At 50.9% G+C, this 123,229-nt stretch overlaps 39 protein-coding genes across 39 annotated transcripts; 17 read left to right on the top strand and 22 right to left on the bottom strand.

Moving 5' to 3' along the window:
• Positions 1-1,634: 1,634 nt before the first annotated feature.
• VTN00DRAFT_5135 (uncharacterized protein) lies at positions 1,635-5,300 on the bottom strand (the record flags this gene model as incomplete). The annotated part of the gene is made up of 3 exons (XM_069431635.1): positions 1,635-1,794; positions 1,846-1,916; positions 2,025-5,300. 3 exons carry the CDS (start codon positions 5,298-5,300, stop codon positions 1,635-1,637), a joined length of 3,507 nt encoding a protein of 1,168 aa, XP_069290650.1.
• A 177-nt stretch (positions 5,301-5,477) lies between these two features.
• VTN00DRAFT_5134 (uncharacterized protein) lies at positions 5,478-6,137 on the bottom strand (the record flags this gene model as incomplete). Its single annotated transcript, XM_069431634.1, has 1 exon — positions 5,478-6,137. The coding sequence occupies one exon, from the start codon at positions 6,135-6,137 to the stop codon at positions 5,478-5,480; it is 660 nt and encodes a 219-aa protein (XP_069290649.1).
• A 522-nt stretch (positions 6,138-6,659) lies between these two features.
• VTN00DRAFT_5133 (uncharacterized protein) lies at positions 6,660-8,846 on the bottom strand (the record flags this gene model as incomplete). The annotated part of the gene is made up of 2 exons (XM_069431633.1): positions 6,660-6,838; positions 6,905-8,846. The coding sequence occupies 2 exons, from the start codon at positions 8,844-8,846 to the stop codon at positions 6,660-6,662; spliced, it is 2,121 nt and encodes a 706-aa protein (XP_069290648.1).
• Positions 8,847-9,158: 312 nt separating this feature from the next.
• VTN00DRAFT_5132 (uncharacterized protein) lies at positions 9,159-10,729 on the top strand (the record flags this gene model as incomplete). The annotated part of the gene is made up of 3 exons (XM_069431632.1): positions 9,159-9,793; positions 9,857-10,208; positions 10,271-10,729. 3 exons carry the CDS (start codon positions 9,159-9,161, stop codon positions 10,727-10,729), a joined length of 1,446 nt encoding a protein of 481 aa, XP_069290647.1.
• A 418-nt stretch (positions 10,730-11,147) lies between these two features.
• On the bottom strand, positions 11,148-12,331 carry VTN00DRAFT_5131 (uncharacterized protein; the record flags this gene model as incomplete). The annotated part of the gene is made up of 2 exons (XM_069431631.1): positions 11,148-12,238; positions 12,319-12,331. The coding sequence occupies 2 exons, from the start codon at positions 12,329-12,331 to the stop codon at positions 11,148-11,150; spliced, it is 1,104 nt and encodes a 367-aa protein (XP_069290646.1).
• A 2,938-nt stretch (positions 12,332-15,269) lies between these two features.
• Positions 15,270-15,791, bottom strand: VTN00DRAFT_5130 (uncharacterized protein; the record flags this gene model as incomplete). Its single annotated transcript, XM_069431630.1, has 2 exons — positions 15,270-15,422; positions 15,474-15,791. The coding sequence occupies 2 exons, from the start codon at positions 15,789-15,791 to the stop codon at positions 15,270-15,272; spliced, it is 471 nt and encodes a 156-aa protein (XP_069290645.1).
• Positions 15,792-15,970: 179 nt separating this feature from the next.
• Positions 15,971-18,135, top strand: VTN00DRAFT_5129 (uncharacterized protein; the record flags this gene model as incomplete). Its single annotated transcript, XM_069431628.1, has 6 exons — positions 15,971-16,586; positions 16,643-16,745; positions 16,800-16,954; positions 17,009-17,147; positions 17,195-17,451; positions 17,504-18,135. 6 exons carry the CDS (start codon positions 15,971-15,973, stop codon positions 18,133-18,135), a joined length of 1,902 nt encoding a protein of 633 aa, XP_069290644.1.
• A 184-nt stretch (positions 18,136-18,319) lies between these two features.
• VTN00DRAFT_5128 (uncharacterized protein) lies at positions 18,320-19,219 on the bottom strand (the record flags this gene model as incomplete). Its single annotated transcript, XM_069431627.1, has 1 exon — positions 18,320-19,219. One exon carries the CDS (start codon positions 19,217-19,219, stop codon positions 18,320-18,322), a length of 900 nt encoding a protein of 299 aa, XP_069290643.1.
• Positions 19,220-21,758: 2,539 nt separating this feature from the next.
• Positions 21,759-23,824, bottom strand: VTN00DRAFT_5127 (uncharacterized protein; the record flags this gene model as incomplete). The annotated part of the gene is made up of 5 exons (XM_069431626.1): positions 21,759-21,871; positions 22,134-22,369; positions 22,424-22,746; positions 22,798-23,492; positions 23,545-23,824. 5 exons carry the CDS (start codon positions 23,822-23,824, stop codon positions 21,759-21,761), a joined length of 1,647 nt encoding a protein of 548 aa, XP_069290642.1.
• Positions 23,825-26,479: 2,655 nt separating this feature from the next.
• On the bottom strand, positions 26,480-28,255 carry VTN00DRAFT_5126 (uncharacterized protein; the record flags this gene model as incomplete). The annotated part of the gene is made up of 4 exons (XM_069431625.1): positions 26,480-27,009; positions 27,056-27,486; positions 27,544-27,590; positions 27,653-28,255. 4 exons carry the CDS (start codon positions 28,253-28,255, stop codon positions 26,480-26,482), a joined length of 1,611 nt encoding a protein of 536 aa, XP_069290641.1.
• Positions 28,256-29,676: 1,421 nt separating this feature from the next.
• On the bottom strand, positions 29,677-32,452 carry VTN00DRAFT_5125 (uncharacterized protein; the record flags this gene model as incomplete). The annotated part of the gene is made up of 3 exons (XM_069431624.1): positions 29,677-31,254; positions 31,370-31,621; positions 31,670-32,452. 3 exons carry the CDS (start codon positions 32,450-32,452, stop codon positions 29,677-29,679), a joined length of 2,613 nt encoding a protein of 870 aa, XP_069290640.1.
• Positions 32,453-34,579: 2,127 nt separating this feature from the next.
• VTN00DRAFT_5124 (uncharacterized protein) lies at positions 34,580-35,687 on the bottom strand (the record flags this gene model as incomplete). Its single annotated transcript, XM_069431623.1, has 3 exons — positions 34,580-34,977; positions 35,052-35,561; positions 35,660-35,687. 3 exons carry the CDS (start codon positions 35,685-35,687, stop codon positions 34,580-34,582), a joined length of 936 nt encoding a protein of 311 aa, XP_069290639.1.
• A 576-nt stretch (positions 35,688-36,263) lies between these two features.
• Positions 36,264-37,811, bottom strand: VTN00DRAFT_5123 (uncharacterized protein; the record flags this gene model as incomplete). Its single annotated transcript, XM_069431622.1, has 1 exon — positions 36,264-37,811. The coding sequence occupies one exon, from the start codon at positions 37,809-37,811 to the stop codon at positions 36,264-36,266; it is 1,548 nt and encodes a 515-aa protein (XP_069290638.1).
• Positions 37,812-38,559: 748 nt separating this feature from the next.
• Positions 38,560-39,726, top strand: VTN00DRAFT_5122 (uncharacterized protein; the record flags this gene model as incomplete). The annotated part of the gene is made up of 2 exons (XM_069431621.1): positions 38,560-38,967; positions 39,070-39,726. The coding sequence occupies 2 exons, from the start codon at positions 38,560-38,562 to the stop codon at positions 39,724-39,726; spliced, it is 1,065 nt and encodes a 354-aa protein (XP_069290637.1).
• Positions 39,727-39,914: 188 nt separating this feature from the next.
• Positions 39,915-40,994, bottom strand: VTN00DRAFT_5121 (uncharacterized protein; the record flags this gene model as incomplete). The annotated part of the gene is made up of 1 exon (XM_069431620.1): positions 39,915-40,994. The coding sequence occupies one exon, from the start codon at positions 40,992-40,994 to the stop codon at positions 39,915-39,917; it is 1,080 nt and encodes a 359-aa protein (XP_069290636.1).
• Positions 40,995-42,139: 1,145 nt separating this feature from the next.
• VTN00DRAFT_5120 (uncharacterized protein) lies at positions 42,140-43,009 on the top strand (the record flags this gene model as incomplete). Its single annotated transcript, XM_069431619.1, has 1 exon — positions 42,140-43,009. One exon carries the CDS (start codon positions 42,140-42,142, stop codon positions 43,007-43,009), a length of 870 nt encoding a protein of 289 aa, XP_069290635.1.
• A 186-nt stretch (positions 43,010-43,195) lies between these two features.
• On the bottom strand, positions 43,196-44,701 carry VTN00DRAFT_5119 (uncharacterized protein; the record flags this gene model as incomplete). The annotated part of the gene is made up of 2 exons (XM_069431617.1): positions 43,196-44,051; positions 44,118-44,701. The coding sequence occupies 2 exons, from the start codon at positions 44,699-44,701 to the stop codon at positions 43,196-43,198; spliced, it is 1,440 nt and encodes a 479-aa protein (XP_069290634.1).
• Positions 44,702-45,672: 971 nt separating this feature from the next.
• On the top strand, positions 45,673-47,603 carry VTN00DRAFT_5118 (uncharacterized protein; the record flags this gene model as incomplete). Its single annotated transcript, XM_069431616.1, has 6 exons — positions 45,673-45,895; positions 45,946-46,098; positions 46,154-46,166; positions 46,227-46,336; positions 46,386-47,182; positions 47,241-47,603. The coding sequence occupies 6 exons, from the start codon at positions 45,673-45,675 to the stop codon at positions 47,601-47,603; spliced, it is 1,659 nt and encodes a 552-aa protein (XP_069290633.1).
• Positions 47,604-48,292: 689 nt separating this feature from the next.
• On the top strand, positions 48,293-50,280 carry VTN00DRAFT_5117 (uncharacterized protein; the record flags this gene model as incomplete). Its single annotated transcript, XM_069431615.1, has 5 exons — positions 48,293-48,433; positions 48,500-48,607; positions 48,670-48,962; positions 49,030-49,098; positions 49,146-50,280. 5 exons carry the CDS (start codon positions 48,293-48,295, stop codon positions 50,278-50,280), a joined length of 1,746 nt encoding a protein of 581 aa, XP_069290632.1.
• Positions 50,281-50,311: 31 nt separating this feature from the next.
• Positions 50,312-50,566, top strand: VTN00DRAFT_5116 (uncharacterized protein; the record flags this gene model as incomplete). The annotated part of the gene is made up of 1 exon (XM_069431614.1): positions 50,312-50,566. The coding sequence occupies one exon, from the start codon at positions 50,312-50,314 to the stop codon at positions 50,564-50,566; it is 255 nt and encodes an 84-aa protein (XP_069290631.1).
• Positions 50,567-50,904: 338 nt separating this feature from the next.
• Positions 50,905-52,110, bottom strand: VTN00DRAFT_5115 (uncharacterized protein; the record flags this gene model as incomplete). Its single annotated transcript, XM_069431613.1, has 1 exon — positions 50,905-52,110. The coding sequence occupies one exon, from the start codon at positions 52,108-52,110 to the stop codon at positions 50,905-50,907; it is 1,206 nt and encodes a 401-aa protein (XP_069290630.1).
• A 1,796-nt stretch (positions 52,111-53,906) lies between these two features.
• VTN00DRAFT_5114 (uncharacterized protein) lies at positions 53,907-56,602 on the top strand (the record flags this gene model as incomplete). The annotated part of the gene is made up of 7 exons (XM_069431612.1): positions 53,907-53,986; positions 54,068-54,205; positions 54,266-54,531; positions 54,608-54,693; positions 54,741-55,360; positions 55,411-55,581; positions 55,654-56,602. The coding sequence occupies 7 exons, from the start codon at positions 53,907-53,909 to the stop codon at positions 56,600-56,602; spliced, it is 2,310 nt and encodes a 769-aa protein (XP_069290629.1).
• Positions 56,603-57,468: 866 nt separating this feature from the next.
• Positions 57,469-58,326, bottom strand: VTN00DRAFT_5113 (uncharacterized protein; the record flags this gene model as incomplete). The annotated part of the gene is made up of 2 exons (XM_069431611.1): positions 57,469-57,495; positions 57,559-58,326. The coding sequence occupies 2 exons, from the start codon at positions 58,324-58,326 to the stop codon at positions 57,469-57,471; spliced, it is 795 nt and encodes a 264-aa protein (XP_069290628.1).
• Positions 58,327-60,855: 2,529 nt separating this feature from the next.
• VTN00DRAFT_5112 (uncharacterized protein) lies at positions 60,856-67,137 on the bottom strand (the record flags this gene model as incomplete). The annotated part of the gene is made up of 8 exons (XM_069431610.1): positions 60,856-61,052; positions 61,120-61,269; positions 61,325-63,817; positions 63,901-65,560; positions 65,625-66,256; positions 66,317-66,417; positions 66,480-66,752; positions 67,007-67,137. The coding sequence occupies 8 exons, from the start codon at positions 67,135-67,137 to the stop codon at positions 60,856-60,858; spliced, it is 5,637 nt and encodes a 1,878-aa protein (XP_069290627.1).
• Positions 67,138-68,629: 1,492 nt separating this feature from the next.
• VTN00DRAFT_5111 (uncharacterized protein) lies at positions 68,630-69,604 on the top strand (the record flags this gene model as incomplete). Its single annotated transcript, XM_069431609.1, has 3 exons — positions 68,630-68,937; positions 68,997-69,270; positions 69,323-69,604. The coding sequence occupies 3 exons, from the start codon at positions 68,630-68,632 to the stop codon at positions 69,602-69,604; spliced, it is 864 nt and encodes a 287-aa protein (XP_069290626.1).
• A 236-nt stretch (positions 69,605-69,840) lies between these two features.
• Positions 69,841-70,086, top strand: VTN00DRAFT_5110 (uncharacterized protein; the record flags this gene model as incomplete). The annotated part of the gene is made up of 1 exon (XM_069431608.1): positions 69,841-70,086. The coding sequence occupies one exon, from the start codon at positions 69,841-69,843 to the stop codon at positions 70,084-70,086; it is 246 nt and encodes an 81-aa protein (XP_069290625.1).
• Positions 70,087-71,108: 1,022 nt separating this feature from the next.
• VTN00DRAFT_5109 (uncharacterized protein) lies at positions 71,109-73,385 on the bottom strand (the record flags this gene model as incomplete). Its single annotated transcript, XM_069431606.1, has 1 exon — positions 71,109-73,385. The coding sequence occupies one exon, from the start codon at positions 73,383-73,385 to the stop codon at positions 71,109-71,111; it is 2,277 nt and encodes a 758-aa protein (XP_069290624.1).
• A 2,536-nt stretch (positions 73,386-75,921) lies between these two features.
• VTN00DRAFT_5108 (uncharacterized protein) lies at positions 75,922-76,665 on the top strand (the record flags this gene model as incomplete). The annotated part of the gene is made up of 1 exon (XM_069431605.1): positions 75,922-76,665. The coding sequence occupies one exon, from the start codon at positions 75,922-75,924 to the stop codon at positions 76,663-76,665; it is 744 nt and encodes a 247-aa protein (XP_069290623.1).
• Positions 76,666-77,434: 769 nt separating this feature from the next.
• Positions 77,435-78,468, top strand: VTN00DRAFT_5107 (uncharacterized protein; the record flags this gene model as incomplete). Its single annotated transcript, XM_069431604.1, has 2 exons — positions 77,435-77,627; positions 77,708-78,468. 2 exons carry the CDS (start codon positions 77,435-77,437, stop codon positions 78,466-78,468), a joined length of 954 nt encoding a protein of 317 aa, XP_069290622.1.
• A 1,147-nt stretch (positions 78,469-79,615) lies between these two features.
• On the top strand, positions 79,616-81,046 carry VTN00DRAFT_5106 (uncharacterized protein; the record flags this gene model as incomplete). Its single annotated transcript, XM_069431603.1, has 2 exons — positions 79,616-80,059; positions 80,144-81,046. 2 exons carry the CDS (start codon positions 79,616-79,618, stop codon positions 81,044-81,046), a joined length of 1,347 nt encoding a protein of 448 aa, XP_069290621.1.
• A 6,403-nt stretch (positions 81,047-87,449) lies between these two features.
• On the bottom strand, positions 87,450-88,318 carry VTN00DRAFT_5105 (uncharacterized protein; the record flags this gene model as incomplete). The annotated part of the gene is made up of 2 exons (XM_069431602.1): positions 87,450-87,946; positions 88,024-88,318. 2 exons carry the CDS (start codon positions 88,316-88,318, stop codon positions 87,450-87,452), a joined length of 792 nt encoding a protein of 263 aa, XP_069290620.1.
• Positions 88,319-92,396: 4,078 nt separating this feature from the next.
• On the bottom strand, positions 92,397-94,614 carry VTN00DRAFT_5104 (uncharacterized protein; the record flags this gene model as incomplete). The annotated part of the gene is made up of 6 exons (XM_069431601.1): positions 92,397-92,766; positions 92,828-92,919; positions 92,972-93,583; positions 93,636-94,053; positions 94,107-94,497; positions 94,572-94,614. The coding sequence occupies 6 exons, from the start codon at positions 94,612-94,614 to the stop codon at positions 92,397-92,399; spliced, it is 1,926 nt and encodes a 641-aa protein (XP_069290619.1).
• A 1,694-nt stretch (positions 94,615-96,308) lies between these two features.
• On the bottom strand, positions 96,309-96,587 carry VTN00DRAFT_5103 (uncharacterized protein; the record flags this gene model as incomplete). Its single annotated transcript, XM_069431600.1, has 1 exon — positions 96,309-96,587. One exon carries the CDS (start codon positions 96,585-96,587, stop codon positions 96,309-96,311), a length of 279 nt encoding a protein of 92 aa, XP_069290618.1.
• A 6,770-nt stretch (positions 96,588-103,357) lies between these two features.
• Positions 103,358-109,008, top strand: VTN00DRAFT_5102 (uncharacterized protein; the record flags this gene model as incomplete). The annotated part of the gene is made up of 6 exons (XM_069431599.1): positions 103,358-103,569; positions 106,001-106,185; positions 106,236-106,242; positions 106,293-106,373; positions 106,424-106,647; positions 106,703-109,008. The coding sequence occupies 6 exons, from the start codon at positions 103,358-103,360 to the stop codon at positions 109,006-109,008; spliced, it is 3,015 nt and encodes a 1,004-aa protein (XP_069290617.1).
• A 750-nt stretch (positions 109,009-109,758) lies between these two features.
• VTN00DRAFT_5101 (uncharacterized protein) lies at positions 109,759-111,136 on the bottom strand (the record flags this gene model as incomplete). Its single annotated transcript, XM_069431598.1, has 2 exons — positions 109,759-111,000; positions 111,065-111,136. 2 exons carry the CDS (start codon positions 111,134-111,136, stop codon positions 109,759-109,761), a joined length of 1,314 nt encoding a protein of 437 aa, XP_069290616.1.
• Positions 111,137-111,838: 702 nt separating this feature from the next.
• On the top strand, positions 111,839-113,662 carry VTN00DRAFT_5100 (uncharacterized protein; the record flags this gene model as incomplete). The annotated part of the gene is made up of 5 exons (XM_069431597.1): positions 111,839-112,232; positions 112,303-112,392; positions 112,451-112,860; positions 112,911-113,197; positions 113,251-113,662. 5 exons carry the CDS (start codon positions 111,839-111,841, stop codon positions 113,660-113,662), a joined length of 1,593 nt encoding a protein of 530 aa, XP_069290615.1.
• Positions 113,663-115,896: 2,234 nt separating this feature from the next.
• Positions 115,897-118,727, bottom strand: VTN00DRAFT_5099 (uncharacterized protein; the record flags this gene model as incomplete). The annotated part of the gene is made up of 11 exons (XM_069431594.1): positions 115,897-115,951; positions 116,010-116,035; positions 116,107-116,453; positions 116,515-116,584; positions 116,638-116,653; positions 116,706-116,876; positions 116,979-117,450; positions 117,504-117,615; positions 117,669-117,876; positions 117,944-118,421; positions 118,502-118,727. 11 exons carry the CDS (start codon positions 118,725-118,727, stop codon positions 115,897-115,899), a joined length of 2,181 nt encoding a protein of 726 aa, XP_069290614.1.
• Positions 118,728-120,265: 1,538 nt separating this feature from the next.
• Positions 120,266-120,560, top strand: VTN00DRAFT_5098 (uncharacterized protein; the record flags this gene model as incomplete). Its single annotated transcript, XM_069431593.1, has 2 exons — positions 120,266-120,428; positions 120,520-120,560. The coding sequence occupies 2 exons, from the start codon at positions 120,266-120,268 to the stop codon at positions 120,558-120,560; spliced, it is 204 nt and encodes a 67-aa protein (XP_069290613.1).
• Positions 120,561-121,887: 1,327 nt separating this feature from the next.
• VTN00DRAFT_5097 (uncharacterized protein) lies at positions 121,888-122,935 on the top strand (the record flags this gene model as incomplete). The annotated part of the gene is made up of 2 exons (XM_069431592.1): positions 121,888-122,261; positions 122,350-122,935. The coding sequence occupies 2 exons, from the start codon at positions 121,888-121,890 to the stop codon at positions 122,933-122,935; spliced, it is 960 nt and encodes a 319-aa protein (XP_069290612.1).
• Positions 122,936-123,229: the final 294 nt, after the last annotated feature.

The following is a 123,229-nucleotide window of genomic DNA, read 5'->3' as shown; positions in this document are numbered from 1 at the left end:
ACCTCCACGCCAGACCCCCCCCCCCCCCCCCCCCCCCCCCCCCTCCCCCACGTTGAATTTCAGAGCCCTCTCCAGCATCACCAACACTCTCAAAGCCACTCGACGAACAGCGGTTCAGTTTCAAATCGCAAACAAATGGGCAAGTCGCAGGCCCTCGGAGCCAATAGTCAGAGCCATCAGAGCCTCGACTCGCAAAAATGACTGACAGAACTTGAAAGCGCATTCGCAGCTTCCTCTTCATCTCACCGCAACGTGATGTGAACAACCCAGTTCACGATCCCTGCTGGCCACGCAGGACCGACGGGCACTGTGCATGTACATACTGTACACCGAGAGCTCATGGGGTTATATAGTGTAGAGCAGCCTTATCCTATCCTTTCATCCTGGGATCTGAAAACTGATAACGACTGACATGTCAAGTCAAGGCAAGGCAAGGCATCATTTATTTGCATTTACTTGCTTGGGGTGGAAGGTGCAAGGGGCCTAACGAATATGTATTCATTCTTTGCATTACACCGTTGCCCTTCCCCTCTCCACCCCTGGAAGATAATGAAAATATGATATAATATAATATAAACTGCCCGACCAGATTCTGATCCAGATCAAGCTCTGAGTCTGAGTCTTCAGCGTCTATCTATCTAGTTATCTATCTATCTATCCATCTCATGCCACCAGAATGTTTGGATTGGATTGGCTTGCATCGAGGACTGCAGAGCATAAGAGAAAGAATAAAATCCAGCTTCTGTATCTATCTCCAGGAAAGGAAAGATATCTTGTCTACCTATATGTAATTAAAATAAAAAAATATATATAGCCACACTTACAGTAGAAATGGACAGTACTACAATTTGGTGCTAATTCACATAATCCATACATGTACACACATCATGCGGAACGATTTATAAGTAGAAATAAGAGTTAGATAAAATATCGATAACCAAGCAATTAGGAGGATGTATCTAGAAAGGAATGAAAAAGTAGAAACGAGTCTCTACTTCCATTCTTCTCTATCAGATAGAGAACATTCCAACAGCCATTGTCATATGACTGTTTTCTCACCGTACACCTGTCTACCATTGACACTTCACGAACCAGACCACGCCCGATCTGATTTGACGCGGCTGAAAACGATGAATCAAGAGGCAACAGCATATCAATCGGCTCCATTCGCATCAATCCCTCCAAAGAGAGACAAGCTACATACATCTCAATCGACATTCATCCGCGATGCAGGGAACATTGCTCACTGCTTGAACTAGTTTATTTCAGACATTAACCAATACTTCTTCATTCGTATCTCAAGCGACCGATCAAAATCAACCGCCACTGTCAGAGACATTAACATCAACACGCATGGGGAATAGCGCTAATAGAGCTATAAGACTGTGGTTTGGTGCAAGAGGGATACAAAGGAAAAAATAGGAAACAAGAGAAAAAGGGAAAAAAAATTAAACACTAAACCGTGACAGGTACCATGAACCGAGAGCGTGGAGGGTATCCCGAGTGCCTTGCCACATAGAGAGCCTAGCCAATATGTAAGGAAAAGCTGGAACCAATCCAAAAGCTACCACAGGCACAGAGCAGCCGCCAGCAAGAAGGCTCCAACAGAAAGAGGTTTACTACTAGCAACAAGTTTATGAAGCGACTTCTTCGCTACCGCTACGAGCGTTATCAGCGCTGCGGTCCCGAGACGCATCAGGAGTGGGCGACTTCGGCGGATAAGGAGTGGCAGAATGGCTCCCGGGCGGTGACGGCGTGCGTTGCTGCGAGACTTTGGCAAGCTCGCTGAGAATTCTGAATAACGGATCAGAAATGCAAAGCTAACAAATCAGAGACAGCACATACCGTTTATGCTCATCATACCAGTCGTCATTAGCAGAATTAAGTTGTTTAAGCTGTTCCTGGATGCTGGCCATCTGCAAACTAGTCAGCATAACGCCCGATAAACAACGCGATGGGAAGAGGAGAACGGATAAGGACGCAGGGCGTGAAGGGCACGATGACATAAAACGGGGCTAGCCCACCGTTCCCTCAATAGAAGAACCAAGGTCCTCACCTGCTGGACCGTTTTTTCCATCCTCAGTGTTCGCCCACCGACTAGCTTCCAGACCTGGCTTGGCATCGTCCTTCTTGAGAGCAGCAAGCTCTGCCTCGAGCTCACGGACACGCTTTCGGCTGGCGGAGATGGCCGAGTCGACATCACCGAGTCGCTCAACCAGCGACATGTTCTTGCCGATCTGGTCGTTCAGATCCTTTTCGCCCTTTGCGACCTTCTCCGCCATGGCCTTGTTCTGCAGCCTGACTTCGTCGAGCTCGGAGCAGACGTTTGCGTGCGTCTCCTTGAGCTGGGCCAGCTCGTCGTGCACAGAAGCAAGCTGCTTCAGCACGGCGTCAACGTCAGACTGTGCCTTCGCATTTTCCGACAGGGTTCTCAGCTGCTCTTCCAGCTGGGCACTGGTAGCCTGGTACTTCTCGGCCAGCTCAGCCTTCTCCTGCTGGAGTTTGGAAACCTCCTCGGCGTGCTTGGCGGTGAGCTCTTCTGCGGTAGCCGCCGCCTTCTCTTCAGCAGTGGCAACAGCCTTCTCTGCGTGCGCCAGCTTCTCGTCGAGGGCGGAGATTTGCTGCTTCAGACTGTCAGCCTCAGCATTGTCCTCAACCGCGGCCTTGGCCTTGACCAGCTGCTCATTAAGGTCTCCAAGGGCAGCCTCGTGGGATTGCTGGAGTTCAGCGACCTTCGCGCTGTTGGAAGCCTCGAGGTCAGATCTGAGGTTAGACAGTTTCGCTTCGTGAGCAGTGAGAAGCTCCTCGATCACCTTGCTGTGGTCGTCATTCAGCTGGGCGGTTTTGGCGTTGTAGGAAGCTTCAAGTTCAGCTCTCAGCTTCGCCAGTGCATCATCAACAGCCTTCTGCTGCGATTCAGCCATGGAGCCGATGGTAGACGCGTGCTCTTCCTGAGCAGCCTTGAGTTCGGCCTTGAGGGACTCAATCTGCTGGACATGGCTCGACTCCAGCTCGGTCTTCGAAGACAGAAGCTCGTTGTACTTGGCTTGAAGCTCCTTGACGACATCACCGTGGGATCCGGACAGTTCCATCTTCACCTTCTCGAGCTCCGCAGCATGCTCCGCTTTTAACGCCTCGAGAGCCTGCGCGTGCTCCTCCGCAGCAGCAATCGCCTCCTGAGTCTTCTCCTCGAGTGACTTGGCAGCGGCTTCGGCCTCTTCCTGCACTTTCTTCAAAGCAGCTTCGTGGTCTGCGTCTTTGCCCTTGGCACTCTCCTCCAGCGAAGCAAGCCCCTGCTGGAGCTGCTCGACCAGCTCCTGCTTAGCCTGCAGATCCGCTTGAAGCGACTTGATATCACCGCGCTCCGTGGTCAACTGGGATTCGAGCGATTCAATCTTCTCTTTCAGGGTGTTAATCTGCTCGACAGCGGCCGCTTCAGCAGACTTGTTGCTCTCCTCCAGAGCTCGCTGGGCATCCGCGAGAGCCTGCTCCGAAGCAGTGAGCTTCTCCTGCAGCGACTGCAGCTCCGTAGCGTGCGCGGCCTTGAGCGCCTCAACCGCATCATCCAGCTCCTTCTTGGAGGAAGCGTCAGCAGCCTCGAGGGCGTCACGCAGCTCCTGAACCTGCTGGTCGTGGGTGGCACCCGAGGACTCTGCAGCCTCCTTGACCTGCGCGAGCTCCTGCGCAATAGCGGCAGTTGACGACTCGTGCTCTGCCTTAAGCTCAGAGATGGCCTTCTCGTGAGAGGCTTGAAGGTCTTTGATCTCGCCCTGGAGCTTCTCGATAGCTTCCTTCAAGCTCGCAATCTCCTGTTCTTTCTCAGCCAGCTGTTGGGCCGTCTCATCTGCACCCTTGTCCGATTCCGCTTGCGCCAGTCTTGACTCAAGCGAGGCAATCTTCTCCTCGAGGATGGAGACATTACGAGTGGCTGCCTCTTTAGCCTCTGACAACTTGTGCAGCTCAGTCTCCAGGTTGTCAATCACCTGATCGCGACCCTTCAGCTCTCTTTCCAGATTCTCGATAACAGTGGCGTCCTTTTCTTGGGCATTCCTTGTAGCCTCTTCCACGGCAGCCTTCTGGGCAGCAAGCTCTGCCGTAAGGCTTTCCACCTGGGAAGCAGATTCCGCTGCAATCGCCTTTTGCTCTTCGAGTTCCTTCTCCAGCTTCTCGAGCTCTGCCTGGTGGGATGCCCTCAGCTCTTCTAATTCTTCAGCGCTCTTGGAATCACCTTGTTCGAGAGCCTGCTTCTTGGCATCGTCAAGGTTCTCCTCCAGCTCTTTCCGCTTGGCTTCGGCCTCCTCGAGTCTTGCCTGGAGAATGCGCAGTTCCTCAGTATGATCGGCCGCCAGCTTCTCGATCTGGTTGGCATGCTCCACCCGAAGAGCCTCTGTTGAAGATTCTGCTTTCGAGGAGTCCTCAGCAGAAACCGAGAGATCTGCCATCTTCTGGTTCACGGCCTCCAGCTCCGACTTGAGACCCGCAATCGTAGCCTCGCTCTCGGAGAGCTTAGTCTGCAATGCAGAGACTTCCGCTCCATCGTCGGCCTTTCCAGCGGTGGTACTGAGTCTCTTCGCAGCTGTCGTTGTAGTCTTTGTGACGGTGGTCGATGTCGGCCGAGTGGCAGCCCTCGTCGTCGTTGTCGAAGTAGTGCTTGGGCGGGAGGTTGTGGACGTCGTCGCTGGCTTGGTGGGAGCCTTCGTGCTGGCTACACTGCTGGGACGAGGCGCCACACTTGATCTTCGCTCAGTCGTGGAGGTAAGTGGCTTTGTAGGCGCTCGGGTGCTAGTAGTCCCAGCCATAGACATCCGCTTGGCTGTGCCTGAGACGCCCTTCTTCTCGTCACCGGAGCTAGCCACCGGTTTGCCCTTCTCATCAGCAGAGCTGCTGACCGATGCCCGTGACTTGTGCCCAGCGGTTGCTGTTGAGGCGGTCGACCCGGTTCTGCGGGTAGTAGATGTCGTGGTGGGGCGTGTAGGAGGCTTGTTGAGTGTGCTGCCGTTGGTCGTCTTGGTAGCTGAGGTCGTGGTTGACTTGGCGGTGCTGGACGTTGACCCTGGCCGTTTGGTAGCTGTCGTCCCTGACACGGGACGTTTGGCACCATTCGCGGATGTAGTGCTCTTCTTGGCAGGGGACGACTCATCGATCTTCTCCTTGGTAGCCTCAGGACTGGACTTTTCAGGGCTGGTTTTGGCATCCTCTCCACCTGACAGGATGGAAGAATCGACAGGTGTGAGTGGGGGTTCATTCTCCGATGTCACGTCCACAGGCTGGACGGGCTGGAGGGGTTCTACGGCAGCCATGGCGGAGACTCAATCAGATTCACTCACGCCTGGTATGGTTGAGGTTACCTGTCCTGGACAGTGTCAATGGAGGATTGGGAGCGGTGCTTGGGAACCGTGAGAGGCCCGTCTAGATGGAAGATGTCAGCCTCTTAAATCTGCCAGACTTGAAACATGTAGCCGTAGCGATTGATTTCTTTATTGACATGGGGAGACAAAGATAATGACTGCATGGGTAGCATATAGGATGCCTGATGTGAAGCAGGGAGCTTGGTCGCGCGAGACGGAGAGCTCCGCGACGCTTCTCCGGCGAGCAGGCAGGAACCAGCAACCATGGCGGCCTTCTGAGGCAGCTGCTGGGGAGACAGCGCGCTCCTCGCATGGAGGCGCATTTTTGGCATGGCGCTGTCCTGCTCTGCTTCCGTCGTCCAGTCTTGTGCGAAGGCTCATACTCACCGAAGATGACAGCTTGCTTTCGCCCAAATCCAGACCGCCCGGGGCTTGTCCACAGGGGGAGACTGGTGGTTTTTCAGGCGCGAGGTCCTGATGGGATGCGCAGATGCGATGCAGACGGGGGGAGAGGGGGATCCACGTTGTCGCCCTGGATGCAACGTAGGAAAACCAGACCAGGAGTCGATGAGAAGCAGGAGAGACGAACGACGGACGGAACAGCAGGGGAAAAAGAGGAGGGGGAGAAAAGAAGAGGGAGAGGATCGCGGTCGCGGTCACCAGGGAGCTCGGGCAACGGGCGGACAAGAGGTGCAGGCGATCGCCAGAAGCCAACCAGCGCCGGCCCCGGGACGATCGCTCCACGCCAGCCCGACCGGTCTCGCGCGCCGTCGCCCAGCGTGGCTCCATCGGACAAGCAGGATGGAGTCTGCTGCGTCCACGGTGGACCCGTTGGAGTCCCGGGGGGCAGAGAACTGCTGCGGCTTGTCATGCTTCCTGCAGTGTTCTGGAAGGAAGACGTGCTCCATCGCCCTGCCTAGGTCGGGTACCTGAGGTGTGTACGGGGTCCGAGTCGGTCTGTATAGATGCATCGACGGCGTCTAGAAGACACCTGGCCTCTGTTTGTTGTGCTCCGCCGCGTTTCAGGAACAGGTTCCCGCCGGCGCCCGATCCACGGTTCACCGCCGTGCGGTCTCCGTATATACACGCTGTTACTACCTAATCCACAGTCCCGGGTTCCATCCGGCCACCGCCATGAGATGAGATCGTAGCTCAACAACTATATTCTCAACACTATGAAGCAACAATATAATCACTCGACAAGGGTATATAAATGGTATATGCTTTCTCAGTAAACACAACGCCAGACGCCCAGATCCAATCTCCCAAAACCATCCGTTATCCCAGACTGTTCCCATCATATACACAGTATCATGCACTCATCAGCCACTCCCACTCCTGTCGCCCCTTCTCCGTCTGCAGCTCGTCCTCGATATGTAGCACGTAGCTGTCTCGCACCTGTCGTGCCTTGGCCTGAAGTTCTGTCGGGGTCCGCCCTCGTAGCTGAGGCCAGAAATGGCGCACGATCTTGGTGTACCGGTTCGGCTGGTCTGTCATCATGTTAACCTTGTTCTCGCGCATTCTTATGATGACTTTGACGCTTCCAAGACACCTACCTTTGAACATCCATAGCCCGTCCAGCAGGGCGACACCCTCCTCTTCGGTCCACTCCCGTTCGGGCTCGGAGTCGTCATCCGAGTCGTCCAAGTCCATCGTATCGGGCCGGCCGTAGTCGTCTCCATACATCTTTCGTTTAAATCCTTCCTCCCTCAGCGCCTGGAGGATTCTCCGGAGAGGGAGACGAAGTTGCCTGCTGCGCCCTGCTGACGGAATGTAGCCCTCCTGCTTGAGATTGAAGCTGCGCTCACAGAGCGACAGCAGCATGTTCAGGACAGCCTCGAGCTGGTCAAAGCCCTCCAGGGCCAGTATGCCTTCCACATAATGTGCCTTCAAGCATTCTTTTGCCGCATCCACGATGCATGGTATCACCTGGACCTCCAGCCTATCGACCAACCCCGCTGCTTTTGCACCATTCCGATCGTCCACCTCCAGCTTGTATGCCTTTTCGAACATCTTGAATGCCAGAACGGAAATGGCTTCGACAAGATGCTCACAGTCCCGCAGCAATCTATCCGGGATCCCGTGGCCTTCAGAATGCTTCGTCCGGATCTCTTTTCTGTAGGTCTCACATAATTCTTGGATGAACCTCTTGATATCTTGAATGCGACCTTTGGATTGCCGCGACACCACAAACCCTCTTAGGGCATTTGCTTTCTTGACCAGATTATCCCAATTGTCCTTCTGTCCAAAGAGTTCGGATGCATCAACAAACAGCTGTCTCTCTCTCTCCCTCTCCTCTTCCTCTCTTGCTACTTCTTCCTCTTCGTCTCTCTGTCTTTTGATGTCGTTCGCATCACCATCGTTCACATAAGAATCCTCCGGGGTTCTGGGACCTTCAGTGTTCGGTTGCTCTGCATCAATATCCTGCACGTTCTCTTGCAACCCGGAAGATTCAACGTCCGCCTGTCCTCTGGCAACGTTCGCGACCTTCTCCAGGAGGTTTCTTGTGTGTCTTCTTGGCCGTCCTCTACGTCGTGGTGAAGGCTCCGGAATCTCAACACGGTCGAGCACTGACTGCCGCTTCTCCGCGCTCCGCGGCCGTAGTTCGTATGGCGTTGAAGGCTCAGAAGTATCTCCGACCCGGCTATGGCGACGCGTGGTGGGCCCCGTGTAATCCCCCGAGGGACGGCTCCGCGAGCCTCGGCCATTCGTGATAGCAGCAGACGTTTTTACCGGTGTTGACGGGTTACTAGTGCGACGTCTTGCCTTAGAATTGTCGACATCGGAGTCACTACTTTCTGAATATTCAGCATCCTCCATCTCGTTCTCTTCGTAGGTAGAATCGGAGTTCTCATTCCGTTCCGCGTTTCGTCCTTTCTGCAGAAGAGTGTCAATGTCGGGTAAGTCATCGCTGGCGCGCTCTGCTCTGGAGCCAACGTCCTCTGACGTCGCTGATTCCTCGGATTCATCCTCCTCCATATCCATGGCCACAACCCCTCTCTCATGAGTACCATCCCCGCCGTCACCATGGTCGTACGTGTGTCCAAGGGTGTTCGTAGGTGGTATCTTGTCCTTGCTGATGAGTTGACTGAGGCGAGAAGATCGCCTCAGAGGCGATACTGGGTTCTGCAGGCTGAGTCGAGCAGATCGTCTCACGGATGGTGTGTCCGGTATAATGAACATCCCATCACTTCTTGGTTCGCGGATCGTCCTGGTCACTGATCTCCTCGAAGGATGGCGCAACTGAGCCCTCTGACCACTGCGCCGCGGAGAAACTGGACTGGATTGCGACACAAGACGTCTCCACTTCGTTACTCGTGGTGGCAGCTCAACATGTCCATTTTGGTAATCAACCGCGGAGTGGAAGGTATTCGTATCATCTTGGGAGTGTCTGGAATTGGAGACGTCCGTCGCCTGGTTCACGCCGTTCAGGAGCTCGACCGCGTGCTCCGTGGAATCTTTAGCACTCGAACGACGCGATGATCTAGGCTTGGACATCGTGTTCAGTCTCAAGCCAGCGTCGTTGAGGGGAAATTGTTTGTTGAGCTGGAATCCACCTGTCTGACGTGGTGCACGAGACGAGCCTACTTCGGTAGGCGGTCAGGAGTGACGTTTTAAGAGGGTTGACCGCGGGGAGGAGCCTAGCGAGCTGCGGTGGGGACCTTGTATCGTGGGCAAGCTCCAGGGAATGATTCTACCCCTCGGTTTCTGGATGCTGTGATACGTCTCAAGTGAATGCCGTGCTTGAGCTATCTCTCCTTCTGCTATCGACACATGTCACCATTCTGAATTGAATTGTCTCATTCAATAATGTCTCCAGATGCAACCAGTCCTGTCCGAGTCCTCGAGACCCTCGACTCCTCCAAAGAACACACCTTCGCGGAGCCCGGCAAGAAGATCAATGACAGCCAAGATGTCTCGACGTTCCTGACCTCTAAAGCCTACAGCGATATAATGACTTTCATACTGCAGCTCAACAGAGCAATGTTCCCCGCCAAATTACCAGACGGAAAGGTGCAGCCCTGGCTCCTAAACTCCGACGCAGTCGAGTTCTCAGAGCCCGTCCGACGTCTACAGACGCTGTTGTCGAAGCTCGAGTCGATTATTGAGGAGGCGCCTCCAGACACGGGACCTCGACGGTTTGGGAATATCAGTTTCCGCAAGTGGTACCAGATCGTGGAAAGCCGAGTCTCGGAGCTACTAGAAGAGTCCCTATCACCTGAAGTTCTACGACCGCGCAACGCAGAGTCAGATGCTCCGACGGCGAAGGATGAGCTGAAGGCATATTTCCTGGGAAGTTTCGGGAGTGCGCAGAGGCTGGATTATGGGACAGGTCATGAGCTGAGCTTCGTGGCTTTCCTGGCTTGCGTATGGAAACTCAATGGGTTCCCCAAAACGGAGCAGGGAGTCGAGGAGAGAGGCATCGTTCTCGGCGTAATAGAGCCGTATGTGTCTCTTCTGGCGTTGATTCTTCTGGAGACAAAAGCCGATTGATTTTCTTGTGCTAGGTACCTCGAACTCGTTCGAAAACTTATCCGAACATATACCCTGGAACCCGCAGGATCTCACGGAGTCTGGGGACTCGACGATCACTCCTTCGTCCCCTACATCTTTGGTTCCGCGCAGCTTTCACCCGCCATCTCAGAGTCCGATCAGACGCCGGTAGAAGGATCGTTACCGGACGCGCCAGAACCGGGCGGAGTGGCCAAGGCCAACGTCGTGGAGAGAGAGCGGAAAACGAACATGTACTTCTCTGCCATCGGCTTCATATACGATGTTAAGAAAGGACCGTTCTGGGAGCATAGCCCGATGTTGTACGATATCTCCGGTATCACAGCAGGGTGGGGCAAGATTAATAAGGTCAGTCGCAGCCCTCAGGCAGTTATTACCTCCGTAAACCCTATGCTGACGCACAGTGCTAGGGTATGATTAAAATGTACAATGCAGAAGTCCTCTCCAAATTCCCCGTGGTGCAGCACTTCCCCTTCGGCTCACTCTTGAGTTGGGAGCGCGATCCTAACGCGCCCACACCTCCACCCACCGCGCACACCGCCGCTGGACCTCAGGCGCGGCCGATGGGGGCTGCCCCATCTGCTACGCCAAGACAGCCTCCAGAGCAGGGAACCAGAGCGCCTTGGGCGACGTCAACAACCCACCCGGGACTCCCTCCCGGAGGGACTGCCGCTCCATGGGCTGCTGCAAGAGGACAGGGGACAATTCCCCCTGCAATGCCGACGAGACTGCCAGACACGTCCAGGATGCCGTCTGGGCCGATGGCACCAACGAGGGCACCATGGGCGCAGTCCCAGTCCCAGTCCCAACCGCCAGCAGGCCCTGGCGATCCGGCTGCTCCGACGAGGGCACCGTGGGCTAAGCCGTGATCTATACCCAGATTTCCTTCTCTGCTTGTAAATACTTGAATGATTTATGCCTCAATGGTGATGCGATCACGATATATGTATTCCTCTTGAAACACTAGGCATCTTTCGAGGCTCATTTTCGACAGGCTCAGCAGATGTCATCCTTAGGCTGGCTGAAATTCTAGGTGTTGTATATTCGGTCGACGTTCCAGCACCTCACGTGCTCTACTTACTGCGATAAAATATTTTAACGAGAGCGGCACTATCAACATTAGTGCACCAACGCTTCAGCCGCCTCATTACGGGCAGAATAACATGTCATGATCTCGTTTCCAGTACGCCACGTAGGAACCTATCTATATGCTGTGCAACTCGACAAAACTCCAACCGGGGTATCATGCAAAGACAAAAGGTAGAGACATCATCCATACGATTCGACTCACTCAGAATCCGAGGCATAGTCCACCAACGGTGTCGCGCTCGACACTGGCTCCACAGGCGTCGGGGCCGGTTCCACAGGCGGTGAGATCGATTGCTCGTTCTCCGGAGTCTTCTCGATCCCATCCTCGTCCCCATTACTCGGGGCAATCTTGGTGGTCTTCCGTTTCTTGATCTCCGGCTGCCATACCCTCTCACCGCTCAGAAAAGGATCCACCGCAGCGCGGGTATTCCCACTCAGCTCATTGCGCAACAGAGCCTTGCGCTCCGCGATGAGGGCCTCCCCTTTCGACCGTTTCCCTCTCTTGCCACGGTCCTTCGACGCAGGAGACTCTGTTCGAGTTTGGAACATCGGCCGTATCCGACTGGCGTGCGAAGCGTCAGGAACGGGGCCAAAGTCCACCATCCCCGCGCGAACGCGATCCTCCTCCGTCTCATCGACCAGATCGATACCCAGACTCATCTTATCCTTTAACGCCTCCTTGATCTCCTCTGCCTTCTGCAAGCCCTTCCTCTCCGCGCGGAACGCCCTCCGCAGCCTCTTAGACTTCTCATAGGGGTCCTCCCAATCCCGATCCTGTAACTTCTGCAGCTCCTGCACGCGGGAACTCTCCGTCTCCGCGCGCCTCTTATCCGCGACTTTCCCCTCCAACCTCGCAAACGCATCCTTCTCCTCCCTATCTTCACCCTGCAACCGGATCCTTATCTCCCCCAGATCCCCCGTAATCTCCCTCTCCTCACCGGTATCCCTCTTCCTTCCCCCCTCCGTAACCACATACGCCGTATTCTTCGGATCCGTCCTGATCTCGATCCACCCGCCGCAGAGGGTATGTTTCATGCGAAAGGAGTAGATGGGCGTGGAATAGTAATTGCCGACCTTCTTCTTCTCGGCGTTGAACCGCACGCCCTGCGCGATGAGCGTCTCGTGCGGCTTGCAGTTCGTGCACCACACCGAGAAGGGCATCTCGAAGCGCACGATCAGGGCGCCCGTCGTGCGGAGGTGGCGCGCCCGCGCGCCAAGGGGGTGTTTCCCCGCGAGCTTGTTGCCCGTCGTGAGGCCCTCTTGGTCCGGAGGGACGTAGCGTCCCATGTCTGTTGGAGTTAGTATGAGTGTTGTTATCGCACATAGAGCGGAACGTGGTAGCAGATCTGGAGGACGCGATAGTACTTACTGAAGCCCTGCATGGTGGGAGGTAGTTGAAGGTGTACGGATCACCTTTCTTGCAGCATCAGTCTGGACAGAGAAAGCGAGGGCTTCTCGAAGATTGAGAGGGAGCTGAACCTCGACCCGAGCAGAGGAGAGAAGAAGAAGCCGCCAGGATCCAAGAGGTGACGATGCAGCTTCGGCCCCCGGGCCTCGTGCGGCGGCGATTGGTGATGGCGGAGCCTCGGTCTCCCGAGCATATGCTTAGTCAGCTGTGCATTCCGCTGTGCTCAGTACTGCTCGTTGACCTGCTGGTCTTGGAGCTATATAGTCAGTTGGCTTGTGTTGCAATATGTTATGGTGACATATTTTATCTCTATTTTGCAGACAAATATCAGAAACAGCCGACCATGATGGTTACTGACTCACATGGTCCGTCGCAGAACCATTCATCAAAGATATATTTCTCCATACCTACAGCACCTGGCAATTAAGTCACAATTTTAATCATTTCCATACAGATCATACCCATTATTTTCGATTATTAGCCCTGAAAGCTTTGGAGTTTCCCACTACAAACCATCATCAATTCCAATCCCGTGGTTTTATCTGTCCTTTACCTACCTCAAGTAGGTAGGTAGGTAGTCTGCGTCTCCTCTCCGCATGTCTGAAGCTGTCGAAGTCAAATTGGTCAATGGGCTCTCTTAGCCTTGTCGAAATTGAAACGTTTTTGTGCTTTTATTTTACTTGATGCCTTGCTTAATAGTAAGTAGGTATGTGGTGCAAAACGCAAACCTTGGAGCTCCCCATCTTTGGTACAGTACAAATACTACCTAGCAAGCATGCTGCAATTGCTGAAGGTTATAGCTTGCTCGGCTCTTTGGATTTCTATGCATTAGGCATCTAGGGAATTTCACAGGTCCCTCTCTTTCTCTGGTAAGTATTGTCATGCCTTTGAAAATAGAGGCTTACATATCACAAGGCCCTTCTAAAAGAAACAACTATTACCGATGTTAGAAAATCAGCGTCAATGCTATGGAGTCCTGGTATAGAGACAGAAAAGTCAAGCGAGACCTCCTTTATTTCTTTTCCGAACTTGCAATTAATAAACATAGGTATCTCTTCATATCTAATCCTTCATTGTGTCTAAACGATGTAAAAGCCATCGATTGCTTCCATATTGACCAACTCTAGAGAACATATACTTCATCTTGAAGCTGAACAGTTGTATCTATTGGCGGATCCCGGAATTGCAATATGCTACCTGCCACTTCTTTATTGGCCATTCTATGTGATCTCCATTTCATTCTTCCTGCTGTCATCTGACAAAAATTTTGAGACCCAACTAACTGACAGTGTACATAAAAGCAGTCTTCACTACCGTAATATCTTCAGACCCAGTCCCAAATCTCAGCATACATACCTATTCCATCTATCTACCCCTCCCTCTATTAAATATGCCATCCGCGACTAAAAAAAAAAAAAAAAAAAAAAAAAAAAAACCAAGAGAAGCTTATGCCACCCAGCATCAACCCCAACCGTCCCATCCTTCCTATTTATTTCAAAGATACCGCACGCAAGATCATTGACCTGTCGGTGGGACTCTCCTTGAACTGGGGCACCGTGACCTGCTTTTACCAGTACAAGGTTTTCCGCGGATGAAACGCCTACTTGCGAACAATACGATGGGTATGATGTGGTCGTTAATTTTTTTTTCCCGCATGATGTGAAGGCGTTAAAGAAGTCGGTGGGGGAGGTTCGTCAGTTTGCGAGTATGCACAGTACATAAATGTCCTTATTATATGAACCAAATCCTATTGCCTAGAAAGAAAAAGGAAAAAAAAGAAATATCATGTTCGCTAACCTTGAAAGTCAAATGATAGATAGACAGCCTATTTGGCATTCTCATGAAAGGTCTTCCCACAACTCCAACCGAACAGGGACATTTTTCATCCTTGCCGTTCCGAAAAGTCGACTGCTCTCAGCGAGGATTCGCCCGGCCATGTCTGGGAAAGGAAGAATCCCCTGGATACAGTCATCGTATGTGGGTTCAGGCTTGAGGCGCCGGTATGATGATTCAGGGAATCACCAACACATTCATTCTCCTTGAATATGCATGCTATGTGTTTCGCTTCGGTCTTGCAGGTAGAGGTGAGTCGGTAATGATGAAGTTGATTGATTGATGTATTATTCACGATCCAAAAGTGGAAGAGAAGAGAAAGAATATAGTTTTCTCTCTTTTCCTCTCTCGATTGGGGGAGTGAATGAATGGATCTGCTTCCTGCACGCAGACTTGATACTTCCGGTTTTCACAGTTACACCTGCTTCGATTCATTCTCCTGTAGTCTGTATCCCGCAAAGAATATCCACTTCGGATAGAGTCTATGCGCGTAAAGGTTTACCTGACACTTTCGCAGTCCACAGCTTGTGTAAGTATTTAGTATTCTTGATCTTTTCTTACTTCTTCCACGGCTCTCTATTTATTTGACTTAGAGGGCAAGAAAAAAATTGGGCGTTGATTCGAATATGCATCCAACTTGGCTGTATCTGCCAATCTATTAGCGGTTTAAAGGATTTCATTGTCTACTCTAGCAATCCCGGGGTTGTAGAACGAGATGGAAGCCCTGCAGGAGACTGTAGATACGGCATTCTTTTTATCACCTATTGACTAAATAAAACTCAAGATGATTTCAAAAGAGGGTTTGTAGTGCGACAGAGACAGCTGGTCTACGTACACAACGTCCGACTTGGCAGACTTGGCACGGGATAAAGATACCACCAGATCGCATATCGAGGTTGTCATTCATGCCCATGTGGTCGGTGGCCAGGCCGTCCGCCAAGGCAGGGCGGTGGCACCGTAGCAATGATGCGGAAAATTAATGGCAGGAAAACGGACAGAAGACACAACCTTGCCGAGCCCTAACTCAGGACCTTGAACTACCTGCCTATGTAGGCAATGAGTCGTCCTCCCCGGCGCCGTCATTCGGCATGGATCGACCGAGCGGACGGACTCGGGACCTGACCATTACTTGGCACTAGCGATGCGGAGCGCGGCGATAAGGTTGTGTCTGTTCGATCGCCCGACCATCCGGGGTTCTGGAACGGGTGGAAGCTCTGCTGCTGGTCACGGTGCTACCTAGATGCTTTGAGGATGGTGTTTTGGAGTACTCTGTGTATTGGTACCTGGTTGATGCCCATGATCTTGGCATCTGTGATCAGATGTGGATTTTGTGCATAACACTGACCCTCGTTCCTGTATATCATCGAGACATGCATCTCGTATACATGCATTGTAGGCTGACAAGCGAGATGGCGGATCGGGGCGGAGCAGGGGCTGCACGTGGGCGGGGACGGAAACAACGAGCCGGAGATTAGGGCGGAGCGGCGGGCGAATGAGGGCCGCCAGCGGAGCACGTGCGCGGGCGTGCCTGGCGGGCGCGATGCTCGCTCGGGCAGGTCGTTCTCTGCGTCTCGACGCATGCCATCGCGTTGCTGTGCCATTCGACGTGTCGAGCACAGCCATTACAAATGATGATGGCGATGCAAGGTATGGCGATACAGATGATGCTGACAGACAGCATGGTTCCACACTTCCCTGTCCCTCACGAGATGTATATAAAGGCTGCGGACCGGCCATGGATGACATCGACCGTCGTCGTTGAAGCCGCACGCCGTCCACCATGTGGTACTCGCTCCCCCTCGTCGCGCTGTCCGCGGCCACCGCCGCCGCCTCGTACGCGGGCAACCTCAACTACCGCAGCCCGTCGCTCAACCACCCCGGCCTGGGCATCTCCATCCCCAAGGTCGCCAAGCGAGGCAGCCCCTCGGCCCCCTACGACCCCAGCAAGCTGAACTTCACCCACGGCGTCGCGTCCGGAGACCCCTATGCCACCTCCGTCATCCTCTGGACGCGATGCGCCCCCAAGTTCGACAACTCCCACAACGACAGCGCCACCTCCGGCCTGGTCCCGCTGTATAACCCTGTGCCCATCTACTCGGGTGACGACGAGCATGTCCCGCCGCCCTCCAACGCCCCCGTCTGCCTGACATACAAGGTCGCCACCGATCGCGCCTTCAAGAACGTCGTCGACTCCGGATCCCTCTTCACCAGCTCCGACGTCGACTACACGGCCAAGGTGGAGGCCACTCAGCTGCAGCCCTTCACCACCTACTACTACCAGTTCCAGGTGTGCAACTCCAACATCACCAGCCCCGTCGGACGCACCAAGACCGCGCCCGCTCCGACGGACGACGTCAGCGAGATCGGCCTGGCCGTGTACTCCTGCAGCAACTACCGTATGCTCCCCCAATGGTCTGGCAACAGCCTGTTCCCATGATTGACACATCTCCAGCGTTCGGTTTCTTCAACGCCTATGGAAACTCCGTGCGCAAGGACTCGGTCGACTATGTTCTGCACCTCGGTGACTACATCTACGAGTACGCCAACGGTGAATAGTACGTCGTGCCCCAAGAACCCTGGCTGGTGGCCGTGCTGACGTTTGCATCTAGCGGCTGGGGTGACAGCCTCGGACGTATTCCTCAGCCAGACAAGGAGATCTTCACCCTGTACGACTACCGCAAGCGCCTCGCGACTTACCGCACCGATCTCGATCTGCTGCTCAGTCACGCCAACTACCCCTGGATTCCCGTCTGGGATGACCACGGTATGTGCATGGCAAACCTTATATACAATATGTGTACATTCTAACAGTGAGCAGAGATCGGCGACAACACCTACCGCGATGGCTCGTCCGGATTGAACAACACGGAAGAATCCTTCTTGGATGACGGCGGCATCTCTGTCGACCAGCGCAAGATGAACGCGGTCCGCGCGTACTTCGAGTGGATGCCCATCCGGTAAGCCTCCAGCCAGTGTGTTTTCGAATGGCGCTAAGAAACTGTAGTCAGGTCGAGATGGACGACAACCTGCGCATCTGGAGACGCTTCCAGCTCGGGTCGCTCCTGGATATCATCATGCTGGACACCCGCCAGTATGACCGCTCGATCACGGACCTGTACTGGAACACGGACTACATCCACGCCATCTCCAACGACCCAAGCCACACCATGATGGGCAGCCGCCAGGAGAACTGGTTCTACCGGTCCCTCGTCGAGTCCGCCAAGCGCGGTGCCCAGTGGCGTGTCATTGGCAGCCAGACTAGTACGTTACCCATAGGCTGTTCGGTCTATTCGTGCAAGGCTGACCTATCTAGTCTTCTCCCGCATCAACCAGTCCATCTCCATGGGCGATGAGAACCCGCTCAACTACGACCAGTGGGACGGCTACCAGGCCAACCGCAACCGCACCTTCAAGACGCTCTACGACAACAAGATCGGCAACAACATCATGATCGCCGGTGACTCGCACGCCAACTGGGTCAGCGACCTGGTCTGGCTGGACCACAGCCCCTACAACCCCCACACCGGCAAGGGTTCCGTCGGCGTCGAGTTTGCCGGTACGGCCGTCACCTCCCCGTCCCCCGTGGGCGAGAACGCCACCATCGCGGAGTCGATGGAGCGGTCCAAGTGGCTGGTCGACGCGAACCCGGAGCTGCAGTGGTCCGAGACATACTACCGCGGCTACTTCGAGCTGCACATCACGCCCGAGGCGGTGCAGGCGCAGTTCTTCGGCATCCCGAACATCAAGACGCGCAATGCGGGCGAGGTCTCGCTTGCCAACTTCACCGTCAAGAGCGGCGAGAACCACCTCGACCGCCACGGGGGTGTCGTTGGCGGCGGTGTCGTGGAGAACGGTTACCTGAAGTATGGCCGCACCGAGCAGACGAACATGACCAACAACACGGACACGGGACGCTGGTACGTCAGCCATGCGAAGCTGGAGTGAGCTGTGAACATGTATTTGTTTCTTTGGGACTTTTCCTTTTATTATAAATTGGAGGCTGTCTGGATAAACGCTGGATATCTGTTTATTTATACTATACGAGTTGAATATGTCATATAAGTATTACTCGAGCTGAAAGGCTCTGTTCATAAAAAGAATCTATATACACCATTTGCAGTATATCCATTTAGAGCTTGAAACTCCCATGTCTCCCTGCACCAGCACTAAACCTCCCCGCCCCCTTTACACTCTCAACATCAATGACCGGCACCCCATTATCATACTCAAACGCCAACGCATCCTCAAACGAACTGGCTCCGTACGTGGAATAATACGCACTCCTCCGATCCGCATTCATACACGCCTGCGGGAACTTGACCAACTGCCCAGCAATCTCCAGCGCCTCATCCAGACTCTTCCCTTTGGGAACGACCCGATTCGCAAGCCCCATCTCCAGCGCCTCCTTCGCACCAACCCCCCGCCCGGTCAAAATCAAATCCAACGCCCTCCCCAACCCAACAATCGCAGGCAACCTCACGGTGCCCCCGTCAACAAGCGGAACCCCGAACCGTCGACAGAAAACCCCAAACACCGCATCCTCCTCCGCGACACGCATATCCGCCACAAGACTCAACTCCAGCCCCCCCGCAACCGCATACCCTGCCACAGCCGCAATAACGGGCTTCGTCACCGTCATCCTACTCGGCCCGATCGGACCGAGTCCATTCTTCCCCTGGACACGCTGCTCCTTACCCACTCGGGGCCCTTTATAGCCTTTCCCATCTTCCTCCCCGCTCGGGGCTTTATTCTGGCCAGGGAACTTCGACAACTCGTGTAAGTCAAACCCCGCGCAGAAGCACCCGCCGGAGCCGTGGAGGATGGCGACTTTTTGGGACGGGTCGTCTTCGAAGGACCGCAGGGCGAGGGTGAGCTTGAGGCCCGTGGGGCCGTCGATGGCGTTGCGACGGTGAGGGCGGTTGAGGGTTATGAGGGTTACGCCGGGGAGGGAGTGGGCGTTCTTTGTGACGCGGACGGCGTGGGGTTCGGTGTCGTTGTGGGAGGTGGGGAGGGAGATGGAGGTGGTCATGGTGAAAGATATGATGATGTGGTAGGCTTTTGTTGATTGATTGATTGATTGATGGATCCAATTCAATTTGGTGTTTATCTCGTTGAGTGAACAGGGCGGAAGGAGAAGTGGTAGGTAGAAGAGTAGGTATATATATATATATACTACCTAGAACCCCTGGCAGGTTACTTGGGTCGATCCTATGATACAGGTGACCTGATCTGCATGCCATCTCTCTCTCTCTCTCTCTGTGCAGGGCACAGGTAAACTACGCTAGTAGATACGGTGTACTAGTAGGTACCCAGTACACCTATCCTACCTAGACTCGGGCTAGAGATGCGTTTTAGGTACATGTACTGCACATGCAGTTGAACCCGGGGTACCTCTACCCCGCCTCAACCCGAGCAGCCGCGGAGAACACAACAGCCTTGGCAAGATGGAATGGACGACGACCCCGGTCAGTGCGGTCGGCAGCTCCCGTCTATCAGTATCTCTCCGTGCGGATGGAATAAATCTACTGTACCTACCCAAGTGGTGCTTGCTGTCTCTGAAGGATGGATCTCGTTAAGCTCTCCAGACATCACTGCAAGTACATCTACATGTAACATGTGCAGATAACTAAACAGAGTGGTAAAACATCTGTTGTATGTACATTACATCCTGATGGGCTAACAACATGGATATACATCTCCTACCGACTCTCATCTATCTCGGCCCTCGGGTCGGGCTCTCTCGGGTATGCAGGAGGTACTGTACAGTACCAGTACCTTAGGTACTTGACCTATCTATCTATCACAGATCGGCAGCCGGGATTTGGACCTCACCCCATCTTCGGTCTTCTGTCCGGACGGGGGTTTATCGGACCGAAAAGAGGGGGCTCCGAAGATGCATGCTTAGTAGGATATACTGTACTATGTAGGTATGGGCCGTGGCGTGGTAATGGTGTGTGTGTGGTCTTGATTGTTGGTTAGCGTTGATAGTATCATGGCTGGAGTGGAGTATGATAGTTATGGCCCATGGGGTACAGCCGTACTGTATGGGGTAGTGTATATATTGGGGCTCCACATAGTGGCGGGGCCATTGGGGGGTCGGGCCGTCGGGGAGACCTCGGGAGGAGGAGTGGGATGCGGGGGTGGGCTGCTTTATCCACCTGCGTTACCTGCTGATTAGTAGCTTTAAATTAAAGGCCTCAAGAATGATGGATTGATTAATATGGCCTGTGAACTAATTGGATTACTCATTTCTGTTTTTGTTCTGTTAAGGGTCTGCAGTGCTATTCTATTAGAATTTAGAATTACTCAATACTTGTTATAAATGTAGCTATTTTTATATGCTATGCTTAATTCTCTGTCTTGAGGCTGATTAGAACTATTGCTTGACTAGTTTATATTATATAGTTTGGTCAGCTTAGATGAAAAGAAAAGCACTAGAATTTAATTATTTCTGTCTGAATTACTTATAGTACTATATGTGACGGCGCGGCAGACACCTAGGCGGTAAGGTAGGCGGTGTTGAGCAGTCCTTTGTCTCTGGGATACTGCCGGTCCTACTTGCCTATATATATCACGTTACACGAAGCCCTGCGAATTCTTTCCTTTCTTTCCCCTCATGCTTTCGATTCTGTATGACAAGCTACCATAGTTTTAGCTAAATAATACTATGACTGAGCGCCGTCACACATGAAGTCCTCATGCTTCGGCAGCAGATGGAAGAGCTTCATGCTGCTAATCAGCATCAAAAGCGAAAGAGAGAAGCCCCTAGATCCTTTATTGCTTCAGGAGGCATTCTAACAGGTGCTCAAGGCCAGCAGCTTACTCAAGAAGCTGAGCAAGCATTAGAGGGGGAATTGCAGGAGCGGAAGAAACGAGCACCACCACGGTGCAGTAACTGCCATCTGATTGGTCATATTAGGACTCAATGCCCTAGTAAATAGGCCTACCTAGTATATAGCATCATTATCATATTCATTTGTGGATAGATTCCTAATAGAATTTGCGGCATTGCGTTCTGCTAGAATCTTTGCGCCGCTCGGTGGTGGATTACGTTACCAACAGAGTGCTGACTAGTCTTACTGTTGGCTGTTCATTGAGCGGACAGCACTTGCTGCCTAGTTTAAAGTTACTGACGAAACCTGTCACCCACGCCATCTCCTTACAGAATGCTTTCTGCCTCAGGAGCGAACATTGCCTGAGACAGCTGGTCTCGAGAAGATACGGATACCAATACTAGTGAATCTATGATTTTTAAGAGAATACAGCTGGATTTTTAGCAAAAGAGATATATGAGGTCTTGTGACTTTTATTAGCTTTTTCTCTATGCCTGCAATGACTGTCACATATACCAGCGCTTCCCCCCAGCTCTGGGAGGGGCAAGCAGTTTCGTCTTGAGTCTATCTGACGCTACGTTTGAACCTCCGCTTCCGAATTGATCTAGACATACTACCAAGTAGCCCTCCATACGCTTGCTAGATGTAGACTTATAGGGTCCCTAGTAGTCTGATCCAGCCAGACCGCCTACAAAAAACATATGCTGCATACAGTAACGGCAATCTTGAGTTCGTTCAATCAAGGAGAGGAAATTCAGGCACTATGATCTCGTTGTTGCAGTTCAGAATGCAAACAGATGTATAGCCTTCCCTAAACACGACTCGCCAGAGTTTGGTACCAGCCACGTCTAATGCCAATCATCAGCCTTTGAAAACTCGCGCAAAGGACGCAGGGAATCATACTGTACGTCTGTGGCATGGAATGTCGACAGTCCAAGATAAGCCAGTCCTTAAGCAAGCCTTCTGAAATCCACCTGTGATAGTTACCTTGGGGTAAGAATCGATTGCAATGCTCGCTAAGTCGATCTCCATTACGTAACAACTCGATACCCCATGCAGGCTCTACGATTCTGAAGTCAATCCGGCCATCACCAGTACGAGACCACTCACTGGAGATAGCGACGCCATGGCCAACCAATGAATAAAACGCCCGATACCACTCATCTTGAAACTGAGCTTCAGGAGGCCGGACGATTGTCGAAGGTTTGTGTCTTCCATGCGCACTTGAGAGGAGGTTTTTCCTGGAGAAATGGTGGAGAACCGCTTCGCAGAGAACAGGGAGTGACGGAAACTTGTCCAATGGAAAGGGTTTAGGCTGATACAAGTGCAGGAAATACTCGACAAACCTACAATGTGTCAGAACTGACGCAAGATGCAGCACATAGTGAAATGAAACTTACTTCTCATGTAGCCTCGATGGGAGAAAACAAACAATCTCCGGATCCATCAACGTAGGTTGGTCTGTATGATCCGAGTGTACCCAGCCCATCTCGTAGCAAAGCTTGATCCCTGGATCTTCAAGATTACACGGTATACTTCCTTCTCGCAACACTTGGCGAAGTACATTTGCAGCAGGAACTGTGAGCTGCTTTGAAGATGGGAATGACCGAAAAACAGGTGCATGCTGTAGTCTCTGAAACACAGCGGCCTCGTCATCCAACGACTTCACAAGATGCTGCTTTGTAATTTCAGGGATGCCCTTCTTCAGTTCCGAGCGGTAAATCTGGAGAATTAGTCCTCGAAACGACGTACCATACGCTACAGAAACACATACCTCGAAGATGTACGATACCAACGAATCAACGGCACCGGGGTGCCCATTCGTCATGGAGTAGAGGTAATCGCGAGCATCAGGGGCAATGGCAAAGTTCGACCATGGCCGGGAGCAAAGTCTCTGTAGAACATCATTGAACTCCTCCTCACTGTAGAAAAGACAGACATTAGGTGAATCGGAAACACGGGATATCGTGAGGGTGATGCGTTGGGCTGGACCAAGATGGACAGGGGTAGTGCCATGCGGGTATTCTGTGGGCCCTGTGGTTGGACTTCCATAGGAAGCAAATAAACATATTTTCGGTCCAAAGTGGCGGCCGCTTTGCGATTTGATAACGCCCAGCCACAGTGCATGATCTTTATAAGACGCTTGTGCTTCATCAAGTACGAAAGTGATGTTTTTCTCTAAAAGGTGGACACGGTTCACATCCTTATAGCCTGCTGCATTGCACTGTTCAGCCAGATGCTCCTGTGGGTCAGGGATGTTGGACCAGCCTGTTATGAACACAACAGGCTCTCCGCAGCTGAGGCAGTAATTCCATAGAAGCCTTGCTAGCATTGTTTTACCAGAGGATGGAGTGCCTCTGACGTGAAGCACTCGCCTCTCGTCCAAGAGCGCAGCAAGTTTCTTAACCGTGTCAATACGTGGAGAGATATCGGGATGTGACAATGGTTCGGGAGGGCGAGAAACATTGACTGTGAATAATCAGTGAAATTGGAACTTGTTGAACGACAAAAATGCTCTCACCATAGTCCTGATGAAGATGCATAGGGTGACCACAATCGTCACAAGCTTCCCAGGTAGCGCTGCCGTCGGTCTGTGTGATATATGAACCTAACGCGCAGCCGCATTGCATACCACTCTTTCGAGATACGAAAGTGCAACTGCCCGTCATGATTTTTACCGTACGAGGTTGATCCGGCGATGGTGTCTCTGGCGTATTCGAGGTGATGATTTGTGAAGGTCCAGTCCCAGCAGAGGATGGCGGAGAAGACCAAAGCCACCGCGAAAGAAGTTTCGAAGCCATATCTGCCTGCTCAATGAGGGGGGTCAAGACGGGCAATGTATCACCTAGGTATCAATCGAATGATGACAAAAAGTTTGATATGAAAGCTCCCGGTATCGTTCTAAGCAATAATGATACTCGAGGACTTCATCTAGAACTTCATCTAGATGCAAGGACACCACGCCGCAGTCAAGAGTTGGAAAAAGTATACATGGAACATGTGCAGGTGGCCTAGAAGATAGCTTAGGTAGGTAGAACATCTGGGGCTAAAGTAAGGTTAGCGCGAAGGTGTGGCGCCCAATAGGCTAAGGTATAGTGTATTGCCGCTTTACCATCCCCTATCCACGCCTTAGATGATAGATTTCTATTAAATGTTCTACTATACTATTACCAATGGCTAAACATCACCAATTGACTCCTGATAAAGGACTTGTAGTATTAACATGCCGTTCTTTAGGTATCAATATGACCAAAGTGCAGCACATCTCCATTTCACTTAATAGGCAAGTCCAACGTGCTTGTGAAGCCGGCTATCCTAAACCATAGAAAAGGCCCGGAAGGCCTTGAATCCTTACGGAGGAACAGACAGACAAGCTCATTGAGTATGTGACTTCATCCTCAGATGCTCGTCGTCTTACATTCCGTGAGGTAGGATGGCGGTCTAAGCCAGAGTTCTCCGAAAAAGCCATACGTCATGCCTGAAATGCCCGAGGTTATTATCGACGCTGTGCTTATATCAAGCCATCTTTCCGACCTGAATAGACAAAAGCAGTTGGATTTGGTACGGCAGCATCTCAATTGGACCACGGAGCAGTGGAAATCCATACTATGGAGTGATGAGACTTGGACAACCTCTGGTCGTCATACTACCACTTGCGTCACAAGAAAAGGAGAAGAGCTCTATCCAACTTCAATTATCTGAGCGGCTTCCTCACAAGAGTAGATGGATTTTTTTTGAACTTGTATTCACGGAAACAAGAAAGGAACCTCCCGTGTGTGGGAGAAAGAGTGGAAAACGATCAACTCGGCAAGCCATATTGCTCATATTCTTCCACTTCTCAAAGAGTATATACAGCAGAATTTAAAATTTCGATTTATGTAAGACGAAGCCACATGTCATAACTCAGCCGCAACTCAGCAGAAACTAGATCAATATGGGATGCAGGTTGTAAGCTGGTGTCAGCCGAATATTACCACTATAACCTAGTGGTATGCCAAGAAACCTATCAGCCTAGTCAGCACACGCTGATCCGGGTAGTTATCTCAAAGATCCTTACAATATTCGGTATATCACATCGATACATCATATCTTTCGGAATCGCTTGATATATCATATTCGGAAGGTCTTAACCCCTCATTCCATGAGAATAAATAGTCAGTTGGTTAGGTAGATTCGAATAATCAGAGCTTTCATCATCATACCTTCGGATTACTAGGTTCGCGCAGTTTGACAGCTGGCCACCATACTCGTCCGATCTAAATCCAATTGAGGAGGTTTGGAATCGGACTAAAGACTATCCCCAAAATAACTTCCCAGAAAGGATCACTTACAAAGAAATAAAAATTGCTATACAAGAAGCATGGAAGCACTTCCAGCGGATTGTCTGGACAGTCTAATTGGATCTATGCCACAAAGATGCCAGGAGTCATTGATGCAGAGGGTGGGCCATACTATATTCTGAAGGTATATAAGGCGGCAAGAACTTCTACCTGTTTTAGTATAGTGACTAGGTTGGCGCGCTAACCTTACTTTGGGAGTTGACGTAGTAGATCCATGACTGCGGGACGCAGGAGTAACCCCACCTTTCATGACAGGGTCGGTAGATTTCTCCCCAGATTCTGGTGGTCCTGGATGTTTTTCAGACTTTCCAAGTGGGCTTCTGCTTCTTTCGCTAAACTCTGGCGTGGCATCTCCCGCAAATTGAAGAGCCAGGTCTGTCGGAAGACAGTGGTGCGATAGTCACTCTAACTGTCCGTAGCATGATCGGCTCTGGCTTCGTCAGCCATGATTGGATAACATAACTAGAGAAGGGTAGTCACGTGGAAAGATGTAGATAATCGCACCTATCGGCAGATATAGTTTATAAGGGCGCAAAAAAAAAATATTTGAATGTTCGTAAGCAGCTGGGGTCGGCTGCTAAATGGGGGGCAGGGGTATGTAACAGGGTGTTCTGCCGATCTGATGAGCAGTGGTTCAGACTGAGGATAAGGAGGCAAGCAGGGGATAAGAAGTCGGGGGATGAGGGGGGATAGTCCCCCCATCATCACCAGGTGGACAGGTTTTACTGTTGGAGGCTGTCAATGAGGAGAGTACAAAAAGAATTCAATGTTGATTAAGCCTTTGATTCTCTTTCTATGATTTCCGAACGATCCTTCCCTCCTAACCTCGTCCCTTTTGCCCTGCTTATTCCGGCCAGCCTCCCCTACGAAGAGGCTTGATTTGCCGTCCCCGTTTATTGTCTATTTTTTATATATTAGTTAGCTTCTTGGCTCACAGATTGATATTATAAATAGGGCCAATTAGGTAGATAAAATGAGAATTCAGAGTTCACCTTTATCTTTAAATATAGGGTCTCCCACTGGTCATACTAGCCTATACAAAGTAGGCTGTATCCAACATATACACATAAGACCCCATCAGGAATTATCCGGTACGTACAACGTACAGAGTACAGATCAATTAGTCTTGAAATCCAATGGCCCAGCCCACATCCTTAACCTCTTCCCCCATACCTGCAACGTCACGACGAAGAACAAAAACATGGCCGCACAGATCCCCGCCTGCGTGCCGAAACTCGCCTCGGTCCCCGTCCGCTCCGCCCACTGCACCTGGAAATAACTCACGATAAAGCCGCCCGTGGTCCGTCCGAAATTCACCCACGCCGCGACCTCCCCCGATCCCTCGGGGTACGAGTCGAGGTTGTACGCCGACACGGCGACCGTGGTGATCATGATGCCGAAGACGTACAGGCCCCACGCGAGGGCGGTCAGCATGTAGTGGTATCCGCGCTCGAGGCAGAAGCCGATGAAGATGAGACCGGCCACGACGAAGGGGGTGGAGACCCAGATGGCGAGGAGGCGGGCTTCCGGGTCGAGGTGTTTCTTGGGGTGGTGCCGGATGTAGACGCGGGCGAGGTAGTCGTGGAGCCAGTGGCCGGCGATTTCGCCCAGGATGGCGGCCACGATGGGGGTGAAGTAGAAGTAGCCTGGCGGTCGTTAATATGTATAAGTTGACGTAAGGAGATAACTTACCGATCTGCAACGGCCCAAAGTTATACAACGGCGTGACGAAAATCGCCAACGTTGTATTGATCCCCACTACCCACGCAAACGTGAACAGGTAATAGAATACGCTCATAAACACCGTCGGCTTCAGAATCACCTTGATCGGCCGCATGAAGGCCTCGTAAAGCGTGCTCCTCTGCTCGCGGGACCGCCACTGCTCGACTCCGATCAGTCGGAGGATTCGTGACCTGCGCACCGGTTGCTGACTGGCTGGGATGCTCCTGTTGTAGTAGGTCTCGTCAACGAAGAGAATCACCAGAACCAGGCAGAGACCGGTTTCGATTGTGTAGATCCAGAACGGCAGCCGCCAGGACTGGGTTGCGATCATGAAGGCTGCCAGCAGGGGGCCGAAATAGGGGGAGAGGACGATGAAAGAGGCCCAGAGGTTGATTTTGCGGCTGTACGAGTCAGCAAAAGACAGTGTGATATATTATGTTTGAATAGGCGGAACTAACGCATGTTCATGGAAGAAAAACATGTCCTTGATGAACATTAAACCACCCTATAAAGCATTAGCCATCCTATGTTCAACATCAACATAGTTTGAGAAGAAAGAATACATACCCCCTGCGCAACAGTCGAAAAGAACCCATTCAGAATCCTCGCCGCCATAAAATCATTAAACCCATGCGCACCCGCACACCACGCCGCCGTCCAGAGCGCAAAGACCAGAAACCAGAACAGAACGGGCAACCGTCCAAAATACGCTCCAAACACCGTAACAAAAAGACCACCCGCCCCCAGCATAAACACATTCCCCACCTGCGAATGATTGACATGGTCCTCGGTCATGTTCCAAAGCTTCGCCTGCTGCAGGAGCGTCACGGCGCCCGTTGCACTGCCGTAGTCGGGCAAGAAGGCGCAGGCGGAGATGATGAAGAGGACGAGGTTCTTCTTCGTCTGGCTCCAGTTGAGCGTGTCGACGGGGTCGTCGCTGGGCTGGGGGATGAGCACCGTCTTGCCATCCGGCGCGAGCTTGAGGTCCTGTTGTTGGCCGGCATGTTCGGCCTGGAAGGTGGTCGCATCGAGGATGTAGCCTTCTTTCTCGCCCAGACGGTCGAGCTCAACGGCTGGTATCTCTGTCCGCGTTTGGTTCTGATCCGAGGGCGTCTTGTCGACTGAGAGACCGACGGACCCCTTTTCGGGGTCGATGTCTCCAGCTGGCATGTTAGCTGGGATGGAGGCGTATGGTCTGCAGACCCCTAGACCAGGAAGAGGAATTGCAAACAAGAATCGCAATCAACAGCAGTGTCCAATGCAGTGATATATAGCTTGGTCAATGGTTAGCACCCACACAGGAAGGTACTGGGTACCTATTAAATATGTCGAAAACATGGGGGCAAACCCGACCAGCTCATCCCATTGAGTATATGGGGCCCAACCTAACTAGCAAAGGCATGCAGAAAAACTAGTGCCAGCTCAAAGTTCCCCCGCATCCCAACCGTCAAAGGTCAAGAAAAAAAAGATGAGATGCATCCCGTATGTGGGGTCCCCAGACGCGGGCCATACTTAGCTCCCGGCTCCACAGCTCGGATCTTTTTGACTCAGAGATGCCTTTCCAGTGGTCATTGCAAAAAGAGAACCAGACCTGATCTGGTTAAGATAACTGCCCAGAACAATGTCTCCCGTCTGGGCGCGAGCTTCGGCAGATGCTTGGTATTGCGATTGCCGTCGTGGCTGGTGTTGGACGAGAATGCTATTCTCTTTGCCCATTTCATTGAAATCGAAACCTGCTTTGTTCCTGATTGTGAGGATATGTTGTTATTGCCATATGCCTGTACAACATCGAGTATAGATCTGGGGTAGTTATGCTGCAGAACATCGTGCTACAAGGGAAGAACAGCAGCAAGGGGATCCATGTCGTACAAGTACCGTGCACAACCCTCACCCAGGGAAAAAGGCCCCCCATTGAAAAAAAGACACGGTCAGGGCACAAGAAAAGTCAAGATTTAAACTTTTACCTACTAAACCTTCCAATGTCTGGAATTTCCCCCATCGACCACGAGCGCCAGCAATGTCGCTTTGATCCATGACGTGGTGAGATCGAAAGAGTACTGCCATAGATGAAACATCTTGCAAATATGGAGGCTAATAACGTGTGGTAGGAGGGATGATTCGAAGAATCCAGTTTCTAACCAGGTCTTGAATGGTAGTTGAGAACTTCCCCGAATCTTGGGGCTCGTGCGGGGAAGAACATGTGGAGATCACACTAAACACGGATTTAGTGAGACGCTTTCCATATCGGGCAACTGTCAACATCCCATGGCCCCGAGCGCTTTCTGCATGCCTTAGGTAGACTATTTTTTGTTTTGCACACATGAAAGGACATCTAGGGTTTGTCATATACATGCTGGGCTTTGGGTTACGTGGTGGCGCTTAAGCTCCGTGCTTAAAGCCCATAAACCGTTGATCCTTGTTGGTAGCCTGCTTGATTTCCATTTGCAAAGTGACAACGAGAATACAAGGTGCTACTGAACACAAAATATATCCGTTGAAATAGTCACAGCCATTATATATATTATGTACTACCTATATAGTACTGTCAATCTCAGCGGTATTATACCTCGGTGATTATAGCGCATACTCTCCTAAATATCCGTACATTCCCCACCAACTTCGCACATAACTCTCAAATCGGCAACGCTCTCTCCGACCCAGATCTTGACGCCCTGTCCATTGACTGGTGCTTTCCAGTCCTGCACCTCCACATCCCACACACTCAGATCCTTCCGGGTCAGTTCCATGGTCAGGACAGCGCTCTCACCAGGTGCCAAGGTCTTGGTCTTCTCGAACTGTCGCAGCTGCAACCGCGGCGTGTCAACTCCCAGTGACGAGGGAAGTTCAACGTACAGCTGTGCCACAGCACGGCCCGGGCGGGCTCCTGTGTTACTGACTTTGATGCGGACAGAGAAGGCGACATCCCAAAGAGCCGGGTTCCCTCCTTCCGCGCCACCTGCGCGCGGAGCAGGTTGCGGGACCGTCGTGTAACCCGCTGGGTACGGGTAGGATCCTGTGGATGTAGCAGCGGCAGGGTCATCGAGATATGGATAGAGATAACGCCATACACGGTTAAAATCCTTTGGCCAAGCTACTTCAGAGGCCGCCGGTGTGGAGTTGTCGTAAGTGGGTGTTGGGCCCTTGGCCGGGCGGGTAGGTGGATACTGGCTCTGCAAGGGGGTGATCACCGAGATGGTCGGCTCGGTGATGTTGAATGTAGTGTAGGACAGTCCATGACCAAATGGATATCGTGGAGTGATGTTCGCATTCTGGAAGTGACGATAATCGATGTAGAGGCCTTCGGTAAAGGTGTCCTGAATCTGACCAAAGGGTTGGTTGATAAGGTTGACGCTGGAAGGGTATTGGGATTCACTACGGGGAATCGTATATGGAAGGTGTCCGCTAGGGCTGTAGTCGCCGAAGAGGACATCAACGAGTGAACCCCCTGCTTCCTGGCCTGGCAGATGGGCGAAAACGACGCTCTTCACTGAAGGAAGATCGATCCAGTCCTCCAGTATAATGGGACCGACAGTGTGTACGACGACAACGACTTTCGAGAACTTTGACGCGGCAGCCTTCACCAGGTCATCTCCGTTGTGCCATGCATGGAGTCCTGCGACTGTGCGGTCGCCGGGGTTTCCTTCAACAGTGATGTAGTTTTCGCCAGAATCAGCATTGATAAACACAATTGCAACGTCAGCTGGTTTGGCAGTCACATCAGAGGGGAAATTGTCCGTGATGAAGAACTCTGCGTTTGAGGATGCGTTGGCAATGGCATCCTGTGGCGTATTGAGGTATGGGAGTTTTGATGTTCCACTTCCCCATCCCATAGTCAAAACCCCCTTGTTGCAGCCTCTGTCAGCACACGAATTGATGCCGTCGGGATTCGTCCCAGCATCAGTGCCGAAGATCTTCAAGGAATCGTTACGCTTCAATGGTAGTGTGTTATTCTCGTTCTTGAGAAGCGTGATGGCATCCCTTGCAACAGCTCTCGCGACGGTCTTATGGTCATCTTGGACGTCAACGAACTGGTTGACGACGCCGATTGGTGAAAAGACAGCACCGGGATATAATAAACCCTTAGAAGTGTCGGTGTTGGATGAGAAGTTGGGCGATGGGAAATCCTTATCTTGGCCAAATTTGTACCATGTCGCCACAATCCGAGTGACCTGTTTCTGAGTCAGCGCTGTAATACACCAATGCCACTCTGTTTTGCATCCGTAAGGAGTAAGATTCGCAGAGGGAATACTGTGTCAAAATAAGCTGCCGGGAGTATACGCATACCATGTCATTCAGACGGTCCACTGGAACGGTTCCGTTGAGTACAGATTTTGACAGCTCTGAGCCCCAGTAGGCATCTCCAAACAATGGAACAGCCCCGTCACCAGGCATGGCCATATCGAGGCCCGCGAGGGCCGAGGAGACACCACCAATCTGTGCCAGCCAATCTGTCATGACAAACCCTTGAAACCCGAGCTCATCTTTTAGCACACCGTTGAGCAATTTGCTGTTCTGGCTGCACGCAGATCCGTTCACCTGGAGAAGGTCAGCCATATGTAGAAGACTGGGCATTGAACTGCATACATCATTATAAGCCGTCATTACGGAACCAACTCCTGCCCTAACGCCTTCTGCAAAAGGCCAGAGGTAGAGCTCGTGCAGAGTCCTGTCATCGATATTCGAGGAGTACCCTCGCTGAATGACGCTGCTCATTCGGTACATCTCCTGCTCGTTGCCTATAAAATGCTTCAGTGTCGCGATAACCCCCGTGCTCTGCATACCCTTGACAGTCTGGGCTGCTCCGATTGCCTGCAGACTAGGATCTGCCCCAAAGCCCTCCCAATTGCGACCTCCCCTTGGCTTACGACCAATAGGACCAACCACCGGTCCCATCAGCACATTGACGCCCTTTCCTCGGGCTTCCTCACCAAGCGCGACTCCTCGAGCATACATGAGGTCCTTGTCGAACGTCGCGCCAACCGTGATACCTGCAGGAAACGCCGTGTTATGGTCTGTATTGCGGATTCCCAGGGGGGCGTCCATGAGACAGATGCTGGGGATGCCGAAACGGAGTGCGCTGCCGGTCTGACCCACGCAGGGACCCATGAAGATGCCAGTTCCGGTGGTCAGGTTCACCTTTTCGGCCAAAGTCATATTGCTCACGACTTCGTAAGCCTTTGCATACGCGGGAGCCCAATCTGACAGCCATCCTCCTGGCGGAGCGGGATAGTAAGGCGGGGATTCGTAGCCCTCTGGCACCGAGTCGCGGCGGATGAGAGTTGGGTCATAGATAGAGGTGTCAACAGGAGAAGAAAAAACGGGAGAAAGAAAGAGAGAGACTATAGTGAGACCGATGAGACGAGCCATGGTTGGATTATAACCAAGAAACGATCGACTAATTGATTATTGGGATTATCACTAACATGGTAGAATGAAAATGAAGGAAAGCCAGACAGGCTGGGGCTGAGAGTTTCCAGCCTTGGAGGATACGAGGACGGTATAAAGGAAGGGAAGAAGGAGGGAGCGCGAGGTGTCATACGCGCGGTCCTCGTGGTCGTGAACCCCGTCTCGCATCAACAAGCCCGGGGTTCGCATGTGGATCGATCTAAGCCAAGTGATCCATCGGTCGCTGGGAGATCCAGGAACCGATCCCTCGGCCGTTCTCCGTACCCGTCCATCGCTCCATCCCACTCCTGGAGGATCCTGCACGCGGCCTCACCACCAGCAGATGGTACTACATGTCACTGTCTCAGCTGAAGTGCTTTGTCCGCGAGATAACGAAGCCCAGACCGGTGCCTTTCTGTCTCTCGAGTGATGGTGAGTTAGTACTCTTTCTCAAAGTCTTTAGTCCGTACTCCCAACTCCCTCTTTAGTCTCAACCCTGCTATCGCGATCAGGAGATGTCCTCTTGCTAAACATGCATAACACAGTAGCACAGAGTACGCATACGGAGCAGTCAATTCTCTGCAACAGCGTTGGTCAAGAGGCCTCGCGAGTCCCATGAACTGCTTCGCTGCCAAGGACTGTGAGGGTCAGTGTACAGTCATCTGTCCTGGAAGCTTTCAAGGGTTGCCGGAGGTTACCCGATCAGGCAAGGATTGATCATCGTCGCAGTGGATGCCATCGGATACCCAGATATCGGGCATGTATCATAATGGGCTTTAAGCAGTTGAAAGTTTGGTTAGGCTAGAACCGCTAAGCAGGCTGCCCAGGTAAGTGGAACCCGGTACTCCACATTAGCTCCGAGGACGGAATCGTGCAGCTCGCTATCTACTCAGTAGACGATTTGTTACAACGTGTCTTGCGAGTACAAAGTACTTCGAACCATTGACTATTTCTCCCGCTCTTGCTTTTGGCAAAAAGTCGACCAGAGATTATCAAGAGACAGTAAGCCTGGGGTAGTTCTCGTTTAACTACGTCATGCCGCTTTTCTATTATTGGAAGTCTCCCTAAGCGAAGTTGCCTAGCCTCTCCATGGAAAACACCGGTGTCGGACTAATATGGAGTATCAAGACGGGGACGATCTCGCTTGCGAATTGCCAAGCGACGTTTCTTCTCTGGACCTCAAAAATGGTGTCCGGCATGCTCCGGTTGAAACACCTTCACATGCTGACGTTGATGTTTGATGATTCTTTATGCTTCCGGGACAGGCTGCTGCCAGGAGAGCCCATTGATCGGCAGCGATGTTGATGGATGTGGCTAGTCTGCGTCCACTTATCCTCAGTCGAGACTATCTTCAACTATTGGTCGCGTAAAGATCGAATCAGATAAAGGGTCTCAGGTTTGCACAGCACCAGAGAATACACAGTACTACTCCACAATTTGAGATTCTGGAACACTGCGAACAGCTAGAAGCTCCGGGTTGTCTCTAAGCAGTACCAGACATGCAATATGCTGAAACTTCGACAGCTCAGCTACTATCATCGAAAACTCGTTTAACCTGAGGACCATGGGTTTTTCCATTTGAATATCCATGGTTAACTACCTACTTTACTGGATATGGCCACCACACAACAGGGCATCCATGGACGGGCACCCTATGATACCTGACCTGGTATCTGGCAATCAAGGTTGTTGCTGCCACAGTGTTGCTGTCTAGGAATTAATAGGCACTGCTGGTTTCACGAAAAGATGACCCACGTTTCGTACCTGTCAATCGTTGGGCTTGAAATTCGACATTTGACATGAGTGTGCACTCGTCAAGCAGAACCGCATGCTAACCAAAAGGAATGATGAACTGAGCGGTGCTGACTGCTAAAGACAGACAAGCCATGTACACGACTTGCCCTCTGGGTATTCTAGCTTGACAGGCCCGAGGATCCAGGGAAATGGGATTTCTCTTCTATAGCCAGAAGGTATACAGTCTATTCTATCTATTTCATCGCGCATGTTGTATCCACGCCATATCAGTGGCCATCATTCAACTGGGAAACAGGGGAGAAAAATGTTAACAAGAGAGATCGTGTCATGACAATCATCCAATCGTCTATTTATCTATTCGAAGTATCCCGGGAACAGCCAGCCCAGCTTCTCCCGGGCCTCAGGGCTCCAGTTAGTAAGGGGCGTGCTGACTCCAAACTTGACGCTTCCCTCGAGGTGCTTCGCCTCCACAAGGTCCGCGTGCTTGTCCTCACTCAGCGCATCGAGAACCGCGCCGACGAAACGCCGCGCGTTGACGGCGTTCGCCTTCATGTTACCCATGACCATCTCGACAGTGACATCCTCACTGGACTCGTGCCAGCAGTCGTAGTCGGTGGACATGCAGATCATCTGGTAAGCGATCTCTGCTTCACGTGCCAGCTTGGCTTCGGGCAGACAGGACATGTTAATGACACTGCCGCCCCAGGCACGGTACAGGTTGCTTTCGGCACGGGTGGAGAATTGAGGACCCTCTGGAAAACCGGAAGTATGGACGTTAGTAACCTGCTTTCCGCAGCACAAAATAAGCAGCATGGGATATACGCACCGATGCAGACCAATGTTCCACGGTCGTGCAGCACGACGCCCTCGCCCTCCAGGCTGTGTCCGCAAGCTCTCACGACCTTGGCAACACCCTCATCGAACGGGTCCGCAAAGCCAACGTGCGCGACGGCACCGCCCTCAAAGAACGTCCATGGTCTGACACCCTTGGTCCGGTCGAACACCTGGTCCGGGACGACAAAATCGCGGGGCTTAATCTTCTCCTGCAGACTGCCGACGGCCGAGAAGGCGATGATGGTGCGCACACCGATGGATCTCAGGGCGGCAATGTTCGCGCGGGCGGGGACCTCATGAGGCGCGACCTGGTGGTGCAGGCCGTGACGGCTCAGGAAGGCGACAGGGAACTCCTTGCCGTTGTGCGAGCACTTGTGGTGCAGGATGGTGACGGGCGAGGAGGGCTTGCCCCAGGGTGTCGAGATGTCGAGGGAGGCGACCTGTGTGAAGCCCGGGAGCTCTCGCAGGCCAGTACCTCCGATGACGGCGATACGTACGGGGTCTGGGATATCAAGTCAGCACACAAAGCCCAGCTCTCAAGATGTTCCAGCGGCCCCTCTAGTTCTCCAGGCCGTCGCGCCAGATTGCGGACGAACTTACCCTTGTAGGTGTTGGGAAGAGCAGCCATCCTTCTTGCCAGTTGCTTTGCAGACTCAATCCTTCGCAGCGGACGTGACCGGAGAGAAGAAAGCTGACGGAGGATGAGCGACGCCGCTGGCATCCAAAGGGGTTGAGGCAGGGGGCGGGGAGACTTTTCTGCGACCTCTCACGATGGCGGGGCCGCTGGGCAAGCCCTTCCGCCCGGCCATTGGGTTTCCAGGCACCGCGCCCCACGTGCCAGCCAAGCCCGAGTTTATCGATCACAACAGGTGCGGTACAGCACGCTACAACGTTTATCCATATTCCTTGGAGTCTGTATGTATCTGTGCATGCCTGCAACTCACTTCCCTACAGATGAGTACTGGGTCCGGAGGAGCAAGACTCACTCTCACAACTACCAAGCATGGGTGATCAGTGATCTGAATATATATATATATATATCTTTATTGGATTGTCGTAGATGATGCCTCATATATACTTGGACTTTTTTTTTAAAGATAAATCACTGATCGTTCAATTTATCCGCATTCTCGACCAGCTTAACAATCTTCGACATGACACTGGAAGATTCTTGCAGAGATACAGACTACACACTTGTTGTCCCTCATGCTGGCCGCCACTCGTAATGGTGAGCACCCTTGTGGACCTTCCCTGGATCCTCGCCGGGAACACCAGGCTTGTCGTACGCATGCGCACCAAAGAAATCCATCTGTGCTTCCATGAACTTCGTCGGCAGCATCGTACCGCTGCAGTACTTGATATACTCCAAACTGGCTGACATGGCTGGCAAGTACTGGTCACTCTCAGCACCCCTGATGACGATCTCCTTCAGATGCTCATAGTGTCTATTCAGCTCAGCCGAGACCTGGTCGATGAACTTCATGTTCCTGATTGGTTGTCCAGATGAGAGAACCGGCTGCAGCATGTCTGCAATGTATTCCGCCTGGATGATACAGCCGGCGCGCCAGATCTGGATGCATTTTCCCAGGTTGATATGCCAGCCCTCATCGGCAGATGCACGCGCGATCAGTTCAAGACCCTGGCAGAAGGAGGCGAGGAAGGAGCAGAACACCGCGCGGCGGAGGGTCTCAATGAAGGCCGCCTTGTCCTTAATGCCCTCGATCCGCTTTGGAGGGGGGATTCTGAGCTTTTCAGCTACCTTTATCCTCTCTTCACGGTTCCCACTTGCGACGCGCAGGAAGTGACCACATGCTACGGTAGGGGCTGCAATGTGGCGCGCCGCGGTGTCCATCACGGTCCAGAACGGTGTGCCTTCTGTGTCATCATCGTCTTGAACAACCTTGTCCAGGACGTCATCAAGGACATACCCATCTGCCTCACTGGCGCCTTCGCCATTTTTGTCTCCCCGGGGAGTCTTCTTTGTCCGGCAGATCTCCGAGCCAATTTGGATCAAGTATGTCTCTTTCAATTCCCCACTCTTGTTCCATGCTTCGAAGATATCGCCAATTTCATCATATGACAGTCCCAGGCCATTATGCAACAAGGACCACGCCTCACACGTTGTGGACAGCATTCCACCTTCAATGCCGTTATGGACCATCTTGACAAAGTGACCTGCGCCTCCAGGACCGACATATGTAACACAGGGCAGCCCGGTCCTGCGATCCTTCGCAGCATATAACTCAAGGAATGGCATGACAATGTCAAGGGCTTTCTTATCACCACCTGGTGACAAGCTTGGTCCGCGCCTGGCGGACTGGTAGCCTCCTGAGACCCCCATTCCAATCCAGCTGACACCTAGAGGCTCCAGCTCCTTTTGTCGTCGCTCTGTCCTTCTATAGTTCTCATTACCGCCGTCGAGGATGATATCGCCTGCCTTTAGGTCATGTTTGATCATACTCAGTACCGAATCGGCCGGATGACCGTGCGTGATGGAGAAGATGAATAGCTTCCGTTCGCCCTTGCCTTCCAGGCTCTTTGTAAACTCGTCGATGTTGTAGAATCCTTCGATCTTGCCCTTGCACTCCTTGGCGTCTTTGGCAAACCTGAGCAGCTGGTCGACATTTTGGCGCTTGACATCCCATACCGAGACGTCGAGGCCGAGTTCGGCGAACGCAAAGGTCATCATGGAACCCATGTTCCCGGCCCCGACGACGCCAATGCGTTTGAATCTTTGGACTGGGTCTACCATGGTGTCCGACTGATACCTGCCTTCCTAGTGTGCCTGTCGAAAGTTTGAACAGTTCTTATTTCAGTCAATTGAGCTGAGAGGAGAGGAGGGAAAATGAGCGATGTGCGATATGCAAACAATATCGACCAGTAGGCCAGTCTGTACTTGAAGGAAACCGCTGCGGCAAACGGGCATATCATCCGCGTGTGGCCTTCACGTACGCCGCGGTTACATCATGGCAGCTTCAGCTGCACATAATAACCTGGGGAACGTCATGGCGCACCTTGCTCGTCAGACTAGCGTACTTGCTCTGGTGGCCATCGTATCAAAAGCGAGACACTATACGAGCTGCCAGTGACTTTCCATCTCTCTCAAAAGGCCCCCATGAAGTTCCAGGATCTGGGGACACGTTTCATTCGTCGACACTGGAACTGGAGAACTCTATGAGTTGGTTCGCGACCGGGATGATGTTCCGATTACGACATGTCGACAGAGCTCCCCAGCCCTAGCCCTAACGGGCCGCCTCTCTATCCCTGCGTCAATGCAGCATCATCATACCGAACTATAAACAAAGCAAGCGAAGAAAGGAGGATAAGCATATCATTCTCACTGATTCTCGAAACCGATTTGGATTTCGGTACGTACGTTTCTTGCTCTATAGTATAGGGCACGATCTGCAGCCCCCGCGGCGCCGAGGAATCCTTATCCATAACTCCATGTTCTCTTATCGATAAGCATATCTCTAGTCATCGTATATATCTGTTCCAACATGGCTTCCACCACGGCGCAACCAATGTCCTTGTCCTCCTTTCAAAAGATCCCTCTTGCCTATGCTTCCTGCTCTATCGGATGCCACCCGTCTGACACTCTGCCCCGCAAGCTTGAAGCCATCTCCCAAGCTGGCTTCTCTGCGATCGAGCTCTCTTTCCCAGACATCCTCGACTACGCATCGCGGACGACAGGCCACCAGGTCTCGCATGACAACTATGCGGAACTTACGACGGCGGCGGGGGAGATCAAGAAGCAGTGCAATGCGCTGGGGCTGGATATCATGATGCTGCAGCCGTTCAGCAACTTTGAGGGGTGGCCTCGGGGGTCGAAGGATCGGCAGGAGGCGTACGAGAGGGTGAGGGGGTGGATTGAGATCATGAATGTTTGTGGGACAGATTTGTTGCAGGTACGTCGTCGTCGTTTGTCCCGCTTGACTGAATGGTAAAAGTACACGTAATGGCGCAGCATTCAAAGAGTGATATCGTATAACGCATGCTCGATAATCTAGGTCGGATCCACAGACTCCCCCGAAGAGAAAATATCCAAACGCCTCGAGGACATCGTCCTCGACCTGAGTGAACTGGGAGACATACTTTCGAAGCGAGGTATGCGCCTTGCCTACGAGAACTGGTGCTGGTCGACCCACGCCCCGACCTGGAAAGACGTCTGGGAGATCGTCAAAAAGGTCAACAAGCCCAACGTCGGCCTCTGTCTCGACACTTTCCAGACCGCCGGCGCCGAATGGGGTGACCCGACCACGCCGTCCGGCTTCATCGAAGATATCCCCAAGGACGAACTCGACCGGCGCTTCAATGCCAGCCTGGAGGAATTATCCAAGACGATCGACCCGAGAAAGATCTTCCTCCTGCAGATTTCGGATGCGTACAAGCCTGCTAAACCCCTGGAAAACCAAGTGGTCAATAACCTCCGGCCCCGGGCGCGGTGGAGTCATGATTTCCGACCCATGCCGTTCGACGGGGGGTACTTGCCCGTGGTGGAGGTGACAAAGGCGGTGCTGAGGACGGGGTTCCGGGGGTACTTTTCGATGGAGATCTTCGATAGCGGGCCCGAGGGACGGGGGAAGGATTATGAGATGAATGAGTTTGCGCAGAAGGCGATGCAGAGTATGCAGCAGTTGTTGAAGAATTGTGCGGAGGGGGATTGAATTTCTGTCATTCAGGTAGCTGTCGTTTCTTGTGTATTTGGAAGAGATTGTATTTTGGGAAATAGAAGCAAATAGACTATTTTAGCCGTTATACCAACTCTCCACTGGTGTCCAAAATTGTAATTTGGAATCTTCGCGGGAAAAACATGCTCAAATGGAAGTATGTCGTGGGCAACAGAGAGTCTTTTTCAGAACCCTTCCACCTGCGTACCGATATTCAGCTCACCAGCAATATCAAGCAGTGTCTTCCCAACAACCAGATCCATTATCCCCATACCCACGCATTTAAAGACAACATTACACCCATCCGGAACGGCGATCATCTCAACTTCCTTGCCCGGAACGAAGAGCTCCCCAATCTCAACCAGCTGTTCCTCTCCCACCTTCGCCGCGATGAGCTCCCCAGACTCCTCAAGACACGCCTCCTTCGAATCGACATAGATCTTCCCACCGCCGGAGAGCAGCGTGGCAGTGTCGACCTCCTGCATGTGCGGCTTATACGATCCGATAAGGGAAATAAACCGCTGTCTGGAGGAGACTCCTCCATCTTCCCTGGTCTGGTGTCGCTGGAGATACGAATACGGAAAAAGCGGCTCCGTGGACGGCGTACAGCAGAACAGGACGTCGCTTGAAGCGAGCTCTGACCGTAGTCTTTCGCCGAAGTCTGGTGTATCTTCCTTTGCTAGAACACTCATCGTGACATGGGGATACAAGGGACGGAGTCCCGCTAGGACTTCATTATCGATATATTCAAGCCTCTTCCGGCCGCGGTTGATGAATGTAATCCTCTTGATCTCCCCCGGGACGAGCAGCAGCGCCAACCGCGCGTGCCACTCCGCCTGTTTCCCGGAGCCGAAGATGGCGATATTCTCCTTCCTGAGAGACGAGCAGCGTGTGAAGAGGGTCATCGTTGCCAGAGCGGTTCGAAACGCTGTGACTTCTGCGGCGCTGAGCAGGCCCGTAAGCTTGCCCTCTGGCGAGAAGACGTTGATAACGCCCACCACACTCCCGTCACCGGCGCCAGGGATAGTCACGATCTTGATCCCCGTGGTGGTGGTGCTCGAGGCGGGCATGAACAGGGAGGTGTTGTTGTCCCTCGTGACGATGTGGCTTCGTAGAGGTTGGTGGATCAGCTTTTCTGTTCCTGATGTAGACTGTGCGGAGAAGCTTCCCAGTGATTCAGACAGAGCGTTTAAGAGGTGGTGGCATTGCTCTGGCGTTAGGTGTCGGAGGAGTTGGGAGAGTTCGTGCTCGGGGAGGAGTCGCATCTTTGCGTTTTATCAAACGAATGCGATTCTTTTTGCCGGTGTGTTTTTGGTGAAAAATAATGACCTTAGGATGCCTGCTGCCTCATCATACGGGGATTTATCTTGAAATAATCCAGTTGAGGTTATCTTTCACAGGCAGGTTGTTTTGGTTTTCCCAGAACCGTTCGAGCAAGTGGTTGAATACCTAGTATCAACTGGTCGACTCCATAGGTCGGGCCGGTCCCGGAACACTACTGTGACCCAGCTGGTTGTCAACGATAGGGCGGGTAAGATTTGAGGAGCACAGCGGGCCGTAACGAATTTAGATGAAGTAAAAAACGTCAATTGGCGTGTTTGGATCGGACATCGGGACAGCACCGATCGCGGCTGATTCGTCCATAGAGGGAACGAGATCTGTTTACCCCGCCATGGCTGATATACTTGCGTGTACCCCGCCTAGTTTAACGGGAACCCAAACAGATGTCCTGTGAGTGAGTATTCCTTATTCAAATTCAATATCACATGTTGAAATTCCAAATTCGCCCTTTTGAAGTTGCTGATGTCGCGAGACCTTTTCTGCCCCTCATCATAATAATAAAATTGCCGATGCGGGGCAATGAATTATATAACATCGCCTCTACTTCAACTTTGTACAAGGATACCTACCTCCTAGATAGTATAAACACCGACGTCATTTAATAAACAACAAGACCTGGGAGAGTCACCGCTATATTTATTGTCGGAAAGAATCATCCATCTCCCCTTCCTCAATTGCTTAAGAAAAAAAACAGCATGGACATCTTCACCCACCTCTCAAATCCAAATCCAAAAACCAAAACACCCATCAAATGCATCGACATGCACACAACCGGCGAACCCACCCGGATCATCATCTCCGGCTTCCCAGATCTCTCCTCTCCCACCGCCGGCCTCACCCTCCTCGAACAACGCGCCCAGGCCAAGGCGCAATACGACCACCTCCGTGCTTACCTCATGCTTGAACCCCGCGGCCACCGACATGTACGGCGCCATTCTCCGCCCGGACACCGAACTCGTCGACTCGGGAGAAGCCCACATCGGCGTGCTCTTCATGCACAACGCGGGGTTCTCGACCATGTGTGGACATGCCACGATCGCGCTCGGTCGATTTTTGGTTGATACGTACGATGAGGAGGTTTTTTCCGAGGAGGAGGGAGGTGGTGATTGATCCTGTGGAAAAGGTGGCGAGGGTGAATCTGCATGCGCCGTGTGGGGTTGTTAGGGTTGATGTTCCTACTATTACTATGGAGGAGGATGGGAGGGTTGTTTCGGATCCCGAGAGACCTGTGGCGTTTATTTCCTCGCCGGTGTTTGCGTCGGGTGTTGATGTCGAGGTTCACATTCCCAAGGAGAAGAGGTGGCCGGAACTTGAACTGGCTGGCAGGAAGAGTGTGGTGGTTGATGCGTGTTTCGGGGGGACGTTTTACGCCATTATCTCAGCTCAGGAACTCGGGTTTCCCGGTGGGCTAAGGAAAGGGAAGGTGGATCTGGATGCGATTGGTCGTGCTGTGAAGTCGCTGAAGAGTCATCTCGTCGAAGCTCCCAAGTTTGCGGCGTGTATCAAGCACCCGACGACTCCGGATCTCTCGTTTCTGTACTCCGTGATGGTCGTTGACCACAAGGTGGGCGTGGTTCCGGAGGGTTCAGATGGTGCGGAGACGGGATTGTGCTATTTCGCAGATCACCAGATCGATCGGTCCCCGACGGGGAGCTGTGTCGTTGCCAGGATGGCGCTGGCGTATGCGAAGGGGCTCAGGAAGCCCGGACAGCGTTGGACGTACCATTCGTTGGTGTCGAATGCGTTTGCGGGGAACGGAGGTTTTACGGCTTCCATCGTTGAGGAGGTTGAGATCGCTGGTGGTGAAGGGATAAAGGCAAATGGGGTTCTTGTGAGAGTTGAGGGACAGGCGTATTATACGGGTTCGTCCACGTTTATTGTCGAGGAGGATGATCCGATATCGGTTAAGGGGTTTTCGATGAAGGGGGTCTGTTCGTAGAATATATGCAATTTTGAGATAGGTATCTATCGGGTAAGCAATCTAGATCATTATAAATGGTGCGTTCTAACTCCAATGATGTTCAAAGTCTCCTCCTCAGTGAGGTATCAGACAACAATGACGAGGAAGAAACTTCAGCAATAGAAATATATGATATATCGAACCAAATTATCAGTTATATCCGGCCTAATTCTCCAAACCAACTGCCCTTCGCAACCTCCGCTTCAACTCCGTCACCATCGCCAGCTGGGACTGCTTCGTCCGGCTCACCGCTTCAGTGTTCTCCACGGCCCGTCTCATCAAGAAACCCATGCACTCCTTGACCGAGCCCCATGTGAGAAGCTTGTACACATTCGGGTTCTCCAGGGCAGCAGCGTCTGGATCTGAGTCACCACTCCGGTAGCCCTGCACCAGCTCACAGCTAATCTCGTCTGCCATGCCCTGCAACTGAGCATATGCGAGCTCGACGCGCGCCTCACCGCGGAGCGCCTGCTGCAGACGGAGATTATGTGCCTTTCGGACGGATTCCTGGTTATGCGTAGCGATGATGACGTTGACCGGTGGGAGCTGCTCAGGGTGGTATTTGGACGCGGACTTCAGCGTGGAGTTATACCGTCTGGTCAGAAGGGCGTCGACAATGCCATCATAGCACTGGTCGGTTTCCTCCTTTCTGGACCAGATCAGGTGTCGAGGCTCGGTTTTCAGATACGCGCCCCGCACGAGCTTCACGCCCAGAGTGTACCCTTCCTGGCGGGAAATCTCCAGGTGTTTTGCAATCGTGGCGGGCGTGGAACGGAGGTAGGCCTGGTATGTGCCGTACATGGTCGCGCGGCCGGGGGTCTTCGAATTGCAGTATTTCTGGTATCTCATGGTCCAGGCCTCGATTCCGGGCTGGACGGCTTGCTCTTCGGCATCGACCAGGAGACGTGCCCCGCGAGCCACTGCTGAATCACAGACAGCCCGGATGGCGGAGTCGACGTAATCTGGCGGGGGGAGCTGTTTCTGTAGCAATTCCAGAGCTTGAGGTCCCATTCCAGTAAATCTGCAGATATGGTTAGTCTGAGGCTCAAAAAATAAAATATTAAAATATTAGATCGATGAATCGTACTTCAATGCAACAAAATCCCCATCATGCGCCATGTCAACGGTCTGCAGCGTTCCCTTTAACCACGTCTCCACATCCTGTCGCGCAGCTTTCTCGCCCAGTGCACTCTTGCTATCCCCGACCAGTACCTCTCGGGCATATCCCAGAAGGACTCCTCTGTATCCCAACCGTTTCATCTCTTCGATGGAACGTTGAACCTCGGCTTTATTCTCCCCGGCGTTGAACTGCTTGTACAACGTATTTTTAACAAGCCAGTTCAGAAAAGGATTCCTGGAAACATCCAGAACGGGGTTCTTCGGATTTGCCAAGACGGACAGTGTGTATATGCATGGTCTGAGGAGGATAGGAGATGATGAGATGGAGAGTATTAAGAGGGAGCGCAGGACTGTGGAGAGAGGGAGTATGGCGAGCGGAGATCTCGAGCTACTTTTCTGGGGAGATGGGTGTTGTATGAAGTTGCTCGTAGAAGGTTCGTCTGTGCTGGCGACTGAAGATTTAGCGTTTCTCGTGCTGCTAACATATCTGCATCGGCAGGATGGAATAGCTCGGATGGGCACCGTCCGTACGGGGCGTAGCGCGGGCTTCATCGTGGTAACTATATCAAGGAGTAATGAGAAAGCAGATATCACTCCGCTATTAAAGTATGAGGGATATACTATGAAAAGACATCAAGATAAGAGATATTGATGGAGATAGATTACAGATAAATGGGATTTCGCGAATGCTTGTCTCTCTTATGATCATGATGGGGAGACCGGCTGTGAACCGCTTCGACCGGTACGGTGTCGAGGCAGCTACAGGCCGCCATCTCCGGTCACAGGTCCAACGACTCGACCCCTTGCAGCTTCTTATCAGATGAGATCACTTGGCATCAAGATGCATCCACCACTTGGAGCGATTCCATATGGATATACAGGCCTATCTTGACGGGTCACGATATAGAGACTGAAGGTTATCGTCGGTATTCCTGGTCGCGGGCCGGGCGGCCAGCGTCGGTGTGCGGCCAGCTGAGCAGAGTCTCGGGCCGGTCTGGCGGGCAGAAGAGATGGACGGCCAGATCTCGCTGCTCGTGGTCACAAGCCGGAAAGAGTATGGCATGCGTATCTTAGCGTCGCGATCAGACCGGGAAGCAGCGTTATCTGACCGGAAACGTCATCTTAGACCGGCTCGCTACCCGGTCATCCATCTTTTCTGACTACAGGGTTTTTGTCATCGCACAATCGCCACGGTGTAACGCTGAGCCCGCCGACACGGCTGCTATCAGCGACGGGCGAAGCCAGATATGGGGGGCTGGAGACGGGCCCAATAGCGGTCTGCTTCTCGGAGCCTTCCCGGGCTGTGATCTTCAGGCCCAGAGAGGCGGTTGCTGGACTGGCTGCCAGACCGCGGCTCCAGCCGCCCCCGTGATACCCACTGCGGTTCCCCGCGCGTGGTCTGGGGTTGCCTGCTACAACTTATAATATCGTGCTGGGATCGTGAACAGGTGGATGGATTCTGGAAGGCGTTGTCTCTTTGCGGCCGTTGGTTCAATTTCCCCGCCAGACCATCTCTTGCGCTCATGATGAATGTCACCCCGAAGGCCCTGGAGGAAGCCAAATTCGAGTCCTCCCAGGTGGCTCAAACCGACTCGAAGTCTTTTACCGGGGAAGTCAATCATGTGACCCATGGAGAAACTCGTCGTGGGCTGAACAGCCGTCATATCCAGTTTTTGGCCTTGGGAGGATGTATTGGAACGGGTCTATTTGTCGGGTCGGGAGCTACCCTTTCTCTCGTCGGGCCTGGTGAGTCGCAATCAGCCCGCAGATGGAAATAGTGTTCTAATTTATCATAGCCCCTTTGCTCATGTCCTACATCGCGATGTCATCGGTTGTCTGGGCCATCATGAACGTTCTGGGTGAAATGTCCACGTACCTGCCGGTTCAGGGCGTGTCTGTGCCGTACTTTGTCAATCGATTCACCGAGCCAAGCCTGGCGTTCGCCGTTGGTATGTTGCTACTCTTTGCTACTCTTTGCGGGTATTGGCGTTGACATGTTTGCAGGATATAATTACTGGTAAAAAAAAAATAAAGTCGTTTAACTCGGTGTAGTGCGATAATTAATTGATTACCAAAGGTATTCGTTTTCGATGCTGATGGCTACCGAAGTAACGGCTGCTACTCTGATCATCGAATACTGGCAGACAGATGTGCCTATCGCAGCATGGATAACTATAGTCCTTGTTGGTATGCTTCGACCTCTGCAGCTTGGCATACGCAAGTGCTGACTGTATAGTGATTCTGTTTCTCAATATCATTGCGGTCTCCCTTTTCGGAGAAGCTGAGTTCTGGTTTGCCTCGATCAAAATCATCGCTATCATCGGATTGATTATTCTCGGGGTCGTCCTGTTCTTCGGGGGCGGTCCCAACCACGACCGTCTCGGCTTCCGGTACTGGGTCCACCCAGGCGCCTTCAAACCGTACCTGGTCGGAGGAGACACCGACCGGTTCCTCGCTTTCTGGACCGCCTTTATCAGGTCGGGCTTCTCTTTCATCTTCTCTCCCGAACTTATCACCACTGCCGCCGGCGAAGCAACCTCACCCCGGCGTAACATCCCCAAGGCAACTAAGCGCTTCATCTACCGTCTGTTTGCCTTTTACATTCTCGGTTCTCTTGTCGTTGGCGTCACTGTGGCTTACGATGACCGGGATTTGCTGTCGGGCATCGAGAACGGTGGCCAAGGCGCCGGCGCCAGCCCGTTCGTCATCGGTATCCAAAATGCAGGCATTCAAGGGTTGAACCACGTCATCAATGCCGCAATTCTTACCTCTGCCTGGTCTTCTGGGAATTCATGGCTGTTCGCCGGCTCCCGCACGCTGTACTCACTGGCGTGCACTGGTCAAGCGCCAAGGATCTTCGCGATCTGCAACAGGAAAGGCATACCGTACGTCGCTGTCCTCTTCACCTTCGCAATCGGATGTTTATCTTATCTGAACGTGTCCAACTCGGGCGCCAACGTGTTTTATTGGTTTACCAACATCACGACTGTCGGTGGGTTTATATCGTGGATTGTGATACTGGTTTCGTACCTGGTAAGCATTAGTAGACGAAAATTGCTTAGTCGAATCAGAGAGACTTACCCATGCCTAGCGATTCAGGAGTGCCTTGAAGTTTCATGGCTTGCTCCACACTCTGCCGTTCAAGACCCCTCTGCAGCCGTACGCCACGTACTATGCTCTGTTCATCGTGTCTCTCCTCGCTCTGACGAACGGCTATGCCGTGTTCTTCCCGGGCAAATTCACCGCGTCGAGCTTCCTCGTGTCGTATGTGCTGTTTGCCGTCTTTCTCGGCCTGTATCTCGGCCACAAGCTGTGGTTCCGGACCCCGTGGATGACCAAGGTGTCCGAAGTGGATGTTATCTCCGGCAAGGAGGAGATCGACAGGATGTGTGAGCATGATGAGGAGAGGAAGCCCAGAAACTGGGTGGAGAGGTTCTGGTTCTGGCTTGTGTAGACATCGTATGACAGTAGCTGTTAGGATGGTGTGATGCAGATAGACAAAATCAATGGTCCCCCGCTGGGATCCGCTTGGACTTTCCATGGCATGATGGTCTGCAGGTGGTAAAATGGCCGGGAATCGAGAACCCGGGTGGTTTGTTATTGTTTGTTTCGCACGATGCGCACGTTTCCAGGACACGCATCGCGACCACTGCACCGCACAAGCCTCTTGTCACCCCCGACTTCCTGGGCTATCACAATGCGGGGTATGTGGACCAATGGCAGAAAGTCGAACCGGGGTAACCAGTTACGATACGGGGGTTACCACTCGCTGACGTATCACTGCGCCCAACCGGCAGTGGACCCGGGCCGGGGTGGGCCCACTGCCCCCCGGGGAATGTCAGGGTCGCCAGGCCAGACCGGGAAGGCGCCCGGCATGCATGTGTGTGTGTCTGGTGTCGCTGCCCGGTCGCAGTTGCAGGAAATGAGCTGATGCCGCTGCAGCTGCCTGAAACACAGCGCTTAACCTGCCATAGGTTTCCGGTCGGCCCTCGGTTTAAATAACACGTACATCGCCATGCCTTCCCCGCTCTGCTGCAAGTCTTATAGGAGTCCCAAGGCACCCAGCGAGCTCTCACCGCTGCTATCCATCGTCTCTTCAGAGCTGTGCAATTAGCTAGGACCTGCAAGAGACATTGGTTAATCATGATGCGACCGGCCTCTCTTTCCCGCCAATCTAGGCAGCTGTCGAGGTTGTATGCAAGATCATGCGGCTTTGCGCAGAACAGGCGGGGTACTGGCTCTTTGGCCACCTTCAAAGTCCCTAAGATTGAGAACGAGCCCAACGTAAGATGGAGGCCCTCAATCGACGAATTTTTTTGGAGCATGCTATCTGACTTTATGTCTCGATAGAAACACTATGCCCCTGGAACATCGGACCGCAAGGCCCTCCAAGATGCGCTCGCGAAAGCGAAGCAACAAGCCCCGCTCAATGTCCCTCTGGTGATAGGAGGGAAGGAGGTACGTGCAGAGAGAAGCTTAATTTCTTTCCCCTTTTATCCAGAAATGCTTACATTTTGTAGATCAAAGGCTCTAGTACTCAGACACAGAACAATCCCTCGACACACACCCCCGTTGCTACCTACTCGAACGCCAGCGCTGCTGACGTTCAAGCCGCCATCGACGCCGCACTGGCCGCGAGGAAGTCATGGGCGTCCGCATCCTTTGAAGACCGCGCCAGCGTCTTTCTGAAGGCTGCTAATCTGATCTCGAAGAAGTATCGATACGACATTATGGCGTTGACCATGCATGGTCAAGGTAAGAACGCCTGGCAGGCGGAGATCGATGCTGCGGCGGAGCTCTGTGACTTCTTCAGGTGAGTTGGGATACTAGAGAATATACGATACTAGATGTACAATGTCTGGATGCTAATCCGTGCCCAGATTTGGCGTCAAATACGCGGAGGAGCTTTACGCGCAGCAGCCAGTCCATAATTCACCTGGTGTCTGGAAGTAAGTTATTCTCCATGTCTTAGCACACGGATGACTAACCTCGACAGTCGCCTCGAGTATCGTCCTCTGGAAGGATTCGTATATGCCGTCAGTCCGTTCAACTTCACCGCCATCGGAGGTAACCTACCTGGTGCACCGGCGTTGATGGGCAATGTTGTTGTCTGGAAGCCATCACCGTCCGCTATCGCCTCAAATTATTTGATCTATAAGATCCTCCTCGAATCTGGCCTGCCACCAAACGTCATCCAATTTGTCCCGGGTGATGCAGAGGAGGTCACCAACACGGTATTGAACCATCCTGAATTTTCCGCCCTTCACTTCACGGGTAGCACCAGCGTTTTCCGCTCGCTTTATGGGAAGATTGCGAGCGGAATTGCAGAGGGAAAATATAGGGGCTATCCTCGTATTGTCGGTGAGACGGGAGGGAAGAACTTCCACCTTATACATAACACCGCCGATACCAGAGACGCAGTTTGCCATACCGTCCGTGGAGCCTTTGAGTATCAAGGTCAGAAGTGCAGCGCGACATCACGTGTCTATGTTCCCTCCTCGATGGAGGAAGAGTTCCTGGAGGAGTTCATTCCGGAAGTCAAGAGGATCAAAGTCGGAGAGCCGGATGATCTGACCAACTTTTGCGGCCCTGTCATCAACGAGGCAGCGTTCAACAGACTGACCAAGGTCATTGAGGAAGCAAAATCTGACCCCGAGCTTGAGTTATTGGCCGGCGGTACCTATGATTCATCCAAGGGCTGGTATATCCAGCCGACTGTCTACCGTACCAGGAACCCCGACCACCCCCTCCTTTCCCGCGAGCTTTTCGGCCCGATCCTGGTGATCAACATCTATGATGACGGTCCTACCACCGCCTTTGCCGATATCTGCCAAAAGATCGATGAGACTAGCGAATACGGCCTTACAGGCGCTGTGTTCGCGCAGGATAGGGAGGCCATCCGGTTCGCTGAAGACGCGCTCCGCAACGCGGCAGGGAACTTTTACATCAACTGCAAGAGCACTGGCGCTGTGGTCGCCCAGCAGCCCTTTGGCGGTGCCCGAGCAAGCGGAACCAACGACAAGGCGGGAAGCGCAAACCTCCTTTCGCGCTTTGTCAGTCTGCGGTCGATCAAGGAGGAGTTTGGTCCGACATATTCAGTCACCTATCCCAGCAATGAAGCTCCTAAATAAGGATCACAGTCAGATGTGATTGGTTTGTTTGATGTTATCTCTTTTGACGATTCTAGCCGGGACCGTATCGTTCCCGTTTCATACCCGAGGCGTTTTGTGGTTTAATATTCTGCGACCATTATTATTCATCTCAACATTTCTGAGGTCGCCTTGCACTTCGTGGGATCAACTAGACCAATCAGAGGGCATAGACTGTCTGTTTCGTATGTTGTTGGAATATATTGAAGGTTGTTTATATAGCGTGGGCGCCGCTCATGATTTCCACCCCAAGAGGTTTAGAAATTGAGTTACTATCTGATGATCTATTAGGGCAGCCTCCATGAGCAGGTAGATTTGGTAGTCAAATAAAGTGGAAAGTACTACGTCTACAAAATTTGAAATCCTGAATCTCTTACCGTAGTTATGATATTGCAAGTTTGTGCTGTTCTGTACTGTACATGGTATAATCTGTTGAAATAGCAACCAAAAATGTGTGTCCTCACTCATATGCGACCAAACGCCAACATCCGCCCAAAGCCCACACCATGCGCCAGTCCATATACTCCAACGTCTTAAATCCTAGAGTCAAGTAACCGTGCACAATCCCAGCAAATAACAATAAATGATGGTATCCAATGATAAAATTCACCACCCCTTACCATCCCTCCCACCCGTAACAGCCAACTCCTTCTCCCGATCCATCTGATCGCGCAACTTCTCGATGCGTTGCTGCAGCTCGATCTTCTTTCTTTCCCTCTCATCTTCCGGTATCGACTGTTTCCCCTCTTCTTGTTTTTCTCCATCTCCCTCACCATCATCTTCAAGATTCTGCACCTCCCTCTCCAACCTCCCCACCTCCCGACGCATCTCAAACCACCGCTCATACTGCGCCTTACTCTCAAAGCACACCCCGTACCCCTGACAATAGCACTCGTACTCGTCGGGACAAAACACCTCCCGTCCCGCAAAGATGTACTGCCACGTATACTCCCACACGCGGCCGGAGAGGCGGTCCTCGAGGTCCGTCTGTAACAACCAGTCCCGGTAGAAGATGTATTTCTCCCTCGGGATGGAGAGGATTGTGGCTTTGGAGAGGGCGAATTGGCCGCAGCATGGTTGGGAGAGGACCTCGGGGAGCCTTTTCCTCTCAGGAAACAGCTCCGTCCAAGAGTCTCCTATGATTGCGGATTCGGGGATTTTCAGATCGTCGTCCTTGTCTGAGAGTCTGGGGTGGATGTGATTCGGACAACCCGGTTGGTGGTGGCACCGGAGGTTCATGTAGCCGGTTTTCAGGACGTGGGAGGATCGGAGGCGGGAGACCATCGTCGCGGAGGAGGAGTCGAGGAAGTCGTTGTTGTGCCAGGTGCGGAGGTGGGAGTGCATGAAGATAGAGATGTCCGAGAGGTTGGGGTCGTCGTAGTGGTCGATGATGTAGGTCAGGTAGACCATGGCTTCGTGGCCCTTGTTGGCTGGCACGGTGTAGTTGTAGTTTTTGAAGTTGGGGAGCGAGGTGAGGTTGGGGTTGGTGGAGGGGTCGTCGATGTCGACGGTGTAGATGGCCAGGGAGAAGGTGGGGTCGGATTCTGCGAGCTCGTCGGCCCAGAGGGTGATTTCTTCGGAGAGCTTGGCGAGGATGAGGGTGCGGGTTGTGTTTTGCGTTGTCGTCGTTGTTGTAGACGTAGATGTGGACGTAGTAGGAGGAGGGTGAGGAGGAGTACTATTATCTAGATGGATCCGCTGCGACTGCGGCAGGAGGTTTACGTTTGAACCCCTCAGTCTCCATGATAGAAGTAAGAATATTAGAATTATGCATGTTGCGAGAAATATGTTCCTCTTGCAACGGATATCCATTCTTATTGGTTTGGCATTGAAAAATGTTGTACGCTGTTGAGAGGAAAAAAAAGAAGTGTCGAAGAAAAGAAACATCAGGGACCTGGCGACCTGGCCGGTCCAGGTACAGGTGGTTATCGGTTCTTTATTATGGGAGCCAAGTCAGCTTCAGCCCTTGATTATCGGGGGCGGCGATCACTTACACCGGGTTCAAGTTGAACTGCAGTAATGTCTTCTTTTAGGAGCAAATCATGTTTGACTTGCAGGGATATAACCGCCCACCGCAGCTTACCAACGAATCGCAGCTGCGGCGCCCCCAAATCATTGTCAGCGCGAAATGCCAGGCAACGCGCTTTGTTTGCAGATCCTGCGATATCTCCGGGTGCGATTCGTTTGCGGTTTTGGCACGATTTTGAGTTGCAGGTCAGGAAGGTCGCATTCATTTGACCTTGAGTTAATTAGGACTATACAAGGATGATGAAACTTGGTCGGCTGCTACGAAGAGCCAGATTTCCAGATCGCGTATGGGACTTGGGTACTAAGTCCACGGTATCATCGTGGCAAACGCGCTGGGCAGGGTTTCTCGAAACATTCCAGGTGTTTATCCCATGTTTGGGGGGTTGGAGACTGGGGTCCTAAGGGGCAGCCGCTTGATAAGACCTCCTGTAGCTGCGATGTCTCATATACTCTACTCTCTCTGGTCTGGTGTGTTGTGTTGGCGCTGGACTTGGTGATATACCTTGCAAGAATACCTCCTACATAGACGTACCCCCTTTGCAACATTTTACAGTCCATCATGGCCGTACGACACATCCCCTCGATGCGTGCCTTGATGTTCTTCGTCTTCCACTCGGACCTGCATACCCAACCCTACCCGATACTACATCATAGTAAATTATCCACGAATTGGATGCTGTGTTTCTGTTGTTAGCAGCATTAGAGATAACAAGAAACTAACATCTTTCAGTTTTCTGAACAGGGTCCACTCCAGGTCGAAGCCGGAGATACTAGAGTGAACCCGCATCCGCCGTATCCGGGGCCGATTCCCCCCTCTACTCCTTTCGTGGAGACTCCTGTTCCTTCTCCGGAGGTACCTGTTTATGAAGCACCAGGCCATGAAGTGCCGCGGGAACGGTTCTGACAATGACTTAAGCTGATGGAGTTCGAATGAGCCCTTGCGGAACCAAATCTCTTCTCCATGCTTATTGGTTATGCCAACCTTCCCTTCTCTGCAACATGGCATTATACATTGTCCTGTTGTATCTGCCCCGTTTCATGTTGATGAAATATTAACATTTTTATATTTATATTTCTAATTTCTTGCATCTCTGGCGCTTTTATACCCACTTCATGTCATTTGCTGAAACTTCTGTTTGAACAGAATATGATTTTGTTGGAATAGAGACGTTCAGGAACCTGTTGAGAGCATCAGTAGAATACGCATGATCCTTCTTTGATCATCTAATGCCGTATGCAATTCTTTGAAGAGTCCCGTTGTGTGCAGTCACAAATATCATACATGGTACATGCATGGACTTCATGCAGAGTGCTCACCGCCCAGTACATATCCCCCTGTGTATGGTTCACCAAAGCGTCGGAATAATGTGCGGGGTATTTATCCGATCCACAGTGACTTATCGCGCTTATCGACAAACTGATACAGTCTGACTTAGCGTCTCGCCAATTGCCGAAGTCTCTCAAACACCTTATCTCGGCGCGTATTGAATGGTCCAAACTGGCATGAGACAAGACTCAGCAGCTAGATACTTATGATAGGTGATCCATTCTTTCATGATCTTTGAGTCTCGGAAATCATTATGGACGCGTCAGTGGCCCAATCAGGGCGACCGAAGCGACCTCGTGTCGCTGACGAGAATCGGAAGAGGGCAGCTAGAGCGTGAGTACATAAGACCCCGGATTCCGGGCCCTAACATGGGCCGGATGAAGAAAACGCCACTAAGCGTTGACGCATGTGCAGATGCGACGGATGTCGCAGAGTTAAAGAGAAATGTGAGGGTGGTATACCGTGCCGTCGGTGTTCGCGTTATAACCGCCAATGTGTCTTCAATGGCATCCCTGACCAGGGAGACAGGGCCACACGGTCTTCTATAGATAGGTAAGTGACATTATCTTCATGAACAATATTTCGAGTTGAAAGCTTACCTTCCATGTTTAGGAACCTGGAACGCACAGCTAGCCTAAGTCGTGACGAGGTCACGGAGGCCGAGCGAATGCGGTACATGGAACAGATTTTGGCCCATTATGTCCCTAATATCTCCTTTGACATTGAATCATTGCGCAAAGTCGCTGAAGATCTGCAGAAGCAGCACAGAGACTCCGACGTGGATGGACCCCCTACTCAGGTCGAGCTCGATGAGTTCGAGGACCTTGCCATCGATGACGAGGACTTCACGATCAAAGCACTTCCTGATAATACGACACGTAAGTTGTATATCCTCGTGCGTTTTGATATCTGTGTCCTATTCGATTGAACGGACTGCCTGACCTTCTGTCATAGAGTATTCCGGAGAGTTTTCCTATCTCAACTTTTCCATGAAGATCAGACGCAAGATCGATGAGTGGATGAAGACTGCTGCCCCTGAGGTATTTATGTCGCGTCTGTTTGGCAAACTCACGCTCACGATTGGAAGGATTCCCAAGAAACGGAACAGTTCGAGGAGCTATGGCGTGCCACGCAACTTCAGTCCGGATCGTCTCTCGTTTCAGCATCCATCACGTGTCTCCCGCCTCGTTATGTGGCCGACTTCCTGGTACAGACCTTTTTCAAGTACGCCCAGACCAATAACTTCTATGTCGAAGAAGACTGGCTGCGTAATAAACTAGATGTTTGCTACACAAACCCTTCTAGCCTTACCACGGGCGATGCTGGTTCTGTCTGCGCGATCCTGATGGTCTTGGCCATTGGAACTCAATTTGCACACATGGATGCTCCGACTCCTGTCAACAGGGTCTCTACCGATGACCAACGTTTCTCCGAAGACGAAGTCGGTCTCACTTTCTACCAATTTGCCTCTAAGCTCCTTCCCGATATAATCACCACTGCCTCCGTCCGAAGCGTGCAAGCTTGTTTACTCATAGGAACATATCTACTTCCTCTTGATACATCCGGTCTCTCCTACACGTACTTCGGCTTAGCACTCAAGATGGCTATTCAAAACGGCATGCATAGGAAATACTACGGAGAAGGGTTGGATCCGCATATGGTTGAAGTCAGGAACAGGGTTTTCTGGACAGCGTACACCATAGAGAAGTAGGACACTCAAATGCCTTTTTTTCCCAGTCTTGACTGACGTTTAGCAGGCGCATAAGCATCCTACATGGAAGGCCCGCCTCTATGTCGCACTCTGATGTTGACGCTAGCTTCCCTGTCGATCTTCCATCCCTGAGACCCTCCAGCCAACTATCCAACTTTACCAACATGGTTGCATTGATAACACTGACGCTGAAGCTGGGAGAAATCGCAAATGAGATGTATGTCTTAGAACCGACTGCACATTGTTTTTGAGGAATCCAACTCACATTTTCTAGATCATCATTGCGAAGGTGCAAAAAGGGCCAGCAGCCAGGCTGTCTGGAGAAACTCCTCACACTGCGAAAAGAGTTGATAGACTGGTGGGCGACCTTACCGGAAGATACATATTGCAGGGACCTCAACCCATCGGGTGGGCTCTTCCGTGCAAATGTACACCTGAAGTTGGACTATTGCTTGACCAGGATCTCCATTGGGCGGCCGTTCCTCTTCAGCAGCATGAAAGGCATCAACCAGACTCTTCCAAGTGGGCCTCAGAAAACGGCAACTGCTCGCTCCAAAGGCCGTTCCACCATAGTCATAGACTGCGTCGAGGCGGCACTGGAAATCATCGATTTGTGTCGGCTCCTCCGCGACGAGACCGGTCTTGCCCGAGCGTCCTACACTGAATTTAGCTCTTGCCGCGCCGCTCTGCTTGTCATCCTAGCCCAGAGTCTGACGAAACGAACCGAGCGACTGCGCAATGCTCTTGAGCAAGGCATGTGCCTAATCAAAACCATGTCCATGGGCGTGGGTTCCGCCCGCTCTTCTGTCAATGTCATTGAGGCGCTGGAACGTGCCATGAGGCGCCTGGAAGCCTGGCTCGAGACGCAAGCGCAGAACAACACGGGAGTCGTAGACTCGGGCTATGAACGGTTCAAGAATTGGGAGATGCTCTGGAAGAATGGGCCGGCGACCCCTGCAACAACGACGAACCTCCACAGTCAAGTTTCAGGTCCAGGGAACCAAATCGCACCAGTCGCTACTGCAGGCACAAGCGACGGAACAATGCGTCCAAGTGACGCTCACTGTGCCGCGACTGGTCCCGACTTTACGACCTCTCCGCAGATCCCGCATTTCGGCCTGGAAGGATTTGTATCGAACTTCCCCCAGGAGCTGGGCGAGTTCAATGCAATCCCGTGCTTCGAAGGTGAAGGAGGCAGTGGGGCTGGTGAGAGATGGAGCGAGTTCATGATGGAATGAATGAATGAATGACGTTTACGGCAGGTGTTGCAGGCTTTTGGCTTTGATGTGTTTCTTCTGATGATACCATGTACGATATACCCGTTGCGAACCTGTGCTTGCAATTTCTTCGAATGAGACATGTACAAATATACATTGCTCAATTGATACCCGGATGCCACCCGTATATTTCGTTTTCAGTGAGACCTCACACATAACCAGTGGCCTCCTTGAGGGTGTAGTGAAATTTAAGGAAACCAAACTCGTCAAGTAATGGAAGAGAGCGTCCGCACTTTGCTCTATTCTCAGTATTAGAATCCCCGACGCCATGTATAATTCCGCAGTCTCGGACCAACCAGAATACTCCTTTTGGCATATGTCTACCACCCGGTCTCATCTGCACTAATACTCCGGATTCAGCGATCTCCGTCAAAGGGGATACCGATCTCCTTATATAATATAAGGGTTTGAAGGTCTTGGGTAGGTGTATACCCTGTGACATTTGAGACCAAAGGATCAGCCGTTAACTTCTGGAGCATTCTGGAGCGGTCAAAGAAAGGGGGATTTACCTATAAATCTGGGCTCAAGTTTGCTGTCAATTAGATCAACTCCTTCTTCGCTCTCATATTCTTCGATATAGGTGCTGAGATCTGTTCAAGAGCTTCTGTTGGTCCCAAAGTATATCAATCTTCATACATATAGTGATAAAGAGACCCAATAACCGATAACAAACAAGCCTAGCCTCCCAATCCCGCTCTATCTATCTATCTATCAAAAGTCTAGATGGACTAAAAAACGATGAACTCCAATGGGTGAAATATGTACGGTCCTCTTATAAATCGCCTGTGATCCTCCGGGGAGATATATGTATATATCATAATGAAATTTCAGCTCTTGTACAACGAAGGCATGGACTAGCACATCATCAAGTCAGCATCACTAAACCCATTCAGAAAGAAGGATTGAAGGTAACATACCTTCGCGAACTTCGGCTCCACAAACAACGACTTCCCCTCCGCCACCAGCAAAGGCTCCTTCCCATTCTCCATCGGCAATGACTCTAACCTCCCCTCGACCCACGCCTTGCGCCCTTCCTGACCGACCACCCGCGCCTTCAACGCATACCACGAATCCGGCGCCGCGGGGGCCCGGTAGTCGATGTTCAGATTCGCCGTCACTCCCAACTTGCTCGGCAGGTAGGGCATCGCCGTCCGCGCAAACACCTCGTCGAACAGGACCGTCAGGACGCCGCCGTGCACGAAGCCCGGGTGGCCGCATAGCTCCGGGCCGAGGTGAAAGATGGATATGACCTGGCGGGTCTCGGATGAGGAGAACATGAATGGCGGGACGGTGACTTTTCCCGGACCGGTGAGCACACCGGCGACGAGGTGGTAGGGTTTCAAGCAGGCGGGCATGGTGAGGTGTGGGCGGGTTTCTTTGAAGGAGGGGTCGGCGCGGAGGGACTTGAGGAGCGGGTGGGAACTGATCAAGGCTTCTGCTTCTGCTTCCACTGGTTGTTGGTGGTGGTGGTGGCTGTGCTCGCCGTGTCCGACGGATGAGATGGCCTGAGCCTGGGCCTGGGCGGATCCTTTTGTTGTCGTTGAAATTGGTCGTTGGCTGTTCATGTTGTTTATGATGTTTACTCCACGCCAGCTTGTAGTGCTGGTGGCAGCACTCTGCAGCCCGGTTCTACGGAGCCGGGGAGTGGCTCGAAGGAGCCAGGACATAGTTGATGTCGATGACATTTAGAATAGTAGATGTATGATATGTGTATGTATCTGGATTTTATTGTCAGCTAACGGTGAAGGGAGATATTTGGTTTCTTATGTGGTGATCTGTTTCATATAGAGGAGGAGGGGGAACGAGTCTACGGCCCTGCAGACCTTCGTGCAGGAGATCGTCAAAAACCTAGGACTTACCGTGTGCTTGGAATTTGCTTATCGATTGACAAAGCAACAGTGACCGTGAGAACCCAAGTCAGGGGAATGAATGCTGTCTTCTTGGAGACAATTAGACGGCACGACGCGCAGGTACTTATATTGTACTGATCCCTCCAGATAGGAACAAAAACAAGAAAGAAAAGCCCGGACACCACACATGACGATATCCAAGGGGAAGCGGAATGCCCGAAAAAAGCCACAATCACAAAGCAGATCCCCTTAGGGGGATCCGATCGAGAAATTTTAAGCCGGTGGAGCCCTCGGTGGAGCCCCTGGAAGAGGTGTTTGCCGGCTCAGAGATATCGGCAAGCCGATCCGAACCGTGTTCTCGTCTTCTGTTTCTCTTTTCCGTCTCCGCTTGGAGGCCTGAGACTCAGGCGCAGAGATAAGCTCCCATGGCTTTTTTTCACACTGTATCCGGCATCTGGAGATATGACTTTTCGATATCTGACTCATTTACCTCGGATCCTTCTCCCCCTTAGAGGCAAGCGTTGCTCACTCAATAATCGCCCTCGATGAGACAATCGGATCGGATGGCCGAGGCCGTGTTCGTTGTGGACGACATGTGGCGGTCCGTGGCCGGAGCCCAATGAAATGCCCGGCGATAATTTCTAAGACAGGAGTTTCCGGTCCCTGGTTCGGGCCCACTGATAAGTAGGTTGCTAATAATTCCAGTTCAGGGCACAGACAATCCAGACAACAATAGGAGTTATCATCCATGCTATACGCTACGGAGTATCCTACTGTTTACTACTGCATTCCCTTCGCTTCCGGTTTCTTATCGTGCACCTTAGGGAGATGACGGAACGGAGATACCTCGGGTTTAAGGATTGTGGGCCTCAGGCTGCCACAGTCTGCAACAATGCAACTGCTGCTCGGACTCGAAAACGTCTCGAGCTGAGGATCCGTCCTATCTGATGAAGTACGTGCACCTGGCTCTTGAAATTATTAGATACTACGCTATAACTAATCTTTAGCTCTTCCTCTACGGAGTGCACCGTACGATTGTGGCTGAACGTGGAGTGCTTTCTAGTTCGAGTAGTATATTCCACAGGCTACTAATTTAAATGACGCCGCGCTCAGACCAGTGCTTGTCGCGCTGTAGGCTGCAAGGTTCTTCTGGACACCCCTCAGGGGGGAGGAAGAGCAATTCGAGAATTTCCCTGTGTCCAGACCGCAACTAACTAGCCTCGCTGTACGGAGTACTCTGCACCGGACCGGACCGCCCATGTGCTTCTGCTTTAGTTTTTGATTAGATGGTTAGGAAGGCTAGTAACTGTACGCATTCCTCTTTTTTTTCGTTGTTGGTTTATTTATATATCTTTGCATGGACCATGCTGGACAGTTGTTCATATCTACCTAATCCTTTGAGAAGTCGAAGCTCTGAAACATGCTCTGACGATGCCTGCTAAATGCCGGAGGAGCTGTTGCGGTATCTTACTGCACTTATATTCCTAGTCTACAGCTGGGTATACGATAAAACAATGTATGTGCCCGTAAAATGGCAATGCACGCACATCCCTGGCCTAAGGGTACGTACCTAATATATAGTAATACTATCGAGAACCTCCCGTCCCAAGCAGTATTTCTACGGTATATACCTATTGAACCATGACTTACTTTGAAATCCAAGGTTACCTACCTAGCTACCTACCTTAGGTAGCTATGGTGCTTGGAAGGCTCCAGCTTCACGGACCCGGGGCCACATGGTCTATGTGTAGAGCAGCGGTGGCTTGTTGATTTGTCGGGAACGTATATACGCCTGCTACTGTAATGCGGTGAGGCAATAGACTCTATACTCATATGCCTAAAGAGATTCTATTTATAACCTGGAGCAGAAGGGGATGATGAAGGAATAAGGACCATAGACTGCGTACCTAAGCAGCTGAGAAGGATCCTCAGCGGACTATTGTATGTCTGCTCATGGGAATTTGGAGCTTCTTTTTGTGTATCACCAGATTGATAAATCGACTAGATTTGTTTCACTGCTCAAACCAGCCTATTATTCTACATCTGGAGTTCCACCATGAGCCAATGTGGTCCGCTCCTAACTATACTCCCAAAGCAATTGGATTCCTATCTAAAATCACGCTACACATAATCCTTTGCGCCTTAGCACCAAGTCAGGTAGAAGATAAATCCGAACTACACCCCTCGACCCTAGACCTTGAATTACCGATGCCATCACTACAACCGCCTCGTCCAGTTCCGAAAGAGTCCGGGTATGCTGTTCATGGTGACAATGGCGATGCTAGTATCTGCCCAGTACAAACATATATGAGAAGGGTGAATAAAGGGTGCATAATGCATAATATGAAGAGTGCAAAAGAGATCTCAAGACAGATGGAAAGCCCCCTGGCCCTCCTGGATGGCCACAAGCAGCCGCTCACGCAAAACTTCGACGCTGCTGTAGTCGGGCAGCTTGAGATAGTTGACGCAAGTCATTACGCTAGGAAGATAGTCATCAGACGTGTAAGGAGGCTCGCTGGGACGGCAGACGACCGTGAACATTGGCGTGAGGCTCTTGAAACCTGTTGAAGAGAAGAGTTAGTAAAGAGTACCATGGAAAGGACTTCATCGTGCAAAGGTATGTCTTACCTCCAATAGGAAGCTTCGGGCTTCCGGTGACGAACTGGAGGAAATCGCGACGTTGCTGCGGTGTGAATTCGCTCATGGTCTGCAGCAGGTTGCGCACGCTCTTGCTGTCCATATTGAATCCATGATCCGCCTTGATCGAATCCATGAGAGCTACAGGAGCCGTCAGCATCAAATCCCAAAACATCAGAAGGGGAAATAAACTTACTTTCGATAGACCAATCCTCCTCGACACGGCCGAACAGCATGACCAGCTCGTTCGGCGTGAAGGCTCGGAGTGAGGAGTATGGGAAGACCTGAGAAAAGCCTGCACGGAATGCATCCACCTGACGCCGGACACCACTGCCCAAGGTCAAGTCGACGACACGGTCAACATAAAGGTCGACATTCTCGATGGTCACAGGAATGTTGGAGCCATCCTTTATTAATTCGATGGCAGGATATCCTGGCAAGGTAAAGTCAAGCCCCAAGTCTTCCACCTTGACACCATCAACTTCCACATTCTGGAGGGCCTGCGACTTCTGGGTGGCCGAGAGCGAGTTGTCTTGCTCGATTGCCGTCTTCGCGTTGGCGAATCTCTTCAGCAAGAGAAGAGAATTGGCGAGATCATGGTCAACCGCCTTCACTGTGCCAAGAGACGGGGTAACAGTGGAGGAGCTATCGCCGATGCGGAAGAACGTGGGGTTAAAAGAGATATCGATGATTCTCGAATCGAGCATCGAGCGTGCAACAAATTTGCCCAGGACCTTGAACAGATGCAGTTGCTTTTTCCCTGTTTCTGTAACGGCCTGGTCATCGCTCATTGGAGCCGGGAACAGCCCATACTTGCCAAAGGCATATTCATCCTGCTCGTTGGACTCGTTCTCTCTCCAGATCTTCAGTTTCTTCTTCGAAAACTCCTTGGACACAGTCGAGTAGAACTCGAGAGTGGGACCCAGGCCAGTGCCGACTTCCTCGAAATATTCGACCTCAAGGATGCTTGGTGACGAGCCATACAGCTCCATAACCTTCATGGCAGACTCCAGAATGCGCGATCTGGAAATGCGAACCTTCTGCCTCTGCAGCCGGCCCAGGAACGGACGGTCATCTCGACGCTGGTCACGGCGGCCGTCATCTTGCTGGTTCTGCCATCTCATCATAGAGCGAGAGTAGCCAAACGCCGTCGACTGGAGGAATAAGTGTCTCGTCTCGAAGGGGAACAGGAAAGGGAACTGTCGCGGAAGGTCCTCACACCAGCTTGGGAGACAGCTGCTGGCGACGATTAAAGGCTCCTCGAGTTGCCGGTTGAGCTTGGCAGTGAGTTTCGTGTTGATAAACTGGGACAAGGGCTCAGGAGTGATCGCAATCAGCTCCTTGCTCTCGGCCAGTATATCATCAAGATGAGCGTTGATCTCGTGGAGAACACCAAGCAGACGAAGGATGGAGACGGTGGTCGGGTCCTTGCTGAGAGACGGGGGAAGTCCCGTCCTCTCATCACGTCCTGAAAGATCCGAGGTGCTCGATGTGATCGTCGATGGTTCCGGCGGAGGCGGTCCGGGAACCCGCCTGAACTTGACCGTATGCGTAGCAGACCACACGTTCCTCGAGCGTGACTCCTCATGCTGCTCCCGATGAAGATGAACCGCACGGTAGATCGTCGTATCGTTCGAAATCGGCTTGCCGTCCATGCTGAATTCGATATGCCAGTCTTGAGGGATCGACGCCATCGCTGCAGCGTAGGAAGAGAATGGACGGCCGGCAAGGGCCAACGAACTCCCTCCCATCGACTGCAGTGCTGAGCCTGGTGTCGACGAAGAAGGCTTGGACGCAGGCGTATTAGCCTGAGACGGGGTGGCAACGCGAGTGCCATCTTCCTTTCGAGCAGTCACCTTGCCCGTTGAAGCAACCTCCATGTTTACTGCGGTGGGATCCGGAGCGTTCTCATCCGAGAGGTCATCTTCAAGATCGTCGACGATTGCGTTGAGCTCATCATCCTCGCCTTCACCTTCACCTTCGCCTTCGTCTTCGTCCTCACTGAGGTGATTCTCATCAGCACACTCCAGAGGCTCGTCGCCATGTTCATCTTCCCCCGCGCTTGGTGGTTGATGCCGGCCTGATCGTCTTGATCCCGTCTGTCGGTCATGAGTGTCGGTCGGAGCTGATCGTTGAGCGGTTTGCGAAGGTTTTGCATTGTTGGCGGCTCTAGCGTCCCGACTGGCTGTGTTTGCACTGGAGGATGGTGGGGGAGGAATGGTAGAGTCGCCACCTAGCAAATCACTTCCACCGGGAAGATCGCGGAGTCCCCGCGCCGCACCGGCCAGGTGGGACAGGATCGCATCTCTGTTACGTGTAGCTCTCGGTCGATCCGACAGGCTTATCCTAGGGCGCAGAAAGTCGTCGAGCGATTTGAAAGTCGCAATGGCGTGAATCGAAACCATGATATTCTTGTAGGGACGAGGAATATCAGAGTCTTCCTCGGCAACGAGCTTGAGTCTAAGTTGCTTTCCCAGCATGTGCGTGGCATTGCTCCGCGTGTTCTCCAACGAATTATGATTAACAGTGATCACCTCGAAATGTTCAGTCCTGCTGAGCAAATCGTGCAATTTGTGAATCAGAATACTGAATGGAGTAGTAGAGGAGGTCTGGCTCTTGGCCTTCTCGGAGATAGCGGATCCCATAAAAGCCTGCAGGAATGCAGTGCGGGCGCTGTGCATATACGGAGCTGTAAAGTGTAAGTAATAATTCTAGCCAAAGAGAAAAATGGAGACAAGGGAAGGAGGTAGAAGCACTGGCGTATGATCATACCTTGAGGGTTCCCGAAGACATCCAGAAGGACCTTGATGATTCCCGAATTCAGCAATTCGGAGCTCGTCATGCTCTCCAACGCATCCCCGTCAAAGTATGAGGCCAGTTTCGAGAAGAGTTGAACACCATCACCACCTCCATATCTGAGGTAGCAAGCTTCAATATCGGCGGCCAGATTTTGCAGCTCGGTGAGAATCTCGGAAGCCTTCTCGCGCATATGCTTGCCTTTGCTCTTCTCATAGACCTGGAGGAAAGCACGGGCGTTACGAATGACCTGATCGTTGATCGCAGCATCCATAGCCTGGGTCAGGGGACGAGCAGAGAAGGATGAAGAGCTTTCCGAATCTGACATATCATTTTCATCGTCACGATCCTCATCCGCATCGTCCTCGTCCTCAGCACCATCTTGGTCGTCATAGTCATCCTGTTCCTCATCATCTTCCGGGCTGTCGTCTCTCCTGTCCATGGGATCTTCGCTGACTGCACGCCATTCAGACTGTTTAGACTCCTGGCCGGATTCTCCAACATCGTTGGATGTATTGACGGTGGAGGAATTATGTTGTTCCTCGGTTGAGAGAGGCTTTTCCGCCAATTTGATAATTTCAGAGATAACACCCTCGCGATGGAACTGATATTGATAGATACTCTCCAGTCGCTGGAAGAGGAGCTCGGCGCACTGCAGAGCTAGCGAGACGAGAGACGGGTGGTCTTTCTGGGATAGGATGGCTGCCAAGAACGACGCATACGGAACGGTACGAAGAGCATCCTCGATCACAGCAGCATCAAGGTTCTGTAGCATCTTCAACTGGGCGATGAGGACCTTCTGTCGGACACCCAGATTGACTGTGCTGGAGTAGGCGTCAGTCAGAGTAGGTAGCAGGATCATCGCAAAACGCTTCATCTCCGGTTTGCACTCCATCAGCAGCGCACGTCTCTTCTCTGCGGCGTCCTTAGCCTTCGGAGACCGATGGGGAGAGATGCCGAAGTCACTCTCGAAGCCGATACTGGGAAAATCATCCTTGGGTAAGAAGTCACGGCTGGGGCTTCCTGGAAGAAGTTCGCAAATGACATTTAATGTCTCGAAGACCTGTTCCCTTGGCCGATGGATCAACGCCTGCATTATTAGGACATTATCGATCTTTATCGCTGTGTCGTCGACGTCACGTGGAGCAGAGACTCCCGTCAGGATTTGGTAAAGTGTGTCTACAACATCCATCTTCAGCAATTCAACCGAGAGACGGGGGCTTGCTTTAGAAGTAATGGCAAGCACGCGAAGGAACTGGGTATGAATATGCGGCCCGATCAGATTTGTGGTTCCTGGCAAGAGAAGGCGAAGCACAGCCTTCAGCATTGCGGGCTCGATGAGCGCTTCTAGCTTGTCCGGCTTGTGCTTGAAGCTCTCCACTATTCGCGAAACACACAAACATCCCTGTTCAACCACTTTCTGATCACTGCTGGAGAGGACGTTAAGGAGTGTGGGCATCACATCCCGGACAACGGGGAAGGAATCGTGAGGTAGGTTACGGCAGCAATTGGCAGCAGTTGTGACTGCGGTACGCTGTGTGCTCGTCGGAAAGAAGTCGAGGTACGTTAGGCAAGCCGTAAGACCACCTTCACGCACAATAGATGCCGGAAAATCGACGGAGATCTTCGCAAGAGTCTGGGGAAACCAATTAGCATCGTACATGCATGCGATACGTAGGGAAGGCAAGCGAGAAACTTACACTCAACGCCTGCTCAGCCAGATCTATAAACTGAATATCAAGGAGCTTCTGGCACAAGACCGGTACTGCACCTCCGTAGACGACATTCGCCACTGATCCACGTAGAGCCTCCATCAAATTTGCCAGACAGCGACAGGCAAGGAGCATGATCTCAGGGTTCTCCTCACCAAACTCGCTCGGCTGCATCAGCGCCACTAGTTCCTTCACATATGGATCCGGAGAGAACTGTCCGGCAAGATTATCCTCGTTCGAGACCAGGAGAAGATCCGAAAGCTCCTGCAAAGCGATCAGCTGAACCGATGGATCATCTCTCATCCTCAAATTGCTTAGAATATCCCGCAGCCGGGATGAGACTCCGGACATCATGCCAGTAAGCGCACGTAGAGTGGTGTGCAAGCCCATGGGACTCCGAGATCCGAAGAGGCTACTGCGGAATGGATCACCGTCATCTTCATCGAAGGCAGAAGGATTCGTGCCATCATTGCTCTCGCTATGTGGGGAGGACTCGCGTTCCTCTTTTCGCTCCTTTCCACTGTTGTCTTCCGCGTCCTTCATGATCGTGTCAGGGCTATGCTTGGAAGGCCTCTTCTTCTGTCTGCGTGGAGGGGAAGATTGGCTGGCGGGAGCAGCATCTGCAAACGATGTCTCAGTCAGGAGCTGTAGAACAATAGGAGATTCAACCCAGTCTTTACCTTGTGTGGTCTTCCCGTTCTTGCGTGGTGGTTTCCGTCTCGATATCGAAGATGACGACGCGGGAGCTCTCGAGGACTCTTCTGAAGGATGTGACGACGGACTATAAAAAGATCATCACTGTTAGCTTCGCTTTTCTCGGTATGGTTCCTCGGAGTAACGTACCCAGGTTGGGACATTGCGGGACGATTTCGGGGGCCGCGCCGCGGAGCGGCAGTAGCGGCGGCAGTCTGAGGAGCAGGAGCTGCGGTCCGCTGTCTCTTGGCTCTCCGCGGAGGTGAGGAAGGCGTGGGCTGTTCTGGCTCGTCCAGGGATCGATCACGTCGTACAGGGGCTTTACGCTTCCGAGATGGGGCCGGGCCAGCGGCGGGGATCGAAGAAGACGAAGGACCGGAGCTGGCAGCGTCTGCCGCAAGTCTCGCAGCGGAGCGAGTGATTCTGGAGGACATGAGCAGCTGGCTTCCGGTAGATGGCGAGTGATGGTGAGGAAGAGGAGAGGGTGAGGGCGAAGAGGGACAGTCTGTGGGAAGACAGGCAGGATGAAGCACAGAAACCGTGCTCTACGGGCACAGGGACAACAGGAGCAGCAGTCCACCGAGCCTGGCTGCCTGGTCCTGGGAGAAAGAACCTGCTGGCAACGAGGATGGGCGGACAGAGATATCAATCAAGACGAGGAGACAGGCGGGAAGTACCTCAGTGAAGGAGAGGCGGCGGTGGCGGAAGATCCAGCAGACGGAGTGGATGAAACGGCAGCCGGTGCAGAGTCGGTGGAAAAGTCCTCGAGAGGGTCCTGGTGGTCAAGAGCGGCCGTTCGTCTGGCCATAAGTTTGTCTCGCGAGAACTCGTTAAGTGTGCTCGCTCGTCGTCGCTGTCAACCCGCCATCCGCAGCTTACGACCAAGCGGGCAGGAAGGGAAAGACAGCTTCAGTGCGAGACGAGGGGATCAGTCGCTCGTCTTTTCGGATTTCGATGGAGAACGGCTCAGAAGATGACACAGATGACGAGGAAGCAGATGGAGGGTGAACGTTGAAAAGAGGTGAAGTGGAGTTGTGAGCCCGGGTTTGATTAGAGGTCCGTCTCGCTGAAGTTCGGAGAGCGCGAGACGGCGGGAGCGCAGAGTACAGCGCACCGCAGCACCCACGGCCATCATCGCCTTGACGCCTTGGGCACGACAAGCACCGTCTGCTGCTTCTGGGGGTGGAGGAGCAACGGTGGTGGACAGGGAGAAGGAGAAAAAGGGACTCTGGCCTGCGCTCTGCGAGAGAATCTCTCCTCTGGGCTTGTGGATGGTTGAACAGGGTATCTGCTGACCTGCTGCTCTAAACTGAAGTTACTCCATCTACAGCAATTGAGCTACCAGCCTGCCTGCTATCTACCAACACTGACAGATTCCTCTCTTGACAGCCAGACCAGCAATTTTGAGATGCTCCAGATAATCTTCCCAGCCTTCCCCGTTCCGATATGCAGATGAGAGCATTGACCGTCATGTCCACATCGACCTGATCCACCTCGGTACCTAGTCTTGCTGCAGAGCATCGTACAGTAGTACATAGAGCATCAAGACCATTGCGGTGGTCCTGCGGGGACCTGCAGCGCAGACCCAATATCAACAGAAAGGCCAACAGGGCAGGCAAAGATTGGCGGTCTCATCGATCACGTTTCCAGGTCTATCGACCCCGGATGTGCCTGCGGGAGCGCTTTTGTGCCTTCGAATCGTCATCCATCCTTAGTCGTTATCCAGCACCGCATCCGCATCCGCATCGGGAGTCTCCCCGCAGGCGCTCTTTCGCGTCCCGGCCTCTTCTCGCCCTCTTCTTTTCTTCTTCTTCCTTTTCTCCTTCACCTAACCTAATTCTTCCTTCGACCCAGAGATCCTTCGATCCCGCTGCTTATCTTCCCCTCAGATGCGGTGACCCCTCACGATACTGGCTCGCGTGCTCCAGCCTTCCCGGCCCCACGCTGGCGCCTCTTGGTGACGACGGCTGCCGATGCTACCTCCTCGCCGGGCTCTCCCCCACCCGCAGAGGACGAGACGCTTTTATTTTTAAGCCAGCAACTAATCGAGTAATCTCCGGGACACACCGTGGTTCCTTTTTGTCCTGCGGTGACTCCCGTCCTATTTCCCCGGACGTGCTCCGTCATCCCGCTCTGCGGCGCCATATAACCCGCCGCCCGCCCAGCCTTGTTCGCCCCCTCACTCTACCCTACTCCGACTTGATCCGTCCATCTTTCTTTCCTCCCCTCCAACTATCCTTCTCTATCCCGCCAGGCAAACCTCCGGGCAACTGCCTAGAGGTCTTTTCTTGATCGCAACGATGGCAGCTATTGCTGGAGAGAAAAGCGATGATGTCCATCAGCCGGTTCTCGCTATGCCGCCGGCGCCGATGGATGACTACACTTTCCCAGAGCATCGTTTGAAGCGCGTGATGGATGATCCTGATAAAACACCGCTTCTCTTGGTCGCCTGTGGATCATTCTCGCCTCCGACCTACCTCCACCTTAGGATGTTCGAGATGGCTGCAGATTACGTCAAATTCAGCACCAATTTCGAGCTCATCGGAGGCTACCTCTCCCCCGTGTCTGATGCATATCGGAAGGCTGGTCTTGCGAGCGCAGAGCATCGGTACGGCACCCCGTCTGCGCTTTTGTTGTGGGCGAATAGCTGACTGGTAATGTCGACAGTGTTTCAATGTGTCAACTCGCGGTTGAGCAGACCTCCGACTGGCTGATGACAGACTCATGGGAACCGATGCACAAGGAATACCAGCCGACTGCCGTCGTCCTAGACCACTTCGATTATGAGATCAACACCGTACGCAAAGGTATCGATGCTGGGAACGGCACCCGGAAAGAGGTGCGGATCGCTCTACTTGCGGGTGCTGATTTGATTCATACCATGTCTACGCCTGGTGTATGGAGTGAGAAGGACTTGGACCACATCTTGGGCAAATATGGGGTGCGTTCTATATCATAAGTGTGTCCGCGTTGCGTTGCTGATGGCTTTCCAGTCTTTTATCATCGAACGCAGCGGCACCGACATTGACGAAGCGCTGGCGGCCTTGCAGCAGTGGAGAGACAACATCTATGTCATCCAACAGCTCATCCAGAATGACGTCAGCAGCACCAAGATACGTCTGTTTCTACGTCGCGAGATGAGCGTCCGCTACCTGATCCCGATTCCTGTAATTCGTTACATTGAGCAACACCACCTCTACGAGGATGATGGAAGCGGCGGCACAGGATCCAGCGATAAAGGCAAGGGAAAACAAGCCGAGGGAAGATCGAACTGATCCCGTTAGTGGGTCATAGCCGCTGTCTCCATCGCAGATCAGCCGGCCAGTTCCGACTGCGAGCTTTACCGGATTTACTTCGATATGCGACTCAGAAACGTCGCCCGGCCGAGAGTGGACCCCAGTATCCTCTTGTCCTTGAAAAGGTTGGACAATAATGACGTGTCGGGGCATTCCTGTCTCAATGTGGCTTCACCGATGGCGTGGAGAGCGTTACCTTTTCTGGCTGCCCGAACATGCCCCGGGCCTACATTTCAAATATCGCGAGAGTGCCAGCGTCCATAGCGTCTAGACGCCGAGTTTCAGACGCAGACGTCCTGAGACATCCCTCCATCACTACAGAGCACGATGCATCCTGCAGACCTGCACTGGTTAGGGATTGCTACTATAACCCACTAGTTTACCATTTCCTTACTATCAGCCCATCCTGCATGGTAGCGCGAAGTGACTCGTCTGCTTTGCACCTACTGATTAGCTGTTAAGGATGCGTTGTCTAATGGTACGAGTAACGCCACCAATTGTACATGGAATATCGTTATTTTTGCGGCGTTGTTATACCCTTTGTACTGTACATATGCGGAGTGACCTTCGTGTTCTTAATTTAGACCGGAAGTGTCGGGAATGCAATTGCTGATGGACATCCACCCAAGAATAATAAACGCCCAGACAATAATAATAATGCCTTATTCTTTCCCGAATATTTATCCCCAATATTTGTAGAAAGACCATTTATTTGCCTGTTTTGGGAATTCCAATTACTTTTACCTTCCGCTCTGGTAGATAGTTCTGCGCGGATGGGATGCCAAACCACACCATTGAGAGCAGGGCAAAAGATCCATCAGTTGCCGCTTTCCCCATCAGAACTAGACTAATAATCATCAGCACTTTACTAACAACGAATACTGTCAAGAAATGATAATCGCATCAATTCTGCCAGGTACCGCGGAGCAAGTAACAAGCAACCTACCTGGTAACCCTGACAATATTCCATACCCATATAGTACAGTGGCACAAACACCACTCCCGATCCCTCAGCCGAAAAATCGCCGGGGGCACTTATATAAGAGATGAAACACAGCGCGGAAGGCAACTCTGCCACAATCAGGTATTGAACTCATGAAATAAAGGAAAGTGAAGGAGAAGTGAGGAAAATTAGATAAGAAAGAGTGGTAACTATGCTATAAGTGCAACTGAGAGTTTTTATATATCAGGTATCTCTCACCCGTTATTATTATTATTAATCAAGTTTAACGTCCATATAGAGCCTTCCGGCTATGACAGACCCTGATTCCTGGGCTGCGATTCTCATTCTGAACTACCAATTCAGAATGAAAATTATTGCCCCTATCTAGTCCCTGGGGCTGGACCCCCATCTATAACCATTCTTGACCTTTTCCTCGCCCTAGCCTGTCTATCTATATAGGGCTTTTGAGCTCTATAGGCTCTCCTTGTTTTCAAACCAGTATGGGCGTCGCCCAGTCTGTTCCCAGGCTGCCCCTATTTATTATCCATCTCCAATCCGTTCTGCTTCCTCTAGGGCTTCTAATCCCCATTCATTGTCCTTCCGGGCCCTTTCTGCTGCCTGGGCATGATCCCCTGGGGGACAGCCTACTTTGGTGTCTGCTAGGAACTGTAGCAGAGCTCTTGTGGCTTTGGGTTCCCCTAGTAGTCGGCTTTCTGGGTGATCCTCTGTTGCAGTAGGTGTTGCCACACCTGCCCTGTTCATGGCTTGGTAGAGGGTTTCCCGCTGTCTCCGCCATTGCCTACATTCAAACAGTAGGTGATGAATGGACTCCTTTGGGGCCTGGCAGTCCCTGCAGGCCTCTGACTCCTGGGCTTGCATCCGCTTTAGATAGGTCCCTATAGCAGCATGCCCTGTCTTGAGTTGATAGTAGCGGCTAGCTATCTTCTTAGGTGCTGCTGCTGCTACTGGGTCCTGTTTCCACCCCTGGTGGGCCCGGTAGGCTCTTTGGGCCTCCCGGGGCCTACGAGCTAGGGCCCGGGCCAACCAGTTCTGTCTCCGGGTTTTCATGGCTTCTGTACGGTTCCTGCGGGTGTATGCCAGTGAGAGCTCCCTAGAACCCCCTTGTAGGGACCTTGCTGCTGCCCGCTTGGCTGCTTGATCTGCCTGCTCATTGCCCTCTATGCCTTCATGCCCAGGGACCCATTGAATGGTGGTTTGCCGCCCTCGTGCCTGGAGGCTCTGGACTGCTTCATGTGCCTGTATGGCTAGAGCCTGCCCAGGGCCTGTCCCCCGGTGCTGGAGTCTATCTATGGCTGCCCTAGAATCCAGAATCACTGTGACTGGACCTTGACCCTTGATTTTCTGGGCTAGGTGCAGGGCCTGGCAGACCCCAGCCAGCTCCGCATCAAATATCTCTTTCCCTGCCCCCAGGGGGATCTCCCGGGTTTGCCAAGTTCCCTGGGAGTTCTGCCATGCAATCCCTGCTCCTGTACGCCCATCTTCTAGTCGGGAGCCATCTGACCAGAGGGTGAGCCCAGGGCGTGCTGCTCTTGCTGCTTGGTAGGCTTCTTCCACAGGTAAGACTTTGATTATGCCTGGGAAAGTGCTAGGAAAGGTTTCTATTGTCTCCTCAAAACCTCCAGAGGGGTCAATCTTCAGGGTCCCTGCTAATTGGCGGGCTAGGTGCTGCCCTAGGGACCATGGCCCTCTTCCACTGGCCTCTGCCCATACCCGGTCCCCTATTGGTTGTTCCCCGGGCTGGGCGTGACAGTCCCCCTCCCGGAAGGTCACTGGGAGGATCTGCCTGGCTGGTTGGCTGTTAGGGAGGCCCAGCAGCCGTATAGTATAGCCTAGCTGCCGGGCTTCCAGTAGGGTCTCTGCAGGTTCTAGGCCTGCTTCTCGTACCATAGGTCCTATAGGGGTTGTGCGGAACATGCCTGTGATGGCTCGAGCTTGCCGGTTGATCATTTGCTGAACACCTGCCAACCGATCTTTTTGGCCTTGCCACCATAGTTCTGCCCCATATAGTGCTACTGCCTGTACTGCAGCCACCTGGATCCTCCGGACCAGCCCTGGTGGTAGCCCCTGCCTGTGGCATAGGGTTTTCAGCCGCCCTTCCGCTGACCGGGCCTTCTGGAGGCAGGTCAGGTAATGCTTCTTCAGGGTAAGTCCTGTGTCTAACCATATGCCTAACCAACGGGTGGCTTCTTGCTTAAATGGAGCTTGATGTTGCCCAACTTGGACTGTTGCTCGCTGGACCTGATTTCTTAGTTCTTGGCCTCGTTTGCGGGTAAAGAGCACTGCCTCTGTCTTCTTTTCATCAAATTGAACTGCATTAGCCTGTCCCCATGCTATAGCAGTCTCGCCCGCCTGTTGCAGCTGTTTGCAGATCTGTTCCACTGAGGTCCCTGATGCTATCAAGCCTATGTCATCTGCAAATGACAGGGCTCTTATTCCAGGGACTGCTGCTTCTACCGCTTCAAAGATTCCCGACAGGTATATCACAAAGAGTATGGGAGATACTGGAGATCCCTGAGGGACTCCTGAGCTGATAGGGTGCTCTGGGCACTGGGTGCCATCTATCATAAGCTGGACTCTCCGGTCCGCTAGAAATGAACGCACCCAGCAGATAAGATCCCCATCAATCCCTAGTTCCCTCATGCGCTTAACTAGCTTTGCAGGGTCTACATGGTCAAAGGCACCCTTTACATCCATGAATAGGGCCCCTGCAAGCTGCTTTTGCCCCCATGCTTGATGCACCTCTTGTATTAGGCATGCCACAGCATCGATTGCACTCCGCCGCTTGCGGCTCCCCATCTGCCCTGGGTGTAGAACTCCTGCAGCTTCACAATAGCTGGATATAGCTTCTGCAGCTATCTTCTCTACCACCTTTCCCAGGCAGTTCAGTAGGTTGATCACCCTGTATGACTTTACCAGAGTGCTGTCTTTATTTGGCTTCCGCAGCAGGATCCCTTTTGCTGTCTTCCATGTCTGGGGGTGGATTCCCAGTCTAAAGCATTGTTTGGCCAATGCCACAACCCGGGAGGCATCCCAGCTCCAGAGAAGCCGCAGTGCTCTAAAATTAAGCTTATCAATCCCTGGGGCCTTTTGGGTTGCCTGGCTGAACAGGGCCTGCCGCACTGTCTCCTCCCTGACTTGGGTATGCCATGTTCCTTGGGGTAGGTCTTCCTGAGGGCTCCCTTGGGGGGCAGGTGGAAATAATACCTCCCGGATTAGGGCTTCCTTTATCTCTCACCCGTTGCTTCAAGCATGAATTAGATAAGTAATGAAATCAGAATGCCTTTGCATGGATATAATGTGAGACTGCCCACTGAGCAAGTACAGTATTTTAGTTAGGGTCTTAATACCGTCAAAATTGTTGCTGTTGCCTTCTATTTCTCTGCTGAAGAACTTACATAGATTAATCCCATCCAGCTTCTTCCACTTTTTTCTATCGTCATCTGGCAGCATTTGACTGCTAACTACCTACCAACCTTTTCATCCTTTCATCACTTGATACCGGGCCATCTTTTCCTGACACGACTACAACGGTGCTTAGCACTGACTACCTAACTTGGACTACTGAATCACTTCATAACTTTTGATATGGTCCAGCTCATGGTTCGAGACTGCAGTGGACATTCTAACAATAATTGATTCACATTAAGATAGTGACGATCTACGCAGATTGCCGTTTTAGGAGGCAGGATACTTCCATCGAACCTTAGAACATCATGTGATGTATGGAACATTAGCAAGAAGACCAAGAAAATAATTATCTAGCCTCTATAGAGGATCCAGTATGAAGCTAAGTGAGATAGTCCTTTAGAAAGGCCCAATTTCGTCTTACAGACACCACCAGCAGTCAATACTCATGTGTTGCATACACTGCAGAGATCTCTCTATCACTCAAACAGCTGGAACCCTAGCAATACAATGCACACAGTACCAGTACCTGCCAGACTTCGCCAGCTGACTGAGCGCTTACTGATTCTTTATTTGCTCCAGAAGACTTGGCATCTGCCATGAAATCACTGTTCCAGATTTTGGTGCAGAGCGGGAAAGAGGTCTAGATAAATATCTATTTCTCTAAATACCAAGGTATAGATACCAGTGCAGCAGGCCATCATTCATATCATATCCGTCTCTCTGTGGAGAGAGGGCGCGATTATAAACACCGCATACATGTTAGCAATGTGTTACAGGTTGTTTAACCGATGATCCGGAGAATACTAACCCTCCGAATTGACATAATGGCAAAAAACGATGTTGAGATTATTTTATGACCACGACGGCAGCTGATCCAAATGAATCGATTCGTCTGCGCGCTTCAGGCGTGCGGAGATGGTGCAATAGGATTCTGCCTATGCTATGTGTCTCCAAAAATCTCATCTCAATGGTCTTCTCAAGACTCTCCGAACTAAAAGTTATCATGCAGCTCGAGAATAGTTATGCCTCCTGAACCGCCTGCCTGCTGCCGACCAATCTCGCGATGACACACCAGCAGATCCATTTTGGTTGCTATGGGGTAAGACAAACCCTCGCATCCAACCCCGACGTTTGCATCTCCAATCGACTCTAATAGATAGCAATCCAGTCTAATCCACTATACGAAGCACGAAACTGGCTCCCCAGGAAGTTAGGAGTCTACTACCTAGGTACCTAAGTCTTCCTGTTCTGTCAACCTCCCACGCAATGGATAATATGGAAACCACCATATTAATCGCCAAGACTGCATGCACTGCCTCCTCACCTCGACACACGGACACGACCATACCTCATAGATAGCTCTACCAACAACTTTAAATATCCCATTCCACTCTATCCCTCTCCCCCCAATACTACCTTCCTACCTAGGGTAAATATAAATACGAAGATACGGTCCCTCTTCCACCCCAACCCCAGCCCAGCCTCAGCCCCAGCTTCAAGCCAGTCTCGAATGGAAGGTTTAGTACACAGTTGGTGTAGTGTCTGGTGCTCAGACCCGCGATAGTTTGAGTTAGTAGATAATGAGGCTTTTTCGGCTTGTGTTGAATTCGTGTTGCTGGCTGGTGTGCTTTGGATGGTCCCCAGTGGTTGGAGATGAATACGAGGTTGGGCTGAGTCTTTCTGGCAGTCTGGATGTTTTGCTTTATTATTACTTTATTTAAGAAGAGCCTTTTTGTCCTTGCATTTGGAAGGATGCGTTTCAATTTTTTTTCTAAAAGAATAATATTTATTCCTTCCTGGTTTTGAGTGGACAAGCTACTTGAATCTTCTCCATCTATTCATTATATATATATATATATGACATTTCGGGCCCTTTGCATTATTTAGTTCAAATCTACCAGCAACCTACCTTCTACCTTTCACAATGCACACTCCAACAATACCATTCCTCCTCACCATCCTCGCCCTCAGCAGCACCACCGTCACAGCCGACCTCATGCTCGCCGCAGCGCCAGTGTCAAAAATCATCGGTGGAGGAGCAGACCTCTTCCCCCGCCAGGACCTCTCATGCCCCGAAGCCACGCAAACCGTCTGCCCCGACGGTAACGGATGCTGCGAGCGCGGCGCCGCATGCGCCTACTCGTCCGGTTTCGCAGTCTGCGAGAAGCCATGTGGTCTTGGCCCGCGGTGTTCGTACGGCGGCTGCTGCGATGTAGGCTACATGTGCAACCCTTCGCGCGAGGGGAACTGCCTGGTGGCGACCAGCACGGAGTTCGATTTTCCCAGCTTGACGATTCCGACGTTTACGTTTGAGCCGACTGCGATTCCGACAGGGAATTCGGGGGATAGGGATGATGGTTCTGAAAGTGGAAGTCACTCGTTTCCCACGATCACTGGGAGCACGGCGAGCTCGTCGAGCGTCGTTGGGAGTAGCAGCTTCTTGCCATCTCCTACTTCCAGTCCAGTGAGGTGGACCAGTACTCCGAGCGTTACTTCGACTCCGGGACGGTCATCTCCTAGTCCTCCATCATCTTCTTCCGAGAGTACATCCCCAGCATCAAGTTCGACAGATACTGCAGTTTCAACCGGCGCAGCGCATCTTGCGGCACCTTTTCCCGACTTCTGGACGCCTCTCGTGCTTGGCTGGCTAGCGAGTATTCTTTTCTGATCATTGAATCTACCAGTCATTTCGTCTAGGAAGGTATTAGCGCGATAATTCAACGATGCAATGTCATAGCCAGGGTATTATTCCGTCTTGTCATGAAGTGTTAGTCTAGTAAATGGAAGCAGTAGTGTTGTCTTGCGAACCGCCACTCGTTTTTTTTTCTCCTCCCAAGAATATATTATTCTTGCGATTTGTTAGTTCACTAGCATCATCTTACCGTATATAAGACTCTGCGGTGGGGTCTGAGTACTGCTGTATGTAAGATGTCACATTGACCGTCTGAAGTGTTCAAGCTCCAGCACAGCGTCTTGTTTAAGGGGGCCCCGGTATGAACAGAAGAACTGTAGGCATTTTTTTGACCCTTATGTCTGTACATAAGAGTTCTTGTCGATGCATTCAATTTCACCGGAAGTACTCTGTACTCACGCCTTGCCACGAACAGCCTAAGCTGAGCCACTACCAAGAGCCCTCCTGCATATGTGGGATAACTGTCGTATGCTGCAAAAATAATGACCGTATCCAATGAAGAGGATATCTTTAATAAAGATATTCAATTCTCTTTCCACTCCGCCCTTTCGATGTTTCTTTGGTTTTAGGGCTGGAATTCGGGGTGATACATGATTGAGGTGTGGCACTCCGAAATCTCCGACTGGCCGGCGCAGCTCCAGGAACGTCGTACGGGTCAGCTTTTCTCCGCAGCTACCACAACCACTACCGCAGTCAACCCGAATTGCACCGCCTATCTTCCCCGTCTTAGCAATTCCTCCTCACCATGTCCTCAAGATCAATCTGGAGGAGCCTCCATTACCGTACTAGCCGGAGGGCCATTGCCCCGCAAGGGCCCTACCGCTGCTTCTCTTGCTCCCTGCGCGCCAGACAGGAGCAAGCGGGAAAACCAGGCGACAATGGACGCATGACACACTTTGGCTTTGAGACGGTGCCTGAGTCGCAGAAAGAATCCCTAGGTAAGCTTGTGAATCCCTAGTCTTTAGCCATTGTTCCAATGTCTAGAGAGCTTAATCATAGGGGTACTAACGCTGTCCAGTGGGCAAGGTGTTCAGCTCCGTTGCAACCAACTACGATGTGATGAACGACCTCATGTCCTTGGGCATCCACCGCCTCTGGAAAGACCACTTCGTCCGATCCCTGAACCCCGGCTCTGCCATTGCTTCGCGCGACAAAGACACCACCGGGAAAGGTTGGAATATCCTCGATATCGCGGGCGGGACCGGCGATATTGCGTTCCGCATGCTCGACCACGCCACAAATATCAACCACGACACCGAGACGCGAGTGACTGTTGCGGATATCAACTCTGATATGCTTGCGGAGGGCAAGAAACGGAGTGTCCAGACCCCATACTACAATACCAAGCGGTTGTCGTTCATGCAGGCCAACGCGGAGCACATGCCGTCCATCCCGGACAACTCGGTCGACCTGTACACCGTCGCCTTCGGAATCCGCAATTTCACGAACAAGCAGGCTGCATTGGAGGAGGCGTTCCGCGTGCTGAAGCCCGGCGGTGTGTTTGCATGCCTGGAGTTCAGCAAGGTGACCAACAGCCTGTTTGACGAAGTGTACCAGCGGTGGAGCTTCGGTGCGATCCCTCTCATCGGTCAAGTTGTGGCTGGTGACCGTGCCAGTTACCAGTATCTGGTGGAGAGCATTCAGAGGTTCCCGAGCCAGGAGGAGTTCCGCGGAATGATCCAGAAGGCCGGTTTTATAATCCCTGGCAGAGGATATGAAAACCTCACATGTGGAATTGCCGCTATCCACAAGGGAGTCAAGCCTCTTGCCAAGGCTTGATGCGTCTGCATGCACATTGGCTCAGCTAGAAGACTGCTTCCAGGCATGTTCACGGCCATCTGAAGAGACTTGAAGCTTCCCATCCTGGCGTACGCCTACTTCCACGTTGGACGCATAACCAAAATGCTATTTCAGGCGCAAGTTAACAGTGCTGCATTTACAAAGTCTTTGCTTCTTGTCACCAGCCATAGCTGTCTTTCTACATCCCATGCTGCCTGCTGTGGCTCGAAAGATGTCTCCCGCCGTGTACACTATTTGCACTGCCTTTATGCATTACTTGGCTCGTGGATGATGGAATGACTTGACCTTTCTGTATTAATAATGGGTACCTTGCATGTGATGAAACTTTAGATTTGGGTTTGTTGCTTCAAATGTAGATTGCCTGTTTACTGAGAATGCGGAGGAAAAGTCATCAAGCCAATCCAATGGCAGGACAGATCGGAGAAAAGATCCTATCGAAGTCAACTCAGATTGAGTCAGCCACAAGGCGTCGGATCGTGGCCGATCTTGACGCACGCCCCGCAGTGGATCAACCAGAGATTCAGGGTGCGCTGCAGACCCTCCCTCTGGTGAAGAATAATAAGTTATGCAGCCGCAACAGTGAGGATATCGGAATCGTCCAGGGCGATGAGGTGATCAACAGCCCAAGACCAGCCGTATGGCCGGACTTTTGGTGGTCGTCTCCCTCGGCTTTCCCTAAAGGGCGGGCCGCGAACCGTGCCCACAGGTCCCCTCAGCCCCTCCATCCGCGCAGGACTTTTTTTTTTTTTTCATCCCACCAGCTTTGCTGGGCATTTGATTATTATTGTCAACATTGTCGACAGGGCTGTATCCTGAAGCATTATTCCTCCGTTCCGGCTTTTGCTTTTCCCCGTCTTGCTTCCCCGGTCGGGAAGACGCGTGGTGGGGCTTTTCTTTCGTCCAGAGTGAGAACGTTATCAATAATCTCCGGGATGGACATTGCAAGCGCCGGCCTCGGCCGTGGCCCCTCCTCGTTTTAAATCTGATATCGCCATCCCTGCGCGATCCTCCTCCTGATTATCTCTCCGGGCTTCATCTCTGAGCGCTGTCAAAGTTCGTTCCATCCTTCACAGATCGCCACCTCGCGAACGTACCTGCCAGCTGCCGCTGCGGCAGGTCGACAAGCATGGCCTTTGTCGCGCTTACGCGCAACAGGCAGCAACCCCTGACCCCCTTGTCACCTTCGATGCCTACATCGATGCCGTCGGTCCAAGAGGTTATTCCCCCGCTGCCGATAACCCCACCAGACCCAGTCGATCCTCAAACTCGGGCGAGCGAAGATGCTGCGTCGGTGGTCACTGCCATTCACGTTATCTCGACGGAGCGGGCTGGGCTCGCGAACCTGGAGCACATCTACCGGACAGATAAGTTGGCACAAGAAAACTTTGGTCGCGCTGTGACACAGATCATCAAGAGCATTAAGAATGGCGGTAAATTGGTGGTGTGTGGCGTGGGGAAGAGTGGGAAGATCGGACAGAAGCTGGAGGCGACTATGAACAGTCTGGGGATATACAGTGCATTTTTGCACCCGACGGAGGCGTTGCATGGAGACCTAGGGATGATAAGACAGGTATGATCATGCATGGTGCTTTAGCAAGCAAGAAAAGGCCGGCTGGCCGGCTGGCTTCTAGACAGTGATTCTAACATCTCACAGAATGATACCATTATCCTGATATCCTTTTCTGGAAGAACTCCAGAGCTGCAGCTCTTTCTTCCCCATGTTCCACCGACCGTGCCAATAATCGCAATCACGGCACATATGCATCCGTCGACTTGTCCTCTGCTATCATATCAAAGCCCGGATATGGGCATCCTTTTGCCTGCACCTATCCATGAAGACGAGGACACTTCGTTCGGCGTATGCGCCCCGACCACATCGACCACTGTGGCACTGGCCCTGGGAGATGCCCTGGCACTGGCTACCGCAAGAAGGCTACATACACAGCCCGGGAAAGGACCGGCAGAAGTGTTCAAGAGTTTCCATCCAGGAGGTGCTATCGGAGCTGCCTTCTCGGTGTCGACTCCGACTTCAATGTCGACATCACTCTCGACAACATCCTTTACTTCAATGCCTCCGGATTATCTCCAGGCGAAAACAGTCGAGCAGAAAACACCATCAGAGACGGAACCATCTGGACAGCAGTGTGGTCAATTGATCACCGATATCGCCACTCCACTTCATCACATTCCCACCGTCACCTCGACCACCCAAGTCAGACTGCTGGATATTCTCCTCGCGGCGATCCAAAATCCAAACGCCAAATCCTGGGTTAAGTTGTCTGACGAGGAAATTATTCCGCCGCATCGTCTTCGCTCCATCTCACGGGGAAGCAGTGTAGATGTGAGCGTATCGGATCTGCCAAGCCCCATCGGCGTTGGTCAGAAGGATTGGCTCCGTGTTTCTGCGTCAAGCACAGTCGAGGACGTGCGACAGTGGCTGTCAGACTATAGAAGAGCTGGGTCTGAAGTATCCATCGTCTGCGTGGTGGATGACACGGCGCCAGATGAGTTTCTAGCGGTCGTGGAGGCAGAAGATGTCTGCGGCGATTGCGGATGACTCTGCCCTCCTTTGCTTTACCACTTTCTCACGAATGCTTACGAACATAACGCCCCGCTTTTCCGCTTTCTGCACGTGTGAACTGCTTCGTGTCCATGCCTTTTTCCAGTGCATACATTGTAATGTTTTTGCGCATACAGTCTATACCTACATATATCCCTACCCAGTGAGCTGTGTTATCTCAGCTTCTTAAGTTATAGGTGGATACCTTCCCTTTTATGGCGGTCATATTTGACATTACCCAATGGGTCTGCCTTGCCTCGGCATGTTTGCATTTACATTTCTCTTTCTACTTGCACTGTCTTTACTAGACATATGGATTAGTCCATAACTCGATCATCTTGACGCCGCAGGACCCGAGGGCCTGAATCTCTCCAAGGAAAGACGAGCAGAGATTCTTGACCGTTCCATCTTTGCATTTTCACTCGGCATACTACAGGCTAACCACGATGGGAGGTCTCCTCTTCTTGCTTAACTAACTTTAGGTACTCCATGCCAGAGAGACCTTCTAGCGATCAATTTCCTGGAGGCCAATCTGTCCTAGCTCACCGCTTGATATGGACATCTCAAACAATTGACGAAGCCATGCTACATACATTACCTTGCCCAACGCGACACCGGCCCCTATAAACGAGATGAGCTGAGACGAAGATTTCAGATCACTCTATGTCAACCGATATGTGTTCTACAATCTATATTCATTGCCCCGTCCTGTCTCATGTGGATTAAGGAACTTCAGATTCTGTTAGACCTTTCGCGGATCTAGTCGTAGCCGTGACATGTCTCCCGGTTGTTGTATTCGCATGACGATATGTTGAAAGCATGGGGACTAGTGGCCCTGTTTTGCAAAAAGTCATATAATATCCAGTTGCTGAGAAGGACCTAGCAGACGCCTGGAGGGGATGCTATGGATATATATATACCTCGCATCGAGCAGCGATTCTTTCGAAACAGATCGGACGAGAATAACTCAACAGGAAGTGCTAATCTATGATGCTACCGGTTGACAGAAATACGGTATAGTACCTCATAGTGATATTCAACACTATATCATGATATATGTGATATGATATGTCCAATTGATACATGTATACATAAAGAGTACAAGAGCACCTCCACTCTCTCCTCACACCCTCTCCTCCACCACAAGAACATCATAATCTCCGACCACAACACCCTCTCCCACAAAAAAAAGAGAGAGAGAGTAATTTGAGTCAAGGAAGGCCTTTTGAATCACGTGCGAGTTGGTCATAAGACTCCAGTAACAATATTAATAGACCGTTCGATCGATCTGGTACCTGGGGGCCAATGAGCAGCTTGACCTATTTGCGGGTGAGTTCAAAACTTCAAATCTCTTAGGTAGTAATGCGAATATATGATACATGAATTAGTGCAAACAGGAAAGATCGAAGTTTTGAGAATTAGGTATGTATCAATCACATACTGTGTCATTTAGGTACAGTACCTATACCATATTGAACAGGTCTGGTCAAATGTATTTCAATAAATAACAACACATCATACTGTACATACAGCAATAGATGATTATTCCGTTCCTTCACCCATTGTATCGCCGATGAAGGGTAGCACAAGAACAAGAAAGAAAAAAAATTCAAATACGTAACCCGAACACAACTCAAACAGTGCAGTGTACAGTATGTGTATCTGTATTTGTATTCCATATCTGCTGGAAGAAAAGAAAGGAAAAGACAGATAGACAGATAAATGCATGGCATAGATGACTTCATGACCCTTCGGATGTAGGCAAGTAAAGAAGTACCTCAAAACATAAAAGTATAATTTGTGGGGGGAGGGGGGTTGAAACTTCAATTGATTTGCTAGGTAGGTGGGTAGGTATGGGGGTACGGTGTAGCTAGATACACCGTACTGTACTTCCACGGGGTATATACATCGAGATGAAGCAGACACGGAGGGTGCGGAGGGGCATTGTATAGATAATATAGCAGGTAAAAAAGGTGGGTATGTATGAGGTACGTATTGGACCGGACATGTATGGGTATCTATGGTAGATAGAAGTCAGTAGACAGGTAGTTAGATAGCATGCTCCACAACACGCAACATGCTGTCACAGATCGAATTAGATTCCAGCCCGATCAAAGTAATAGAAATGGTAAAAAGCTAAGTGAAATAGCGTCGCGTTGCGTGGCTTAGCATTCTCGTCATCTCATCTTATCTATGAGCGTCGCTGGTCGGAAAGTAGTAAGGGTATGGGAAGTTCTTTGAATTGAAAAGAAGTATTTTGCAAGAATATGCATGTCCCTACAAAAAGGTCTCGGGAAGAAAAACTGGTATTGTATTTATATTATTTAGAACATCAACTACCTCAATAGTTAAACTGTAGGTATCTGTGTCTGTGCCTGGAGCTTAATTAAGGTTTAGTTATTCTGTGCCTAGATCTAGTGGGAGTTCCCGGGCAGGAGCCAAGAGCTTAGGTGAGGTAGGAAACACCGCGAGTCCTCCAGAAGACGAGAACCTGCGTCGTCATTTGCAATCAATGGTCGAGAGATGATGGTTTGAGATATTCAACAGTTAGCTTGAAAATGAAATCAATCCAACAGAAATTACTTCTACTGCACCACAAGTAGAAATAAGGACAATCCGCGCTCATAAAATCGCGTACGTAATCGTTCTTCCCTGAACTTCTGTCTACCCTTTTTCTTTTCTTCGAATCTTTTCTCTGTCGATATTTTATGTACAATACAGTGCTGTCAGTATCTAGTCTCGGAAAAAACCACGTTCCAAAACATGAGAGGTATGTAAATGGAGAAAGAAATTTATAGTGATATCCCTGCTTAAAGGATTTCGCAAATTTTATATCAAATTAAAATATAAAAATGTTACTATTAGTCATTAAAACATAGGTTTATAAGAACTTTAAGAGTGTAAATATTTCTTCTTAACACTACATTTAGAGCACTTTATTAAGCTTAAACTGCAATTTCTTATAAATTGTTAATATTAATATAGACTAAAATAGGCTAATAAGACTAATAAAATATACAATTTTTATTATTTTACTGTTACGCACTCCTTTGGTCCCGAGTTGGCAGTTGAAACAGTGGCTTGGTCTAAGGTAGGGAGGCTTGGGCTTCGTAGGTCAAACACAATGTTACAACGCTTGCAGAAGTGAGGTTATGAGAGGGGAAGCTCTCAGAGAAACTACAGGCCGACAAACCAATCAGGATACAATCAGAAGGGCTATTTCGATTAACAAATGTATATAAAGACGCTCCTTAACCATGGGGATCAGGACCCCGTGGTCAACTCAAATAGCAATCTTGATAGCAACATTGCTAGTAACGGCCTATTCATCTATCTCTTTCTCTTGCTTTCTGTCCTCAAGATAAACCCAACGAGCCTCCGCCTAAGAAGTCTTAGGTCCGCCGTTACACACAAGAATAACAATCTCTGAGCGATAGACAACACAACTAAGGTGAATTAGAGCACCTATTGAGTACATATACTCAATACTAGGTTAGCCTGTTGACCTGCCGGTATATAACCAAGTAACAATGTGTTATTGAGCATGAAGAACTAAGCTATCTACATGGTGAATGAGCGTCCTTATATAACCTAGTCCCTCCATATACCATCCATCATACCAACTCATGGTATGCCCCCTGATATACTATATACCATCCGTATACCACCCTGTGGTATACCCCATGATATGCCGGTATAACATTCTTGTATCAAAGGTCACGTGATTACAGATAATCTTATCTCCTTCTTTGCGGGGTATCGTCCGTTATGCAGGGCTGTGCTGGACAGCGCCTAGTCCGTTGGTTCATAACATTTACAAAGTTACTGTAAAAGTCTAGCTAAAGATCATAAATATAATAGTTATCTTTAGCTTCTATTTGCAAATTCTTATTATATATGAGCTACTTTATTCTTGATAACATCTATGTCTGCTTAAATTTAAGGTTAATAGTCTTGTTAGTCTAGTACAATTATTATCACAGTAATAGACTTTATAAATCTTTAAAATAGGCCAGTTTAAAAAATAAAGAAACTTTTTTAAAAAAATCTTCTTTAAGTCTCACAGTTCCTTCTCACTATTTAAATATGAAATATGCTTCTTAGATCAGAACTCTTCGGTCAGCAGATGGTACAGTTGGTGTAATAGCACTAGCGCATTATCCTGATAAAGCTTGTTGACAATCTCCATATTGTAATTGTTGGAACCGGCTTGCTGGATGCCCTCCATGACGCGCTTGAACTCAATTGGCAGCTCAGAACGCGATCATCGGGGTTAAGCCAGTAGGCGCGGGGCATGGCGACCGGACAGGTAGGGAGCAGGAAGAGCTCGTCCATGGTCTGCGGAAAGTTAATTCGTGTTCAGATCTATAAGGATCGATGGAAAGCTAATCAAGATAATCAGAATTCATGTTACTTAAATGATCAGAGTGTTTCTCGTATGGACATACTAAACTCGGACAATCTGGAAAGCTTCTTTATAGGGAAGCTAGTCGGTAGGGAGATTGTAAAGTAGTCGACGTTGGGAAGTTATGACCGCTCAAAGAAGGAATCTTGTAGCCAACGATCACAGTATCCCTGCAAGGAATCAACTATTCGAGCTAGCTGCTGAGGATTCTGAGGTGTTTGAAAAGCAGAAGAGGTTGAGCCTTCAATAAGAAGTGGTGTTGGTGTACGAAGTTGAAAAGTGATTTTTTTTAAGCACCTGGTCTTGATCAAGCGGTCTAAGACCAGCACCTGCAAAGCCATTGCATATATTCTTTTGATTAAAGACCTTCTCACGCGCAGGTGGATATAGGTGTAGAAAGTCTTCCTTGTCAATATGGTTGTTTCCAGCAACCATCATTCCTTCAACCAATTTCCCGTATGCGCGTTTTAACGGCCCAAAAACACCAACATCCAGTGGCTGTAGAAGGTGAGAAGTATGAGGTGGCATGCAGAGACAGACAATTGCATTCTCCTCACAGAAAGCATCAAATTCTGCAGTCTGATGGCTAGAATGGCCATCAAGAATAAGCAATCTCTTTGCACCAGTTGAATTCCGCCTGGAGTGTGGTTCAAACACCTCCTTAAGCCAGCGAAGGCCTATTATATCTGTTGTCCAGCCATTCTCACTCTTTGCAATCAACCAGCCTTGAGGAACTGCAGGTTCTTGATACCAAGCGGCCTGTTGCTCTTTCCCCTTTAAGATGATCACTGGTGGTATAGAAACTCCCTTAGAGCTCACACATTCAATAATTGTAACCCATTCATGATTCCCCTGGATAACTGTACAAGGTCTCTCACTGCATTCCACTGCAGTAATAACCTTAGATGTTGTACAGAGTCCCATTGCAAAGCCAGTTTCATCAAAGTTCCAGATATCATCTTCATGAATGCCATGTTCCTGAATAGCTTCGCGTACAGTTTTAAACCACTGTTTTATAATCTTTGGATCCTCCTGCTTTGCTCGCTGGTATGTAATCCTTTGATTATATCTTGCATGTAGTTCAGGACGGCATTTGACAAAGGAATAGGCCCAGTTAACTCCAATGACTGCAGTAGAATCTTGTGAACATTCGCGAAGTAAAATCTGTGCCATTTCACGCAGAAACTCTGGCCGAATTGAAAAGCCTCATTTATCTGCATCTAGCAGTCTCTTAACAAGGACTTCCTCTTCAAGAGCTGTCAATTTATGGCCATTGGCGCGTGTTTCTGCGCGTGGTTTTCTTCCTTTAAGCCGACGGCGAAGATACACCAAATACCTCAGCAGCTTTCAATTTTGATTTGACTTTTTGAGTTTCATAAGCAGAAATAGTCATTTGCATGCAATTTTCTTGAGATAGAGGCATTTTGTATGAAAATAATGAAGAAAATGATGCGTTGATGAATGTTGATTTGAATGTTTTTGGTGGGTGCGGGGAAAATTCGTCACTCGGTTGTATTCGTCACTCGGCCGTGGATTACGTTAATCCAGTCTGTCTTATGTCACCAGTCCCGCACCTGCATTTATGGAAGGGAGCGATAACCGCAGGTGTGCATTGACTGGCGAGACCTATTTCAAGGTCAACCTACCTATATGGGCGCTGATGCCGATCGTGAGGTGAGGTGAGGTGGATCATTGAATTGATTAGTTGCTTAGCGACTGGGACCAGAATTTCCTGAACAGGTCTTCCTTTTTATCTTCCTGTTATGTATCATGTTTATAGAGCGTAATGGTATGGCCCCTATCTAAGCAGGTATGTAGTACTAAGATAACAATAAGCGAAAGTAACAAAAATATTTCCATCTGTTGCTGCCATCCTAGATTGGGGGTAACCAATTCCGCTTTGTTTAATATTGTAAAAGAGATTTTCAATGATCAGCTTAAAAGAAACAATCTGTCCTCCTCCTGACAATGGACCCGTCCACTGAGATCACTTATTCAGGGGTTGAGTTCATGTGCTCTAATCTCTGCAGTTGGCAGTTCACTGGCAAATAACTGTTTTCGTTGCGGCTCCGCTGTATCAAGCTCTGACTTGTTCCAATTTCCTTGGTTGAGGTTACCCTCTGCTTGCGGCTGCCTAGTCCTGGTATGAGCCCGCCAGAGGAGACCCCCGAGAACGATAATGATAATTCCAGCGACGGCCACACCAACTCCTATCCCTGCCTTTGCGCCGGTGGATAAAGATGACTCTGAAGTTGGGTTTGAGGTCTGAGAGTTCGTAGACGCACTTGATATCGCGGATGTGGAGGAAGTAAATGACGGGGTGGTTGTGGTCGAGGAGCTCGTCTGCTCACCGAGCACCTTGGGAGAAGGCAGAGGGAAAGTTCCGTTTGAGCAGCAGTCCTGATGGCTCAGGGAAACAGGGTCATAGTGACAGCAGTAGCTCGTCAGTGCGTCATTGCAGGCCCAAACATATTGGCCGCTGTTAGAGCTGTCTTCTCATTTTCTCTGTTTCAGTTGGTGCTTGCAGGGAGGGAAGGGGAGAGAAGTATGGAGCATATATGAAACTTACAAGTAGTGCATGGTACAATACAGTTTGTGAAGCTCTTACTCTGGCAAGAACTAGTGTAGTAAAGGCCAGTGTAGTTATATGGCCCTGGATTTGCGGCGCCGGGCAGATACGTCAATGACCCATTTGGGTGGTTGTTGACATCTCGGCAAAGGCCATTGTCCATACAGGTGTCTTTCGACGGACAGCAAATGTTTGAATCTGGGCATGGAACGTCATTGTCTGCGATGCTGCCATCACGGTAGTAACATGTTGCGGAGACAAGATGCGTCAGGGCAAGGGATAGTAATGATAGCATTGAGGGGTGTGCTGAGATTAGCATTATTTTTTGGATGCAGGAAACAGTGGTTTATATTGGAGAAGCAGCTGGGCGTGGATGTGTGGCTCCTGGACTTGTAGTAGTAGCAGGAGAGGTCATCTCTTAACAGCCTGTGAGCCGTGTGACGCGTTTATTAATAGCTGGGTCCACACCAATTCTCTGGGGGTTTCTTTGCTGTCCCTGTACAAAGGTTTTGTCAGGCCGTGCTAGTCCCTATTAGCTGCAGATATTCTGAAACTGAACTGTTCAGGCCACTGGTTCGCGTTTGAAACCAACCAATCATGGGGTAGCTTATCGCGCTTGAGAGACTTAGACTTAAATCAGTTCTGTTATACTCAACGCCAGACCCCGGTTACGCGCATAGACCTCGCCAGGGATGGCCTGGACTGCTTTTGCTACAGTCCTTGCCCTCATTTTTTTTTTTCGTTCAGCATTGGGAGAAGCTTGGTGCCCATATCTAGGAGGGGTCCAGGAGCAGGACTCCATGTTAATCAGAATAGACCTATGTAGAGCCCTGCTGGTCCCAGCAAATTGTTCAATCTCAGTCTTATATTTCTTATCTTGCTCATTGTCGGCGTATCGCCATCCTGCTGTAGCTTGCTGTCACTCACCCAGGATCTCGCGATAGATGCGCCATGTCACCCAGCCTGAACTTTGTACCCCACAGCTCCCCAGACGAGGGCCACTGGTTGGATCCTAATCAACATTAGCTCACCCTTAGCATCTCAGCTGCAGGAGACTGGTTTTGTAATACCCACATATGGCCACAATATTTGTTGGGTTTGTCTTTTTCATCACCAGAAAATCGACCCAGGGGCCTTATCCAGCAACCACCTATGGGATGGTGGAGACCAAGCCGCCTGCCACCAAACTGGGGTCAACTATATCCTACAAGAGATCCATGGCAAACTGATTTTACCTGGTCCCGCGGTTCGCAAGAGTTGTCGGTGTGAGTCTCCGAGGTGAACCATGAGAGTGAAAAACTTTAACAACTGATTGCGACTAACCATAACCTTGCTTGTGGAACGAGACTTGTACAACTTATATGTTTTTCCTATTGATCTTGTCTTCGTTCCTTTTACCGTGTATTTATCCCCTATATATATATATATATATGATATAGCAATACTTTGAATCATGGAAACCTAGAAGCTTCCCATTTTTCTGGCTATAAGCTCCTCGATTTACTTGCAATACAATTTTTGTCCCTTGTGTTTGCCTCTACAGCGAGTCCTGGAACGATCAGCACCTTGTCTAGTTACAAGATCAACAATGATTACCATGAAAAGCAGTATTCATAAGTTACTTTTCTGCTCTATTTGGAAAAGGCAAGCTCGAAAGTATGCCAGATAGCCCTGTCCCCTGGAGACGAGAGTAGTTGAATTTGTCGAGAAAACGGGGGAGGACACCAGCCATGACGACCATGGCATCTCTGGAGGTGCGCTGGATAAAATGAGATAGAGATGGGTAGCGGGGCAGGACAGGCGCCCAGGCGAGCTGGCCTCAGCGCAGGTGCTGCGGCTGTGGACAATCATACAGGCCATGGCCAAGCGCACGATGGAGGCGGCGCAGGGAGGAACCAGGGCTGTCCGCATCATCGCGGGCTGATCAGCATCATGGTGCGGCCTGGAGCTAATGCCGCGCGATCCTGCAGCCTATGATCTATCGTTGCCCGACGGAGCAGGTAGTCAACATGTCTCCCCTGGTTCCACCAGCCGCACAAGCACAGATGTAGAGGCCGGCTCTCAAGAATATGTTCCTCTCGATACAGAGAACTTTGCTCTAGCGTCGATAGTACACAGCATGTCTCAATGCACTCTGCACGGTTATCACGAGTCTTGAGTGATGAACCCGTCAGTGAAGATCTTCCATGGACCACACTTTAGCGTAATCAACCACCGAGCGGGCCACCCCACCGAACGGGCCACCCAACCACTACGAAATATTTTCAAACTGCAATTAGACTATCAACAAAGCAAATATTGAAACTATATACACTATATATCAATTGCTTAGCGCCTAGAGCAATGCACCCTAGTATGACCTACTATATTACATGTGCTGCACGTTGGTGGTGCCCGCTTTTGTGGCTGTAGATCGGGCTGCTCAACCACCCCTTCCTGCCTTTGATCAGCTTCTTGAGCATGTTGCAGTCCTTCTGCACCTGCTATATAGGACCTAGGTACATTCCTCTTTCTTTTTTGGTGCTGATTGGCAGCCTGTAAATATTTATTTTTCTGTGTTAGAAGGACTGCTGTAACGGCGGACCTAAGACTTCTTAGGCGGAGGCTCGTTGGGTTTATCTTGAGGATAGAAAGCAAGAGAAAGAGACAGATGAATAGGCCGTTACTAGCAATGTTGCTATCAAGATTGCTATTTGAGTTGACCACGGGGTCCTAATCCCCATGGTTAAGGAGCGTCTTATATACATGCTGAATTCTGCCCGGAAATACCTATCCGGTGGATCATGACTATAGATGGATCAAAGGTCAGATCGGATCCAGAATCCAGATGGATCAAAGGTCCAGATGGATCATTTTGATCCATTGTCACGTGATAGGATCCCCCCCCCTTCGTCTGTCCTGCTCGTGGTCTCTAGGCTGTGCCGTAACAACTGCATTATACATTGCAATCTAACAGGCCTTGACTAGTTGATTAAGAGCTTGATTTGTAGGACTTGATGGGATTTAACATTAATATTTTAATAGGCACTTAAGAGCCCAGGTCTGAAGCTCTAATTTCTTGATGTTATAAGGTGTCTCAGAGATTTAAGATACTGATTAATTGCTTTGAGATATAGTAGGTGGTGTAGGTGTCTTTATCTGAATATAAAGTTGTGAAAGCACTTAATCTGGCTAATATAGGACTAAGCCAGTAGCTGCAAATCTACTGCAGATATGTTACGCACTCATTCGTTCCCGAGTCGCAACGGTGGCTTGGTCTAAGGTAGGGAGGCTTGGGCTTCATAAGTCAAACACAATAGAGTAATCAACTGATAGAGACAACGCGACTAAGGTGAAGTAGAGCGCCTATTGAGTACGTATACTCAATACTAGGTTAGCCTGTTGACCTGCCGGTATATAACCAAGTAACAATGTGTTATTGAGGCACGGAGGACTAAAGCTATTTACATGGTGAATGAGCGTCCTTATATAACCATGACTGTATACTGTCCTGTGTACTATCCTACAGTAGGTAGAATAGTATACCCAATTACGTCCTCCTGTTCCCCTACTATATCGTATACTATTTCATAGTAGCCAAAATAGTATACGATCACATGACCCTGGTCAGTATAATATCCTTCCATAATCCTGCAGATAGTCCTATCTCCTGCCCTGTGACGCATCGTTCGTCATGCAAGGCTGTGCCTGTCGGTACTTAGTCTATTGGTTCATAACACTAAGTGTCGCGGAGTGGCTCCTAGGGAGCATTCTAGGAGCCAAACCGCTGCGCTACCGGCAAAAGACTAGGATACGAAGCCAACGGCTTCGTACTGCTCTCGCTTATATAGCTTCTTGCCACGCCGTCACACTAAGTAGCTAGTATCTACATTAAAAATAAAATCTAAAATATAGATAGAAAAGATTTAGAAAGTTTATGTAAAGAATTTAACAATTAAAGAGTTAAATAAACTAAAAAATAACTTAAATATAATTAAAAGAAGAGAAATATTATTCTATTTTAAGAATTAGTCTATATTTCTATTAAGCTTTAAAGAGATCTAGTTAAAAAGATTTACAAAGCAGCTCACTGGCAGTTTCGAGTACTTGATTGATTGAACAGTCCATCCTAGATACACATTTTGATACATAGATTATGAGTACCCAACCTCGCTTCCCATGCATACATACATACATGTGCCCCATACCAGGATTAATAATAGATACATCGATGCAGAACTTTTCCGTTCCGTCCCGTCCACCCGGATGATGCCTGATGATTATGTGACCGTAGAAACACACATGTACAAAATGAGATAGGGGGAAAGGACAACAAACTGCACGTACTATAACACTTTACATTCCAACCACGTTCCACTCTGTTTCTTTCTCACTCACTCAAAGCCTAATGGTAACAAGCCTTCCGACGGCCCCGAGTCGAACGGCCACGGCCAGTCCTCCAACAATTCGGGCGGAAGCTGGAACTGCGACAGTTGGTCCTCCAACCCGCCCGCTTGGGCTTGCGCCTGGGCCTGGTTGTACGTGAGGGGGACGACGGTCCCTCCTGCCTCTGCTCCTGCTGGGTTTATGGCGTTTTGTTGTTGCTGGTGTTGCTGCTGCTGTACGGCAGCATTCATGTTCAGCGCGCGCTGCGTCCGCATGTAATCGTCGATACGGTCGACTTGGGACTTGAGCCTTTCGCTGGCGCCGGCGGCACGGTGCAGCCCAGACTCGAGTCTGCGGAGAAGGTCGGCCATTTCAAGGCTGTTATTGTTAGGATAAATTCAAACGAGAACCAGGGATATAAGGGTGACAGGAAACTCACAGTAGTGTGCGGACCCGTCTGTAGGAGACCTCCGAGAGGCTGCCCTCCATTACGGAGCCCAGTATGTAGCCTATGCCGCCTAGATGGTGAAGCTGCGGTCGTCAGTTGATGACTTATGAAAGGTGATTGCGGCCATTATCTCACCAGTGGAGAGCTGATCGCTTTCAAGTATTCGACCGGAACTTTGGAGAACACGCTGAGTAGCTCCCCCGCGACATCGCATTTTCGCTCAACGCCAATGTCCTCCGTTGAGAAGAGCACCATGCGCAGTAGTTGCAGCGTTGCTTGGATATTTGCGGACTGAAAGCCGAACAGATCCTTGGCCGGGTCGCATGTCACTGGAAGCGTTTCCCTGAACTGCGACGGCAGAGCGGAGTACATGGCCAGCACCTGCTCCATCACTGCCGACTCAGACATGGAATTTCGGCCGTACAAAGCTTGAAACTGCGACGTCCAATTCCCTTGGGACCAACGACGCCGCAGGCCATCGACGGCATGCTCGAGAATCCGATACAGATCTGTCGTGAAGTTCCAACCACGGAGCCAGCTGACCGGCTGGCACGGGACAGCAGTGATATCATTGGGGCTGCTGGCACTCGGGGTCTGAACCGTAGGAGGCATACCATACCCACTGCTGGTGATGTAGTCATCGTCGATCTCGGTTGGATAGCGCACCATCGAATGGGCTTCTCGATGGCGGATAATGCCTCCCCACACAATGGACGAGTAGATGTCAAGAGTGTAGATAGACCAGAACTAGAACGAAGCTTAGAATGACAATATCGAACACATCAGCGGTGATTCGTACCAGTCTTCGACGTTCTTCAATCTCAATAGGACTCAGATTCTTGGGCCACAGCTTTTCGTCGTACAGCCCCTCCATGGCAATTAGGGTATGATAGAGGCCGGAATACTGCTGCATCGATTTGATCTGTCCGTTCTGGATACTTGCGATTGCAAGAAAGGCACAGGCTCTCATAAAGTCCACTCCTTTGGCATTAGTGAGGTCCTTGGGGATGGAGTCCTTTGCCGCAGCCATGAATGCTTCAGACGGCGGTTCTGCTAGTTGAGACAGATGCCACCGGCCGGAATACAGCGCGCCATCTCGCGCGCGTGCAGAAGCCAAGGCGCAAACAGCCATGGTCGAAGCGAAGAGTCCTTGATCTTTGAGATACTCGTACCGGTCGAGCTTCTCCAGGAACGAAGGACGGTGAAACAAAGGAAAACTGGTTGTGATGAGCTAGTGCAGTTTCAATCAACCAAAGGCGAAGATACATACATAGGATACACGATTTCAAAGTAAACCTGCACAAGGTTTCTGATGGTTTGGTCACTCGCGATGGCGAACGCCCTCCATGAGTTCCGGAGGGCGCCACCGTCGTTCCCTTCTGACGCCGACCACAGCGCACTGAGACTCCCCCAGGGATCCCCAGTCCTCACGGTGCGCTGGCCGAAATCAAACAGGGACCTGCCCCCAGCGGCACCGACGGGCGATTTCACCGTCGGGCCGTCATCCTGGGCCGCGGATGCCCGCGAACTCTTCACGCCCCGACGTTTCGCGGGACGATCAAATGTGCACGGGACATCGAAGTCGGCGCAATTCTGACATCGACCCAGTGGATCGTCGCCCTTTTTGCTGCACTTGATGCTACGTCTATTGCAGAAGTCGCCTACGCATAGATGATCAGTACTCCAGCGCGCGCAAATAAGGCTTGCACCAGGGGAAGAAGGGATAGTGACACACAAGCTTTTGACACTCGCTGCAGCTTTCGTGGTCGTTGCGACATTCATAGAACTGATAATGATAACAGGTCAGACTCCATACATCGGGCGAAAATCTATAGCCGAAGGTCCGAATTGCTCTGTCGGCGGGTCCTAGGTTTCAGGCTTGTCCGGTGCCAGCGAACTGCGCCCTGCCTGAACAAAGGAGCCAGGATCAGCCTTATGCTAGCTCAGAGCATTAGATATGGACAGATCGACACGGATAGATAGATACTCGAGTGGAACATGCGGGGGATACGTCCAACGGCCAAAGGGGTTCCTGCGCGGTCGTTGACCTGGAAGGCACGCGAGCGGCATCGCTTAGTCAGCTCTTTGTTATCCGGGATCTCCCGAGGTTGACGTCCGACTTTGCCCTAGTATCGACCGTCCGCAAAGAGGCTTTTGTCCTGTCGACATTGCATACCTGTCTAGATAATTAGCACTTGCATCTGATTCCGGGGACAGGGAACTTACATGATGCCAACTCCCGCTCAATGGGCAGGTATCTTTCCGCGACAAGCTGCGTGTAAGCTTGGAGATACATATACAAAACCAAGAAGCAAAGTATTTCCGCCGCACCAACAATGTAGACGAGGAGCGCACAGTCCTATTCAGGAGAATTTTGAGACCCATACAAATCTACAGCTAATCCTTGTTGAAAGTTTGGAGAGGCAGAGAAAAATAATAGAAATTACTATTAAGAAATTAATCCAGGAACAGATTAGATATATAGAAGAATTAGTATTATATAATATTAAGATTATCTACTTGTAACGGCGGGCATAAGACTTCTTAGGCGGAGGCTCGTCGGGTTTATCTTGAGGTCAGAAAGCAAGGGAAAGAGATAGATGAGTAGGCCGTTACTAGCAATGTTACTATCAGGATTGCTATTTGAGTTGACCACGGGGTCCTAATCCCCGTGGTTAAGGAGCGTCTTATATACATGCTGAGTTCTATCCCGGAAATACCTATCCGGTGGATCATGACTTTGGATGGATCAAAGGTCAGGTTGGATCAAGAATCCAGATGGATCAGTTTGATCCATTTTTCACGTGATAGGACCCCCTTCCTCGTCTGTCCTGCTGGTGGTCTCTAGGCTGTGCCGTAACAGTATAATGATGAAAGCTCTGATTATTCAAATCTACCTAACTAGCTGACTGTTTTTCTTGTGGAATGAGGGGTTAGAACCTTCTAAATATTTCTCTATTTAATAATTTTAAGACAGTTTTATGCAATATAAATGGATATAACAAAAGAAAATAGGCAGTTTCAGGTATAGACAGTACAATTTTTATTGCAGGGACTATAACCTTCTGCAGAACCAAATTAGCATGTGCCAACTAGGCTAATAGGCTTCTTGGCATACCACTAGATTATAGTAACGTAATCCACCACCGAGCGGCGCAAAAGTTCCGAGCTTCCCCCCTATCCATCTGCCCCTATTCAACCACCCAATATGCCACCAAAATCATCAGATTCTGCAGTTAATCAAGAAGATCATTTTCTATTAGCTATAAGGGCCTATCAGAATAGGCAGTTTTGGAGCAAAGCAGCAGCAGCGACAGCATTTGATGTGCCTCCACGGACCCTCCAGTATTATTATGTATCGCCAACTTCCCAAGAAAAACTAGTGGATACCTCCAGCAGCATCCATCTTCGTTTTCTCCAACGACAACAACGATAACGACGACGATAATGATGATTGACTCAAAAGATCCCCTTAAAGCACAGACCAAGTCGACGAGCTCAACGTCAATGAGGCCGTTGTTGTTGTTGTTGTTGCTGTTGCAATTGGTGTCGCAGGCACCGACAACGCCGGAATTGGAGACCTCGAAGCCGTGACGGTCAAAGAGAAGACCTCCTTCATGTACTTGATCCTGAGATCGTTCTCCATTTTCGTGGACAGGTAGAGTGCCAGAAGTATGGTTCCGGTCACTATTAAAGGCGTGAGGAGCATGAAGGCTATCAGGGCGCATGGGAAGCAGTCTCGTTGCGGCATTTTGTGCTTTGTAGCTGGGAGGGTAGTGAAGTTGGGTATGGAGGTAAAGAAAGTTGGGAAGATTGGATTTGAGGTCGATGTGGGTCAGATTGATGAGATGGAGGAGGAAGAGGGAAAGAAAGAAAGAAATGCTGGAATTAGGAATGCGGTATTCTACGGAAATAGGTACCTAGGTAGTCGATACTGACTGTGTTACTATGCCTAATAGGCGTGTGTTGAACAAAAAGGAAACACCACCTATTTGTTTCACAGGATTGGTACCTTATAGTTCAACAGTGTGTTATACCATGCCTATTCTGGGCCGTAATCACAGCTCTGTCTATGGATGGGGATTCTTATGTTACTATATCTATACAGATATGCGAAGCTATCCGCTTTCTCTCTGGAGAGAATACCTACTAGAAACATGCAGTGTCTATATATATGAGTAGGAGCAATTAATTTGATTATTAACACACTTGGAGTATTAACTATCTACTAGGACTATAAGTAGGAGCTGCGAATTTACCAGGTTCCAGTGAGATACTTTGCCTATGTAGGTGGTAGATGCGTGAATCCAGGTACTTTGTTAGAAATGCTATTCCTGACCTTCTTCTCTAGGTCTCATTAAGTAAAGCTTTTTTTGATCATCATTATTGTATCTGTATACTTGGGAAAGGTAGACATCTAAGAAACAAAAAAAAGTATCACATTGGCTGATCAGTAATTGTCGTTTTTTCCCCTTGGCTTGGACAGAGTAGCAGCAATAAAGTTCATTATCATCTTGTATGTGTACTTGGATCTTAGCAGCTGTCCCCAACAGACAGCAGACGCCCGTGTAGAAAAACAGAGAAGGCGGCCTCCGTTCCATTCTTTCCGGAAAAGGTGGTATTGGTGTGGAAATGCTGGCATCGAAGATGAGGCTGGGCCAATTAGAACACGGTCGGGGAGAGGTCGAAGTCGAGGTTGAGATCAAGCGGTAGGATGCCGTAGATAAAGATAACAGGCAAAAGTTCGGCATGCAGTTGAAGCACTCGAGAAGGCGGCGCCCAGCGCGTCCCAAATCAGGCTCTTTCTTGTCCTACATGTTCGTGCGGCGGCATGTACCCGTGGAAACAACCGAGCACACAAGTGCGAATAGCAGAAAAGCAAGTATCGTGAGGACGATGAGTACGACAATCAAGGCGACGGTTCTGCTGAGGCACTCGCGCAAGGAGAATCTCCATTTCCCTCTCTGGCTCTGACTCTGGCTGTGATCCTCGATGTCCAGGGCCTCAATCATTGTGGGTAGATAGGTAGGTGTATATATTGTTTATGTATGGGTGAATTATGAAATGAAATGTGATGCAGTCTGACTTGAGGAATTGTGAGTGATTCAATGTGATAAGATGAGAAGAAAACGAAGAAAGTGAGAAAGACTATGAACCTATTTAGAGTATCCCAATACCTTCCACTAGAACTATATAGGTAGAAGATACTGGCCAATTGAGGGGCCTATAAGTTGCTATTCCTAACTGAGTAACCAATGAGATATACTCTTGAAATCCATGGCTGATCTGTTCTGGACCTTGTTGCATAAAACTCTGCCAACGAATGGACATAATTATTACGTCCATACACATATATCAAGATATATCTGCTGCTCCAACCGTTTTGTAGTTAGGTAGATGTATCTCTCCAAGTAGTAGCAATAAAATTTATTGTCAATTCATTTGAGAAATCCTTTCACTTGTAGCAAACAGCCATGTAGGGAGTTAGGTATGGGAACTCTGATTCTATTGTACAGTGCATGGCAAGCACAGCGCAAGGAACCTCTTTAAAGACCTCGTTTGATTAGTGTAAGTAGATAGTCAACTAAGTATGCCCTTGGAGGAAACAGACACAAGTCCGTGTATCCAATGTAATTTCAACTGGGCATGCGCAAATACACCGCTGGCAGCGACCCTGCCGGGATAGAATAAACGGTTTTGGTGTGGACATTTCCCGCCGATTATGAGGAGAGAGCTCAGTTCGAACGCCATCGAGAGAAGGTCGTGGAGGAGGTCGTCAGCAATGAGAGTGGCCGTATATGGATGTGAAAAGAGAACATCGAAGATGGCGTTAGTTTAAAACCTTTAGGACCGCCGTTCCCCGAATATGCGCTCCATCTTGTTCTATCTCCAGCCGCGCTGACCTTTGCTAAGCGAGCAGAAGATTGTAACCAGTAGCCCAGTACTGCGATGATTACAAGCGCAGCAAAAAAGGCGATAATCTTGCCCATCCAGACAAAGCAGGCCCTTGCCCCATCAATTCCACTATAGATCTGGCTTTCACACTGGCCCCGGTTGTCTATTATCATTTCCTATATCATTTTGGGTAGGTAGGCTCGAAGTATGTAAGTGGGTAAGGTGTGCATATTTAGCGGGGAGATGTTTTAATGTGATTTTGACAAGTTTAGATTTGAGATTTGATGTGACAAGGAGCAGAGAAAAAACGAAACCCCTCAGAGCAGCTACCTAGGCATATACTTAGTGCTACTGGTACTATGTCGCTGTGACTAGATTGGTTATTGGAGATCCAACGGATCACATGCTCACTTTGGGTCAGGTCGAGCTGTGACATCCCGTCATTATTACACTTACAAAATATGTCAAGTTGATCACTCCCTGCAACCTACAGTTTACTGGCAGAAGCACTGGCTGACGAAGGTAGAAATTGGCCTCCCTCCAACAACTACCTCGTCATGGCGCATTCAGCAGTATTGTGATTTGCTATCAGGTACTGCTAGTAGTTTGAAGAACGAGTTGGAAGCGCACCGCCGAGATAAAAAAAGAATACCAAAAAAAAGAAAATAAAAGAAAAAATCAAGAAAATCAGGTTTGAACAGAGTGCATTATCAAAAAAACGTGGTGGTAACTGGGTGCTTCCCTTTCTAGGTGCTTCTCTGGGGGGTCTCTTAGCCAGTTTACCAACTGGGCCACAAGTCCCGAAGGACAGGAGCTTACTAGTTTATTCAGTTATATCGTAGGCTCACGTAACCTCTATCCAGCCAAAGCGGTCTCAGAGGTCTCAGTTGCCTGAGTACATACCTGTCTAGGCATCACAACACCTATCAGACTTCTGAAATCCAGGATGAATAAACCCGAATGCTACGACTTTTAGAACTCATAGAAACTTGACCAGGCTGTGATGGCGTTACGTGCAGCCCAGAAAACCTTTTTTCATTTGTTCGTTAACTGAATGTAATAGTAGTAGTGGTCACCAATTTTGTTTTCCGGATCGCGACACCTAGCTGGGGCAGGTAGACAGAGGTTCTCATTCTATTATACATTATGACGCATTGCTAAAGAGGTGTAGTGAAGACGATAGTCAAGAGAAAAGATGCGGCAACGACGACAGTGGTATGAGAATTTTCGGTTTGTGGCGACGAGGAGGACACCGTTAACGCTTGTGGCAATCAATGAGCTTATCAGCAGTATCGCGCGAGGATCCTGTGGATGGTGAAGATGAAGGGAAGATTTTGCAGAAATTGTCTCATTCAAGATATCATCCAGAATCATAATATGTAGAATCTTCTTCAGACTCCGATTCTCATCTTGGTCCAGGTTCAGAATCAAGTTCTCGCTCCCGTCCGGCCTCCCAATATCCAGACAGCAGCTATTAGCCTATTTATTGATGCTCTTCTGAATCTCGCGAATGGCCTCAATAAACAGTAAGACCAGTAATGGGAAAAGTAGTAGTAAAAATAGCACTGCTGCAACTGAAAATAAGATAAGAACGCCGGAGGCAAAGGCGTCTTTAAAGCAGTCCTTGTTGCAGCAGGTCCTCCACCTTCTCCTTCTCTGTCGACTTGGACTTGGGCTGGGACTTCGGCTCCGGATCAGGCCTCGCTCCTCGTTTATCGGATCCTCTATCATCTTGCGTAGGTACGTGTGTACAATGTATGGAAGTAAAGAAGCTAGTCCGTAGGTACATAGATAATTAAATTTCTTTTACCTTGGATATAATGAGGGAGGGAAAGGAGGTATTCTTGAGTATTCAATCCCCACTTTGGCTAGATTAACTCGCGAAATACATCCTGTCATTATTATGGCTATAGAAATACCTTGAGGACTGCTTATGCTTGGCTACTAAGTGCCCGCGTCTCCACCGAAATGCTAGACATCACGCGGCTCCTCAAACTTGAGTTCTTTCTTGGATAGACGTGGCATTTATGTTAGAGTTTTTGTTCCATTATACGTTCAAAGTGAAGTAAATAGATTCCCCAGTGAGGACATTTAATTAAGCTCATTGGGCACCTAAAATAGATGGACTCGAAGAGTAAGAAGCCTGTGATATACCGCCAACTCTAACAGAAGGAAGAGAAGAGGTGCCGGTGTCAGCAGTATGAGAACTTTCCGCGTACACCGATGAAACTCGCATCAAAACACGGTCGGAGAGGCTAACAGCCTCATAGAAGATGCCGTTGCTGAAGAAGACGGTTGATCGTCTGAAGAGGAGGCTGTCTCCTTCAGAATATCATCCAGGATCCCACTCAAACTGGGACCCTGATCCCCACTTTGGCTTTTTTTTTCCTGCTTAGATTCAAACCCAAAATCTCAGTCCCGTTCAAGTCCATGTCCTGCCGCCGGTCCAGGCTCCAGTGGTAATCAAGCTTGTTGTCTCTAGGTTCGTCGCTAGAGCTCTGAGATACAACATAGGATAACTCTACCAAGACAAGGGGCTTTATTACACGGTGCTATACATTAAGGTGGGCACTAGGTACCTAGATATTACAGTACATAGATGGTGTTTAAGGACCTTTTAGTATTAGTTAAATCTGTAAAACAGCTAATAGAAGAATGGCAAGGATGACAGGACAATGAGAAGAGACAGTATTGCCGGTAGCATGAGAATAGCACGCTATAGATGAAGAAGACATGTATAATAAGGTTGTCTTGTGCAGTATCTCTTTGAGGCTCCCATTCAGATTCGGGATCGAGTTCGAATTTCAGACCTCAGACTCAGCTGCGAGAGCCCCCTCTAATCGGGTCTCTGGCTTGTCTCATTGCTGCCGGGTTTTGCGTTTATAATGCTTAGGGTCTGTAACCTATCATAGTGCCCAGGTACCCTCTAGTGGCTTCAAAGTCATGTTGTAGCTGTAACCGTGACTCTTGGTCAAAATCTCAAGCAGGCTGTGGTTCATGTTCAGATCATCTCCCTGGCCCATTTCTCACTCTGGCACTTGTTGTAGGCGCAGTTCCAGCTCTGGCTTGCATACTTCGCAACCTGGGGTGTTGTGCTCTATGATCGGGTTTAGAGACATTACTAGTGCAATTGCCAGTACTGAGACTACAAACATGATTCTTAGTAGATAGGTAGAAGGTAAGAAAGTAGAAAAGTATAAATAGGTATCCTGTGTGCGACTTATAATGATCAAGTTCGATTCAATTTGATGGGATACGGGATTGGGGGGGGGAAATTAGTGAGAAGGGACAAAGGAAACTTGGAGAAGAAAGAAAAACAATGACTACACTTTCCACCTAGCACCCAATCTCTTTCCGGGTCCAGTTGTGCAACCTTCCCAATTACACATACACGTTGTCGGTATGGAATACTCATCTGGAAACTACCCGCCTGGGCAGGACGAGCTGAGCAAGGAAGCTTTGATAAGATCAGGTATTATATAGATGTCTTGCTTTATACCTAGATACTCGTTTTATCACCATCCCATCCTCTTTGTTAAGCACACACGTAGATTATTCATCACCAGGTCAATGCTCTTTGCGGCTGGGTAACTAGGTCGATAATGACAAGAATCGCCGACTCTATCCCTATTCCGACACAGCCACCAGCTTCACCAAATCAGGCAAGTATCCACCTGACGCACGGTCTACTGTGTCTGGCAGGTCTATGATAGCTGTCTCTACCTCAACATCCTTCAGAGGCGTTTACGGATGAGGTAGGTAGTACGCCATACCTGGTAGTCATATCTGATCGAACCCTTATATCCGTCTAACTCCGCCGGAAAGACCTCACGTGCTGTCCGGAAACAGAGCACATGGAGCCTGTTTGAACCCTACATCATCCAGCTGTCTATTCTTTCTCACGGCTTAGACTCCAGCTGATTATCCCGTAAATCGAGATGGAGGACTCGGCACTCTCTCCGAACGGGGTGTCCGTCACATGCTCGGGCTCCCGGCCGAGTCTGGCAGTGGAGCGCGATCGCCAATGAGACAGGACACGGCGATGCGGCAAACCGTCCCCCAAACCCACTCCGTACGGCTATCGTGAGCCGTTGACGACAACTTCCCAAAAGGTCATTATAAGTTAAGCTTCAAAACACCCTTCCAATGACAACGCCCACACTCCCGTTGTCTTTTTTCCCTCGCTTTTCGCTCGGAAAAGACTCGTTGCTAACTCGACCTTTGGGCTGCTAACAGCATTGGGTTCTGTGCGCTAATTTATCCAGCTTTCGCCCGGCCGCTGCCTCGGCGGAATACGGAGGAGGATCTGATAACTTGACGGCCTTCCCCGACGGACGACTAATAATAACTCCAGGGTCCAGAGATCAGGGAGAGAAAATTTCATCATTCTGACCACTCTCCGCTCGCTCCTCGCCGTGCCCGATAATACTATAATTACCTGCCCCTGACAGTGAAGTGAGTGAACACATCCAATGCCGTTCACTCCTTTGCTCCCTCCTGCACTGACCGACGATCCATTGATGTGACAGGCTTCAGGTAACAGACTAGAAGATTCCAGTTCTCCGACCGCACATCGATAACCACACATTCCAACAAGTCTGAAGAGACGAACAACCAACAACCAACATGCTCGTCAACCGCGCCATCACCATCACCAACTTTGTCATCGGCAGCTGCGCCCTCAGCTTCCAGATCTTCGTCCTCGAGCCCTGGCACGACCGCCTCGACGCGCAGTTCCTGCAGCTGAAGAAGGATCACGCCGCCCTGCTGGAGAAGCACGGCCAGGAGCTGGCCAAGATGCGCGAGCAGATCGCGTCGCTGCAGGAGAAGAAGAGCCGGTGGTTCTAGGGGCAAGGTCGAAACGGAGAACAGCACGACGGGCGTGACCGGTGACCCTTGCTCCAATCGGCCCTGCAAATGCGTTACTTACGGATAACTTTACCGAGGTCGTTGCGCGGCTGTCTGGTTCCATCCCACACGACTACCTCCATATGCTCCAGCATGAACTAAACACTACGAGGCGGTATCCAACAAAACCACGACTTATTCCTTTTCCGCCTCCATACCCCAGGGCGCTTACTCCCAGCGCGAGCGGCCACGCCTGCGTCTACGCCTGACCCAGCAGCGCCTGTCCTTTCTCAGGTTGATTCTTTCCTTTTACGTCTTCGGTTTTTAATTTATGTCTTCATGCTTGCAGTCTTCTTTCTTCCTCTTGTTTCTTCTTCCATGGGCGGGTACCTTCCGGATTTCTTCTAGAACATCCCATAGAGCCCTAGACTAGATAGACCTCCTCGTGGCGACGCGTTGATAGATAGATTCTGGAAATCGGAGAATATAGCCCGTCACTATGTGGAGTCCCGAGTTTTTGATTGGATGATTTGGCTTTCAGATCGGGTCTTTCTTATTGTAGTGCGTTCTTCAGGGTGCATATTTATCCTAGACCCTAGCATGATTTGCCATTGCCCCAGCCATTCCTCACCTATCTTCTGCAGGACACAACCCTCTCCTTCGCCACATTGTTCCATTCATACATTGTGCGCCTCTTTTACTCTCTTCCATCCTCTCCTGTCCGCTCTAGCAGAATGGATAAGGCTACCATGAACAGAAGATACCATGCACAGTGCTGTGCTGATGAAGCGCCCATTACAGTACCATCCAAGATTGCATAGCTCACCTGACTGTTGGCACCGCAATGCATCTTGTACATGTACAAAGCAGTATGGAACACGGAACACTACTACACGGGGAACCAATCTGGATTCTGGAGCGGAGCGGACCACTCAAGTCTGAAAGAGCGGGTGGTGTGGAGTGGAGAGCTGCGGGGATGCTATCCATTCGACGCCGTCGACTGCTTTTCCGGTTTGGGGTCGTGATCCAATCTCCCGACTTCTGTGGACCTTCCATTCGATGAGCGCTTTTCTTCACAAAGTATTATATCCTAGGATTGAAATTTGCTTGGACGGCGCTGAGATTTATCCATTTTAACTTAACCTAATTCGCTAGGTAGGTAGCTAGAATGGGTAAGCCGTGATTTATATGTTACTAATATGCTGATCTTGATTAATGCGATTAGGGCAGAGGGGGGAAAGAAAATCTAGTTCGTGTTCTTTTCAAAAAAAAAAAAAAGGAAAAGCGCATGGCAACGTACGGATAAAATTATCTCGCATGGATTTTTTATTGGACTTTCTACGTTCTTGTTATCTACCTTGTTTATTTCATTGCAGCCCTCCTGTACAGTTGGGATGGTTGATTCTGCCATACACAAGAGGGTAGGTAGAGACCGGTAGAATTTATATATATCCTCTTCTCTCCTCCCTCCGTTTGCGGGTAATAATACCGGTTAAATTGTGGATCACAAGAGCCAAGGCGTAAAAACAAGCATCATTGAAGAAAAGGCATAATTAAATTAGTGTGGTGCCAATTAAATCTGAACCCCCATAGGATTGGGTCTTGACTCCGGGTCTTTGTTGTACCGAGTAGTAACTAAGGGACTGCGACGAGCGGCGGGGAGGAGTAGCACGAGCCACTGCACGACGCGACATTGTAACGATGCCCGTCACCCTGTCGACATCTTCCATCTTTTTTCGTTCACTCGCGTGATATCTATGTTGGGATATTATCACGAGTATTTGAAGCCTGGAAGTATATTTCTTTGCACCTTTGAGATGCAAGTGGTGCGCTGGTCGATATTCTGAATCTGACAGCAGACAGGTAGCTCGCCCATTCGAGTAACCAGGAAGTACCCGACGGCCTGCTTTACCCAGCATAGAAGGTCGACCGTCGACAGTACCGGATACATCTGAGCCCAATCATGCCCCTCGATCGGTCTGCAACTCTGCACTGTCTCTGTTCCTGGCTTCTGCCCCTGCAACGCTACTTCATCACGTAAGGAGTTTTCCCGGCCGTTCGGACGACTCTCATGCAGATCAACCCCGCATTCTGCATGCTGAGGGTAACTTCGTTCGCTGGCTACGCCGTACCCAGCACGGCAGACATGCCCGTGGCGCTTTCTACAGCACATGGTCTGATGTAATTACCCCGTCTCTACCGTCATCTTGTTGACCCCGGACATTGCTGTCTCTCCGAACGCGCCCCGCCGATGACTCGTTGCTTGATCCGCAACGGAGGTAGCCCCGAGGAGCTACACATCGGGCCAAGATAAAAGCACGGGTGTTTTTTCTTGAGCTCGAAGCCCTGCTCCACGAGATGGGGACCGTCTCGTGGTGAATTTTATCCCTCTGGAGAAAGCCTCTGGGGACCTTCTACCAGCATGCTTTGGACGGAAATAGCCCTGCTCCTAGCATCGGCCGCGCTGCCAAACACCGTCCTGGGACAGCATGTCATCGATCTCAGCGGCGATGGCTGGACCGTGTCGAATAAGGAGTTGGGTATATCTGTTCCCGGGAAATTGCCTTCGCATGCGCACTTGGATCTGTTCGCGGCGGGGGTCATTGGTAAGTCTGTTATTAGTTCTTGACTTGAGTGGTGGTTCTAACTGCAGTAGATGATCCGTAGGTGGAGCACTTCATTTGCCGACGGGGTTGCGCTGACTCTAGTCGAGATACCACGGTCTCAACGACTTCAATCTCCGTTGGGTAGCAGAGACTAATTGGACCTACACCAGCGATCCTATCAAAGGGCTGTAAGTGATTTGGCGGTAGCTTTAGATGTAGTATCTGATTAACCAGCTAGGCTCAACAACTATGATTCTACATGGCTTGTCTTCGACGGATTAGATACGTTCACGACGATCGAGTTCTGCGGACACTCCATTGCAACGACGGACAACCAGTTCCGGCAATGGTACTTCGATGTATCGGACGCTTTGAAGAAGTGCAAGCATCCCGTTTTGAGCATCAACTTTGGCAGTGCACCGAATATCGTGAATGCTATTGCCAAGCAGCCTGGACAGGAAGGTCAGTTTTTTTTCGCAATAGATGCACCGCGCGTAGAGGTTCTCACATCCTCTAGAATGGCCACCTGGCATAGAGCTCACATACGAGTATCCGAACCGCCAATTTATGCGCAAAGAGCAGTCGGACTTTGGCTGGGACTGGGGTCCAGCCTTTGCTCCTGCAGGACCGTGGAAGAAGGCTTATGTCGTGCAGTTCCAGCAGAAGGATGGTCTTTACGTGCTGAACACCGACCTTGATATCTACCGCCAGGGTCAGATTAACCATCTCCCTCCCGATCAGAGCAAGCCGTGGGTCGTCAATGCCAGCATCGACTTCCTGGGAAATATTGCAGAAGGTGCTTCTATGACAGTTGAGATCAGGGATGCCAAAAATCCATTAGCAAAACTCGCATCTGGTCCTCTTGACAATATCACCGTCTCAGGGAATTCGATCACCGGCACTACTGTTGTCGACGCAAGCTACCCTAAGCTATGGTGGCCGAACGGTCTTGGAGGTCAAAATCTATATACGGTGACAGTCCGCGTAGTGGACGCGAAGAAAAAGGCTCTTGCTACCGTGACCAAACGCACTGGCTTTCGAACGATCGTCCTCAACCGGACCAACATCACAGACGCGCAGCTGCAGCAGGGAATCGCGCCGGGAGCGAACTGGCATTTCGAGATCAACGGACATGAGTTCTACGCAAAAGGGTCGAACATCATTCCTCCTGATGCGTTTTGGCCCCGTGTCACGGAAGCCAGGATGAGGAGACTCTTCGACTCTGTCGTCGCGGGAAACCAAAACATGCTCCGGGTTTGGGCGTCAGGGGCCTACCTCCCGGACTTCATCTACGACATCGCGGACGAGCTCGGGGTGCTCCTCTGGAGCGAATTTCAATTCAGTGACTGTCTGTACCCGGTCGACCAAGCGTTCCTTGACAATGTCGCTGCGGAGGTTGTCTACAATGTCAGACGAGTCAACAACCATCCGTCGCTCGCTCTCTGGGCCGGTGGAAACGAGATTGAGAGTCTGATGCTTCCGCTTGTCCAGGCCGCGGATCCAGATGGATATCCTAAATATGTCGGGGAGTATGAGAAGCTGTTCATCAGCGTGATTCTGCCCCTAGTGTATGAAAATACCCGCTCCATTTCGTACAGCCCTAGCAGCACGACCAATGGCTACCTGGCGGTCGACCTGTCGTCGGAGATTCCTATGGTCGAGCGGTACTGGAATACGACACCGGGCTCATATTACGGCGACACGGACTTTTACAACTACGACACCAGCATCTCCTTCAACTACTCGGCCTACCCGGTGGGACGGTTCGCCAACGAGTTCGGCTTCCACAGCATGCCCAGTCTCCAGTCGTGGCAGCAGGCCGTAGACCCTGACGACCTCCACTTCAACAGCAGCGTTGTCATGCTGCGCAACCACCACTACCCCGCGGGCAGCTTGAGCACAGACAACTTCCACAACACCTCTCTCGGGATGGGTGAGATGACGCTGGGCGTGGAGCGGTACTACCCCGTCCCCAACAAGGCCAACCCCGTGGCCAATTTCAGTGCCTGGTGCCACGCGACGCAGCTCTTCCAGGCGGACATGTACAAGTCGGAGATCCAGTTCTATCGGCGCGGGAGCGGGATGCCGGAGCGGCAGCTGGGGTCTCTGTACTGGCAGCTGGAGGACATCTGGCAGGCTCCTACCTGGGCGGGAATAGAGTACGACGGGCGGTGGAAGGTGCTGCACTACGTCGCGAAGGACATCTACCAGCCGGTGATCGTGTCGCCGTTCTGGAACTACACGACGGGCGAGCTGGAGATCTACGTGACGTCGGACCTGTGGGACGCGGTATCGGGCACGGTGACGCTGCGCTGGCTGGACCTGACGGGGAAGCCGATCCCGGGGAACGCGGGGACTCCGCCCTCGGCTCCGTTCACCGTCGGCGCGCTCAACACGACCAGCGTCTACGCCACCAACGTCCAGACGCTATCTTTGCCCGATCCGGAGAACGCTATCCTCATCCTCTCGTTGACCGCCACAGGCCGCACGCCTAACACGCCCGCCCATCTACCCCCGGCGACCTTCACGCACCAGAACCACTTCACCCCCGTCTTCCCGAACCGGCTGAAGCTGGTCGACCCGAAGCTCTCGCTCTCGTACAGCCACCATACGGGCAAATTCACCGTCGAGGCGCGGGGAGGCGTGTCGCTGTATACGTGGCTGGTGCATCCGGCCGGGACGGTGGGGCACTTTGAGGACAACGCCTTCGTGCTGGTCCCCGGGCAGAAACGGGAGGTCGGCTTCGCGGTGCAGGAGGACACGACGGGGGGGAAGTGGGTGGAGGGGGTGACGGTGGGGAGTCTGTGGGATCAAGCCAGCTGACCCTGGCCAGCTGGGATTCCGATTGACCAGTTTGATTTTTTTTTTTGAAACTTTTTTGAGTTTTTTCTGGAAGCCTTCGAAAAGAAAATGGACAATCGGGTGGCGGAAAGGGCGGAGTCTAGACCGTGGCGGGAAAAAGAAAAGCAGAAAAAAAAACTACTTCCAAAAACTCTATATCTACTCCGCAGGTATGCATATAGTCATTTTTTGCCGACCACAGCCACAAGATAGGTCAGATGATCGACTTTCTAGATTTTCTAGGCATAATAGTAAATGTCGGTAACTGGACAAGATGTCTTCCCGAAAGTAAAGACATTTTTTTTTTCTCTACCGTCGATCCTAATCGTCTTGATAATCAGACGATAATCGATCATCCCGACGATGACGTAGTTCCAAGACTTGATCCTGTCTCACTACTTAGAAAAGAGCCCGTGCTTTAACGCCGACCGGATAACACGGCGCGGAGTGAGGGCTGGGATTATGCAGAAGGATAAATACTGTATAAAATTGTCAGTATGTATAAAAGTTTAATATGTATTTCCTATATCTACATGCTAACATAATAACAAGATTTCACCAGAAAGACGCCGTAAGAACATGGCCATGATCAGTCGCCTTCCGTTATATGCAAGAAAAGAGAATAATAAAATGGTATCGTATCCGCGGCATCGTACTCTCTCGTATTTGTACATGTCAGGTCATCGAGATTTCACCGCGTGTTTTGTTTTGATTTTGCTCTTGCAAGTGGTTTTACCACTTGTTGTCAAACACCTTCCCATTGACGTAGTTCACCAGCTCCTTCACAGGCGGGAGATGGTCCCTACCGGCACCGAACAGCATCCCCTGGCGCATGACCTTGCGGTAGTTCTTACCGGGCGAGACCTTACCCAGGACGTACTCCTGCCGGGTCTCGACGCGGGTCGGGACGGGGATGGACCGGCCGACGATGGCCTCCATGCCCTGCCAGGCGAAGGTGATGGCCTCCTTGGCGCCGGCGGGGATGCCGGCCTCGTCGAGCATCATGATCTTGGCCTTGGGGTAGTGCTGCTGGATGTACTTGGTGATGTTGGGGTTGTACGCGCCGCCGCCGCACATGAAGATCTCCTCGATCTCCATGCCCTCGGGCTGGTAGCGGCGGTAGTGGTCGACGATGGCCTGCGCCGTGATTCTCGTCACGGTGGCGACGACGTCGTCGGGGCTCAGGCCCTTGGCCTCGGCCTTCTTGATCAGTTCGAAGGCGAGCGTGTCGCGGAAGACCTCGCGGCCCGTGGTCTTGGGCGGGTCGAGCTTGAAGTACTTGTGCTGGAGGAACTCGTCGACGAGTTCCTGGTCGACGGTGCCGCGGGCGCCCATCTCGCCGTCCTTGTCGTACTCGCGCTCGCCGTTGGTGTAGTGCCGCACGACGGCGTCGATGAAGACGTTGCCGGGACCGGTGTCGAAGTCGTAGCACTCGTCCACGCCGCCCTTGTTGTCCGGCGGGATGAAGCACACGTTGGCGATGCCGCCAATGTTCTGGCACGCGCGGAGCTTGGTCGGGTGGTGCAGGACGAGGGCGTCGAAGAAGGCGATCAGGGGGGCACCCTGTCTTCCGGCGGCCTGGTCACTGACGCGGAAGTCCGTGACGGCCGTGATGCCCGTGCGGGAGGCCAGGAAGGCGCCCTCCGCCATGGTCAAAGCGGACTTGGTCTCCCCTTCCTCGGGCATCGAGAGCAGCCAGATGGTCTGGCCGTGGGAGCCGATGGCGTCGATGCTGTTGATGTCGGTGCCCGTGGTCTTGCAGAATTCGTGCACCGCCGACGCAAAGGTCTCGCCCAGGATGACGTTGATCTCGGACAGTTCGGACGGGGAGGTCTTGTTGTGCAGGATGACGTTCATGACGCGCTTCTTGATCGTCTGTTCCAGCGGGATCTCGGCGTACTTGAGCAGCTCGAAGTGCATGGGCGAGTCGGGGGTCTCCTGGCGGAAGCGGCAGAGGGCGCAGTCGATGCCGTCCTGCTGCCTGTTAACAATTGTCCATATCACTCTGTACATCTGGAGAGGGAGATAGAGGTCCTACCATGGAGGTTCCGCTGTTCAGACCCAGGACCGTCAGGTCCAGGGCGTGCGAGGTAGCGCCGTTGGTAGCCATTGCGGTGTCTGTCGAGAGAACTTGTCAAAGACAGTGATCAGCCAGACGAGGAGGAGGTGCCTGTTAAATCAGGGCGCGCGGGGCCGAGGCGCGGCCGACCAGCGCGGCGGAGATCAAGCGCGGGTCAGCAGACCGGGGGCGCGTGACGCGGCGGGGAGCCCGGGACTTGGCTGTCTGCGGCCTCCGATTGGCTGCCGGCCCGGCGGAGCGCCCAGACCGCGCGGTTAAACGCTTAAACGCTTAAACGGCCCGTAACGTCCGCCGTCCCGCTGCGAGCCTAAACGGCAAGACGGCTAAACGGCGCACCCCAGACTGGAAGACCCGCTCTCCCCGGAACAGACTCTCTTTTTCTCTGCAGATCCGACAGCTGGAGACGCTGCAGACGCTTTCAGCTAACGGGTCCGGCCGGGCGCTGCTCGGCGGGTCCTGCACATGGCGATCGCCCCGGCCGGTTCATACCCCGGGTCCAGCTCGCGGCATCGTCTGTCATGGCGCGGGCGTGCGGAATCTGGCGGTGCATATATATCAGATCCTGCACCCGCCCCTTTTTTTTTGCGGGGGATATGAGATCGATCGTTTTTTTTTCTTCTCCAGATTTTGTCTTTGCCACCCCAGGAAATAAAAGAAGGGTCCGAGTGAGGCCTGAGGTTTGCTTCAGAAGAAAGAGATATAGGGATAGATATATATAGGTACCTGTACACCATGGGTTACCTCACAGCCTGGAAGAGCCTGTCCCCGAGTCAGCTCAACATCGCCATCCAGACCTTCTCCCTCATCTCCATCTTCTTCGAGGGCTATGACCAGGGTGTCATGGGAGGCGTTAACGCCTCCCCTCGCTACGTCGAGGAGGTCGGCATCGGTCTGCCGGACGGCACCGTGACCGACACCACCCACCAGGGAGGTATCGTCAGTGTGTACTACCTGGGAGCCATCTTTGGTTGCTTCGCGGGTGGATGGCTGGCCGACCGGATCGGCCGTATCAACGGTCTGCTCTGGGGGTCGCTGTTTGCGCTGGTCGGCGGTGCCCTGCAGGCTGCTGCGCAGAACTCGAACTTTATGATCTGTGCCCGTGTCCTCACGGGTATCGGTACTGGCGGTTAGTATCCTGTCTTGGAAGCTATGTATGCATATAGACATATAAAGTATCTTGCTAAACATGCTTACAGCATTGACGGGTATCACGCCAGTCCTGGTGTCTGAGACCTCCACTGCCAGCCACCGTGGAGGCTTCCTGGGATACGTCTTTATTGCCAATTGTGAGGACACCAGTCACCCGTGAACATCTCTCCAAGGATAGGACCCTAACAACAACAGACCTCGGTATTTCCGTCGCCTACTGGATCTCCTTCGGCCTGGCCTTCGTCAACGACGGCTACTCCGACGTCAGATGGCGCTTCCTCCTGGCCTTCCAGTGCTTCCCCGCCCTGATCCTGGCCATCTTCATCAAGATGCTGCCCGACAGTCCCCGGTACTTGGCGTCCGTCGGCCGCAACGAGGAGGTCCGCGACCTGCTGTACCGTGTCCGCGGACACAAGGCCTCCCCCGAGGAGATCGAGCGCGAGTATCTGGAGATCATTGCCATGGCCCAGGACAGCAAGCCGAGCTCGCCGCTTCAGTTCGCGAAGATCCTTGTTGGTAAGGGTGGGAAGCCTGGCATGAACCTGGGACGGAGAGCTTGGCTGTGTGTTTTCTTGCAGATTATGGCGTCGTGGACGGGTATCACGGTATGTCTTCCATCTCTGACCATGCTGCTGCATCTGTACTGACTCGTCAGGCCGTGACGGCGTACTCCCCAGTCCTTCTCCGTGCCGCCGGCTACAGTGAGATCAAGCAGAACGGTCTTGCCGGCGGTCTCAACACGATCGGTATCGTCGGTACCATCATCAGCGCTCAGATCGTCGACCGCATCGGGCGGCGAGCCTGTCTGATGGGCGGTTCGGCCGGTCTGGCCACCGTCAACCTGATCGCTGGTGCTGTGTACGAGGGCGCCAGGCGGAACCCGGACAAGGTGGACCAATTCGCCCCGGCTGCCGTGACCATGCTGTTCCTGTTCAACCTTTGGTGAGTTGGCATCCACCTACACCAGATGCCACTGTTCTAACGTATTCTTCCAGCTACGCCGCCACCTGGGGCACCGTCGCCTTCCTCGTCCCGACCGAGATCTTCCCGTCCGACCTGCGCGCCCAGGGCAACGGCTTCGGCATCACGGGCTGGGCCATCGGCGTCGGCATGACGACGCTCGTCAACCCCATCATGTTCGCCACGATGGAGAACCGCACGTACTTCCTCTTCTTCGGCCTCAACCTGCTCTGGATCCCGACCATCTTCCTCTTCTACCCGGAGACGGCCGGCCGCTCGCTCGAGTCCATCGAGGCCCTCTTCTCCACGTCCAGTCCCTGGTCCTGGAAGATGGAGCAGGCGTACCAGCTGCACGGAGACATCCTCGCGGAGCGGGGGATGGCCAAGCCGGCGGAGGACGAGGGCGACATGGATGACAAGCCGAATGAGTTCAGGGAGACGGTTTAAGTCTAGTCTTTCCTGCTCTGCTGGCTTCGATCTTTACACAACTCTGTCCGGGACTGGTGTTTGGATTTTTTTTTTTCAACACTTCATTGACTGCACATCCATCAATGGGTCTGCACTGTACCATATCATATCATATGTCATCTCATGTCGTTATATCATGTGTATGAACGTGTATACGCACCGGGATGGGGCGGTATATTGATTGAACGCATTACATTACTTATTAAGTGGGTGGATGGATATACGATAAACGTGTATATAGCTCATATCCAAGATCCATATGGATGGATTATATGTAGAGAATATGACATTCTAGGACGCATCTACTACTTCCAAAGGTATTCCGTTGGGATCAAATTGAATGCAAGGCCTTTCATCTACGTGTTCCTATCGGGATCACCCGGACCAGAGCACGGAGTGGTTCCCTTCTTGGCAGATCCATATTGAAAACGCCCCCGGTCTAGAACTCCCGAGATCCACAACACCCATAAAGTTCCAAGTTACAAACACCCTAAAATCCTGATATATCCTAGCGATAACGCTGGCAGCGCGGCTACCTACCTAACCTTGGCAAGACCCAAAATTTTTCCAATCCATCAACTGTGGACCGACTGGTTCAGAGCGAGAAAAAAAAAAGAACTAGTTCCAAGCAAAGGGGCCCCCGTTCGATTCGCCGTTGATGCAGAGAACCAGAACCAGCTCGTGAGAGGATTTCCTTTTGCTCTTTTTTTTTGTCCTGGCCGGGACTACTACTACTATGTATGTATGTTGTGGATGATGAATGAAGTCGAGTTGATTACTACATAGGTTCTGCTGTTGTGTGATAGCGAGGAAGAAGAGTGTTGTGTACCGGGCGGGTTCTTTCTCGTCTTGCGTAGGTATGGATGCGATGCGTCTTCCCCGGATCGCGGAGACGGCTTTCAATTTGAAATATGTATAAAGTGTAATAGTGACGCCACATCCGTGACAAGATCAACCCAGAGGAGGAGTAGTACACTGTTTCAAACTTGTGGATATATCCGGTCAGCAGTGTGCAGTTTCCTTCAGCATTTTAAGCAATGGGAACGTACCAGGTAGGTTCCTGGTTTTCTTTCTTTCTTTCTTTATCTGCTTATTATACCTACATCTCTTCACCAGCGTCCAAGTTATCAAGTTTGTGCATTGCAAGATACCTACCTAACCTACCCTGCCCTACCTGAGTATCTGATCTATCTACCAGTGGAGATTAAAAAAAAAAAAAAAAAAAACAACTTTCCTACCTTCTCCGCCTGTCTCTTTCACATATATACATAACATCCACAGACATCTACCTACCTACCTACCTACCCAAGCCAAAACAAAAAATGACAGCCCCACAAACCCGGCGTCGATAACCAATGACTGTGCCAATGTGAGAGCCAAAGCCAACAAAGTACCTGCAACTGCAACGGCAACAGGAGACCAGGCATCATGAAAACCTTCATCAGAGACGTAATGAACCATGATGCGACTGTCAATCTATGCGGCTGCTTCACGCCTTTCGTGATGCTGAGTGCGGTGCTGTCGCTTCTGTTTGTTCTTATGCGGTATTTGGATGGGAAGCTTAATGGGCCTTTATCGTTGGAAGTGTGATGTTAGTTAGGGGGTGACAGGATGAGTGCTGGTGCTTTAGAGCCATTATAGTCATAGACAGAACTCAAGAGATTAATTGATTAAGAGTGAATTGAGTAATGGTCACTGGTGATGGCGCTACTTTTTGTTTCTCTCTTCAAAACAAAAAAAAAAGAAATCCAGTTTGATAAGATGATAACACCGGACGCGTATGATATTTAAACATTGTTGTATATAATTAGGAGTAAGCCGGTGTTGTGTATACCTCTTATTATAGGCTTTTCTTCCTCAGGCAGGTAGCATTGCACCCCACTCTTGAACGGTATGTACATACATACCCTAATGCAATGTGTATTACTGACAGATGATTCGCGATACGAAGTCGAGCATAGAAGACGCTACTACTGTACATTAAATCCAGCACTCAACACGTGGACTCGGTTTACTATATCGCAACTATATACTGTAGTAGTACTTTTGAGAAAGTCATGCATTGTGCGCTATGGTAAATGGGAAGGGGGGCCCTACCCCTCTCTTGGCAAGCTGAGACGGTCATACTCCGTACAACATTTGATTATGGTGCCCACTGAGCCATTTTCAGGCACTTTTTTTTTTCGTCTCGTCTTTTTTATTCTGGTGTCGGATCAGATTTTACCAGACAGGATGTCGGCTTCGCTGCCAAGTCTGAAGAGTGGAATACTACATAGGGATACAATCAGTCTTTGGTAATGCATTTCTAGATGAGGTAAACACTTACACAGACTTGTTGGCAGGAACAGTCACCTGCATTAAGCACAGTCATCAGTCAGAAGTGCCATCCACTGAAAGAGCCGACTGATAAGATAGGTACTCACCCACTGCCCACCATCATACGTCTCATTCGTCCACCAATACGTCCACTTCGTATCCGGTGCCGACAAAGACAGCTTAGGTAGATAGACCCTAGCTTCCGTGGCTTTGTGCGCCGTCACCGGCTTCACCAGAAGGCGCGGGCCGAACATGTACTGCAACTTGAGCTCCTCGGTGGCACCCAGCGTGTACGGATCGCTCGACCAGAAGTCCATGAACATGGGGCGCATGATCGCGAGTCCGCTCTCCGAGAGCCGCTTGAATAGGACTTTGATGTATGGTTTTAATTTGTAGCGCAATTTGATGTAGTCGACGATGATGGGCTCGTTGTCAGCGCCGTAGCTCCAGGGTTCTGATGGAATTAGTCAGTCTATGTGAGCATTCTCGCATGGTTCTAGATATGTTAAACTTGCCATTTGGACAAGTCAAGAACCCTTCTTGCGCTGACGGAAGGCAGGTCCTATCTCCATGGTTTCTCATAACCTGCGAGAGTCAGCAAGACATGATATTCTGATCATAATAGTAATTGCACATACCGGCAAGAAAGTACCCCTGTTTATCGTGAGCATATCACTAGATGGAATAGAGTGGGCTGCAGGCTTACCACTGGATCCACCGCACAAACAGTTCTTGATACTCGGGGTCACTGACGTTGGCAGAGTTTGGCAATCCGTTGGTCCTGAAGCCACCAATGTCCAACGTCCACCAGCCTTGGCCTGACAGCGCCATGCTCTGACCTGCAGCTATCATGGTCTCCATAGAGTCCCAGGTGGAGCTGTATAGTTAGATATACAGTCAGCACTCTTTGGGCCATCAATGCAGCGGCAAATGTACCAATTCCTTGGAAATAAGATAAAGTGAGAGGGAAAAGACGCACAAGATATCCCCGCTCCACACAGCGCTGGCAAAACGCTGAGACCCAGCCCAAGAAGACCGTGAAAGCATTACAGTCGAAATATCTCCAGAAGCATTCTTCTCCCCTTCAAAGACACCCATCTGGTGCAGAAACGGGAAAAGCATCGCGTATTCATTCCCGGGGCCAATGTAATAGTTCATCCACGGATACACGTCATTCGCGACCTGGCCACCCTCATCTTCGTCAAGCCAGAAATTCTTGATTCCATTCTGGTAGTAATTCCGCTTCAGTGTGCTCCACAGGAACTCCCTGGCGGCTGGATTAGTCGGGTCGTAGAGATGCATGTACCTTCCTTGCCAGTAACCGGCAATATCCAAGGGGTTTGCTGTTTGGGTCAGGAGTCCCAGACTCGATGCATACGGGAAGTTAGGGCTAGCGTCTTCGATGCTTGGCCAGACAGAGGCCATCATCTCGGCACCTGTCAGCTTCTTGACTGTTCTGCGTCAGAATATCTATCAAAATTCTAGTGCTAGAATATGATGGTACCTTCTGCGGCCATTTTTGCAGGATCAGGATAAGCTGACGCATTGAGAGCCCAGTCTCCCTCGTGCGACCAACTCAGAAAATCGATAATGAACAAAGAAACCGGGATTTTACGCTGAAGGCAAGTCAGCATGACTATGAACTTTGTCTCGTGATTGTAGACGTTACCTTTGCAAATTCCGTCGTGACATTGAGTACTTCTTCCTGAGTCGAATACCGCAGCTTGCACTGCCAATATCCCATAGCCCAGTCAGGCATCATCGGCGATCTCCCGGTAACCCCAGTATATCTCTTCTGGAGGCCGTCATAGTCGCCAGGAGGCCGAATTGCGATGTAATAATCGACAATGGTAGTATGATCGCTTAAGAAGCGAGTTCTGGATGGGTTATCGTTAGAAAGCAAATTTCAAAAACTTGTTTCCATACGGATAATGTGCTCCATACCGCGTTGGAGATAACTCCATCTGCCCCAACGAAGGCACATTCCAAAAGAAAAGATACCCCCTATCCGACATGATCGCAGGAATCGGATTCAACGTATTAAACTTGACCAGATCGATCGTGTGGTTCTTCCTGTTAATATACCCCGTCAAGTCCTGACCGGTCCCGAAAAGCCGCTCGCTGGGGCTATCCGGAGTGGTAAAGGTAAACTGAGCCCGGAAACCTCGTCTGTTGTCCGTTCTGCCGTACCAGCGTGCGTCGAATCCGGGAGTCGCCGGCCATACTTCTTCCAGAACCAGAGTAGAGTTGGGACCGTCCACGTGGTAGAAACTTATCTTTTTGTCGGAGACAGTTACAGAGGCAAAGCCGTTAGTTAGGGAGGCGTGCTGAGTGGCATTTATGATGGTGTTATGGCTGATGCCTATAGGCGCGGTCTCGGGGCCGTCAAGAGGCGGGTCGATGATGACGCTGTGGTCGTCCTCTGGGGGATACAAGTCAGCCAGCCGTAAAGAAATATCACAATTGATCGAGTGTATTAATTGCTTGAATGTATATACGAACTCTCAGGAAGCTTATTCAACGTTGCTCGGACACGGAAACCATCCGGACCCCATGGCTGGATCAAGACGTTCTCCTCCTTGTTGATCAACCTAATTCCCTGCGATGCGGTGCTTGCATCTGAGCGGGGAGCAACATCTAATTCCCTGGGGTGAAGGGCATACGAAAGCGCGCAACGGGGAACCGCAAGAACGGCAAAGGTCGTGACTAGAGAGAGAAGTAACTTCATTCTGAGATTGGTCCATTCAGTCTCCTGCAAAGACCTTGAAAAAAAGGATGTCGAGGGGAATATTTATAACCATCTGGACCGCTTTGCAGGGATTTAATTCTTTGCACCGGAGGTTTACCATGACGGGCTATGATGGGGCCAGACAAACGGTTGAATTCAGCCTGTTTCGAAAACCTTTTTCTCTGCGAGGGGCATCTTTAATGGTTTGCGGGGTTCGCTGCCATTGGGACTTGAGCATTCCACGAAAGAGGTTTATTTTCTGCGAGTGTCCTTTGGACAAGCATCGCCATGCGGAGTAACTAACGAGTCAAGAAACAAGCCAGGAACTTGCTTGAAAGGTCGGGTGAAAGTCCGGTGGGGGGTAATCGGGAAATTACTGTAGTCCGCAGGTCGAGAGGATGCCAGCAAGGAAAAAGATCGTTGATCGTCTCTAGCGCCATATGGGGTGCATGTAGTCACTCGGCAATCTCGGTACTTTTTACACCCACCGGCGAACTTCTCCAAAACTTACTTTCTACTTTCAGGCAAAATGAGTATGTAATAGCCGGCTCATCCTGTTGATCAGTAAGTCGCCAATGGAACTGTCACGTTCAAAACCTTGCCTGGTGTTTGGAATTGGGTTGTATAGTTGTGAGATGAAACTATATAGGTATGGTTAAACTGTCTGTAACGAGGCGGAGAAGCAGTGATCTTGTACTCTAGAGCGGTGATAGTAACCACTAAGTTGGTTGATTTATCTCTAATTCTGCATATAATGAGCAATCCAAGATTCTTCAAGGCTTGGATGCCTCATGTCTCAATCAGGTCCACGTCGCCCATACGTGTATAAACTTCTTTGATGGAGCATCACATATCACACCTTCTCCGTAGTCTTCGTAGCCACCCTGACGCCTTTTCCCATGGACCTGGTTTCACAGATTCCACATCCCCCGAATAGCACTCGTATTCCTTCGTTGCTCCTAGCACACGCGGAGACCCGAGTTCCAGCCGGCTAATTGATTCCTTCTCCCCATCTGTGATCGCTTCTCCTATCCAGCCAGGTAGCTCGTCCAGTGCTTGAACCTTTTCCGAACGATAAGTGACCAGCAAAGGCGCCTTCTCAGCAACCGCGTCACCGAGTCTCATCATGGCGAAAGCATCCAGCTGGTCGGTCCACCGGGGGTACCACCAGGCGTATGTCGACATTGCAAACAATGAGAAAAGAAAGATCGCCAAAAGTATTGAGATAATGACGATTCCGGCTTTGGATATCACCGGGGCCTGAGTGTCGATACCCATATCGGAATGTACCAACAATGAGCGGTTCCTGCTATTCGCTAACCATGCTTGGTTTGCTAGAAAAGCAGCAGCGGTGAAGGCATTGCTCAGTGTGTCTAAATGATCCCTCCTTGACCACTGGAAATGGGAAAGCCAGGATGTAAAATCATGAAAGCATTTTTATAGTTTGATCCCTGTCTTTTTCCTATCACATTCACTGCATTCGCTGCGAGGCAGGCCGAGGGAGAGTTCGAATAATCGCAGCATCGGCCCGCCAGCACATGATCGCGTACCCGGAGTTGTCACATTCGAAAGGAGGCTACCCCGCCTGGAGCGCAGATATGCACGTTTCAAAATACGAATACGACTCCCCAAATATGGCCATTGCTATTGTGAAGGGTGGCCCCTTGTTCGCCACTAGATCAGCTGCATGGGGATATCCAAGTTAATTGAGATGCTTCTTCTCCTGGTTTTCATCAGTGCCTCGTTCAAGCTGCAAAGGCATGAGAATCTTGCTGGTAATTTTGCTTACCAGATCTGGTCATGGTTGTTGGGATATGGATCCTGTGTGAGTAAAGGGCCAGGCTTTCCACCATTCATATAATTTGGCAACTCAAAATATCCCGCTGTTGCGTTGACAGTGATCTTTGGCAGACAATCATATTCTGAGGAGTCTACAGGTTCTGTTATAATATGTGATATTGAGGTAAAGCTCTTCAGAGAAGTCTTGACGATCGCGTGTAGCTCTCCAAGGGGATTGGGACTGGTGCAAGCCAGGAGGCATGCAGACTTGCACAGCCAATCCAGGGTCACTGATATCAGGGTCAGTATAATCTAAGTTGTAGTCCACAAAGAATGCTCCAGGTTTATTCTGGCGATCGGTTGGGAAACTGGACCTGGGAAAGCATTCCACTGTTGCCGTTGAGTTGATGCGAGGTATGAACTGACGAATGAGACCAGTGTTGAATCCATAGAAGCTATACACTAGGTTGTCATATCTTTCAGCACCCCCTTCCCTGGTTCAAGGCGCTTAGCTTGCCGCTTTTGCTACCTGATATTGCAGTCTGGGCTGGATTTGTCTCGGGTCTGCAACCTATCATAGTATCCAGGTACCCGCCAGCGGCTTCAAAGTCATGTAGTTATGAGGCGAAGCTCCGCGCGAAAGCCTCGCCCTCGTGGAGAGATCCCAGGGAAGTCGACTTTGAAGTAGGGAAAGTTAGAAGAAACTTGAAGCAAAACTCTGCCACTCTTAATATATGGCCATAGGCGCCTGGCAATTTCTAGGCGAGGCAAGAGTGAGCTGCTTGTAGATTATCCCGGATGTCCGACTGTTTTATAGAGTTACCCGGGCATGGGGCTAGGCGTTAGGCCCCCTAAACCTTTAATTAAGAGCTTCTCATCATAACCATTCTTTAACCATGTTTTTAGGTACTCGGTATATTTAGCTGGCTTCTAAAGGTCACTATAACTAATCCTGACCTACTATCTGGGTAGGTATAAAGAAAGAGGAGCTCATGGACAATTTGCCACTGATCTAATGATCTTCTAAGGCTCTGGTGAAAAAAAAACACCTACTAGCTAAAGGTTATAGGCACTCTAGAAGGGCATTTGGAACTGATATAACTAATATATCATCTAGAGCCTCTAAATTTGATGGTGGGTTAGAGAGTCGGCCTCTAGGATCTAGCGGAGGGGCAACTAACAGAGACGGCCCATGCAGCTCAGCCGCACCACTAACTTGTGCAACTCAACACTGCGCTGCCGGCACTAATACTACCAGCCCCCTCTCGAGCAATGCTCTATATACTGTACGAACTACCCATGTGGCACGTACATACCTTCCGTTCCTTTGTACCATTTTACCGTGAAGAATCTTCACCGTCATTCTTGACTTGATAATAAGATGACTTCTACAGCATGGACGAATTACCCACCTGAAACGAACCACGGAACTGTCACCTCCTGGATACCACTCGCTGCAAGCTGGTCGATGCCACCAGAATGTTCATCATCTTTCCACCTCAGTATATTTCCCGCCGACATCGCCCTTGTTGCCTTCGACCCAGGCTACAGTTTCAGCGTCAGCAGTTCCGTTACGTGTCTGCCCCCTGAGATCATCGCATTGTGGGTCCGTGGCCAGACTGAAGCCAGTGGCATTGGGACAAGTCAAGCACCTACGGTCTCGAGCATACTTCCTATTATATGCCCCGATGGATATTATACGGCCAAGGAATTGGCGGTGGATCAGTCCACCTCGGTCGTGACGTGCTGTCCTTTGTGAGTTCTACAGCTTTCTTTTCTTTTTTTTTTTTTTTTCTATGTGTGCTTGTGCTGATCACGGATCTGAGTGGGGAAAAAACAAAAGGTCCTATTCGGCCATGGATGTACCGCATGGAGCCGAAAAGGTCTGCGTCTCGAACGTGGCACCTGGCATGACACTGGCATATGAATCATATTTGGAAGACTCGAATTCCCTGCCGAACACAAATTCGTGGACCATGGAAACCACGACCATCACGGATTCCTCGGCTGTTGCAGCCATACCTATCACAGGATTGAATGTGAAAGGTATCATCCCTTCAACCATACCACCCTCGTTCGTAACATCAACCTCCTCTTCCATTCCTACCAGTCCGCCTGCAGGTAGTGGTCTGTCAACAGGAGAGAAGGCAGGCATCGGGGTGGGAGTCGGCTTGGGAGCAATCGTCCTCATTCTATTGCTTGCGATAATATGGCTTCTCCAGCGTCGAAAGGGGCTGCAGTCATCGATGAATCAAGAATCCTCCACCACTGCCGAGATGCCGGAGCAGGTACCGCCAGGCGAACTGGACGGATCGAAGATAACGTCCGGTGAACTGCACGGACGCTCGAAGACACCTCCGGGTGAACTGCATGGAGGCTGGATCCCTCCAGAAATGCCTGCCAACAGACCGCCGGTGGAGATGGAATAGATCGTTTCATAATATATATAATTTTGAAGCAAACAGAAAAGTCAAAGTGACGAGGAAGACGTTCCTATGAAAATATACATAGTTTTTAAACGTCTCATCTACTTGATCATCTCGATCTAGATAAGAGCCCCACCAGACCCACCCCCAGAAAAGACGAAGCGCGGCCAGCTGCGGAGATGCTCGACCGTCGCCGACGCCGACGCCAACCGAGCTCTCCGCTCCCCGGACAGACGCCCGAGGGGTTGGCCTTCTCCTCAGTCTTTAATATCTATCTCGTACAATACGCCTCATATA

Source organism: Thermoascus crustaceus (assembly GCF_041956765.1).
Source record: "Thermoascus crustaceus strain CBS 181.67 unplaced genomic scaffold VTN00scaffold_2, whole genome shotgun sequence".
In the NCBI taxonomy this organism is placed as follows: Eukaryota; Fungi; Ascomycota; class Eurotiomycetes; order Eurotiales; family Thermoascaceae; genus Thermoascus; species Thermoascus crustaceus.
The sequence above is the reverse complement of the archived record's forward strand: the minus strand, read 5'-3'. Positions and strand labels throughout refer to the sequence as shown.